The sequence below is a fragment of the Camellia sinensis genome, chromosome 15, assembly GCF_055761805.1.
Source record: "Camellia sinensis isolate YWXY chromosome 15, ASM5576180v1, whole genome shotgun sequence".
NCBI lineage: Eukaryota > Viridiplantae > Streptophyta > Magnoliopsida > Ericales > Theaceae > Camellia > Camellia sinensis.
This window is the reverse complement of record NC_138975.1, coordinates 102,400,514-102,520,236: the sequence shown is the minus strand read 5'-3', so window position 1 is coordinate 102,520,236 and position 119,723 is coordinate 102,400,514. Positions and strand designations below refer to the sequence as shown.

Here is a 119,723-nt window from a genome sequence, read left to right as displayed (position 1 = left end):
TGTTGGATTTAATGAGAAAATTCACTGGAGATAGAGAATTGATTCGACCTGCCATCACTCGATTTGCTATGAATTTTATTGCCATTGAGAGTATTGTTAGATATAAACAGTAATTGAGAGCTATGTTTAATGGTGATGAGTGGAAGAATTCTAGATGGGGGAAGGCAAAGACTGGGCAGCCTTACAATGTGAAAAAAATTATTTTGGAAAATGAGTTTTGGCAGAAAGCAACAGAGCTTTGTAAAGTTTATGAGCCCCTAGTTAGAGTATTGAGGTTGGTTGATGGGGATGAGAAGCCAACAATGGGTTTCATATATGAAGCTATAGATAGAGCAAAGTTGGCAATTAAAAGAGATTGTCGCTACTACACAGACTATTGAAAAATTATTGATACTCGATGGTCTTTTCAATTGCATCAAGATTTGCATGCGGCTAGTAAGTGTTACGATTTCAATTATAAAATGTATATTTATTTACAATTATTAATTGTCTTCTTATTTTTGAAGGATATTTTTTAAATCCTCAATTCCAATATGGTGTTACCTCATTCAATGAAATGATAAGAGAAGTGATGGATGGACTTAAAAAAGTAATTACCAGACTGGAGCCTCATATGGATACTTAAGTGAAAGCAACAAATCAAGTACGTACCAATTATTTAAATTTTAATTGTAATATTCTACTTTTGCAAATGTTACTTGTAATGATTGTCCAAATTGTAGTTGCTGTTTCGAGATACACAGGAAACTTTTGGCACTCCTTTAGCACAAAGAGCATGGAAACAATCAAATTTAGGTTTTATTTTCAAAATTAAAAATTTACAATATATAAATACTTAAATAATTTTCTATCATATTTTGATTTATGTATAATGTAATGTAATTTTGTGCAGCTGAGTGGTGGATTATTCATGGCAGTTGTGCTCCTGAACTTCAAAAAATAGTTGTGAAAGTATTAAGTCAAACCACCACATCATCTCACTGTGAACGTAATTGGAGTACTTTTAGTCTCATCCATACGAAGAAGAGGAATAGATTGAAATATAAGAAAATTCAAAGATTAGTCTTCATCACCTACAACATGAGATTAAAATTGAGACACGTTAAAAGAAGTAGCCAAGAGGAGATTGATAGGAGTTTTAATCCTATTAACTTGGATTACATATTTAAAGAAGATGATCCAATAAGTCCATGGATAGAAGAAAGGAAAAATCCTTTACTAGATGGTGTGGATAATTCTGAATGGCTAGATTTGGTTCAGATGATGATGGTGGTGGTAGCTACGACAGCAATGGCGATGGCAGCGATGGAAACGATGGTAGTGGCAGCCATAAATATCAAGCTCGACGCACTTCTCAAAGCTAAACTTCTACTCCAACTCAAAGTGATAATAGTGGTGGTTTAACACCATCTGATGGAGGAGGTGATGATGGTGATGGTGATGGTGAAGGCACTTCTCACGGTGATGGTGGTGGTGGCGACGACGACAATGGTGGTGATGGCGGTGATGGTACTAGTTTTGGTGCAGGAAATGAAGATTTTATTGGAGGATTTGGATTATGTGATGTTGGGGAACATTATGATATTGGAGAACCTGTTGCACCTTTACCCCAACTACATAGGAGGTTTCATGGTAGTGATACACGTAGGGATGAAAGAAGAATAAGAAATAGAGAACAACAGCTTGATTCATCTGATAGTAGTCATAGTTATCCATATCACCCTTACCCATCCTATAGCAGTGATAGCTAGAGCTATCCTTACCCACCTCAACAAAATTATCCTTGGCCCCCTCAACAACATGGTCCTCTAGGACACAGTTTGCCAAATTATCAACAAGCCTAAGAAGAGTATGTTGATCCTTTTCAGTCAAGGTATCCATTTTCTCTCCCAATGCACGAAACAGAAAGGGATGACATGATGAACACATTTACTTATATATTTCCTACTGGATGGGATAAAGGTAGTAGCAATCAAGCTCAACAATTTGATTCCCAAGATGCACCACGTCACTCATTTTGGTGGGGTGAAGGTCGCAGGAACAATCAAGCTCAATAATCTGAATCCCAAGATGCACCATGTCACTCATTTTGGTGGTGACATTATGTAATTTTAGTAGTAACACTATGTAAAATGTACTCTCTATTATTTGTAATGTATGCTATGATGTTATATACTTTGTCAAGTTCTTCCATTAAGGATGTATACTTTTTAAAAATTATTTGAGTTAAAATGTACATATGCTTCCACAAGTATAATAATTAAAAATAATTTTATACATCTAAGTCCAATAAAAGAAATTTTTGCCGCAAGTGTAATATGGATTTATGACATATAAAGTCATTAATTATTGAAATAACATGTAAAAAAAAATCATTTTCTAGTGATTTAAATATATGAAATATATGGGATCATACTTAAAAATTATGAAAAATTTATCAAAATTTATTTTAAAACCCAATAAATATGATTCTAAAAAAAAATATGCGTATTGGTAAATTTTTTGCAAATTGTGCGAAAAATAAAAAAATTCACAGTTCCGGTAACCGCAATCGTTACGCTGCGGCCTTTACACCTCGCAACCGCAATCGTGCCACCGCTACCATTACGGCGACCGCAACCGCTTTTCAGAACCTTGGTTATCTCACAAAATTCTCAGTAAGAAAGATGAAATTTGAGCTTTAATTCCAACCTACACCTGTTTTAACCAAATTATTTTAGACCATATATTTTATTAGTTTATTAATATTGTACATAAGTTGGTATAAATTATACATTTTAAATAGTTTATAATAAAATAAGTTAAAGTTGGTGTCACTAAACATATATATTATATATATATATATAATATTGTATATATAGTTACATTCGGTGGTGCATTTGCCCCCACCATGCACTCTCATTATATATTATATTATATTATGATATTATAAAAAACAATCCACTCCACCGTTTCATGTTTGTTTGTTTGTTATGATTGGTTTCTATAAAAGGGGATAGGGGGGGAAGGAGAATAGAGATGAGAGAATTGAGGGAAAGGATCAGACAGAGGGAATTGAGAGGAAAAAAAGATCAGAAAGAAAAAAAATAGTTTTTTTTTTAAGAGAGGGAAAAATGAAATATTAGATATTTTATTTTTTCAAAACAAAACCTTTCTTTCCAATGCATCCAAACCAACCATTAAAGTTGAAATTTTGAATTTTGAATTGAGAATTGAGAACACATTCCACAACCTTTAAGGTGATTAGAAGAAAGTTTGTAAATCAGAAAATTCATCATTTCCTCGAAAGGTGAATTTTCACAAACTGTCATTTAATTTAAGAATGTGATATAACTTGTTTAAATACTTCATTTACTACTTTTCACAACTTTTTTTTTTCCATATCTGTTGTAAATTACTTTTTATATAATTGTTTTACCATTAATGGGAAGGCTGCACCACCCACATATCTGTTGTAATTTATTATTTTTTTATATAACTGTTTTATTACTTTAACGGGAAGGCTGCACCATCCACATATCTGTTGTAATTTACTATTGTATATAAACTGTCATAATTTATATAAAACGTTGTAATTTACTACTTATATAAATTGTTGTCATTTTACCGTTTTAATTGGTCGGTCGAATCACCTAATTTGGTAAAGATGTGACTCCACTGGATGAATGGTGATCGACTGTGAATAGTATCCTCCGGTGGTAAATAGTAACTTCCAGAGGTGAATAGTAACCCCGACAATGCATAGTAACTGCAGACGAAAAATGGCCAATAAGATGAATAATGACCAAAGAGGGTGAATAGTAATTGCCAGGGTGAATAGTACTTTCAGCAATGAATAGTGCCCCCGGGATGAATAGTGCTCCCGCAAAATAAGTTTTTCCAGACAGAACAGTGTAGTCTTCCTGCTTTAAGCGGAACAGTTTCTGGTGGTTTTCAAGGCATATGAAGCTTTTTCTTTATTTTATTTTTATTTTGAGAGTTTGTGAGGATTTTTATATTTTGCTATAATATTTGTTTTCTTCCTCCTCCTTTATTTGGATATGTAATAATTCAAGTGTTGTAATAATTCTCCATCCCTACTTCTTTCTATCCCATTCTTTTACTTGCTTTCCTTATTTGTACATAAACATCATATCTATTTTTCATCATATTCATGCTTTGTATCCATGTTTCATGCATCTTGATTCGGCTAAGTCTGTATTTGTGGATTTAATCATTTCCTATATGATTATGTGCGCTACCTCATGTTCTTGAGATGATTCAGCCAAATCTTTAGTTGCATCTCATGAGTGAATTACATTAGGATTTTGTATATAAGATCATGCATGATTTACTAACTTTGTTTTGTAGCTTGTTCGCCGGACGTTAACCATATAAGTTTTTATCCTTTAGCATCCAGCTTGTGTATTTTTCTTTCTTATTATGTTTAAGTATCCTACCATGTGGCTACTTGCTTATTTGATATAACTGTATGAATGCTAGTGGATGGAGGTTGTGTAGCTTAATTTGGAATAATGTTGATTTTTCATGTTTGTAAACTCAATTTATTTGGGTTGTACATCTTCAAAACTCTTTCAAAATTCATGAAATCAAATCGTTCCAAAGTGAATGACACAGTCTATACTTGTATGTTTCACATAGTAATTGTAGGAATTATTAAATAATCGAAATATGAACATATAAAGTAAATAAAATTCATATCGTGGTTTAATAAAGGCCGATCTTTTGATCAGGTGAGTGGAGGTGCTCAATTAATGACCTTCCTCTCTCATACCTAAGATTCTGAACCGAGACAAATTTGTTTATGATGAACAGTGGCCTTGGCACGAGTCATGGGTTTCCTAATTTTCCAAAAATATTAGGTGGCAACTCTGAGATCTGATGACATAGTCCATTTCTAGCAAAAGGTTTTGCAATAAAATGGATTTTCTAAAAGTTTCCAAATCTTGACTCTCATCTATATTTCACATTGTACTAGTGAGACTAGATCAAAGAGATCTCGGGAGTCCGAACTATTTAATGTGCGCGGGTACCTCCCGGGCATGTTACAGTTTCTGACGACTTTGATGGAGATTTTGTGAAACCTTGACTCGAATTCCATGGGATGACTTATTTTTAATTATATATTCATTGCATTGCATTCATTGGTGCACTTCAAGTCCCTATGTTGCCCAGATACTGGTGGAGCACAAGCAAGCTTTTTGTGACACTATACCAATCTTTACGATACTTTAGAGGCCTTGTGTTGTAACCTTTTGAGACCTGTCAAAAAAGTAGCTTTGCTATGTAGCTCTACTATCTAGCTTTGCTATCTAAGGTTCTCAGACTTCGAAGAGAGGCTATTTGACTCTTCTGATTTCCTGGGATCTTTATTGGTTAAGACCCAAAGGACTTTTTGGTAACGTCACCTTGACTTCAACCCCTAGAGTATAGTTAACCTTATGCGTATAGTGAACTCTAGTACCTTCCAACAATAGGACAGGATGCTCTCCCATTTCTAGGATATATGATGCCGCTTGTTTGAATAGTGAAATCCTAGATCATTTCAAAGCTAAGACAGTGTAACCCTAGCCCCCATAGGGGTGTTTGTTCTCTTTCCTGCTATGTGTTATATATAATGGATGGGATCCATACAGGCCTTCTCAGTATCAGTGGTTCAGGCATTTCAGTTTATGGGTTTGAGTTCAGTTTTGTTTTTTAGTGTAATCAGTTGAGTTGGCATGCTGCCGAAATTTGATTGAAGGTTCCATTTTTGTAAGGTAGTCGAGCACTATAGCTTCCGAAAGGTCTGATATCCCACAAGTTCTATGGACTCGTGTTGGTAGACTTTGCAAAAGTGCAGATTTGGTTTAGGGTTAGCAAGTGTTAGTTTCTTTGCCACCGGTTACACAAAGAAGAACAAAAGCTTCATCAATTGTCCAAAATTTCCTTTCTTCACCTGTTAGATCATCACCACTTAACTCACCAGAATCAGTGATGGCTTAGATTCCAGAAAATTTATCAGACATACTATTGGGCCTTCAATGGAGCATGGATACCATTGCCACTACAGTTGCTGCCCAAGGCACTATTCTTGCCGCTTAAGGAAATACTCTTGCTGAACTGTAATGCCCATCTGGGACGTCCATTGTTCAACCACCTTCGGTGACTCATCCAATTCCACCACCACCACCTCCTCCACCAGCTGACGAGTTTCCTGAACTTAACTCACCAGAAGATCTTAGGGTTCCTGCACAAACTTCAAGAGGATCATTTCCCCTTCCACAACCAGCGGGAGGGCCCATTTCCTTTGAAGCACCTGAGTCTGACTCAACTATGTTGAAGCTAGCCAAGTTGGAACAACTTTTCAAAATGGCACAAGGAGTCAATTCAATCCCGGACATCGAAGACGGGTACACTGAGATAGTTATGAAGTTGTAGAACGGTTCAAAATGCCACATATTGATAGATTTGATGGCTCCGGCAACTCAATGGTGCATATTCGCTTGTTCTAGGATGTCTTAAAGCCTATGGGTTTGACTCGTCCGCAAAAGCTCTCTTTATTCGGACGAACTTTGTCAAGAGTGGCTGCCATTTGGTATGCCAAGTTAGAGGATTCGGTAAAACAAAGTTACAAAGAGTTAGCCAGGGCCTTTATCACCTAGTATGCTAATAACACCTAGATTGAAGTGACTACTTGAGAATTAGAAGCCATTCGTCAAGAGCCCAATGAGAGTTTCGTGGCCTTCATCACCAGCTAGAGGGCCAAAGCAGCAATGATGACCAACAGACCACTTGAAAAAGACCAAATCCGTATGATAGTCAGAAATCTGCATAGAAAGATGTTATAGAAAATGATAATCCTCCCGCGCTTCACTTTTAATGACTTAAATGAGATAGGGGTCCAGATAGAGGATGTTATCAAACAAGGAATAATGATAAGGAACCTGTTCGGAAGCCTTTTGGTCGCAATTCCAATGCTACCACCAGTGGTATCACAGCTGTGAAGCCCTCTGAAATCAACTTGGTTGCCACCACCACTAAAACAGCCAACCCCTTTGCTTATGCTGGCCTATAAACAACCAACTCAACCCGAACCACGGCCAGAACCTTTAACCCTCTCTACATGTCCCCGGCCAAAGCTATGAAAATCTTGATAGAAAGAGGGTATCTCAAGCCTCTAGACCCTCGACCTCTTCCTGATCCTCTCCCAGCCAAACACGACCCTACCAAATACTGTGCCTTTCATCAACAACCTGGACATAACACTGACCACTGTTTTCGCCTTCGCCGTGAGATCCAAGACCTCATTGATAATAAGATCATAGCTCCCCCACAACCACTAAAATCCAACATCACTACCAACCCGTTGCCACCCCATGACAAAAATCGACCACCTCCTCGCCTCAACCATATCCATACACTCCCACCCACCTTTAACCCTAGTATATACATCACACTTGTCCATCTACCCAAACTCGAGGTATGCATTCTAGAGAGCATTGATTTATGTATAATGGATGCACCTCTAACCCAACCAAAGCCAAAACAAACCATAGTGGTGGTGGTATTGCAAACTGAAGAAGAAAAGACCGTATCAAGAGAAGGATCCAAAGAAGACATAACCAAAGTACTAGTGATTGAGATTGGAAAACTACCGGAAGAAGGATATGATCCCAACAAATACATAGTACCTAATGGACAGTTGAAACCGGAAGTTATCCTACCTGACTCATGTACCATCAATATCGTTGGAGAAGATATGCTTGAACATGGATTAGATGACTTGGCCAATCTAGAAGAAAACCTAGACAATCTCAAATTCTTTGAGGAATTGGATTTGGGAAATGTGCAGATCGGCTGGTGGGATCCAAGAAGTTCCAATGCTACTCACATTTAGGCAAGCAATGATGAAGGTTCTAATGGGGAAACTAAGCGAAAAATAGATGAACCAAAAACTGACACCGGAAATTTTGAAAACAGTGGCAACGAAAGAGGTTCAAAGAGAGAAGAAGAATCAGAAAGTCTGCCGGAGTATAACGTGGGAATGATTCATATAGAGCCTGACAACTGTCTTTCGATTAGCGAAGGTGAATAGTGGAATGATAGCGATCTGTAGCTCACTCACATCGATGATGAATAGAGTAGTATTTTGCTTGATGAGACTTGGTATTTCGAAGAAATTGATCACCTAACTAGGAGTGGGCATTACTTTAAACCTCCACAACTAGACCAAGGCGAGTCCTTGGGCAAAGATACAAACATTGATAAAGAGAAAGAGAAAGAGAAAGAAGCAGAAGAAGACCTGGTTTTAAACGGCTAAAACATATCCAAGCAAATATCTCCATCCTGGGACTTTTCATGGCTTCCCGATAACACCGACAAGCGATGTTGTCAGCCTTAAACATGGCCAAGCTATCCATTGAGACAACGCCAGATCAGTTAGTATCTTTCATCATACCTAGAGACACGACCCCTATGTTATCATTTATAGATGAAGAGTTACCACCTGAGGGGGTTGACCACAACAAGCCTTTGTATGTGGCCTTGGAGTGTAGAAAGAAGTGGATTCCAGTAGTTTTAGTTGATACCGGTTTAGCCATTAATGTCTGCCCAACAAGGACTGCTTATGCGATCAGGTTAAAGCTAGCTGACTTCACGCCAACAAGCTAAGTTATTCGGGCTTATGATAACACTAGCATGAATGTTATGGGGACTTTCAAGGTACAGATATTACTTGGTCCCTTTGAGCATGAGGTAGAATTCTATGTCATGGATGTCCCGACAACTTTCAACCTATTGTTGGGTTGGCCTTGGTTGCATAAGATGAGAGCTGTGTCTTCAACCGTACACCAGTTAGTGAAGTACCCACACAATGGAGGGATTGCCACAGTTTTTTGGCAATTCTACGATCCACGCTCCTCCAGAAGTCACAACACCAGTACTAGAAGTACAACATGGGAGTGAAGATATTTTTCTCTGGGTTTTACCTTGGCAGAAGCACGGCTAGTGCAGACAATAATGGCAAAAATAGAGGGTACACATTTGAGTGCTCAGTCAGTCTATATGATGAACAAGCTAGGATACATCCTAGGATTTAGATTGGGAAGACGTGGCCTACAAGGCACCACAAAGATAACTAAGGTAATCCATAACCCACATGCATTTGGGTTGGGATATGAACCAACAGTAAAACACTGGGAGAAGAAAATGAAGGAAATGAGAGAGAGAATCAATGCAAAGAAGATGGGAAATAAGTATGAACTGGTTTATAGGCCAATCAATGGGACTTTGAACGAACGCTTTGTCTGCCAAGGAGAAGACTTCCCTTTCTGTGGTTTCCCTGAGCCCTGGATTGATCAAGTGGAGAGATACCCTGGGTTTGAGATTTTCTTCGATCATCATCTCTCCGATAGTGACGAGGAGTGGGTAGATCCTAGTATCGACAACGGACAAGATAGAGAAGTTAGCTCGGAAAGTAGCACAGAGAAAGTCTTGGGTCTAACACTGGCTGATTTACTGACAGAATCACATACTAGCACTGAAACGATGAATTTAGGGGATATGGCCATTGCCGTGATCGGGGAAGAGGTACCTGCTGACTGCTCAAGCTTCATCATGGATGCAGTGAATGGCTTACAAATAAATTGACATTTTGAAAAGAGTTGTATTGAGAGTTCTAAATTAGCTGTTGAGTCTCAGTCCGGTAGGCCTGTGGGGTTAGAGGCAGATTTAAGTTTGTCTAAGATGTCTAAGTCTTCTTTTTCTTTCTCTTTTGAGTCTGTTGCAACTTGTGAACACGAGGCTTTGAATGAAGATGTGATTTCCGCTTACTTTTCTGTGCCCATAGTTCATAACATTGACCAAAATTTTCAAGATCTTGATAAAAACGAAAGGAAGAAATTCCTCGAGCTTTGAAAAATTTAATCGACCCGGAGGAAGAAATGTGTGCTAAGCCATTAGTGGATGAAATTATTTTTGTAAATATGGGAACTGAAAAAGATCCTCGCTTGATCCAAATTGGTTCTATATTGTCTTCAGAGGAACGTGAACAATTAGTTGCTTTATTAAAAGAATTCAAAGATATTTTTGCATGGTCCTACGAAAACATGCCAGGAATTGACCTTGAGATTGTACAACATAGGATCCCTTTCGACCCTGAGGCCCGACCTGTCAAACAGAAGCTTCGCAGAATTCGTTCGGATTGGGCTTTGAAAATTAAAGAAGAGGTTACCAAGCAAATCAATGCTGGGTTTTTGCTCGTATCAGAATATCCTACTTGGTTAAGAAAGATGGCAGAATCCGAGTTTGTGTTGACTTCCGAGATTTGAATAAGGCTAGTCCGAAGGATGATTTCCCATTGCTACATATTGACGAATTGGTAGACTTCACTGCAGGGCATGTCTTACTGTTATTCATGGATGGTTTTTCAGGGTATAACCAGATCCTTATGGCTCCAGAGGATAGAGAAAAGACAGCATTTACCACACCATGGGGGGCATACTGCTACAGGGTTATGCCATTCGGTTTGAAGAATGTCGGGGCCACTTATCAGAAAGCTGCTACCACTCTTTTGCATGATATGATCCACAAGGAAGTTGAGGTGTATATAGATGACATGATTGTCAAGTCCCAAGATCGGGAAAGCCATTACACTGCATTGAAGAAATTCTTTGAGAGAATTAAGGAATATAGGCTAAGGCTGAATCTACAGAAATGCACCTTTGGGGTAACTGCGTGCAAGATGTTGGGATTTTTTATCACACAGCAGGGAATCAAAGTTGATCGATCTAAAATTAAGGCCATCTTAGAAATGCCGCCACCAACGACTGAAAATGAGGTACGGGGCTTTCTGGGAAAGGTGCAATTCATAAGGAGGTTTATTTCAAAGCTAACCTTGACTTGTGAACCATTATTTGGTCTTCTAAAGAAAGAGAAGAAGTTCTAATGGGATAATCGATGTCAGTTTGCATTCGAGCAAGTCAAGCAGTATATGCGAAATCCACCTGTGTTATCACCGCCTGAGCTAGGGATCCCGCTGATCTTGTACTTATCAGTGACCGAATCAACTATGGGATGTATGTTTGCACAAGAGTCAGATGAGAAAGTGGAGAAGGCCATCTACTACTTAAGTAAAAAGATGCTTGAATATGAGACCCGCTATACTCCTTTGGAAAAAGCTTGTTTAGCTTTGGTATGGGCCACCAGGAAGTTGAGACACTACCTATTAGCTCACTCGGTAATTTTGGTTTCAAGATTAGACCCAATCAAATATCTTTTTGAGAAACCAGCACTTACCGGTAGGCTAGCTCATTGGTTGCTTTTGCTTTACAAATTTGACATTAAGTATGTCACTCGCAAATCTGTCAAAGGAAGGGCCGTAGCAGAATTTTTGGCTGATCACCTAATTGAAGGAGGAACAGATATGGAGTACTCATTCCCAGATGAAGAGGTCATGTAGATGGAAGAAGACACTTGGAAGTTATACTTTAAGGGAGCGTCTAATCGATTTGGCTATGGGATAGGTGTGTTGCTCATAGCGCCGGATGATTCCCATATCCCCTTAGCTTTCAAACTCTAATTCAAGGTATCTAACAACTAAGCAGAGTACGAGGCGTGCATTGCTGGATTGGAAGCAGCCCTAGAACTAGGGGCAATAAGGTTGGATGTGATCGGGGACTCGAACTTGGTCGTCTCTCAAGCCAACGGAAATTGGAAAGTTAAAGAGGAAAAAATGAAAGTCTACCATCAGACCTTGGATATATTGATCCCGAGGTTCGAAAAACTGACTTTTACACACCTGGTAAGAGAGAACAATCGATTTGGTGATGCGTTGGCAACCTTGGCATCAATGATAGATATACCGGTCGGGGTCAAGATGCGCCCGATCCTTGTAGAACAAAAGTACGCCCCACGTATGCAATAATAGTCGCAATGGAAGAAAGTTCAAGACGAAAACCCCTGGTACTTTGATATTTTGAATTTTCTGGAAAGTGGTACATACCCACAAGAGGTAAACACCAAAGACAAAAGGGGGACACAGTGTCTGGCCACTCAATTCGTCATTTGTGTAGATAAGTTATACAAGAGAGGGTATTTGGGAATGCACAAGCTGTGTGTAGAGGAAGAAAGGACAAAACGTATCAGGGAAGCCATCCGTGGAGGAGAGTGTGGAGCCCATATGAACAGTATAATGCTAGCCAAAAAAATCCTTAGACAATGATACTACTGGTCAACCATGGAGAGTGATTGTATCAACTTTGTTAGGCGATGCCACAAATGTCAAATCCACAACAATTGCATGAACATCCGGCCATCAAAACTCTACAACCTGACTTCGTCTTGGCCTTTCTCAGTTTGGGGCATAGATATTATCGGGGCAGTCACACTGAAAAGTTCAAATGAGCATCAGTTCATCTTGGTTGCCATTGACTATTTTACCAAGTGGGTTGAAGCACAGTTGTATTCAGTGTTGAAAGCATCACACATGGCCAAATTTATCAGGAATAACATTATCTGCAGATACGGGGTGCCAAACGAATTAATTTCAGACAATGGCTCACATTTCAAAGGAGAAGTGGTAGTTATACTCGAGAAGTATAACGTGGCTTTTCACAAGTCATCAACTTACAAGCCACAATCCAATGGAGCCGTTGAAGCTGCAAATAAGAATATCATGACCATTCTGTGTAAGATGGTAGAAACTTATAGAGATTGGCCAGGTAAGTTACCTTTTGCACTTCGGGGACACAGGATATTAATTCGAACGTCTACAGGGGCAACCCTTTACTCTTTGGTATATGGAATGGAGGCTGTTTTGCCAATTGAGTTGGAAGTGCCTTTATTAAGGATTATGGCTGAATGTCAAATAACATAAGCTGATTGGCAACAAAACCGATTAGAGGAACTGATGCTATTTGATGAGAAAAGATTGAAGGTGTTATACCACATTCAGGGGTATCAAAGTAGGATTGCCAGAGCATTCAACAAAAAGGTTAGATCCAGGAATTTGATGGAAGGGGATTTAGTGTTGAAAGACAATCGAGCTCCTAGTCACGACCCTAGGGGCAAGTTTAGACCCAATTGGACGGGTCCTTACATCGTTAAATCAATCTGGTCAGGAGTAGCAGTCATTCTCATGGATTTGGATGGTTTGAAGCAATATTTTGAAACCCGGACCGGTGAGCGAACCGGAAAAGTGACCGGGTGGACGGGTCACTGGTTCAACTGCCGGGTCAAACCAGTCGAACCGTGATGTCATAATTACGTTATAAATATATTAAATATATATATATTAAAATATAAATGAAAAAATAAAATAAAAAATTTAAATTCAAATAGGATTTTAAAATATCACTCAAATCTCAAGAGTTGTGTAATTTGCCCTTTTATATTTGTATAATACTATTACTACATAGTACATACTTCTAGATGATGATGAAAAGGTTCGAGACCGAAATACTGGTCCTTTGATTGCCAAACATTATAAAAGTCAAAAGCTAAATTGACCATATGCATGCACCTAAAGTCCTTGTCTCTGCTTGAATCAAAAAAGAAGACTTAAATCAAAAAAAAAAAAAAGTCCTTGTCTCTGCACTCTCTCTCTCTCTCTCTCTCTAGCTACTACGGTGAAGGTAGAGGAAGAGAAATTAGGTCCTATGGAATGGATAGAGGGTTATGCAAAGATAGAGGAAGAGAAAGGTGAAGTGAATAGAAGAAAGGATTACACACAAGATGGGATTGTGGATCTCAAGGATAGACCAGTCCTCAGATCAAAAACTGCGAAGATGGATTGCCTATTCCTTCATTGTTGGTAAAATACCCCTATCTATGCACACCACTTGCCACCCCACCCTTTGTATTCACCTCACCGCCAGATTTGTTTCCTTCGTAACTTCCGTTCACCACCAGAATTCTACGAAGAGAAAGTGAGATTTCAGGCCAACAAACCCACCCAGTTCCTCATTAACCCGTCCGGGTCACCGGGTTTGCCAGTTGAACCGGTGGGCCATCCGGTTCTCTCATTTAAGAGCAGTTTTGAGCCTCCTCCGGGTTTACAGGGTTGGTCGGACAGGAACTAGGCCCGGTTCCCGGTTCCCGGTTCGACCGGCCGATCTGATCTGGGTTTGAAAACCTTGGTTTGGAGTTCTCACAACCAATCAATATGGACAAGCTGAATAAGTACTACCCTTGAGAGGCTCGCTAGGCTGAAAACCCGAAAGGGTGACCCAGGTAAAAGTTAGAGTAAAATAGAAAATAATAATTAAAAAAAAATGAAATGAAAAAAATAAAAAGCTCGCAAGGTTGAAAACCCGAAACGGCGGCTTTGGAAAAAGTTAGAGCACAAAAGGGGAGTGTCAATACCCGAGTGAATCTTAACCGGAACTACGTATGGCTTGATTCCTATCTTTGGGATACATAGGTAGCTTCATCTTAAAGTCCGGCCTTAATCATTTTTCAACTCACTCATTTCGTCCATGTTTGATTGGTGTATCTTTATTCGATTCGACTATCCATATTTGATTGGCTCGTCCCCATTTGATTCATTTGTCCTATTTCTCCTTCATGACGAGTTCAGTCGCAAGACAAATTCAGTTGTACATCTCAAGGGTTGGTTTCATGTTGATCAAGTAGTGGTCATTTGCGAAAATAGATTTCGAGGACTTTTAATGAAGTTGACTGATTTTCTCAAAAATTATTCCATTTTTCCAAAACTCAAACCATTCTTTGGACCAAAAAGGGAAAATTTTCAGTGCTCATAATTTGGCTCATATGATTTCAAGATAGAAAATGGAACAAGTGTTCTAATTTACCTCTCATGTTGATCAAAATCGCTTTAGCAGAAAGGAAAAACAAAAAGGGCAAAAGTGATGAACTAGGGGCACAGTTGAGTCAGGTTTTTCGTCTTTTACCCATACTATCGAGTTCTTGTCACCTTAATCAAGCAATCATCGGAAAATGCACAGTAGTTGTCGTTGGCGATGCTTTTTTGTTGGGCAGTCTACTGGTGTTGTTCTATTTTGCATTCATTTTGCTCCGACAAGCGCAAAATGGTATGTTTTGAGATGGTTTTTGCTTCATTTTCATTTCATTAAATTATGTTATGTGTTTTGGTTAGTGATAGACTCAATATTCAGTTCAGAATTCACTAAAATGCAGTCATTTTCAAGTTCAAAATTCAAAACAAGATGATTTTTATGTTCAATGTTGTGCTATTCATGTCATTCAGATTGCAAAACAAACTCGTTTTATTAAATGCTAGGGATTAACCCTGATCAAAGTTGTACAAAAAGAAGTTGAAGTTATAGGTGCCCACTCCAAACAAACAAAAAAAAAACAAACAAACAAGCAAACAAACAAACAAACAAATAAACAAAAAAAATAAATTAAAAAGAGAGAGAGGGAGAGAGAAAAGCATTTTCTCATTTTTCCAGCAGCAGCCCGGCAGCGAAGATTACAATTGACTTCATTTGCACATAGCTTCGTTGCCTGACTTTACTATCAGCTGCCTCGCTTCATCTTTACTCCTTCGAAACTCTTGAAGACTCTGCCTCGGCCTTGGCAGAACTTCCAAAGGAGATTACTCCTCGTCGGCTATCAAATTGGTTGTGCAAAGAAACTCCGAATCAAGCCACAAAGGTGGCCTATTATTTCTGCTCTTTGTTCTGCTTTTTTAGTGCACTAATTTCTACTCTAGCTTCTTTGTACATACGTTGGAGGAGGGAGAGTTGTGCATTTAATTGATATACCTCACACATCCTGTTCTGTAGTCGACGAGACAAGTTGGAGACCGTAGTGACGGTCTCCACACATGACCTCAGCGTATATGAGTTAGCTTCGATGTCAGACTGTGCCACCATTATTTGCTCAACTGACATGCCTGGAAAGCTGAAAACAGGAGAAGGAGGAGGAGCCCGTAGTTGAGGCTCAGAGGAGTCGGAATCGGTCTTCTCTATCGTGGACTCGTTCAGGTTTGGAAAAAGAGTGAGAGAACCATGTAAAGAGGCCATGGCAGAGGAGAATAATGCAAAAGAAAGAGGTTGCAGAGTGGTGGCAGAGAAAGTTTGTAGGCTTTTGCTCTGCCCCTCTCTCACAGGCCTTAACTTAAGACGAGAGAAGAAGAAAAAAAAGAAGAAGACAAGGAGGAGAAACATTGGGATAAGGCGTTGAAGAATTGGGGCAGCCTGTCTGTCAGGCGTTGCGATTATTGAAATCATGTGCTAGACACAACGCTTGAAGAAGATGAAGGAAGAGAGAGTGAGACAAAAACAAGGGAGGCAGGAAAGATATAGATATGTATATGTACTGTGTCTGTATGCATATGTCTTGTATATATATTTTGTCAAAAGAATTGGTTTGGCTAAGCGGTTAGGGATTGGTCGAATGAGCCCGAGGTTAGGGGTTCGAACCCTCGTAGCAGTAGAGTCGGATTTTTGTTTTATTTTTCTGTGGTGACGTTAGCTAACGCAACGCTAACGTCATAATATGGAATATCCTCGATAGTAACGAAATATTCCTTGAATGTGTATATTGTGTGTCTTCGTATATGTATATAATTTGCATGTGTATGCAAGTATATGTATTTGTATTATGCATATGTTATGTATACATATATGTTATTTGGTATTGATACCAAAAAAAAAAAAAATCATTCTACTGTACCTTCTTCCACTCATGTGAGATGTGTTTGGACTTTGAATTTACCTTTTCTCTTTCCGTATGAAACATGTTAGGATTAGATGTGTTTCCGGTTAAAACCTTCCCTCTCTCCGTATGAGATGCGGTTAGGTACGCCTGTTGATTACACCACCTTTGCTCCTTTCACGTGAAACGTGTTAGAATTAGATGTGTTTTCGGCTAAAACCATTCCTCTCTCCGTATGAAATACGATTAGGTACGCTTGTTGGTTACACCACCTTTGTCCATTTCAAGTGAAACGTGTTAGGATTTGATGTTTACCAGGTTAAAACCTCCCCCTCTCTGTATGAGATATAGTTAGGTACGTTTGTTAGTTATACCACATTTTCTCCTCTTGCGTGAGACGCGTTTAGATTTGTTCACTATTTCTCCTCTCGCATGAGATGTGTTTGGATCCGTTCACTATTTCTTCTCTTGCGTGAGACACGTTTGGATTTGTTCACTAATTCTCCTCTCGCGTGAGATGCGTTTGGATTTGTTCACCATCTTTCCTCCTTTCACGTGAGACGCGCTAGGTTGTTGATTTACTCGGTTAAAAACATCAGGTGCACTTGATGTTTACACCATCCTTCCTCCTTTCGCATGAGACGCATTAGGTTGTTGTTTTACTTAGTTAAAAACATCAGGTGTGCCTGGTATTCACACCATCATTCCTCCTTTTGCATGAGACACATTAGGTTGTTCTCGGTTAAAAACATCAGGTGCGCCTAATGTTCACACCATCTTTCCTCTTTTCGCGTAAGACGCGTTAGGTTGTTGATTTACTTGGTTAAAAATATCAGGTGTGCCTGGTGTTCACACCATCTTCCCTCCTTTCGTGTGAGATGCGTTAGGTTGTTGATTTACTCGATTAAAAACATCAAGTGCGCCTAGTGTTCACACCATCTTTCCTCCTCTCGCATGAGACATGTTTGTATTTCAAGTTCATCATTTGTGTTGTGGCATATTTGTATGTGATGCACCCCTTCTTTCATTTGTGCAGTATGCATATTTGTATACGATGCACCCCCCTCTTTCATTTGTGCGATATGCACATTTGTATGCGATGCACCCCTTTCTTTCATTTGTGCAGTATGCACATTTGTATGTGATGCATCCTCTTGTATTTCATATCATTTGCATGAGGCTTGCCTCACTATACATTACATCTTGCATTGTACACATCATGAGTTTCCTAAATAAAAGAAGAAACAGAAAAAATCGACTTTCACTTGCATTAGCATATCATTTGCATAGTTACATGTTGAATCACTTGGCTACAATCTATTCACATCACCTTTTGACATAATTTATGCTGGCTCCCACTTTTTGGGTTGTAAAAACCACTCGTTTGTGCTAGCTCTTTCTCGGGTTGGCAGTCCAAACCATTATTGGTTAATACCTCCATTTTCTTGGGTTGTTGGTTAAGACTATCCCTTGGCTAATACCTTCCTCATTTTGGAACCATTCATCGGTTACATTTCGTTCTCTTACATGGATGTATTCGGGTTGTATCCCTTGTTATGCTTCATATTACCTGTTGTATTGCATTAGTCATGCACTTTTTTTCAAAAAAGACAAAAAAAAAAAAAAAGAATTCAATTTTCAATTGCATATCATGTGCATTCTGCCCCTGAACTACGCTGGTTTGATTCCTTGTAAAGGGATACGTAGGCAACCTTCGGGTTCAACCAATTGCATCTGCATCTTGTTTGTTTGCCCAAGTCTTACAGCCTTGTCAAAAGGGTCATCTTCCGGTTTTGACATTTTACTTACGTTAAGAAATGACTTTGAGCTCTGTCGAAGAGGGGCAACTGTAGACACCCCATTTTGACCAACCCTAAGACTTGGGCGCTTTCTTTTGATTACCCAATGATGAAAACAAGAATATGTTATCTCACAAAATTCTCAGTAAGAAAGATGGAATTTGATCTTTAATCCCAACCTACATATGTTTTAAACAAATTATTTTAGACCATATATTTTATTAGTTTATTAATATTGTACATAAGTTGGTATAAATTATACATTTTAAATAGTTTATAATAAAATAAGTTAAAGTTGGTGTCACTAAACATATATATATATGTATATATATAATATTGTATATATAGTTACTTTCGGTGGTGCATTTGCCCCCACTATGCACTCTCATTATATATATTATATTATATTATGATATTATAAAAAAACAATCCACTCCACCGTTTCATATTTGTTTGTTTCCTATGATTGGTTTCTATAAAAGGAGAGAGGGGAGGAAGGAGAATGGAGATGAGAGAATTGAGGAAAGGATCAGACAGAGGAAATTGAGAGGAAAAAAAAGATCAGAAAGAAAAAAAAATAGTTTTTTTTTTTTTTTTTTTAAGAGAGGGAGATATTTTATTTTTCAAAACAAAACCTTTCTTTCCAATACATCTAAACCAACCATTACAGTTGAAATTTTGAATTTTGAATTTTGAATTGAGAACACATTCCATAACCTTGAGGGTGATCAGAAGAAAGTTTGTAAATCAGGAAATTCATCATTTCCTTGAAAGGTGAATTTTCACAAACTTTCATTTAATTTAAGAATGTGATATAATTTGTTTAAATACATCATTTACTGCTTTTCATAACTTTTTTTTATTATTTATTTATCACTTTAATGGGAAGGCTGCACTACCTACATATCTATTGTAAATTACTTTTTATATAATTGTTTTACCATTAATGGGAAGGCTGCACCACTCACATATCTGTTGTAATTTATTATTTTTTTATATAACTATTTTATTACTTTAACGGGAATGTTACGCCACCCACATATCTACTGTAATTTACCGTTGTATATAAACTGTTGTAATTGATATAAAATGTTATAATTTACTACTTATATAAATTGTTGTCATTTTACCGTTTTAAATGGTCGGTTGAACCACCTAATTTGGTAAAGATGTGACCCCACTGGATGAATAGTGATCGACGATGAATAGTAACCTCCGGTGGTGAATAGTAACTTCCGGAGGTGAATAGTAACCCCGACGATGAATAGTACCTGTGGCGATGAATAGTAACCGTAGGCGAAAAATGTCCAATAAGATGAATAATGACCAAAGAGGGTGAATAGTAACTGCCAGGGTGAATAGTACTTTCGACAATGAATAGTGCCCCCGGGATGAATAGTGCTCCCGCAAAATAAGTTTTCCCAGACAAAATAGAGCAGTTTTCCTGCTTTACGGAACAATTTCCGATGGTTTTCAAGGCATATGAAGCTTTTTCTTTATTTTATTTTTATTTTGAGAGTTTGTGAGGATTTTTATATTTTGCTGTAATATTTGTTTTCTTCCTCCTTCTTTATTTGGATATGTAATAATTCAAGTGTTGTAATAATTCCCCATCCCTACTTCTTTCTATCTCATTCTTTTACTCGCTTTCCTTATTTGTACATAAACATCATATCTATTTTTCATCATATTTATGCTTTACATCCATGTTTCATGCATCTTGATTCGGCTAAGTCTACATTTGTGGATTTAATTAATTCCTATATAATTATGTGTGCTACCTCATGTTCTTGAGATGATTCACATGTCAATATCTTAAAAGTCGAATCTTTAGTTGCATCTCATGAGTGAATTACATTAGGATTTTGTATATAAGATAATGCATGATTTACTAACTTTGTTTTGTAGCTCGTTCGTAGGACGTTAGCTATGTAAGTTTTTATGCTTTATCATCCAACTTGTGTGTTCTTTTTTCTTATTATGTTTAAACATCCTACCATATGGCTACTTGCTTACTTGATATAACTGTATGAACACTAATAGATGGAGGTCGTGCCGCTTAATTTGGAATAATGTTGATTTTTTATATTTGTAAACTCAATTTATTTGGGTTGTACATCTTCAAAACTCTTTCAAAATACATGAAATCAAATCGTTCCAAACTGAATGACACAGTCTATACTTGTATGTTTCACATAGTAATTTTAGGAATTATTAAATAATCGAAATATGAACATATAAAGTAAATAAAATTCATATCATGGTTTAGTAAAGGCCGATCTTTTGATCGGATGAGTGGGGGTGCTCAATTAATGACCTTCTCCTCTCATACCTAAGGTTTCGAACCGAGACAATTTTTGGTTATGACGAACAGTGGCCTTGGCATGAGTCATGGGTTTTCTAATTTCGCAAAAATATTAGATAGCGACTCTGAGATCTAATGACGCAGTCCATTTCTGGCAAAAGGTTTTGCAATAAAATGGATTTTCTAAAAGTTGCCAAATCTAAACTCTCATCTATGTTTCACATTGTACTAGTGAGACTTGATCAAAGAGATCTCGAGAGTCCAAACTATTTAACGCGCGCGGGTACCTCCCGGACATGTTACATACCCCTCACATTGGGTGATAGATATCCAACAAATAGATCAAGATAAGTGATATGGAGATCTTAGATAGAGAGATCAAATGAGAAAAATTCGAGTTTAGAGAGATTATGTGACATCCCAAATATTCAATTAATTTAACACCACGTTAATATTAAATTGTGGAAGCATGTGATTTAAAGAGTTAGATGGTATTAAAGTTTAGAGTATAAAAACAAATATATATATATATATATATATATATATATATAATAGTATATTTTTCTAATTAATTATTCACATTATCTTAAGTTTAATAATCTATATATTTTTATACTAAAAAAAAATTATTTCAAAAAATAATTTTAACTTTATATTATTTGTTCAATATTATTTTCTGAGTATTATGGTATTTTTATTATATTTTTCTCTATATTTTTCCTGAAAAAAATACACCGAAACATAACATTTTCTGTACGACCATGATGCGTGCCCCCCAAGCTGTCTTGCCGTCCACGCCTTCTTCATTAAATATATATAGATGTGTTAATCAGTTTGAGCCTCATCATTTTTTCCAAACACTCTAACTCTCTCTCTCTTTCTCTCTCTCTCTCTCTCTCTCTAATGTTTTGTTTTGTATATAAAACTCTGAGTTTAGTTTGAAGTACTTAGTGGGTCGCAGTGAACGAAAGGTAAAAAGTTAGAATTAACATTAAGGTGAGTTATATTATATCTTGAGTTACCATAATAAATTTTACGTATGTTTAGAGTTATCATAATTTATTTTACGCAATTTGTGATTTATAAATTATATTAATATTTCAATTACATTGATTATTTTCTGAACCCTATTTGCTTAAATTGAAACTCAAGGATATGTTTGTGTAAATTTTAAAAATTATTTGACAATGATTTTGTAAACAATTATTTTCTATAATTATCACCACGGGAGTCACGTATCTTGGTGGACTTAAATAAACCATTGACCTTGGTTTGGCCACTTTGTAGTCCTCTGTTTGTCATGGATCCATTGACCTCTGTTCTGATTGTCACTCTGGTGACCTCTATTTTGTACTGTGGTTATGATTATTTGCTTACATGATTTCTGTATTATGCTTCTGTTATTTAAAATTAATTATGTATTTCAGTTACCAAACTAATCTCTATTTTTAGCCAAACAATTATCCATGGTAATTTCTGTACCCTCATACTCATTGTATAATATTTCTCACTCTGCCATGTGCTTATAACTGTTAACCCTTTCAGGTGATGAGATTTAGCGGGATTGAGATTGGGAATGAATCATAGTGTTTTTTTTATTACGATCTATAATTCTGATCAGACTATTGTAATAAAATAAAGCCCAGATGATTATTTTCCTTTTAATAAACTTTTGTTACCCATTTGTTTTATTTTAATTTATTCACTTGCGCTATTACTACAGAAATCTTAGAATTATTTTATTTTTTGTCTTATTGCGACGCCAAACCTTTAGATACCGAGTTTAGGTCATGACAGATTACGTGACAAAAATCCATTAAATTGTGAGGATTTGCTATTGCGTGTTAAGTGTGAGAGAAGCAACCTTAAGGAGACAAAAATCCGCTTGTATGAATCATCATAACTTGATTCCAAATTTCTGATAGTGGTATAAGAGCATTAAGGAGATTTTTTTTTTTCTCCAACACAAAAGGCATTTCAAATGTATCATGATTAAGCTCTTTAATATAATCTTCAAATGCTTAAGTAAGCTATCAAACCTAAATTTTAAATATCATTAAATAGAACTGCATAGGGGTTAATTTGATAAAAGATTATTGGGTAAATTAGGCTTGCAATTACTTGTATCAATTTTGTGTAGTTTTGAGAGGCAAAACATTTAGTTCACATTTGTGTCCCATTGAAAATTATTTTTGTATGGATCATTTTGTTAAATTTTGTAACAAAGATTATCAATTGAACTAAATTAGTACAATATTTTGTTAAATTTTGGTTGACAGGCACTAGCCATGGTAGAACATGACAACGATGGGGAGGCGATGGTAGCATTGGTTTGCACAGGTGATTTACAATGTCCGAGACATCGAGTAGGAAGTCGAATACTTGTGTTTTATCAAGTTGCAAAAGAAAATTGGTACAAGATGAAAGAGCTCAATTTGAGCAATTTGAAGATTATTTGATACGAGAAGTACATCTCTTGGAGATTCTTCAAATCTTTTATCCTACAAATTTTGCAGATTCTCTTACCTCTGCTAACTCTTCTGTTTAGACGCCTTAGCTTTGATATTTTTTTTCCCTCTGCTCCTTGTACACTGGAACAAACTTCGCTGGAGCTGACTGACGGCTCTCTTACCAAAGTCCTATTTGCCACGTCAAAAAACGATCTACACATATTTGAGTGAACTGCCCATAATTCTCGGGATACTCTTCTAAGGAGTACAACATTGTTTACCAATACAATCAATAAAAAAGAAAGACAGAAAATGAGGGACAAAACAATGTACCAGAAAACAATATCACCACAATAGCTATCCCACTGCAAAAGCATATTCCTCTCTACCATCAAATGTTTTCTAGTACCAAATAAATAGCAAAAGTGGCCCATGTGTAAGAACGAAGATTCCCCACCTTTACTTTATGTCAATCATTCTGAAAATATCTCTACTTTACAACCATGCAAACCACAAGAAATGTGACACGTGCATCGCACTATCCGGCAAAAGAATCAAAAGTACTCACACCACTCACGCCTGGGCCCGGGTGTGACTTCCTTTTAACCCCATCCATACACGTGTCCACGAGTACAACAATGGATGGCCCAGATCAGCGGGAGGGGGCGCTGGTAATATTAATACAGCGCCCCCCTAGTCACACCTAGGACTGCAAATGAACAGAGCCGTTCATGAACAGGCTCGAGCTCGGCTCGGTAAGAGCTCGTTCGAACTCGGTTCGTTAAATTTTTTCTGCGTTCGAGCTCGAGTTCGAGTTCGTTAAATTTTTAATAAACAAGCCCAAACATTCTAAAGCTCGGCTCGTAAGCTCGGCTCGTTAGCTGACTCGTTTAATATTTATTATTTATATATTAAATAATATAAAAATATGTATAAAAAATAAGAGAAATATGCTATTTATATATTTAAAAAATATAAATGTAAATAATAGTTAACTATAGATAGTACATTTACATAATAGTGATAGTAGATATTATTATTTTAATAAAATATGGACTTTTTTTTAGTATGTTTATATATCTTGTATATATAATTGTATAATCAAAGTTTTAATTGTTACTTTAGTCTCACATGCAGGTATGAATTTATAGTTTTTTTGGCTCGTTAAGGCTCGTGAACAGGCTCAAGCTCGAGTCGAGCCTAAGCCAACTCGACTCGAGCTCGATTCGTTAATTTTTTATTCAGCTTGAACTCGTTAAAATCTTAATAAACAAACCCAAACATACCAAAGTTCGGCTCGGCTCGGCTCGGCTCGTTTGCAGCCCTATCACACCACTCACACTATTCACACCAAATTATCAACTGGGAAGAACCGGTCCACAACTTCTATTCCGTGACGAACGTATTCTTCGTCCTTGCCATCAACGAGCTTGAATCTCATTTTCTTTAGCATCCGAAACCGGTCGGACTGGTCAAAATCAACAATTCAGGTCTCATGATTACCCTCACCAACTCTAATAAATATCTTGTCAGGTGTGAGGATGAAATCTGACGGACTATTATCACTTATGACGAAAAACAATACGTGGTGGACCACAACTTCGTCTTTAGCATCATGTTCTAATTGAACATTCCCATTTAATTTTATATCCTTAACCACGATCTTGTCTGATTGACGATCACATTTCTTATTACGCAACTCAATACCATACAGCAATCTCGCTACACCTTTATTATCAAATTTAACGTCTCTTAATTTTTCATCGTACAATTGTAACTTTCTTACCACCAAAGCATTGGGAGATTTTCTTTCGTTAGTGAACCAAATCATGGTAAGACGAAATTTGATTATTTATTTGGTTTTTTTAGGTTCCAGTGCTGTAAGTGTTAGAAGAAATCAAGGACCCAAAGCTTGGCACATTAATTGGCCATTCTATGCAACAATTACAAGGACAAATTATCAATTTGATGATTCATTTTTCTTATATTTTCTTTGCTTAACTATAATTTCTTGTTCCCCATTTGTTATTATTTTGTTTAGGAGTGCATCAACTGTTGCCTTACTATGAAATGTAATTCTCACCTGATTTTTAATATTGGTAGATTAAAATATTATGTTCACTATCTTTTCTTTTTCTTTATATATATATATATATATATATATATATATATATATATATATCTTTTCAACTATTTAGTTTTAATTCTATTTTTATCAAATATATTATTATTATTAATAGTATTTACATTAAGTTATAAAACTGTGTTTTACATTAAGATATTAAATATTTTTTTAGGACATTAAAATCTTATGTAAATTAAAAGCCAAACTTGCTACTTCATTGGAGCATGTAAGCAATTTTTTGGGGAAAATTTTCAGTACGATGGTAAAATCATGTATTCCACTTATCAATAAGCAAAGAAGGCTTGGATCAAGTAATGCATAAGGAGATTTTTACAATATTCGTTGATGAATTGCCGATTCGATGAATTCTAAAGGATTAGCCCAATCGCTTTCAAAGTTTGGTGTTGTTAAAGATGTTTTCATTCTGTTCAAAAAAGAAATGTTACTTGACCAAGATTTGGGTTTGTTAAATTTGCTTCTTCAGTAGGAGCAATAATGGTTATCCAAAAAGTAAATGAGTTATGGTGTAATAATAAGAGCAACTCCAATGAATATGTTAAACCTATTGGTAATGTTAGTATCAGTTGACATGTGGCAGACAACTAACTTGGGTGCAATTTTTTACCAAGGATTTTTTAGAGTATTTTTTTTTTAAAATTTCTTAAAGTGATGTATTATATGATTGAAATTTAATGTTGAAAAATTAATGTGACTTGTCATTAAATCTCAACACACAATACACCGTTCTAAAAAAATTTTAAAAAACAAAAACTTTAAAGAATCCTTACTCGCAATTTTTTGTCTCCAATGGAGACATTAGTTTAGCCATCAACACTAATGTTTGTTAGGACAAAAGCCAATTGTGGAGAGCGGAAATGCTAGAGACCCCCAGTATTTTGGCACCCCCAGTGCCATATGGGGGCTGCCAATGGCCAAAAACAAAAAAAAAAAAAAAAAAAAAAAAACAATTTTTTCAACCAATCATAAAGGACCCAGCACCCCACTAGGGTCCCAAGCTTTATTCTTGTGCGGAGCAAGGTAACAAAGTGGAGAGAGAAAGAGGGAGGAGAGAGATAGATAGGAAGGAAGAGAGAGAGAGAGAATGACTTGGCGTAGGAGTTCCCTGCCTCCTGACAGAGATGTCCCATCAACATTAATGAAAAAAAAAAGAAAAAAAGAAAAACAGAAAGAGAAAGAGAGTTTCAAATTGTGTTTTTGGAATTTCTTTTTATTTTGTCAACACATAACATACATCTTAACTATACACACACTCCCTCTTTAAACTAATAAATACTTAACACACAAAAAAATAGATCTCATTTTTAATAACTTTTTGTCATATAACACGCTTTAATACTTTTTTAACTCCATCATTAAAGATGCTCTCAGATTTAGGTCTCGTTTGGAGAGTGGTTATTTTAGTTAAAAAGTCAAAAAGTCAACTAAAATTAGTCACATCACCTTTCTATTTTTTTATACATTTTTTTATAAAAAATTAAAAAATTACTAAAATAACCTATTTCCAAACGAGACCTTACTCCTTGCATTAGCTCGCTCCGCTCAGCAAAGGGGCTTAGGTTTGAGGATTGGAAAGTTAGTGAATTCCCTGAATACCCTACCTTGTAGTATGGCCCTAATTCAGCACAGGATATACCGATGGATCAAAGGGCTACCCTAAAAAAAGCATGGAAAATCAGAAAATTATATTTTAAGGTTTCGAGAAGCGAAGAAAAACCTTAACCTACATTCTGACAATTATTAATTTAAGACTCAATTTAGGAAATTCACTATTTTTGGGTCAATCCCAGACCTTTAAATCCATATTCTTCTTATTTACACTCGACAAATCCCTAAGTTTTTTTATTCAGGGGTCACAGTTAAGCTCCTCTTAAAGTGAAGACTTTTCCTTCTTGCTTTTCGAGCCGCTCTTTAGCTTGAGTGATAACATTCCAGTATTCGGGCCATATGTCACGCTCCGAGCTCTATGACAACGTCGTACATTTATTTAAGTGAGTATGTAAGGTTAAGAGTCCAATCACATAATTCACAATGTAAAATATTTAAATTAAATTTTTAATTATCATAATGGTAAAATTCATAAAAATAAATAATTCTTATCATATGAAATTGTCCACCAAGTCCACTAATATAATCCACTAACAAAATAATAATCCAAGTACTTAAATCATAATTCTACTCTTGGCACTCACCCGAGTAAAAACTCCGCACAGCTCTACTCCTCAGAATCTGAAATAAATAAATAAAATAAGGGTAAGCTAGACAGCCAAATAAATAACCAACTATCACTGCTAGCTGGATCAAGTATATATATATATATAAAAAAAAAAAAAGAAGTCGATAACCAATAAATATAATTTTTGCTACAATTCAATAAATGAACAATTATTTATAAGATGGTTTCGTAGCAAAAAATCAATAATGTACAATACATTTTAATTGAAAAGCCAACAAGATAATTCAAAGTAAATTCATCGTTCAAATCGATGGTTCAATATTCAGATGGTTAAATGATTTGATTCACAAAACCAAAGTCTCGGTGACTACGGTCACTTAGCCTGTGACAAGGCCCAGAACCACACATAGGCTGGTGGTAAAACCCCAAAAGAAACTAGTTTCTGTGCCAATAAATAACCTCCATTGGCTAGAGTCTAAATCATAGTCAGACTAAAGTGATGTTCAAAATTCAAACAATACGCAAATTTTAAATAAAATATTCGATATTTTCAGAATAAACGTTTAGTACAATTTTCAGAATAGTTCCACAAAATATTCAAATAAATTTTCATAATAATATTCGATATTGTTTTATATTTGACCCATATTTTATTTTAAGAGAACATGAATTTTATAAATAAATATTTATAATTTTTAACGATTCAGTAAGAATAAAAATGAACCAACAGTGATAGAGGGTTGCTTACCTCAAATAACTAAAATAATATTTCTCAAGCTAATCTTAAATTACCAAGATCCACCTCAATCTCACAAACCTTGAAATAGCCCTAATTTTGCCACCATGGAGAAACCCAGAAAACCAAGAATTCAGTGAAAGGAAGATTACGCTGAAAAGGGTCTGATTTTAAAGCCTTCAATTATCGAGAATTCAAATCAATCGAACCAATGATGAAGAAGCAGAGAAAAAGGAAGGGAATAGGGTTTGTGTTTTTTTTTTTTTTTTTTTTTTGGTAAATTACACAAATGGTCCTTATAGTTTGGGATTCGTGTTACTTTGGTCATTGACTTTTCAATTGTGACACATTTAACCCTGAATTTTGAATCTTGTTTCAAATAAAGACAATTGAAGGTACCATTGTTTAATTTCAAGGGCAAAATCGTCAATTTAATAAAATATAAACTAATTTGAAAAAAATAAATGTCAAAAAAATATTTTTAATTTTTTAAAAATTATTTTTATCCACAAATGATAAAATTATGTACAATTGATAAAAATTAATAAAAATTACATGATTAGTTTTTTAAAATTAATTTTACATGGTCATCATCCAAACACATAATAAAAATTAATTTGGTAACAAAAAAATAAATGTCTAAAAGATTTATTAATTTTACATAATTTTATTTTTAGTGGGTAGAAATAATTTTTAAAAATTCAAAAATATTTGTTTGACATTTATTTTTGTCAAATTAATTTATATTTTATCAAATTGACGATTTTACCCTTAAAAAATCTAATGATATCTTCAATTGTCCTTATTTGGAACAAGATTCAAAATTCATGGTCAAATGTGTCACAATTGAAAAGTCAGGGATCAAAGTGACACGAACCCCAAACTATAAGGACTATTAGTGTAATTTATCCTCTTTTTTTTTTTAAACTTTTCCAAACCCTTGTTACCTTCCCCTTTAACTTTTCTTTCCTTTTTTTTTTTCTTTTGTTTTTCTTCTTTTACATAAAGGTTATTAACCTAATTTCTTAAAATTACTAAATTACGCATACAAATTAATTTAACTACTACATTATCCAAAAATAATTCTACATGTAACTTGGGTTTTACACCATATATTTTTGCCGATTCCTCAAGTTCGTTTGTGAGGAGCCATTTTCAATATCGACCGAGAGAGTACGGGCCCTTACCCTTAATTAGTTTAGACGTGGCTCGAATGCCTTTATGCTATAGGCTGTTTTAAGCTTGCTTCATTGACAAAAAACAAACTCTTTTTCCATAACAACAATTGTGACTATAAAGGGCGGGGCAGTAAGCTCTCTAGCAAGAACATGGGGGCTGCTCTCCTTTGTTAACACCTTGCTTGTGTAGTTGACAAAGTCAACCGAGCCTAACCAAAGCCTCACAACAACATTCAAAGGTTGCCTTTGTCAACGCTACTAAGGTCTTGTTCTGCATGGCAAGCAAAGTATAAGATAGAGAAGAGGATTGCCTAGATAGATGTTCTCTATCTCTATAGGTATGTTATAAGTAGCTAACAGAATGCGATGCCTCCTTCTAGTGGCAATCGGTCGAGTTGAAATCCCTCATTAAGGATCACTTCCTCCATTAGTGAAAACAATGAGGGATGGTCGACTTTGAAAGATGGAAACTGGAGAGTTGGTTGATAAAGATGGACGGTAAGGATTGCGAAATATTAATTTGTCGGCTTCGTCATCGAAAGTGGCTTCCAATTATGAAGTGGTTGGACTTTGCGAGTTGTTTCAACCACTGCTGGATGTGATTCCAAGAAACGAATGAGAATGAATACCAAACAGAAGAGTCAAGACCATGCTCCCTAATAGAATGTTTAACTGATCCATTCCGGATCGACTGAATTGGTACAGAAGTTGTAACATGGGAAAACCACACCATCTTTTTGATATATAACGCATCCTCTGGACAATTCAAATCCAAGCAATTGGATGTCCGACTCGGGCCTATATGACATGACCGATTAATAGCAATACTCCAACACCCCACTTTTGTCATATACTTAATACATCACACTAGATAGATATCATATTCATGGAATACGATTCATTTTCAAGATGCCAAATTCGTCAGCGGCAAACTCACCCATCTCTAGTAGAGAACCTGGGCCCCGAGACTACTAATCAAGTTTCTTAACTTCAACACAGTCAAATAGGTTACTATGCTCACTCAAGCTATCGCTAAGTTCAGTCAACTATCAATTCACTTCACTCACTCTACTGCTCTAGAAGTAGCAAGTGGATATCACCTCTGTTTAACCAGTCCAGTAGGACACTTTTGGGGCAGAACCTTTGTCACAACCAAGCGACTGATCGAGCATTAGAGTTCGCTTAGTAAAAGGCGTTAAAGGTGAAAATGACTGATTTCAAAAGAGCATGAAAAGTAGCTACGCAAGTACGAAAGGAAATCCGTATGGAAAGTTGGGTTAGTTGCAAAGTGGCGAAGTGGTGAGTGGACCTAAAATTAGAGTTAATTGATCAAGCTTAAGATCATTCGTTTGCAGACATGGTTAAAGGTATATCAAACCAGTTCTGCATAAGGAGATCAAATTTAAGGTGATGGAAACGGGTAATGGTTGGTTGTATGAAAGTGTAGTGGCCAAAACTCTTAGGCCATGTTTGTTTGGGCGGACTGAATTAACATTCTCATGACTAATAGTCCTAGGATTATGAATCCGTTGGATTATGTATCCTATCTTAACTAATAGTCAAGTTTAAAATAATTAGTCCGTCTTTCAATTGTTTAACCAAACATCGGATTAATAATTTTAGGCCATGTTTGTTTGGGCGGACTGGATTAGCATTCCCATGACTAATAGTCCTAGGGGTACAAATCCATTGGATTATGTATCCTATCTTAACTAATAGTCAAGTTTAAAATAATTAGTCCGTACTTTAATTGTTTAATCAAACATTGGATTAGTAATTTTATTGGACTATTAGTCCAATCCCAAGCTCATGTCCACCCAAACAAACATGACCTTATTGGACTATTAGTCCAATCCCAAACTCATGTCTACCCAAACAAACATGGCCTTAATGTGGTTTCAATGGAGGAGTTGAGTGAGGCGTTTCACGATGGTGGTCTTGGAATGGTTCAGATTCAAGATTGCGAAAGAAATGAAGTTATTTTGACATTCCAATAAGTGGATGAGATGAAATAAATGTTGTCAAGTAGAAAGGAGTGGCTCAGTAAGTGGTTTAAAGAAGTGAAGGAATAGAAATAACATAAGGTGTCGAATGTATCTCGAGTGGTTACGATAAATTGCTATGGGGTACCCCTAAACTTATAGAATGTAAGTACCTTCATGAATATTGAGAATGTTTGGGGTAAGGTGATTACTATCGATGATGACACATCAAATTTATCTTCTTTTGTTTGTGGGAAGGTGAAAATTCTAACTAATCAATTTGAAGTCATTAATTCAGCCATGAGTTTATATCTTAATGGTAAATTGCATCAAATTAGAGTGGTGGAAGAACAAATTGTTATTGCTCGAATTTTTGAAGGCTACTTAAGCCCACCCACCTGGGATGCAAACTTGGGTCAAGCTAAAGCTCGACGGGCCGGGTGAGCTTGGGCTGGGGCAAATGATGAGAATTATGCATAATAGGGGACCACTCTATAGTCGTGCTACGTTCTTTGTCCATTGGGGACGTACTAGGTGCGGTGTCTGCCTGTTCGAATTGGGTTAGTCTAGGTGCATTGAACAACTTGACTAAGTGATCATCGCCAACTGACTTGGTAATTGTTTCATACTAGGCCAATCTACTTCATAGGATGGGTGTAATGGACCTACACCTGATTCCGCTCCAAGTTGGCAGCCTGACTTGGGTCATTTTTGGGCCTTAGGATCCAAGGTAATGAAAATATTCCGTCATCTAAATGTTAATATAAATTGAATTAAGGGTTTTTTATTGATAAATCTCATTTAGAAGTGTTATAACCCAATAAGTCCACCAAAAAAAATTATAACCTAGTTAGTCTCATGTATTTATATTTTTGTTCCATGAGGTCCTTTTCTTCCTGATTTATATTGTTTGTTGGACTATTATACCCTTATGTCTGTTGTTAATATGTATTACATAGAAAAATGATATATACATTTTCTTTTTGTTGCTACCTCTATTTTGGTAGTTACTATTATTTACATTGTTCTTTTTGATCAATTTCATTTACATTTGTGGTATTGTTTCATTATACTAGGGTTTCGAAAGTCTCTATTTGGTAAGGTTTAGAAACTCTAGTTTACACATGGTGGTAAAATAATATTAAGTTCTTCTATTGTTGTGGTAAAACTTTGTATTCCTCCATTGTCACTTTGTGTTCGAAATTCTGTATTCATCCATTGTTGCTCTGTGTTTGAAACTCTATATTTCTCCATTGTTGTAGGTTGAAACAATGTTTATGTCTAGTTAATTTTATTACAAACATATTCTTCAAAGGTGAGTTTGGTTCGATTTAGATTGGTGGAATGGTGAAATTGCAGAGATTGTTAATGATAGTGGTAATGATAAAGATGATGATGAAGATGAGGATATGGGTGATTTTTATTTATATTTTTAGAGTGATTGAGTTTTTTTTGAATTTCTAATACTACTGCTACCATTGTTTTTATTATTTGTCAATTAGTGTGAATGTTCACATTTCATATTGTTTGAAAATCTGAGAAATAAGTGTTGAAATATAGATATCGACATAATTATATATTTTGCAAGATGTGAATATTCACATATTATTAGTTATTTGTTACTATACTTGTTGTTTGAACAATCATTTTTTATTACCATTAAACAATTGAAATAATCATTTTTTTCTTTCAATTTTGTTTCATGTTGCAGTGTGAATGTTATAGACACCCTATTTTTTACCATCCTTAAGACTTGGACGTCATCGTTTGAACACTCGATGGTTTTGTATGCTTGTGTTCGTTTTGAGTGCCTGAAAGCTCCTTGCCTTTGAGTCTCTCAACTTGTCTGTTTTGTACTTGGTTGTGGACCAAAAGCTTGTTGCTTCAAGTCTAGAGGAGAGGGTGGCCTGTCGGCTATCCTCACAGTCCATCGGCCATAGATTGTGCCTGCCGGCCATCAGTGGTGGCCGGTCGGCCACTGGTGATGGCCGTTGGCCATTTTTCTCCTTTTTCAGATATTTGTTTGCCAGCTATGCCAGCTGTTGTTCACTGAAGTGCATCTCCATACACGTGTATGGAGGGATGAATATAAGCTCCAAGCTTATTTTTCTATATATAGGGGGGTCTCTCCCCCATTTTGGAGGGTTAGACAATTTAGATCAAAATTCTCTCTCTCTCTAGGATTCTCTCTCTCTCTCTCTCTTCTTATTTTGTGCTTTGTAGTTAGCTTTCTCTACATTTTTGCATATAGACCCTTGATCAATCTTGACTACCTTGGAGCTGAGGTTCTAGGAGGTCTTCTTGGAGCCTTAAAAAGGGTTTTGAGCTTGAATTTGTGCCTGAAATTGTCTTGTGCTTCAAGAGGTATAAGACTTATCTTTTAAACTTGTCTTGCATAACTTGAGTTACTATCTTTTTGTACTGTTTTGACCTGGTTTTTCAACTACAAAAAACTCTGTTTTTGAGGTTTGAAAATAGTACTTTAAGTCTCGGTGAGTTAGGGGGTTGTCTTCCTTTTTTTGTTCTTTGGCTTGTGAAGCCTTTTGTGTCATTTCTTACCACCTTTAAATCAAAAATTTTGGCCCTTTTAACCACTAAAAATCAGAGTTATTTTAGTGGTAAAAATCAATTTTTGAAGTCCAAAATAGGAGGGGTTAGCCTCCCCTCTTTGTGTCTTGCTTCCATGCCTGGGTTGCTTCACATGTTAGCTTGATTTTCTAGCTTAACTTAGCTTAATTCAAGCATGTTTTAGGCTCTGTCTTGGCTTGTTTGAGCTCTGTTTTGGGCTGGTTGAAGCACTTGAGACTTGCTTTATATGCTTGTAGTGCAATTGTACTTGATAGTTTAGCTTGTGCTATGCTTTGGCCTCTTATTCTAGTTTGTGTTAGCTTAATTTCAGCATGTTTTTGTTACTGTTTTGACTTGTTTTAGCTCTGTTTTGGGCTGGTTAAGTCCCTTGAGGCTTGTATTGCATGGTTGTAGTGTAAAGGGCTTCACTAGCTTAATGTTTTAGGATTTTTTAACATGATTTGCATGAGTTGCTTGCATGTTTAGTGTCTTTTTGCACTCCATTTTAGCACTGAAATCTTTGCAATCTCCCTCTATTCTTCACTCTTTTATTTGTTTTGAAAGTGGCTTTGAACCCCTTGTTGGCTTGAGTGTGAAATTGAGACACTTGTGCTTAATGGTTTTAATCCTCTTTTGAGGGTTTCTACTAACCAACGGTATGAGGTCTCTTTCATACTCAAGGTACTTATGGTTTAAGCCCTCTTTCCATTAGAGGACACTCACCCTTGGACTAATCAATTAAAGAATGGATTAGTAATCTAAATTGGGTAAATAAAACATGACAAGTAAAAGAGGCAAGATAAGCATATTTCATGTTGCATTGAATGTGTTCGGATCAGACGTTAATTCGAACATGAGAAAAATGGGATGTTTCATACTCAAAGTGATGAAACGTGCCACTTTTCTTGGTCACCATCACTCTTGATCATGTATGATAGAGTTGTGGTTTTGTTGAGTCTTGTTTTGCACTCATTAAGCTTGTATAAGCTTGGTTCTTTGGCCATCATGCATGAAAATGCTTGGTTGATGGGTTGAGAACCAAGAGTTACACTTCTTTGAGCTTGTGTAATGATAAGGAGGGTAGCAGTACATACACTCTTTGAGAATACACTGCTTTGCCTCTGTTTGCTCTCTGTTGCAGCAAAAAAAGAAGTTCATGGAAGGGGTGGCCAGTCGTAGCCGACCGACCACCATTGGTAGCCGACTGGCCAGAAATGAAGTTTTGCACAAATGTGTTCCAGAGTTGGAGCAGAGGTGTTCTAGAAGTTGGCAGCGCTGTTGGTGTTCAAGCAAGTGCAAACAGAAGCTACAAAGGCAAGGCAGTGGCATTTTTGGGAGGAGAATTCGAGCATGCATACGTCCCTCGCCCTTGAGACCATTTACTTGCTTTGTTTAATTAGTTAGTAGTAGCTAATTCATTCATTCCAGGGTTGTAATTATTTAATTAGCTTAGTTAGTTAATTAGTTTAATTGCTTTAATTAGCTTAGCGTAGCTAGTTATTCAATTTGGTTTGTAATAATTAGTTAACTAGAATAGTTAATTAGTTTTGTATTGTAATAGTTAGCTTAATTAGCGTAGCTAGTTAGCCTATTCATTCGAACCCTCATTCGCGATGGCATGATGTTGTAATAAGTGTGCGTGCGTGTGTGCATGTCTTTCAACCCCACGTCTTTCTCCCTTTTATTTATCCGCTTTTGATGGTTAGATTAGAGACATTTTCAATTAGCATACTTTATGCTTGCATGTTTGCATCCGTTCATTTGTCTTACATGCACCAAGGCTCGGCTCATCATTCAAACTGTATTGCAATTTCAATACTTCTTTGAATACGTGTTTATTGCATGTTGTTCAAATCAAATAATATGCCATATTAGTAGCCGAGCCTATTAATTGCATCATCGCATGTATTGCATTAGACATCTTGTATAGTTAAGATCATGCATTTTTCTTACTAGTTTCTATTTTGGCTTGGAGTACTCCGTGAGTTTTATGCTTTAGCATACTCGCATAAGTGTGATCGCCATATTGCCATATTTCACATGCTTGCCATGAGACTATGTACTTAAATGCTAAACTGCATGAATGCCTGTGGATGAAGGCTTTGTTGCTTAACTTGGAACAGTTCAACAAATATATATTTTAAGCCCACTTTGCAAAGTGGCAAATCATGTTTTGAGCCCATCATGTTTGATGGCAAATCCGCGTTTTAGCCCACTTGAGGGTGGCAAATTCAAACCATTTCGCAAAACAAACATGATTTGAAATGTTCCAATTCTTGCGATTTAGTCTATACTTGTTTGTATGTATCACATAGTAAAGTTAGCTAATAACCAGAATAAGAACACATGAGGTTTATAAAACAACATATCATGATTAGTAGAAGCCGATCTTTGATCGGGCGAGCGGGGTTGCTCATTTCAGGACCTTCCCCCCTCTTACCTAAGTTCCCGAGCCGAGGCAACTTTGGTGATGACGGACACGTGGTCTTTGGCACGAGTCAGGGTTTCCTAAATTTTTCCAAAAACAAAATATTTAGGTGGCAACTCTGTAATCTGGCAAAACAGTCCAATTTTGGCAGTATTTGATTTAAAATTGATTTTCCAAAATGATTTGCCGGATTGGACTCTTTGGTGTTTATCAGTTTCACATTACCCTTGTGAGTCTAGATTCAAAACCATAGGTAGAGTCCGAACTGTGAGGGCCTTTCTTTTCAAACCCTTTTCCGAAAGGCGGGGGCGCGGAAAAAAGCGAGCCCACAAATGTTCAAATTGGTATGAATTTAGTTTTTTTAAGATTAGTTGTATGTTAATTGTAAATTGTGAACATTCACATTGTATTTTGGTATCAATTTTTTTTGAAGTTTTTTCGAAAGTTAGTTGTATTTTGTTATTTTTTTTACTATGCTTATTGATTGAACAATTATTTTTGTTACTATTGAATAATCGAAATAGCCGATTTTTATTTTTTTCAGTTTTATTTTATGTTTTCACATTACAATGTGAAAGTTCACATTAGTATGAGTTTATTCATTTATTTATTTTTAAAAACTAGTTGTATATTAATTGTGAGTTGTGAACATTCACATTGTATTTTAATATAAGTTTTATTTTTTCAAAAGTTATATGTTTGTTGTTTTTATTACTATGCTTGTTAGTTGAACAATTATTTTTGTTACCATTAAACAATTGAAATAGTTGATTTTCAATTTTTTCAATTTTGTTTTATGTTTTCACGTTGCAGTGTAAATGTTTACATTGGTATGAGTTGTTTTTTTTAAGGCTAGTTGTATGTTAATTATAAATTGTGAATATTCACATTGTATTTTAGTATGAATTTTATTTTTTCGATGGTTAGTTGTATGTTTGTTATTTATTGTGAACATTCACATTGTACTTTAGTATGTGTTTTATTTCTTCAAAAGTTAATTATATGTTTGTTATTTACTGTGAGTATTTACATTGTATTTTGATTTTCATTCATATTTTTTATTGTGTTATTTTTAAAATTTTTAAATTATAAAAATGTTCAAAATTCATAATTTGAAATTTTCTCTATGAAATGAGTGAGAGATTATCACCTTAGAATAATGAATAGATTTTCTTCACGAAATAAGAGAAATATTTTCTCTTTAGAATGAGGGAGAGATTTTCTCTATAACATGAGGAACGATTGTTATGTATTAGTTTCAAAATAGAAACATGTCCAAAAAATTAGAAAGGATGATTTGGTCATATTACATTAAACAAGACTTAATGGAATACTCAACAAGAATATAGGTTAAAAGAAATAAAACACTTAAAAAGAGGATTTATCAAAAAAATAACTCTTAAATTAATGTCAAAAAAATTAATAATTGTAAAAAATTATAATTCTTGAAGAATTAGAACGCTATTTTTTTCCCATTGGAAGTCATGAAAAATGTTACTTTGACTCTTTATCACATTTAAGGTGTTTTTGTTTAAACGGACTGGATAAGGAGAGATTAGAATTCACCGGACTGTTAGTCCTGAAATATATTATTCCTCGACTATTTAGTTGGAATGAATTTGTATCCCATATTTGTTTCGTCATGGGATTAGATATTGACTATTTGGTTAGACAGGATATGAATCTTATGTTTGTTTGGAATATTATGGATAATGATAAATGCTCAAATTACTATTTTACCATTTTCAATTATTTACTAAGTAATAACAATATTAAACATATCTTTAATATTTTAATTATTTTTAGCTAGATTAAATAAAATTTTATTTTATTTTATTTTTTACACAATGAAATAAATTTATTTTTTAAAAATTAAATAAACAAAATATCAATAAAAATATATGTTATTTTTTAATTAAAATTTTAAATAAATTTATTTTTAAAAAATAATAATAATTAAATAATGAAATTAAATAAAACATCTATTAAAATTTAAATAATGAAATTAAATAAAATATAAACAAAATTTTAAAATAAAACATCAATAAAATATTTATAAAAAATTATTTTAAAAATATAATAAATAAAACATCAATGAAAATTAAATGAAATTATTTTATTTTTAAATTGAGACATTTAAATTTTATTAAATTTTACTAAATATAATACATAATTAAATAGTGGAGGGTCAAAATGGTTATTTCACCCCCCTTATCCCACGTCTCCCCTTATCCCCCATTTGTGTCCCACCCCCTATGGGACACAATAGTCCTACATATTTAGGACTAATAGTTCGGAGCAAAATTGAACAACCAAACAACGGACTAATAGTTATTAGTCCAGAGGAACTATTAGTCCAATCCCATGGCCTTATCCCTCAAAACAAACACCTCCTTACGATACAATTTTATTCACTCACTTCAAATTAATTTATATATTTTCTTGGGTTATGCTTTCAAAAGAATAAATTCCACTTTAACAAATTTTGTTCCTATTTTTGATAATCTAAACCGTCTAATGTGTAAGACTCACTGAGTACTTCATTCCGATAAAAAATCATGTTGATCATATATCAATAGCCACTTAATCAGAACACATTTGTGTCAACAATTTTTTTTTACAATCATAGCTACGTTAACACAAACTTAATATAATTAAATGACTATCGATATCTGATCAATGTGATTTTTTGCAGAGATGAAGAAATTGACAAAGAAATTGACGAGTTCTACACATTGAACAGTTCGGATCATCGATGTGAGCTCCGCCTATGGAGCCTAAAAGCACGCTCCAGTCCGAATCGGACTGGAGACAAGCCTGGACCAATCAGAAAAAGTCTTTAAAACAGTAAATCTCAGTAAAACAACCAGTCGAAAGAGTTAAATCCATCCCTTATGCTGCTGTGATTCTGTAAATTACAGAACAAGGATTTGTATACAGAAGTTTCCTGCACTTGTAACCCACTTGATCTTTCTATTATCTGTAAGGAAAATAGAAGGGGAGGGAAAAAAAAGGAAAGAATGAAAAAAAAAAATTAACGAATTTTGAAGGGGTCTGAATACCCCAGTATATCTAGCAGTCAACGTTTAACAGAATATACACGGTATGCAACGCTGTGCCTGCAAAACTTTCTTTGTTCCCTGTTTGTGTTTGTGTAGTCCCAGATTCCCACTGGAAAAACTTGTTTTCTGTTCATATACCCTTGAATTCTCTGTCACCAAACGCCAATTGTCATCGCATGTTGCAGCACAGAGGATGGCCTAGCTGTTGCAATTTGTTCCACAAGCACATCATCTGCCTCGGAGACTGGTAATGCGCTGTATAATAATCTTCGATGCACCCAAACTGGCAGAACTTCAAGTCGTGGATATACTCCACTGGTCTTGAGCTGTTGAACTGCTCGACCCACATTCCCATACTCACGTCTTCCATCTTGAACAACTGCACAAGATTGAACTAGTCAACAATCACCTTGAAGAACCCATGAGAGAGTAAAAGCAATTTGTTGTAACCTACCCTCAATTTATGTTTCTCATACTTGGATACAACAAAGTGTGCGATGTCTGATGACACGGTATAGCCTGGCCCATTTGCATAAGGTGGATAATCTTCTTCTGGCCATTCCTGAAGCACCACAAAAGATGAAATGGTATGAGACTATTAGCATTCAAAATGGATTCACAGATAAACAAGTCAACAGATCCCAAATAACAAAGCAAGTAAACAATAGTACTGCCTAACTGCCGAGGCATAGGGTACTTGTCTCATTTATTCTTTATCTTCGAGTGTCTTGGGATTGGGACACTGGTCTTGGGAAAGAGGTATTCGCCATACCTTTCTTAGAATCCGCCATAATAAATCTAGCCAGAATATTATCTATATATACAATTCGGGATAAGCCTAACATCTTATTCTTGCAATCTCGAAACTCGATCCCAAGATGTAGCTTGCTTCTCCCTGGCCCTAAATTAAATATTATGTGCGAACCAAACTTGGATGATGCTAGAAAAAATTATGAATCATCCAAAAATACCAAATACAAAACTTTGGAAAATGTTAATGAGCTTAGTTCAGGCCACAAAAAACAGTTTGCCTAAACAATTACCAAATTTAATACTAGCGTTCACAATTTTATTTTATTTTTTATCATTCTCCAGGTTCAAACCAGGCACGTTCAATGCAAGTGACAAATGCAGTTTGAAAAGTGATAATAGGCTTAGACTCCCTTGCAAAACTTAAAAATTAATAGATTATTAAACTACAAATTATTCCACGCGATCTCCACATTCCCTGTGATTCAATGCAATATGCCATAAAATCAGAAAATTTCACCTGTGCATATAATCTATTTCACCAAGAAAAGCTTTAAATTTAATATCATAGGCAACCATCAAAAATCACATTTACAAGATGTAGCATATTTGAGCTCTCAAGTAGTCACATCCATTCAGAATCTGAATATCTTGAGTTAAAAATATTTATTGATAACACATACAAGTCAAAGCAACAAAAGAAAGAAGATAGCAGAACCAATGGGTTCAGATGTTACCTCATATGTGACCGCCCATTTACCAGAGCGAAGAGGCTTATGGTAGTAATTAATGTTTCCCACATAAAAGCTTCTACCATCAGGTATTTTCTTTACTTCATTGATAACCGCATTTACTCTAACAAATGTGTCATCATCACACTTCATTATATACTTTGCTGATGCTGTGCGAACCTGTAACCAAAGTTATCAAACAAAGACATCAAACGTGATTAGCATCCCGGTTGTAAATATTGCACTACCTCCTCCAACTTTAACAGTATTCCAATACTCACCCCATATTCGCAGATGGCAACAGTTTTCAGAACAACAAGGTCATAATTATCCATGTAAGGCACTATAACAATGTCACCAAAAAACTCCGCTTCTTTCTTTAGGTCCACATTCACTTCTTTTCTTGCATGCTGTCCAAGCATCAGTTTCAAATTATAATTCATAGCTATACACAAATGATTTACCAATTTAAACCACACGTGCCATCAGGGTCTTCACCTACCAGTGCTACGAAGAAACGAGCAACCACATTAGAAGACTTGATAAGCCTGTGCTGCATCCAAGACCTCCTCACAGCCATCCGCTCAGCAAAATGGTTGCCTGCTGAAAGGATGCCAATGAATAGTTCCACAGGTCCATCAGGAAGTGGTGGGGCCTGCCACCTGCTTGACATCTCAAGAATCCTCTGAGGAGCAAAACTGGGGTGTGTTGTGGGCAACGATCCAGCAAAAATGGACTGGAGATCAACATCGCCATTCAAGGATAGCCCGGTGGCATCGTCAAGTGCAAATCCCTGTAAAAATCAACAAAAAAACATTAGGACGAATTCACATTGATCATAAGATTATTGGTTGTAGGATTTTACTCACAGTGCGATAAGGAAATGAGGTGACATGCCTCCCATCAACATTGACATGATAGCCCTCCAAGCCTGCACTGAGAGTTAGGATAAACAGCTTGCCTTCTGCAAATGGAAATGGCCAATCAACAGTCACCTTTTTTGTTCGGCCAATTAGCCGGTTCAACCACCATTTTGCCTTCAACTCCTCAGTGCGGTTGCTATCACCACGGATCCATTTCTCACACTTCACTTGACCATCAACTGCAGGGAGTGTCAGAGAAAGAATCAGGGGGATGTAAAGAGTGGAATTTCAATAATCATCTATGTTCTCGTTCACAGAGAAGTTGGTATGAGTGTTTGTGTCATTGAAGAGAATTCTTCAAATTTAGGTCAACTAGTAATAAAACAACAAAAAAACAGAAAATCTAAAACACCACAAAAACTGATAGAAAAAAAAGAAGATATTTTATCTTTCTAAATTTTTTCTTCATTCTTCCTCAGATAGTAAGGGACGAGTAAAGGAAAATATAATTCAAAATCTCACAACCACAATTCCAATCCTTACTATGATTTCAGTTTTCTTCTATTTTCACTTTCCTCATGTCAACAATCACTGAAGGGTTACTAGTTTTTTGAATAGTTTTGAATGATCATTCCCTCAACAATTAAAACTTTAGTAAGGCAAACAATTTACAAATACTAGTCCATAAAACGATCAGTTGAGATTGAACTAAGCTACAATTACTTCTTCTCCCTTATAGAGAATACTAATAATTGAAAAGTTATTTGGCTAATCATGCTTATCTTTCAAACATAAGTTTATAGAACTATTAATTTTCAGTTTCTGTCTCACATTTGGATGGAGAGGAATATCAGGATTTTCACCTGGAAGAAGAATGAGATGTCCAACATAATCAAGCTTATAGAAGAAGATGTTAAAGCTAGAGTTCTCTCTTCTCAGGGGAAAAAAAAAGTGAAAAATAATTTTGTTCACTATTTCCGTCTACCATTAATAATTTTATTCACTATTTTCATCAAACCACATTTACTCATCCACAAAAACAGAAAAAAAAAAAAAATAGTCCCCGAAGAATGTGATTTGTTTTATTTTGGTCATCAATGTCTCAATTATATCAATTTAGTTTCCAATTTATTTAGTGTCATATGTTGTTTGACAAAAATTCCTTTACTCCCATTATCAATTGTAAAAAGTTATTTAATAACTAAATTATTATGTTGGGGGACCAAATTAATAGATATAAGAAAATCACACCTGACACATAATTTAAAACCATGGCACCGTTTGAGAAGGGATTTTGTGGGCTTTTTGGCTATTTTAGCCACAAAAGACAAAATAGACTATTTTAGTCACAACAAACAAAACATCACATCTAACCCATAATCATTACACTATTCTCTCACAAAAAAAAATCAAAAAAGCCAAAAAACCAAAAAGTCCTTCCCAAACCAAGCTTTTTAACCCAGACTAAAATAGTCAAAAAAACTAAAAAGCCAAAAAGTCAACCCACTTTCCAAACCAACCCTTTGTTTAGGTTCAGGATATGAGCTGTTAGGTTAATGGTGGTTAGGTTGTCAAAAGTATGTCACTTTTAACTCTAAAGGGCTGGCCACATGGTCAAGGTTTGGGCTTTCAGGTTCAAAAGCTTTTTAGTGTAAATAATTTTTTGAGACAGTCAAAAGATTTTGAATCGGCTTTAATTGAGCCCTCTAATGAACGATAGAATTGGTCCTGATTGGTCTGTTAGGTGGGCTGGATCCCGAGTTATTAGAAAGAAAAAAAATGTATGCCCCTTTTAGTATTCAACAACGATTTGTAATCCAAATTTTTATGGCCCAAGTAGCTCGAATATCTCAAAATGATCATTCGGACAACACAAATTCGAACAACGAAGCATTTTTGTTTAGTATTTACATGTTTCTCATCTTTTCAATGAATTATTACCAAAAAAGTGAAAATAAAAAATCAGATGCACTCTCTCTAACTCAATTGAAAGCAAGTAGTTTTTTATTATTATTTTTTTTCAATTATAATCAGATAAACCTTGATTAATTCACTCACCAGTTTCCTCATCAGCCCTAGATTTCCATCCCTCGCAGCGAAGCGCTGACCCCCATTGCATCCTATAACAAGTATTCTGCTCAATAACAGGTTTCTCGCTCCAATCTCCCTTCAATCTTGGATTGAAATGCAAAATCCTTGGTGGGTCTTCTCCATCAACAGTCTTCAATCCTTGCAGTTCCATCATAAACTGCGAAACCATCACATACTGACCAGTCTCCAACATCGATATCTTGGTTTCGTGCTCTGGATGAGCTTCTCTTGTCTTCCCCACAAGAGTTATATGTGATCCCAATGTCAACCCACATGGAAGCACCATAATTCGACCTCTATTGGAGAATTCAGAACCCGAAAGCGAAATCGAATCAGGGCACGACTCAATTCGATTCACTGTGGCCTTTTCGACATCTTCTCGAGCTTTCCCTGATTCAATCTCTTCCCAGAACTTGTTCCCCATTTGAAAAGCTTCCATGGCCGATTTCTCAATCTCTGAAAACCCATCTTTGCGAGTAGTATTTACAACACTGGTATTGAAACTCAAAGTCGATAAAATTTTGTAGTCTGGGATTGGGCTATGGGGTTTGGACTGTGAGGGTTGATTGGAAGCATTGAAGGGAACTTTGAAGGGTCGAATTGGGGCTTGTTTTTCCTCCAATTCCTCTTCGCTTTGAAGCACAAAAGATTGAGACTTAGCTTCGTTGAAGAAGAATCTATCTAAGCTTTCTTGTGTTACTGCACTAAACCCAGTTTTGAACACGAAAGGAACTTCCAGAGTCACCATAATTATGTACAAAATCCCCGCACCGATCAAGACTTGAATCGATCTCTGTCGACTCAGAGACACAAACAAGTCTAATTTATCTCTCTTCATCTGTTACTCCTGACAACAACTTCGAATTTCCAAAACAATAACCCTAAATCAGTACCCTCTGATGATGATTGATAAGCAGAGAAGAACTTCCTAGAGAGAGAGGGTTTGACGTCGGTCGGTGGCCTGCGGAGGACGTGTGTTTTTCTTTACATTTTCAAAATCAAAGTGAAGAGAGAGGGAGAGAGAGAGAAAGAGAGAGACCTTTCGTTTCAACCCAATTGGAATAGTATCTGTTAACGGTTGTCCTTACGGGTCTCGTTTTGCTTGTCCTCACAGGTCTTTTACATCACATTACAATCTCATTTTCTTCTATGTGGGTGTTTATATTTATTTAACTTCAATCATATTAAAAATAAAATTAAAATAATAAATAAAAAGATTAAATAATATTAAAAAAAAATCATTAAACTAACTACAACAATTATATTAAAAAAAAAGAGTCATTGAACAAATTACAATCATATCACATTTTTCCCATAATAAAATAAATAAATGAAAAAAAAGAACTATTAAACTAACTACAATCACATTAAAAAAAGGAATCATTCAACTAATTATAATCACATTTTTTTCTTTGTGAGGGCTTATATTTATCTAACTTCAATTATATTAAAAAATCAAATAATAATTTTTTATTCGCTAGACAAATTACAAATATTTTTATGCGCTATCTAACTACAATATTAAAACAGTAAACAAAAGAAAAAGTCAAGAAGGAGAAAACAAAAAGAAGACTTACTGTTTACATACGTGGTCACTGAAGTTGAAAGTGTAGAAGTGAGAAGTCAAGCAGAAGAAAACAAAAAGGAGATTCACTGTTTGCAATAGATATGTGAAAAGTTAAAAAGAGTGTGTGAATTGGAGAAGTTAAAAAGACTTGGAAGAATTTAATAAGTGCTAAGTTTTTGTTTTCAAAAAAAATCAAAAAAATTAAGAAATTAAGGTTCAGATATTGGAACTCCCACAAAACTTGTGGGTTAGAGATAGATATAAATAAATAGATAGATATAGATGTAGATATAAATAAATAGATAGATATTGGAACTCCCACAAAACTTGTGGGTTAGAGATAGATATAAATTTTTTATTTGTTTTGGAAAAGGTACTGCAGTAATTATGAGAGAAGTCAAAAAGTCTTGTGGGTTGAGAGAAGTTAATAAATGCTGAGGTTAATTTTTTTTTTTTAAAAAAAACAAAAAATTAGAAAATTAGAATTGGCATATTGGAGCTCCCACAGGCTTTGGGGGTTAGAAACCCCCTTTTGCTTAATATATAGTATAGATTGGAATAGTATCTGTTAACGGTTGTCCTTACAGGTCTTGTTTTGCTTGTCCTTGCAGGTCTTCTAGAATTAGGATGCTCCCCTTGCACTCTCTCCTTGTAGGGTCTTCGGGTTCATTTTTAAGCTCAATTTTAATAATTCGAATCGTTCATATTTTAAGATTTATTCAGTATATCATACTTGTTAAAAATTAAGTTGATTGGATATCAGAAAGCAAAATTATTTATTAAATTCTTTAAAAAAATAGTTTTTAGTTCGATTTTTTCGAACACATGTTTTCTGATATCCGATCAACTTGATTTTTTACAGGTATGATATACTAAATAAATCTTAAAATATGAATTGCTTGAATTATCAAAATTGAACCTAAAAGTAGACCCAAAGTCCCTGCAAAGAGGGAATGCAAAGAGAGAACACAAGGGGAGGATCTGTGCTCCCAATTCTATTGACTAAGAAATTGTAGCCTTTGTGTGGTGGTGATTAATCAATGAAAGAATTGGGTTTCGTTTGGAAATTGATTTTTTTTTTTAATAATTTTTAAATTTTTATAAAAAAAAATATAAAAAAATAGAGAGAATAATGTAATAACTTATAATTAAAGATGAGTAAGAAATTTGTGAAATTTCTAATCCAATCCGGTCTAATCCAATCTGGTGGATTTAGATTGGTTTTTTGAATCCGTGGTTCAGTTTGGGATTGAAAAATTAAAAATTCATAATCCATGGATCGGTTCCGAATTGAATCTCACGGTTTCAGACCGATCCGGACTGTATACAAATAGTTTATATTTATATTATACACCCTCCCGCATAGTATCTTTTCTTATTCCATGTAAAACCTAAACCCAAACCTAAACCAGCATAATATTTTCTTTTATTACTTTTGTTTGTTAGTTTTTAATTTTAATTTGTAATGGTCTAAATACTTATAGTGAAATCAGTTTTCTTATAGTTGTTTAAATTCTAGAACAATATATAGCTATTATGAAAAGACATGTTGTTATTGTGGAACTAATATGATACTATGTTTATGTTTTTATGAATTAAATTGTTCTATATTTTTTTTTTTGTTATTTAATTATGTAAATCCATGGTCCTAAACCGATTCAATCCGTATTTAAATGGATTAGTTCCACGATTTAAACAGATTAGATTGGTTTCAATTTTTTAGAAACCGTAAATAAATGATTGGTCTTGATTTTACCTCAATCCGAACCAATTCGAACCATACTCACCCCTACTTGTAGTGACTTTTTGCTTTTTGGCTAAAACTAGAAGTTGCCTATAGCGATCCCGGTTGTCCCTTTACTGTTCAGTTGTATTCCGGACTCGGTTCCGTGGAATTGGTAGTTGTATCTATCTCGTTGTCGTCTTTTAAATCCATTTGTTTGAGTTTTAGGATGTGTTGGGCTTGGTTGTTACAAGTTAGTAGAGCTTTGGCTCCCATTACTGTTGCCCAGTTTTTGAGTGGTCCGCTCGAGCGAGTCATTTTACGCTCGAGCGGGGTTTACACCCTTCTAGCATTTCGAGTCCCTGCAAAACTTTTGCAAGTGTGTTTTCTACGCTCGAGCGGGTTTCTTGCGCTCGAGCGGGTAGTACCTCGTTGGTGAAAGTCCTGGGAGATGAAAATCTACGCTCGAGCGGACTGGTCTTTCGCGCTCGAGCGGGTGTGTTTTGTCTTTGTGTCTTGGCGCTCGAGCAGGAATTCTTGCGCTCGAGCGGGCTCAATTTTCTGTTCTTGACGCTCGAGCGTCCTGTTATTTGCTCAAGCGGGAATGTCGTATATCAGTTGGCAGCTGGGCGTTTTAAAATCACTTTTTACATTCTCTCTCTCTCTCTCTCTCTAACTTTCTAAAAACACTTTTGAGAGCTTCTCTCTCTAGGATCTCCCTTCTCTCTAGGGTTTGATCTAGTTAGAGTGTCTCCCTATCCTCCGGCTTTTGTAAAAAGTGTGTTGATCGTCAAGGGCGTCGTTTTGATCCGAGAATCGTGGTGTTTGGAGCATTTTCGCTTTCTTCTCCTTCTCCGTTTGAGCTCTAACTTTGAGGTAGGGATATCCTACTCCTCTTTATGAGCTTTGTCTTTGAATTTTAGCATTTTAATATGTTGGGAGTTGTTGGGTAATTTTGAGAAAGTTTGGGTCTTTGTGTAATTTTACAAAAGATGGGATTTTATTTATAATTAAACCTATATGCATGTTTAGCATAGAGAAATGATATAGATGATGAACTATGGATGAAAGTGGAACCTTGGGGGTTGTTATGTTAATTATGGGAAAATGCCCTAATTAGTTGGATAAATTAATTTGTATAATTAATTTTGAGAAATGAGGAATTGAATTGAGAGTATTCAAATTGAAAAGATTATGGGATTAACGGGTGTAGTTGGATTCATTTAATCGCTCACCCAGGTTGAATGTTGATAATATATCCATTTGGTGCATTTATTTCCTGTTTAGAAATAACTACTTTGGGCTATCGGTGGAGGATAGCTTTGATTGTTGTAGACAATGCATGATGATTAGGCAAACTAAAACTAATCGATTGAGTATGCTATCGAATATAGCGGTTGAAATAATACATCGACTTTATGTATTGATTGTTTATGTATATGATCTATGTTTATATGCATTGTGTGTGTGGGAGGAGATAGGGGATGTACTCCACGGTTTAGGGGAAGATAGAGGATGGACCTCTAAGCCGGGTTGTGTGTGACATTGATACAGCACTACAATGTGTATCAAGTGTTGATTATGGAAGTGTTTAGATTGATTTGATATAGTACTAAAATGTATATCGTTATCAATTGTGAAGTATAGAAGTGTTTCTATGTCATGTTGATACAGCACCACAATGTGCATCGTTCGTATAGTATGAGAGTGGCTTATGTGTTATTGATACAGCATCAAAATGTGTATCCACCATGAATTTCGAAAGTGTTTTTAAGATGAGTCTTATTCTCATCAAGTTATTTGGCTAAGTTTTGAGCCTTGTTTTCAAACTCAAGGTTGAAAAAGAAATGAGAAATGAAGTGTGACATGGACTTAAATGTCATGAAACCGGAATGTGATATAAGTGAGTGTATTGATGTTGACCATCTATCAACTGCTAATCTTTTAGTCATTGTTCATAGCTGGTTTAGCGTATTTCTGCTGGGCTGTGGCTCACCCTTTATGGGACATCATTTTCAGGTACATGTAGCATGCCACCTCCAAGGACATAGCTTGGGAGGCTAAAAGCAGACATACTACTTTTGTTGTTTGCTTTCTTTTGATGTATTACATGTAAATTCAAGCCAATGGCTTAATATGTATTGAGTTAGCACTCTTCTTTTTGTAACCAAGTGTTAACTTGGAAAGCTGTAAGCCCGTAGGGCATTTGCTTTTGTTGTTAACATGTAATACTTTTGTAAGAACTAGTCTGATTAATGGAAAGATGGTTGGTTTCTTTTATATCAATGCATGTCTAAAGTGATGGGTTTTATGTATTATTTTGAGGGCGTTACATTGCCAAATGAGACTTAAGGCTTCGTTTGGGAACATATTTTTTTATTAATTTTTTGACTTTTTGGCTAAAATATGATGTAAAAAAACTAATATACTTGGGATAATTTTTTAAATTTTTACGAAAAGATGTGCAAAAAGTAGAGAGAAAATGAAATTTTTGACTTTTTGGTATATGTTGTTGGCTTTTCGATTTTTTTAATAATTTTTTAGCTAAAAAAGTCGTTTGTCAAACGAGACCTTAAGTGCAGGTAAGAGAACTAGAAAAAAATTGCTATACACAGATACACAAAGGGTGTTTGGGAAGTGGGTTTTTATGTAGATTTTTTTAGTTGTAAGATATTATTGGATAAAAAATTTTTGGTATTTGGGAAGATAATTAGATTTTTTTGTGATTGGATGTGATGTTTGTAAGAGAAAAAGTAAAATAATTATGGGGTTGGATGTGATATTTTGTTTGTATTTGTTTTTTTTAGTTTTGAAAACACTTTGTGTTTTAGTGAAAAAAATCAAAAAAAACCCAAACCAAAATCTTGCCAATCACCTATGGCCAATGTGTTAATAATATATCGGAAATGAGCCGTAGCTCGAATTGGTTGGCTTGAATTGGCTCGAAAGAGAGAGAGAAGAGAGGAAGAAGAGAGGAGAAAGAGACAGAGGAGAAAGAGGGAGAGAAGAGAGGAAGAAGAGAGGAGATGAGAAAGAGGAGAAGAGCCAACACCACCGCCACCGCCACCGCCGAGGATCATCGCTGCTCGTCGTTGCTCGTCGCCGGCCGTCGCTACTCGTCGCCTCGTCGCCCGCCGTCGCTGCTCGTCGGCTCTACCTCGCCTCCGCCCCCCGCCTCCAGCCCCATTTGTTGGGCCCCCTCCAGTCCCTCCTCCTCCTCCCCCTCCCCCTCCAGTCCCTCCTCCTCCTCCTCCTACTCCTCCTCCCTCCTTCCTCCTCCTCATTCCTTCTCTTCTCCTTCTCTGCTTCTGATTCGAGCCAATTTCGAGCTCCACCTTTCGAGCTACGTAGCACTACCGATAATATATATATATATATATATATTTTTCCCACCTGTATGCAATTTCTCCTTAATAAATTGGCATCATATGAAGAATTTGAGTTCGAATTTGCTCAAGTTATAAATTTTAATTTTTTAGGTAAAGTTTATGCATTGGGAGACTAATATGTTTCTATATCAATGACCTTAATGTTCATTTCATATGATAAGTTAAAAAAATATATAGGTAAAAAATTAGATTGATCAGATATAAGCAATCACATGACAAAATCATATATATTATAATAAATTAACGGTCTAATCTTAAAAATATATAGATCTTATAAATAAAAATGATCTAAAAGTATGACAATCGATATTAGATAAATTTAATTTTTAACATAGATAATTTTCTTATTTAGTTATATAATGTTAACGTTTTAGGTCAATTTCACTATGAAATTAAGATATTTTAATTTAGCAAATCTGGACTCCAAGAATTTATATGAGCATACATTGATATTTTTTTAGTTAAGTTCGGGGTGAAATTTGTAGGTGTGTAGTATATTCTATTTATTTTATTCTATTATTAGCGTGGTATTCGTGCTATATGTACAGTCCTGAATAAATAAATAATAATTAATTTTAAAATTAAATAGTAAAAAAATTAAAATACCTAAAAAATATAATTAATCAAATTTTAATTATTTTTAGCACAATTTTACTTTTTTTTTTTGGCCTACCATTAACGTTATGTTTTAAGTCCTAAATAAAAAATACAAGAATCATATGTAATTAGTAAAAATTAAATAAAAATGGTAAATTATAAAAATGCAATTTTTTATATATTTATTTTTAGGAACAAAACTACACTTATGATAAAAGATAAATACATTATTATTTTCTAATGCTTTCACAATTTTTGTTTGCCATATATTAGATTCATATGATGATATATAGTAAACTATGTGTATGCATATAATAATTATTCTTTTCTTCTTCTTCTTCTTCTTCTTTATTTTTTTGGTGAAACTCAGTCGCTGTTTGGCATTAGTTTTTAATTAGCTTTTTTGAGTTTAGACTTTTTTTAGTGTGGGACTAAAAAGTTTGTTTGATTTTGTTTTTTTGACATTTGTAAGAGAAAAAGTAAAAATTATTATTTTAATGTGACATTTTATCTTATTAACTTATTTAGAATATTTTGTCTTTTGTACTTTTTTAACTCAACTAATTAGCCAAAGGAAATCTAGTAGAATTTGTTTAAATCAAAAATTTGAATAACAAATAAAAATGACAAATAATGAACTACTTAGTAATCCATATCCCCGTGTCCTTCATGAAATCAACTTTTACCTATCAAGCACAATTTTTAGATTTTTTCACAATTTTTATTATTTCAGTTTACAATTTTTATATAAATGATTTATTTTGAAAATATATTTATCGCCCATATTTTCAAAAACAAATGCAATAGAATTAAAAAAAAAATGATTATTGGATCAAAATAATTTTTTTCATGAATAATATACATTGAGGGCTTTACAAAACGAACAGCTTAGATTATCAAAATGAGACCCATGATGGGCCCTATAAACTCATCAAGTTATCTCATCTTGAGATCTCAACATGAAATAAACCTAACTTCAAAATTTTTCTACTTTTGTTGACGGGTTTGGTTTCTCTCAAGTTGACATCTCAATTTAAGAGAGTGTTTGGGCTTGGTATGCCTATTTTGAAACCGATTTCAGTAATCCAAACCGTTCACTTTTTAAGACTCATTGAGTAGAATATTCGTGCAAAAAATAAGATGATTGGATATCAGTAGTTAATCATATTTGTTTTAAAAAAATGGACAACAAATATAATTTCAAGAATAACCATCCATTTTTATAATACAAATTTGATCCAAATATTTAGCTATCGATATTCGATTATCTTATTTTTTACATGAATATTCTACTCAACGAGTTGTAAAAAGTGAACCGTTTGGATCATTAAAATGACACCTGTGGTAAGTTTCATGACTCACTCAAATTCTCTCATATTAAAATAGAGTGATGCTACATGCACTAATTGATATATTAATTAATATATCAATACATGTCATGATATCGCCATTTCAAAATTATAAACCCTACTCATTATATAAATTATAAGATTCAAAATTTTTAAAATTATGACACATTATTCGTTAATACATTAATTAATATACTAATATAATTTTATTTATTAAAGTATAAATATTAGAGAAACCTAGTCCTTTATTGACAACATTTGATACTGTTCTTAATAAGACCGTTATTGAATTGAATATGATTTTCCTATCATATCACTAATGAGAGAGACAGGAATTGCTGTTGGAAGCTCCACCATTTTAACTTTGAGATTTTTATCATATTAATGAGAGAGAGAGAGAGAGAGAGATCTATGTTGGAAGTTCCGCCATGAGAGAGAGAGCTCGATGTTGGAAGTTCCGCCATTTGTCCTTCAAACCAAAGGGCTTTGTTTGTTACGGAAAAGGCGGTTCACTGTCTTGATCTATTTTCCTTTGATTCTTTGGTTTATTTATTGGAATAATAGAATATGTACGTAACTATATGTTGTTTGATTTAAAGTGTAACTATTTTTGGTGATAAAAAAATGTTTAATAAAATTAATTAATGAAGAGAATTAAATTACATAATTTTTTTTTCCCCAATTTTATCTTACGGCCAGATCATTGCTAGCAATGACGGAATCAGAAATTTAGCATTGACGCATAAATTAATGACAATATTGATTTTTTTTCATAATAAATAATAGTGAAATATTACTATACTTAATTATTAAAAGTCCATTTGGATAAATATCAATTTCAAATTAAGGGATTTAAGGTTGAATTTTATAAAAATATTAGAGAGTAACTATTATAAGTATATTAGAAAATTATAAGAGAAAATGAGTCGAGGTAGAAGTGATATATTAATTTTAATAGGAAAATTCTATAAATAGGTCACAAAAAAGTGTATATCATATGTCGTAGTTATTATCTTTATAGCATTTGATTATGACATATTATGATGTTAATTATGATTCATTGTTATGATTTTTTGTGACTACTATTTTAGTTATAAACCTTGGTTATGACTCATTGTGATGCTAGTTATGACTTACTTATGACATATTAGAATTATTTTTAGGTTATGACCAAAAATGTGATATTTGGTTATTATTTATTATGGTTCTTTTAGTTATAATCGAAAATGATTTAGTTCTAACACTTTTTGGTATTAACACCAAGAAATATCATAACTTGTATATGACATAATCTTTTGGAGAGTGTATGGTAAAATGACTCATTTTAGTAGAATTTTTGTAACTAGAAAGAAAATCCTTAATAGAATGACATTATTATAATATTAAGGAGGGCACTATTATAATTATTAAAAATTCAAGGGGCACGTGACCCCTTGGCCCTACCATAGCTCCGTCCTTGATTGTTGGACCGCTGTCAGTTGTCATTAGAAAGTTTATCGAAAAAGTCATGGTTGTCACGCCCCACTTTTTAATTACTCGAAGTATTACCGACTTCATTTACTTAATTCCATTTCAGAGATAACAAACGGAAATAAACTCATATATTCAATTCGTAGAAGTGAATAACACTGCTCTCATTCGTATGCAAGTAAATACAACATGAGCATAATAAATAAATTGCCCTTGGGCTTACATCATTAACAACAAATCAAGAAGAAGGGTGCAACCCTTTACACATATGGCATTCCGCCCATATAAGAAAGGCCCCGTGGCCAACAAATCAGAAGATCCAAATCTTACAGCACATTCAGCTCAACACCTAAAAAAAAAAATTCAACAACGTGGGATGAACATATAGTCCAGTAGGGATCTCAACATGGTCCTCAACAATAACAACATACAGATAGCTATGATCATGAATACCCACTCTCATACTAGAATATTAATGTGACAATTTATACAAAATATCATGAGTATGAGCTTTTCTTGAAAACAACCATTTCAATCAACGCCATAGGCGATTCAATTTTCTTTTCCTTTCATTAATCCCCGTTCCCAATCTTTCATAACATTAACAATACCTTAGGAAATAAATTCACTAAACCCACTACTCTCTTCCATTTTCTAAACATACACAGATATACCTTTTCAAAGTATATGTTTCTTTAAAAAGTCCGTTCTCCTTCACACTTTCCGAAAGACAAATATAACATTTTGGCTTCTTCCCGATACAATCAACTCTATACATGCACTGTTATAAAAAGAGATAACAACTCACCGACATGCATAAGATAAACCAATGAGGTAACTCGGCCCTCCAAAATCGTAATCAACACAATCCATGATATTCCCAAACACACTGAAATATCAACAACAAAACTTTGCTCTACTAGCTATGTGCGTAGTAAGCCAAAGACACACCTCTCACCACAACATGCCAGTTTACCAGCCGGAAGGGTATGGTGCCTTATATTCTCAGCACAGTCAGTTCTCCAGGCGCTAGCTGGAAGGTCACGGTACCTCTGATTCTTAGCGCAAGTTATAACACCACCAATCCAACACAACAGGGCATATTCAACATATATAACACATATACACAAACCATCAAGATACAAGCAATGTGTTAAAGTATATGAACACATAACTACCTTCTCCCGAGCAAGCATACATATATAATGTATCTCAACACTTCATCACATACGATGTTCAATCAATAATGGTATAATGCATACACGACCATTCAACTCAACCGTGTCATCCTCCACCGATGACCAAGGACAAAACCTCTAGATGCAAATATTTAGTACATCTATTAAAGACTCAATTACTATGAGACCACAAACCCGACAACACATTAACATGGTAGTTTAAGATACAATCCCACACATGTGTGTGTTCAACACTCAAGAAACAACAATCCAATTTTCATACGTATTTCAAAATACTTTTCCCATTTCACAAAACAAGTTCCATTTCCCTTTTGTTTTCACAAAATCAACTCCGTCCCTTTTGTTGACACCAAGCCAAATCCATTCCTTTTGTTTTACAAAACCAATTCCATTGATAATAAAGCCATAACTCACATTAGTCCACTACATTCATTTCAAACCATTCCAAAGCCAAAGTTAACCCCTTAGGCATTAACACCTTCACCCAACCCACATCAACAATAGAGATTTAAAAAAAAAAAAGATTCACTATCCTCCATTTTAATTTATCAATCAAAATATGATTTAAGGCTTTTTCTTCTATCAACTACAACATGCTAATTTACACTCCAATTAGCCCAAAACAACCATCAATGATAACATAACCATTTTCCAACACCCAACCGTAGGTTCCTTCTCATGATTTCAAACAAATCCAACATGGATATGATTTTCATGCAATACAAAATTACCACATGTCTATCTATAGACGAAGTATTGAAAAAGAACAAGGAAATCCCTACCTCAAATGTAGAACCCAAGGAGAGGAAGAGCTAAACTCGGAAGTGCTCCAAACACCAAATTTCTCAGATCAAAATGTAGCTCTCAATGATCAACACACTTCTTACAAAGGCTCAAGGTGAGGAAAACACTCCTACTAGATCAAACCCTAGAGAGAAGTTAGGTTTTAGAGTGAGGAGCTCTCAAAAATCGGTTTTGGGAAAGAAAGAGAGAGAAAGGAAATGTAAAAAGTGATTTAAAATAGTCTAGCTGTCAATTGATATACGACTCTCCCGCTCGAGCGGAGAACACAACGCTCGAGCGTCAAGAACAAAAATCTAGGTACGCTCGAGCGCAAGAAGTCCCGCTCGAGCGCCAAGACACAAGAATAAAGTACATCCGCTCGAGCGCGAAAACTAGTCCGCTCGAGCGTAGATTTCTCCCTCCCAAAACTTACACCAAAAAGTACTACCTGCTCGAGTGCCAGAGTACCCGCTCGAGCGTAAAGAAATCCGCTCGAGCGTAGAAAACACATCTGCAGAAGTTTTGCAGAGGCACGAAATACTGGAAGTGTGTAAACCCCGCTCGAGCGCAAGAAGACCCGCTCGAGCGGACCGTTCAAAAATTGGGCAACAACAATGGGAGCTAAAGCTCTACCAACCTGTAACAACCAAGCCCAACACATTCTAAAACTCAAACAAAAGAGTTTAAAGGTTGACAATACGATAGGTACAACTACCAACTCCACGGAACCGCGTCCGGAAAATAACAGAACAGTAAAAGGATAACCGGGATCGCTATAACCTCCCCCCCTTAAAGAATTTCGTCCTCGAAATTAAGGATATGCCAAAGCACAAGGCCAACGGATAGCACAACCCCAACACCCGAGTACTAGGAGAGGAACTAATCTCCCTACAAACCTTCGATTCACTCTTACCAAGGAAGAGACTAACCAAGGGAACACGTTCCAACGACAACACTGTAGGCATAAAAGCCACAACAAAAACAACCCTTCCGAGACAGTTTATTTGCCAAAAAGATTCATTTGGAATTCCTCAAAACCCTTGAATTAAATCAATTTCTCAACAACGCCCTTAGGTGGCCCAACCACCAGAAAAATTTTGTTTTCCATTTTTTTTTTTTAATAATACCATCAACAACCATCACGCACACAGTGATGCCACAACCAACACAGAACATAACATTTCTATAATGATGTTAATAGAGATAACAACAGTACTATCAACACATAAGGCATAAGAAATTCGTGGTTTTGCAATTTCATCCCGCCTCCCTTTACTTAACCAATTTAATAATATACACCTGGCTCAGAACCTGGCCAAACAATTAAATGAGATAGTAACTCATATAAAACATTTTTCACTTCACAATAGATAAACATATGAGCTATATCAATCTTTCAATAGATACACATTTTGGTGCTGTATCATCGGAGTCCATCCCCTATCTCCTCCCAAACAATATACATACATAATGTATAAAAAAAAATCCAATCATTCACAATGATCATTCAATACACAAATTTGCTGTATTATTATAACCGTCATATTCAATGACACAACCGGATGATTAGTTTCAGTTTTCCCTAATCAATATACAAGTCTACAACGAATGAGACTAACCTCAAGGTGACAAATGTCAACCCAAAACCCAATACCAAAAGCTGACTAATCAACTCAATAAACCATCACTCTCAGTAAGCCACACACTGAAGTGCCACTAACCCCAAACACGGAGTTCTCCACACAAACCCCCAAATTTTGGAATCTCAACGGATCTCCTAAAATCGAACCACATCAACACTGTGTCTAAGGGAATCACTATTTGCCCCTCCCATTGCTACCTAGCAAACCTGCTCATCTCCTCGACTCAAGACCGACATGGTCAACCTCAATCACGAAGGACTATTTTGACCAACGCTATTCTCATTACTCTAGAACTCAAACTGTTCTTCCTCCAAAGAATGCTGCCAGCATCCACTCACAAACCAATGGGGTCACCACGGACTCACAACCACTCACAACCACTCACAATTGATAACCAATCACAATACAAACACTACCCCTATACAAACGATGGGGTCACCATGGACTCCTTAACTAGCAAAGCCCAGAACACAAATCATCATACAGGTACCAAGCAAGCAACAACATCAGGATCATTGATCCCTTTAACAACTCCTCAATAGGAAAAAGAGGATTCGAGATTCCACACATACTCCCCAATACATGAGGGTTAAACAAACAACAACATGCATACATAAACGATACATAAACATGGTGCCTCAGCATCCAACAGCACACCGGTCAACAACAAAATGATTCATATAATACACCACCGGCCAATAACACAAAAATCCCCCTCCAGGGTAAAACCATAGGACTAACTAATAAGTCGCCCTTCGCGAGGCTCCCAAAGCCTGGCCTGCCCATTTCTGGTACCGATAATGTCCTTGACTGGACGGATACAACTGAGTCTGACTGGGTTTTGAAACACCCGAAGAATTTACACGCAAAGGACAAAAACGTCTACCATGGCCCAGCTGACCACAAACAAAACAACCACCAGACCCCTTACTCTAAGGCTGGTCTGAAACCTGCACCTCCCCGGAACCCCCAACTGATGAGTCTGAAACCCCGGGCGAAGGAAAGGAATTAGTCCCTGACTGAGCGTGTTTCCGCCTCCACTCCTTACTGAGCCTAGAGCGCTTAGGAACCGAAGGACTTACCAAGATGGTCTCTTCCCTATCCCGACCATCACTCACAACCATGGCCTCCACATGGGCCGCTGCCTCGACTAAATTATAATAATCCTTCCAAAAGGATCCAGCTACCTTCTCCCGAATATCGAAACACAATCGTCTTTCAAACTCATAACAACGACGCTCCTCTGTTGCCACCAACTCTGGAGCAAATCTCGACAAACTAGTAAACCGCATCTCAAACTATGCCACAGGAGTATCATCCTGACGCAACTCCAAAAACTGATCCCTCAACCTTTCCCAAGCAGAAGGAGGGAAATCCTTGGCCCAAAAGGCCTCGGTAAAAGCAACCCACGTGCTACCTACGGTATTCTTAGCGTACTTCCACCAATAACTCGCATCGCCCTTCAATTGAAAAGTCGCCAAAGAAACCCTCAACTCCTCCTTTTCGACTCTGAGCATATCAAGAGTCTTGGTAATCTGCTCCAACCAACTCTCTGCCTCCAACGGTTTAGCCTCCCCCACAAACTCTGGTGGGCCGGAGCGGAAAAACTCTTTAGTAAGCTTGAGAGCATGCCTGCTGCCGCCCTCAGTGCGAGCTAGGGCGTCTTGCACTACTCTCACAATCTCACGTGCGACGTCCTCGCCGACAGCCGATGCTGCAACGGCAGGTGCTAAAGGAGCTGCTGTGTCCTTACCGACACTCCTACTACTCAACCGTCCTCTACCTCCTCGTGTAGACATCCTATAAAGCACAAAAGCAAATACCCCGCTTAGTGCACCACACATTAGCCTTCTCCGAGGCACACTCTACTACTATTAAGTCACAAGACTCATTAGTCACAAAATATACATCTCTATTGCATATAATCATCTAAACATATAAACACATAATTGAATCAAGTCCACAAAGATAGCCACTCACCCCGGAACTCTCAAGGAATTCCTATCAGAAACCACGTCGATCAGGCGTGTTTCCGAAAGGACCTCAAAGCAAGTTCACCGGCTATGAATACTATCCGAGAGACTGAATCCCATGCTCACATAAATGCAACACATAAGTCCTAACTTTCATGATATCTATATGCAACGTCCTCACTATATGTAGTAAACCCACTGTGGTAAAAACCACTTCCCACGAGCCCAAAGTATTCAAACCCAGCTCGCTCTGATACCAAGTTGTCACGCCCCACTTTTTAATTACTCGAAGTATTACCGACTTCATTTACTTAATTCCATTTCAGAAATAACAAGCGAAAATAAACTCATATATTCAATTCGTAGAAGTGAATAACACTGCTCTCATTCGTATGCAAGTAAATACAACATGAGCATAATAAATAAATTGCCCTTGGGCTTACATCATTAAAAACAAATCAAGAAGAAGGGTGCAACCCTTTACACATATGGCATTCCGCCCATATAAGAAAGGCCCCATGGCCAACAAATCAGAAGATCCAAATCTTGCAGCACATTCAGCTCAACACCTAAAAAAAAAATTCAACAACGTGGGATGAACATATAGTCCAGTAGGGATCTCAACATGGTCCTCAACAATAACAACATACAGATAGCTATGATCATGAATACCCACTCTCATACTAGAATATTAATGTGACAATTTATACAAAATATCATGAGTATGAGCTTTTCTTGAAAACAACCATTTCAATCAACGCCATAGGCGATTCAATTTTCTTTTCCTTTCATTAATCCCCGTTCCCAATCTTTCATAACATTAACAATACCTTAGGAAATAAATTCACTAAACCCACTACTCTCTTCCATTTTCTAAACATACACAGATATACCTTTTCAAAGTATATGTTTCTTTAAAAAATCCGTTCTCCTTCACACTTTCCGAAAGACAAATATGACATTTTGGCTTCTTCTCGATACAATCAACTCTATACATGCACTGTTATAAAAAGAGATAATAACTCACCGACATGCATAAGATAAATCAATGAGCAACTTGGCCCTCCAAAATCGTAATCAACACAATCCATGATATTCCCAAACAAGCTGAAATATCAACAACAAAACTTTGCTCTACTAGCTATGTGCGTAGTAAGCCAAAGACACACCTCTCACCACAACATGCCAGTTTACCAGGCGCTAGCCGGAAGGGTATGGTGCCTTATATTCTCAGCACAGTCAGTTCTCCAGGCGCTAGCTGGAAGGTCACGGTACCTCTGATTCTTAGCGCAAGTTATAACACCACCAATCCAACACAACAGGGCATATTCAACATGTATAACACATATACACAAACCATCAAGATACAAGCAATGTGTTAAAGTATATGAACAAATAACTACCTTCTCCCGAGCAAGCATACATATATAATGTATCTCAACACTTCATCACATACGATGTTCAATCAATAATGGTATAATGCATACACGACCATTCAACTTAACTGTGTCATCCTCCACCGATGACCAAGGACAAAACCTCTAGATGCAAATATTTAGTACATCTATTAAAGACTCAATTACTATGAGACCACAAACCCGACAACACATTAACATGGTAGTTTAAGATACAATCCCACACATGTGTGTGTTCAACACTCAAGAAACAACAATCCAATTTTCATACGTATTTCAAAATACTTTTCCCATTTCACAAAACAAGTTCCATTTCCCTTTTGTTTTCACAAAACCAACTCCGTCCCTTTTGTTGACACCAAGCCAAATCCATTCCTTTTGTTTTACAAAACCAATTCCATTGATAATAAAGCCATAACTCACATTAGTCCACTACATTCATTTCAAACCATTCCAAAGCCAAAGTTAACCCCTTAGGCATTAACACCTTCACCCAACCCACATCAACAATAGAGATTTAAAAAAAAAAAAGATTCACTATCCTCCATTTTAATTTATCAATCAAAATATGATTTAAGGCTTTTTCTTCTATCAACTACAACATGCTAATTTACACTCCAATTAGCCCAAAACAACCATCAATGATAACATAACCATTTTCCAACACCCAACCGTAGGTTCCTTCTCATGATTTCAAACAAATCCAACATGGATATGATTTTCATGCAATACAAAATTACCACATGTCTATCTATAGACGAAGTATTGAAAAAGAACAAGGAAATCCCTACCTCAAATGTAGAACCCAAGGAGAGGAAGAGCTAAACTCGGAAGTGCTCTAAACACCAAATTTCTTAGATCAAAATGTAGCTCTCAATGATCAACACACTTCTTACAAAGGCTCAAGGTGAGGAAAACACTCCTACTAGATCAAACCCTAGAGAGAAGTTAGGTTTTAGAGTGAGGAGCTCTCAAAAATCGGTTTTGGGAAAGTAAGAGAGAGAAAGGAAATGTAAAAAGTGATTTAAAATAGCCTAGCTATCAACTGATATACGACTCTCCCGCTCGAGCGGAGAACACAACGCTCGAGCGTCAAGAACAAAAATCTAGGTACGCTCGAGCGCAAGAAGTCCCACTCTAGCGCCAAGACACAAGAATAAAGTACATCCGCTCGAGCGCGAAAACTAGTCCGCTCGAGCGTAGATTTCTCCCTTCCAGAACTTACACCAAAAAGTACTACCCGCTCGAGCGCCAGAGTACCCGCTCGAGCGCAACCGCTCGAGCGTAAAGAAATCCGCTCGAGCGTAGAAAACACATCTGCAAAAGTTTTGCAGAGGCACGAAATACTGGAAGTGTGTAAACCCCGCTCGAGCGCAAGAAGACCCGCTCGAGCGGACCGTTCAAAAACTGGGCAACAACAATGGGAGCTAAAGCTCTACCAACCTGTAACAACCAAGCCCAACACATTCTAAAACTCAAACAAAAGAGTTTAAAGGTTGACAATACGATAGGTACAACTACCAACTCCACAAAACCGCGTCCGGAAAACAACAGAACAGTAAAAGGATAACCGGGATTGCTATAATGGTCATATGGACAAATAAGTAGATTAGATAGACAGATAGGTGTGATATGGACAAATAATAGAAAATACGTGAACATATAGGTAGATAAATAAATGACATTTAGACAAATAATTAAGCTGGACATATAAGTAGATAGTAGACATATAGACATATAGGTAAGGATAATATAATTTTTCAAATTATTACTATTTTTTTAGCTCAAAAAAATAGAGTTTCAATCTATTACTCCAACAGGGAAAAAAAAAAGAATTAAACCAACAAACCTTATTTGTTTCGAATGAGTTTTATTTCCATAGCAAATTGAATTGTTGATTTGAGATCAAGTGTTTTCAAAAGGATTGGACTTACTGTTAGTCCATAATCTGGATTGGAGGATGTTGTTTGGATCAGTAATTCCATAGTCTCAAAAATGGAACCAAAAAGAAAAAGAAAAAGAAAAAGAAAAAGAAAAAGAAATTTATGGTTGATATTTAAAGTTGGTGTTGTAGGTTCATACCTTAAGTAAATCCAAACTATTGATGTAAAATTCTAAAGATTTTATGGGTTTTCGTGTTTAGGATTGTAGTCTTCTCTATCTGGACTCGTGGGGTTCACTTTGATTTTATTTTTATGATTCGAATTGTTCCTTTTGTAAGATTCTTCATATTTATCATACACACAAAAATTAGATCAATTTAATAATTGTAACTTAATTTATTGCGTTTGTCAAAAAAATGGTTTATTTTTAAAAACACTATGATATATACGAATGGTTCGGTAAAATAAACGATTTAAATTATCAAAACAAGAATCATGATGAGGGAGTTAGGGTAGCTCCTATGCGGAGGCACATCAGCCACTATTGTGTGGTCATATGGAACCATTTCGGGGCCCATTTTAATAATCCGAATCTTTTACTTTTTAAAATATATTGCAAAGAACATACTTGTAAAAAATTAAGGTGATCAAATATCGTTAATCTTTTTATCCACTCACATTTGTATTCAGTTTTATATTTCAAATCACATTTATCATTTATTTTTGAAGATACAATATAATTCGATGAAATGATTAATAATATCTGATCAACTTAATTTTTGCAGTTATGTTCTACTCAATATACTTTAAAAAGTAAATGATTTAGATCATCGAAACAGATCCCAAAATGGGCCAATATAACAGCACAACAGTAGTTGATACACCCCGCACACTCGTTATCGCATGGTAAGCCCCACGTGTTCAGACAATACTCACCAGTCTAGACTATTAAAAATAAAATTGTAACAGAAAAAAATGAGAGAAAACTTTTAATAATTGAAATTTTCGAAACTAAAGTTTAAAGGTAAATTTGTCCATGCAAATATGCCACCTTTGACTATTTTTTAAAAAAAATTTATTTGTGAGAGCATTTTTAGTAAATCCACTCTCTAAGAGTCCTATTCCATCAGACCCAAAGTGTTTTATAATATTCCATTACGTCCCATTACATAGTAGAAGACCAAAACACCCTCACACAAACACGCGCCCCATCTTTGAATCAAATAACCTTCTCTCTTCCCCTCTCTTCTTGTAGAAAATCACGCACAGTATCTCCATCATTCCAAAAATTCAAAACCGTATTCCATGTCGTCTCAACACCCAGAAGACTCTCATTTTCCCATCGTCGTATCGTCTCATCGTCTTTTTTGTCATCTCTACGTTGTCGGTCACTGAAATCGTGGAAATTACCATTATTGAACATCCGTAAGTTACATCTTCGTCAAAATCACCATCGACGACCATTTGTGACAACGCAACCGTCGAAATGGGTCAAAAACGTAAGTAATCTCATCATTCTTGTATGTACACCGTAAATCTCTTTTTCAACAAACGACATTGTGAACTTTCACAAATATCCCTTGTTTCTATTCATACAATATATGGAACTTCATATTGCTATTGTTCATGCCCTAATCGTTTATCTAAACCCCTCAACTCCAAGCCTTAATTATATGGGTTTTTTTTTTCAGCCAAAAACATTACAGTGGCCATTACGTTGTGTTGAAAGATGTAAACATTCACATGAAATTAAAAAGTGTTGGGCAAGCAAATTGTTTCAGTTGTTGTTGTTGTTGTTGTTGTTATTGAAAGCTGTAAACATTCACATGGATTGAAAAATGATGAGCCAATTAAATTGTTTCAGATGTTATTGTTATTGTTGTTGAAAGATGTAATCATTCACATTAAATTGAAAATTGTTAAGTAAGCAAATTGTTTCAGTTGTTGTTGTTGTTTTTGAAGGTTGTGAACATTCACATGTATTGCAAAATGTTGCACCAATCAAATTATTTCAGATGTTATTGTTGTTGTTGAAAGATGTGAACATTCACATAGATTGAAAAATATTGGGCTAGTCAAATTATTTCAGATGTTATTTTTGTTGTTGTTGAAAGCTATGAACATTTACATAGATTGAAAATGTTTGGCCAATTAAATTGTTGTTGTTAACCGTAGTGAACATTCACATGAAAACAATGAATCATGGTCCAACTTCCTTAGGTCAGATGTTATTGTGATATATAATTATGTTGTGAACATTCATAACATATGTAAATTAATTAGACACTTTGTGAACATTCACCACTGTGTTTAGAGGAAATATATCACTTTTGTTATCCCATGTTTGAAACTGTATTTCAATTTTGAGGTTATACTATAAAATTGGCATTGCATGATTGTAGTAAGTCTGTGCACTGTCATTCAAATTAATACTATAAATGTTCATAACATCCTTTGATCTGTTTGGGTTAACATCTAATGTTCTTGAATGTTGTTCATGGTTGTATATACACACATTGATTTTTACACACACACACACTATACACATTGTGTTTTTGCTGACACATTGGACATCCACATCCATGGACAGATGTGGATGTTCGCTGTCATGCACACAATTGTGGACAATCACACCTAAGCACACAATTGTGAACATTTATATTTATGCTAATGTTGTGAATGTTCACATCTGTGCCACTATTCTAATCACATGAGCCTTGTCTTAATTTTTTTTTATGCTCTATTTTGTAGATATTGCACAAAAGAAAACCTCAAAGCAAAAAAGAGACGAGTACCTTGTCAAGAAAGAAAGCCCACGTGCAAATACTAACAGCGATATTGACATGCGGTGTGTCAACTACAGATCTAACATGACCGGATTGGTGAAATTAATGAAAAGCACCAAATTTACACAAGCATAGCTCGGCCGCCTGCGGCAAACATCTTTCTGGCATTTATTAGATGCATTGAGAAACGATGAGATCGACCTTGACAAATTTATGAAATACGATGATGTTATTGTGCATGTCCTACAAATGTACGAGGCTTCAAAAGATGCTTTCTACATTAGGGAGAAGAAGATGAACATATACGATAACGACATTAAGCTGAGTTTTGGTGTGGACCATGGCACCAAACCAATGGACATATCATATGGTGCGAAACCAAAGATTGGCATTATAAAAAAAAGGTGTAAAAATATCAGCCGGTTGACTTCAAAATGGATACACACTCTTTTGACTGAGGCATTGAAAGGCAAAAAGAAAGATGACAACGAAAAAGTCACCCACTAGTCTGCATGTATGTTTGCTAGAAACTTTTTTTCTCGACAAGCGGCAAGACAATAGGATGGGGCTACTGCGCACATATGGTCCCATTGGAAAGCATGAAAGAATATGATTGGGCCAAACAAATTAGAACAACGGTGACATCCTCCATTTCCCAAAACGACAAAAAGCCAGCAAAAGTCACCGGCTGTGTCATGTTATCGACGGTAAGTCACTACAATAAAACTGACTTTTTACGGCATCACATCAACGACATACAATAAATGCACGCCGTAGTTTCTCACTTTTACGACTTGCTTTTTTTGCATGTCGTAAATACTTTTCCAACCACGGCGTGTTTATTGCGTAGGTCGTGAATGGTAATAACGATGATTTTTTTACGGCTTGCAATGTACACCGTAAATAATAAAACTTTCTACGACATGCATATGGCATGCCGTTCATACATCAATTATATACGACGCACATACGTCAGTCGTGAAAAGGAATACTTTTCACGGCGTACACAACGCCCGCCATTAAAAATATTACACTATTTACGACGCACACATCACCTGTCGTTAAAAGTATTACCTTTTTACGACGCACAATGCATGTCGTGAAAGGTATGACCAAAAAAACAAATAACGCCAAAAAAAAAAAATTTCTGGCACCAATTCTTCAAAAAAAAATTAATAATAATAAAAAATAATCAAAAGCCCCAACTCTCAACCCTAACACACAAAACCAACCTCTGAGTTGGTCTCAAAACTATTCAATTGCAAGTCACTACCAACCTTGGCTTTAACCTTCAGCCTTCAAAACATACCATGAAACTCCATTTTCTTCATCATCATCCTCGTCGTTGAGACTAGTCCCCAAGCTCGATCTCTCCCAAATCAGCTTCTTCCTCTCCTTTCGTGATTCCTGACTTCACGTCCTTGAACAGATCGTCGAGGGCGATCTCAAATGCCCTCTCAAATCCGATTTCATCAAATTCATCTTCACCTTCGACAAACTCCAAACCTCCAATTTTTACTTCTCCAAAATCATTCTCACCAATTCCAATCTATTAACTATCCTCTTCGGCAATTGAATCCCCGATCTCAAAATCTCCATGAATGTTCCATCTAAAATGCACCACATCGACTCCAAATCCAATTGTTGCGACTACTTGTCCACTGGTAAAAATAAAGAGAGGCTTCGAAGGGGAGGGGTTTCAAATGGTGCTCTCTCTCTCTCTCTCTCTCTCTCTCTCTCTCTTTCTTTCTTTCTCTTCACCTCACTCTCATACTCTCTCTCATATGTCCCACCACACCACCAATTTCTAGGGTTTATACATCTCGTTGTGGCAAATCGTCCCAATTGATAGTTCTGAGAAGCCATGAACGAAGAGACACCACTCGTCGCTTGATTTCTGATGCATCTGAGGTCGAACCCAAATCCCGTTTGGATGATTCGAACGTGAAGAAATTGGGTTCAAAAATTTCAGGTTAGTGATGGTGTTTTTGCTTTTGAAACTCTGTTTGGTTGTCGAGAAAATAATGATATGTACAAGTTTATGCTTCCTGTCTCTAGCAGAATTGAAGGATTTAGTGCTTTTGACAGATAAATGTTCAAATAAATAAATAGAAGTACCTTGCTAGCAATTTAGGTATTTTTTTATGCAGTTTGATTCAATGTTGAACTTGGTGAAAAGTTTATCAATCTTATTGTCTCTTGGTATAATTGTCTAATGCTTTGAATGTTCTTTTAGTGCTTCCTTCACTATGAAACAATTAAATTTTAAACTGCTTGAAAGCTTACAGTTATATTACTGTTGTTTGAGAATTTGTTCATCTGGTTATCAGATTTGCAGTTAGTATAATTTGGACTCGGTGTAATTTATGTATCCTTTCCTCATATATTTTGCTCATACCAGTCTTTATTGGAAGGTCAAGTGTTGGAAGGACTTAGGTTTTGAGGTTTATACATATCTAACATTTCCTGTTACCAAGGCACCCTGGTAGTTGATTTTTCTAGTTGTCAATTAATAGATTTGACATTTTAGCCTATGATGAACATGCGAACCAATAGCTTCCTGGTGTTTTTTTATTCTTGGTCTAGTTTATTACTTTTCCAAATGGTGTTTTTTTAGCTTGCCTTTTCTATTCAACAGTCCTGGTGTTTTTCCTATTCTTGGTCTATTTTTCATTAGAATTGGTGAATGGGCACTTGATAGGAATTTGAGAAAGTGGTATGCCTTAAATCTCGAAGATGGTTGAATAAGCTCTTCATTTGAACATATGTTACGTAGTCTGGTGCCTGCTTATATTTATGTTCCCATGTACTCACTTTTTTAGTTAAAGGGTGTTTGTACACTATTTGGTTAACAGCTCCTTCACATTGTGTTAGTTTTAGCCAATAGATAATTGGATATTTTTGGTTTATGGGATATCGTTTAATATGATGATAAATTTATGACAGCATGGTAATAGTAACTATTTTGGGCAACTCTGTTCACTTGCTGGATCAGTTACATATTGCATTGAGCTTCTGTTCATTGTGCAATGCATCAACTAGATGTTCAGCTAGATATTACATTGAGCTTCTGTTCCTCTTCCCAAAAAGTAACTTCTTTAAATGGCCGCATGGAATCAGCAACTATTCCAGCAGCCAAGAAAGCTGATCTAAAGGCCAAAGTATCTATGCTTCAGGTTTTCATCTATGCTGAGCAAGAAATTACCCTATTTCAGTTCTATTGATAACCAACCCTGTTGCTTATATACCTTTGGGTTGAAGTTGATTCTAAATTGCTATATTTTACTAGAATCAAGTGATAAAAGCAAAAAAGAAGATTGCTGAAGAGAATATACAGAAAACTATCAAGGTTGCAATCGAGACAGCAGAAGTTGCTGCATTTGATGGAAAGGCTTTCTGTATATCACGTGTCAATGTTGGTTTGGACACTATAGCAATGCGCGAAGCAGTTGTCAAAGTCATGGACGAGAAGGTTGTTTGCAGTTTCTAGCCTTCCAGCTAATATGTCCCAATGCTTTTATTTATTTTGTCATAATGCTCTTATATGTCTGTATGAAGTTTGCATGACTAGTTTGTGAATGACAAGGGATAGCAATTATGGTTTTCAGCACAGATGAAACTGCAAACAAAGCTTTGGTGTGTGCTGCGGTACCTGAGAAAGAAGATAAATGTAAGCAATTAAAGATGTTGGAGTGGTTGGTGGCAGCTTTAAAGCCACTAAAAGAGAAGGGTGGAGGGGGAAAATGTGGTCTTGCTCAAGGCCAGGTTGGCAATTTTCTCCTGGTTACCAATCGAAAAATCTTGAAATGCTTGCTGTCATAGAAATATTTTTTTCACTGTTTGGCTAAAACAAACTTAGCCTTATGAAATTTTGACATTGGAAATGTATATAACAAACTTAGGAAATTGCCACAAAGAATGAGATTTAAATTTGGATTTAATTTAATGCGTTTTTGAACTGAAAATCGGAATAAATTCCCTTGACCACATTTTTGAATTGTTTAACGTTCACCTACTTTTGGACTTCTTGTGTGAGCTAGGTTGTTTAGGGAATATTGTTCAGGTATCAAACTTAGCGATGCTTCAAAAAACCTTAGGAAAAAGTTTGCCACTGGAAAAAGTAGCCCCTTCCATTGGAAATTAATCATCTACTTTTTTCTTTGATCTACCATTGTTGAAAGCGATAAAGTTCAGTATGATGAATGGAAGTTACTTAAATTAGTGGTTTGTGATGGAACTAGGTTTGTGCTGCTTTAGGTACATTAATTAGCTTGTGATGGACACATTAGAGTGTTTACATGTGTTATATAGACGGTGTCCTTTCTGTTGATTTGGTGTTTACTTGTTAGTTTGTTTATAAATTGATTTTGTGTTTGTGTGTGTGTGTGTGTGTGTGTGTGTTTATACAGGTTTGGTCATTTGAAGGTTTTTAATTGATTGTGTGTTTATGTTTTAGTTCGCTGGGTAAGTTGATTTTGGGTGTTGAATTTGTGATGTGTGTGTATATATAGATAAGAATCAATCAGTTGTCTATGTGGGAGTAGATGGTACTCTAGCAAGTCTTATTTATGTTGAGGATCAGATCAGAGAAGATGGTAGACATGTTGTTGAATCCTTGCATAAGCAAGGTGTCAGCCTATATATGCTTTCTGGGGACAAAAGGAGCACTGCTGAATATGTTGTATCTAAAGTTGGAATTCCAAGGGAAAAGGTACGAATTTTATTTTTTTCATTCGTTTCTATTTAGGCCACTTCTTGATGAATAAACACCTGAATCTCAAGGTTGAGGAAATCTGACCTTTATAAATATAATTGTTAAATTCAAGAGCAGAGTGGGACTTATAGACCCTACTATGAAGACAGTGTTTATGAGTTCTGTATTAGATAAAGGAAAAAAAAAATTAGAATGAAACACAGTGAGACCAGCTAAGGTAGAAACTACCGGTGAAGATGGGAAAGATCCAGCTTATATAACCTCAAATTGCTTAATTTGAAGGATCATGGTTTCTAGTTGAGAATAAAATTTTGTTTTTCCTTCACTATTAAATTATTGTGGGAATTCATTATTTGTTTACTTTCTCAATACATGAGAGAATCATGGGCTGTAGTTATTTATTTAATACTCCACATTTTTGACTTACCATTACTCCATTAGGAGCCCTCAATAGTAGCTTCTGGTTGGAGTATCTATTCTGGGATTTCTCAATCTTTCTCCATGATGGATGTATCCTATATTAGGTATAGAAGTTAGCTCAACTTTTTGTGTTTGGTTCAACTCTGAATAACTGAGTTGGTAATTTGATCAACCATACGCTCTACAATTAACTCTATTTGATGGCAGTAGCATGTGTCTAAGTATGTGAGAGCTTAAGCTTCTAGACCAATAGCATAAGGCATGCTTGAATGCTTTGTAGTATGAATGACAGTATGAATGACATGTCAGAATATTAGAATATTTGCATAAAAAAGATGTTGGGGTAAATTTTGTACCGTTTAGAATTTGAAGATAGGTTTTTTTTTTTTTTTTTTTTTTTTTTTTTTGGGAGATGATTTAGAGCTTTTTGCATTATAACTGTGCTGCAATGGGTATTCATTATTGAGGGATCCACACCACAACAAAGGGCTCGCCTTCTCTGAGAAAGAGAGGGATGCCCATTATCTGCGTGGTCTTCGTCCCCCAGTCATCGTTGCCCCAAAATCTTCAGGTTATAAAAAATACACCGCCTCAGCTTTTGGATTCTTCATTTTCATTTTTGTGTGTTTTTAAATTTTCCTCGTCTTAGAAAAAAGGACTAATGATGGATATTTTTCTTGTTACTTTACCTACCAAATCAAGAAATTGATGCACAATATCTGCCAGTATCAAGTCCCACCGCGGAGTTACATGGCCATGATGGATATCTAGGTACGCCGTTCATGCTATTCAGTAAACTTCTGGACCATGAAGCTGATGCTAACTTCAATTATTTAATAAATCTAATTGATGCTAATAATGCCACTAATGCTACTCAAATTGTCTCTTCAATTTTTTTTTAATGTCATTTCTGTCTCTTTATACAAGATGTTTTTGTTTGTTTATAATGGTCCTGTATTTTGTGAAACCATGAAAAACTTTCCCCTTTTTGCTGTCCCTTAGGTGGTTTTTGGCTCTCCCGGTGTATTGAAAAGGTTGACATGTCTTACTTTGAGGTAATGAGACAACCAAGTAGGTCAATTATAACATGGATACGTCAATTAAAAAGATGACCCTTTCTCTTTCGCTCCCGGCTCCTATTGCAAGCAACCTTCGCCCGCTTAGAAGTGGATTCGAACCACTGACACAAGGATTTTCAGTCCTTTGCTCTAACCAGCTGAGCTACCTGAACCACTTTCCTAAAGTCTGTTTTCTTCATCGAATAGCGCCCTACCTTACCACTTGATTAGTAAGGGAAAAGCAAGCCCTTTACTAAAAAAAAGAGTGAGGGCTTTTTCGCCTGTTCGTCAAGCTTTCGAGCAGCTCTTTCAACTGCCGCCTAATCCCCCAACATGCTCAAGAACCGAGAGCCGTCCAGTCCCTGGACGGCCGGAGGGAGCTTGCTTATAGAAAGAAGATAGGCGGGCCGGTCAAACAAAAACAACGCGCAACGGGCTCTTCGCTCCTAGTCACTAAGTAGTGCTATTCTGTCCTCCGGGGGATTCCACCAAGAGGTTCTTTCTCTCACGTAATTTCGCCCGCCCGTTCCACTTCCGTGCCGGAGGAAATGGGATTCGAACCTATGATACAATCTTCTTGTATGTCGATTTAGCAAACCAATGCCTTAAGCCACTCAGCCCGCCCACCTCAATAGCTCAGCGGTAGAGCGGTCGGCTATTGAGCGCAAGCTTATGTCTCTGACCCGGGGCGGGGTACTTCTCATGACCTGTCCACGAAGGCTTCGCAAACAGAGGAGCGGGAACCCTTAGTGGAGTATCGCTTATCGGAGTGAACTTTCATAAGGCAGTTCAAACACAGTGAAAGAAAGAGATCGAATCGCATTTCTAGCTTAAAGTAGGACTGGAATAAGGCTGTAGCTTGAACTGGCTTGCCTTCTTAGACTAGACAGTGGCAATAGTGGGCCCAATTAGCAAATTCCACTTGGCAAGACTTTGGCTAAGTTCCATTCGTACCGATCACAAAGGAAGGAGAGATTGGTACAAAAATCATTTTAGAGCCCACAGGCTTCCCTTCATAAGTTCAGGAATGGTTTAAGGCTTGAGGCGAAGACTGTCTCATCATCGTCATCATTGCTTGCCATCATCTTCGTAGTTGGGATCACTAGTCGGTCGGTTGAGAGAGAAAGCCGGACCGTAGGTTTGAAGATTCGGTTGGGAAAGAGTACAGTCAAAGGTTCGAAAGAGCAGGCAAGAATGACTTAGATAAGGGGAGAAAACTCCCTTTTCAATCGGTCTTGAAGGCCTCTAGATCAGAATCCAGGTGAAGAAAGGGGGATCCATTTCATTCCATATAACAAATCAAATCTTCCTGCTCGTTGAATTGAACTAGCTAGCGCTGGCGCTTCATTCCACCTTTAGATTTAGACAGTTCTTAGCGAACAGCTGAAAGGAAAGGATCGGTAGGGGTGGTTCGGTAGGCGAGGCTCGTTGAGACCTTAGCCAAAGACGAGAATGGAAAAGAAGAAATGAAAGAAGAGAGAGAGCGGGAAGTGGTCAGCAGACAGCCGATATGGTAACATTTGAGAAGATTCGAGTTGCCACTTTCTCCTTAACGTCTGGAACGCACATGACTTGAAACTCGAGTTTAGGCTTTGGGAAAGGAAAGAGATCACCTGGCCTGTTAAGAAATCAGGAATCGAGTGGCCGGTTCGCTTCATTATTCACTCCTGTGAAAAGAAAGGCCCTATCTTTTACTAGTCTTCAACAAGGTCCAGGTTTGACATGGAAGCGCGATACGAAGCTCCAAGGAATGTCAGTAAGGTAATCCACAATAGATCCAGTGCGCTCGACAACATACTCTTTAGAAGGAGTAGTGATGAGCGAGTTCTTTTGCGCTTCTTTGGGAAAAGGGAATCACTTTTTTGTACCTGAGCCTATAAAGCACGAGCCATTTTCTTTTAGTTGTGATCGGGCCGTACCAGCCATAATGAATATTGGGATGTTGGACATCCTGTGATCAGCGACAATCTAGATGTCAGACTGGTGACGTGGAGTAGACCCATTAAGGGAATGGTATGGGCAGGATTGCATTCCCATTTTTTTTAGGTATGAATCACTTCACGGTAGAGAAGAGTATTCACTACGACACATACCTTGACCATAGATCGAGTGTAGGGCAGCGGGCAGAGGTTTGTCGATCTGCAGCTCTCGACTTCGTAGTGCCAGCTGTAGGGCTAGGTCACCTAAAATATGTATGTTAAGTACATAGGTAGATTTTCTTCACAACACTATATAAATTATTGTAGACAAGTTGGTTCCGTAAAAAACGCTTTCTTGTTGTAGTGAAGGTAATTAAGAGATCTCCAACTTGGTAATTTAGGATAATTAAATTAAGACATCCATGTTCCCCACAAGTCAAACAAGCTCTAAATGCAATGAGATAAAATTGATCTTGTTCCTCATCTAAAGTAGATTTAAGTCTCACAAATAAATTGTCAAAATTCGTTTGTGATATTGTTTTATGTGATGCTGAATAATTTGTGATGAAGTTGGGGTATACAATCTTCTTGTGAGGCGGTGAAATGGAGGGCAGGCTTTTCAAACTATCATGCCACATGTCTATATGTGAGTCTGGTTAATTTATTATTGTTCTTTAAAAAGACTCTACATGTGAGTTTTAATTCCAACACCATTTAAGAGTGAGATTCATATACTTTTGTAATAGAAATTTTATTGAATTAAAAGGTTGATAAACTAACTAGAAATCATTTGGACATTTGTTGGTTTGATTTGAGTCAAGACTAAACATCATTTCTAATAGTTTCACTTAAGTGTCTAAAAAACTAATTTTGAAATAGGAAATTTTAATATCTCACACTCTCTCTCATGAGCAATATAGGATACAGTCACTCCTATATTCCTAAATTACCAACATGTGCCATGCATTAAATGAATTATTAGTGTGATTTATATCTAAGGTACAAACACAAATGCATTGACAATTTTATATTTAATTTTTGAGCATTGTTATTCAAGACAAAAAATTAGATTTACTTTTTAAGTTCAATGATGTGGCAATTAATTAAGATATTAAATGTAACACTTTATCTCATATTTTCTCTAATTATTAACCAATTATATCACTTACACATCATTGGGTCTGGCCTTTTGGTGATACAAAACATTATTGGCATCCAATGCTTGTTATGCCTTCAAGAACAATTGCACTATCATTCCTTTTATTGTCTGCCTTTTTTTTTTTTTTTAAAATTTTTTTTGAAGAAGCAATTTTATCTGTCACAAGCAACTTTAATAAACGATAAATAACTAAAAAGTTAGAAGTAAGGGTGGATAGTTTGCACCAGTTCATGGTGTATATATATTGAGAGCATAAACATATGCTTCAATCTGTTGAATTTTTTGAAAATGGGATGTTAACATAGTTAGGATAGGACAACATTTGTGTGTCTGTGCATGTGCACATATAATCATGATAAATTCTCTCAATCTAATCCTAGTTGGCTTGTTCATTAATGTAAAATTCAAATACAATTGATTTTTTTTGTCTACTAATTTGGTGGTCTATTCAACTTATATTGAGATGGTGTTTTCTATGGCAGGTCCTAACTATATTGGTGATAGAGAATTTGGAAAGGAATGTGGATTCTATGGTTTGGGTCCTGAAATCTCGTGCTTCATTAGCCTTGAGACTCATTTATGTTTTGCAGGATTTATATTTTTTGGTTGTGTGACTCATTTAGAATGTTAGATATGCATAGTTTTGGATGGTTTAAACTTTTTGTACAGTTTAGAACTTAAGGATATAGTTTTTGAATGTTTGGAATGTATAGACAATTGTTGAATGTTTATAATTTATGGATATAGATTCTTTTTGGTGTTTCAAACAATATAATGGTAGTTGATTGATGTTTTGTGATTCTTGTTTGTAATATTTGTTAGATTGTACAAAATTGGTCAAATAAAACCTGCTGAATTTGAAAATATATATATATAAAAAAACCTACATATTCTACAGCAGGCATACTAAGTCGTATTACATATTTTACGGCGTGCAACCAGTGTCGTTATTTGTCTCACCAATTAACGGCGTGCAAAAGTAGTCATAGAAAAAGTAACGACGACACATAAAATCTGTCGTTAAATAGTTTTTAACGGCGTACTTTATAATGTCGTAGAAAAAGTAACAACGGCACACAAAATCTGCCGTTAAATAGTTTTTAACGGCGTACAATAACATGTCATAGAAAAAGTAATAACGACGCACAAAATCTACCGTTAAATAGTTTTTAACGGCATACGAAGCATGTCGTTGAAAGTGAATGACTTTCTATGATTGGTCATAATATGAGGCGCGCTGCACGTCGTAGAAGGGTTTTTATGACGTACATTGCGCGCCGTAAAAACCTTTTTTTGTTGTAGTGAGTATACATGTTTGCAAATATTAACATTCACATGTTCTTGGGTGTTGTTCATCTCTGCCAACTGTGAACATTCACATCTGTACCACTGATGTGAATGTTCATATTCACTTCTGCTGTACCAATGCTGTGAATGTTCACACATGTGCCACTGTTGTGAATGTTGACATTCACTTCTACTCTACTGCTGTGAATGTTCACAACTATGCCACTATTGTGAATGTTCACATATGTTGACATTGCTATGCGAAGGCTAAATAACATATGTCTTTGTTGTTTTGTTGAAGTACTGGTTGTGTGAACACATAACCATCCTACAACCCCACAAGCCCAATGCCATTCCTTATTCTGTTAAGTGGGACCTGACTGCTTTACAGAAGAAGATGAAATCTACCTCTTTGGCTGATCTTGGTTTTAATGAGGTATGACCTTTAACTGTTGTTCAAAACATTCACATCATGACACCACCAAAATATGTACGTTAACTAACATAACTTTTTCATTTCAGGTTAATGTCGGCGAACTCTTCGCAACCCCAATAGAATTTCAAAAGTTCAAGCATACAACATTGAAGATGGAGCCCGAATGTGATGAACCAGCCACCATATCTCCCGACCTCTCTAACATCAAGAAAGAACAACATAGTGGCAGTAACTCTGAATTTCCCGGGGAGGGAGTTGACCTAAATGATAGTGATGAGGACATTCACATTCCCTTTAGCAGCCCACTTGATGAGAGCGCTATTGTCATAGCAAGTACAAGCCAACTCGACATTATTGATATGGTTGTCAAAGAAAATCGGAAGGCTTGGGGCATCACAAGGCAGTGGGAAGCAAAATACAAACACTTTAAATTCTCATGGGAGTTCAGGGCAAGAGTGATAGCTGATCTTGAAGATAAACTGTTCAACCAATCGAGCCCACCCAACATGAACACTGAAATAAAAAAATTGCATGGAGCAGAATGATGTAGAAATTAAACGTTTAACGCAGCTAGTCATCGACTTAGAATGCGAGAAATTAGTTCTTTAGGACATTTACGATGATCAATCAGTCCACATTGTTACATAAGCTGAGGTGTAGAAGCAACCCCCCATCCCAATGCAACACAATCTCAGCCCACCGTCTAGAGTGAAGCGTATCAAGGAGAAAGATCGAAAAGAGCACCGCTTGCCTAACTTCTAGTACCCAGACTTACCTAGCCAAACCAGCCCCATACAGTCCACATTGTTGAAGATATGGACAAACATCCATCGACGAAGCACCCAAAAAAATTATTGACATTGACCAATAAGTTCAAAGCCTAGAGCATGATGTCCAAACACGACAAGCAAAAGGTCCAGACTTTACAAAAGAGTGGAGGCGATGAGTAAGTGGCTATATGAACACCTAATGTGAACATTCATCTTCCATAAATATGAATATTCACATATGTACTTATTGATTTGATTTATGCAATTATGTGCAATGTTAATATTTACATTAGTTCACTAAAAATGCATAGGTTGCTTGTGTGGAAAGTAGAATCAAAGTCTACATACGTGTATTTTGATGACATCGTGTATCTTATCAAGGAGGAATCGACACACAACAATGTATGCCATTACCAAAATGATTCACTATTCACGCATAAACACGTAGACACACACAGACACACATTGTTCACCTGCCAAAAATAATATAATACGAACCTATGTTTGTGCAGGTGATAGATACATATGCCGAATTATTACATGAACGACAAGAGGTGGTTAACCCAACTTTAGATGATGCCTCATTCATCTTTACGAGCATGTGTTTGGTAACAACTCTAACATTTCATTTTTGCTAATGTGAATGTGAAACTTCACAGTCCATTAATTGAATGTCCAATGTGTGCAAAAAGTGATACGAGAGTACCCTCCTTGCAAAAGAAGTAAACACATTGATGCACATGTGAAAAACTACCAAGGAGAGAGATTCCTATTATTCCCATTGCACCATGACTTCCACTGGATGATCCTTATGTATGATGCTAAAGTCAATTTGTGAAGGCATTATAACTCATTACGACCAAGGCCCAGCATACATGACCCACATGTCAACTAAGCACAAGAAGTTGTAAGTGGCTCTTATTGTACACAAATATGAATTGTTGTCATGTGTTAAATTCCAAAATGAATGTACACACACATATGTTCATTGCTGCCTAATGTGAAATTCCCTACACAGATGGAGTACGTCGAGAACGTTATGCGTGTTATTGGCGAGTCATCACCGCTATGGACTAAGTTCGCAAGCCAAGATCCGTCACAACCAATTATATTAGTTGATGTCTGCCCTCGATAGGGCTACACCTCGTAAGTCTCACAACATTTTGTACAAATCCTTCATAACCATTATGGAAACATACATGTCAAATGCTAATCATAACCATTTTGCATTTACAGGGTGGACTGCGGGCCTGCAGTATGTTACATCATGCGGGCGCACATATACCATGAAGAAATTGTTGGCAACCTCACTAGTTCTGAATGGTGTGGACTACGAGACTTATCAGTACATAGTTTTTTGAATCATAGGAAAATAGAGCGCCATTAAAACCTATAGGTGGTGGGTGTCCACCTACAAACTAACCAACACTCGATGTGAATGTTAATATCAATTGCTTTGACATTGTGACAAACAACAATTGATTGTAAATCAACGATATGACATCTATTAATGTTCCAATATGCCACTTGTGCATTTTGATCTATATTTGGTGTTGTTATATTAATTTACGCAATTGTTTGACCAGATTGTTCTATAATACACATATTGTGCCCAGGAATGTTCACATTGTCTACATGACATCATTACAGAAGACATACACAGTCGTGAATATTCATATTTGTTCTTATTTATAGCAGTTATGAATGTTTACACCATGTCAAACTGTATGCATGTGAAAGTTCACATCCCAATTTATATCCATGTCAACATTGATAACCCAAAACCAAGCCAAGCCAAGCCAAACCAAACCAAACCTTAAGTCCCATCAAATGGGGTCGGTTAAGTAAATCCTTCTTCTCTACGCGGCTCTATCAACAATCATTTCGTTAGTCAAATTAAGTAGATTCATATCTCTATTTACAACGCTAGCCAACGTTAATCTAGACATATCCTCGTCCCTTAACACTTCTATCTACCATTACAGCATCGCATCTCTTCACTACTACCTCTGTTGGTCTCCATTGAATATGACCACAACATCTTAATCGATTCTCTCTCAACTTATCTTCTATCGATGCTACTCCCACCCATTCTTGAATACACTCATTCCTAATTCTGCCTTGTCTAGTCTTGCCACATATCCACCTTAGCATCCTCATCTCAGCCACATTCGTCTTATCTACATGTTGTTTCTTGGTTGTCCAACACTCCGTCCCATATAACATCGTTGGTCTAATAGCCATTCTATAGAACTTATCTTTTAGTCTAGTGGGTATTCGTTTATCACATAGTACCCCAGACGCACTTCCCCACTTACACTATCCCGTCTTAATCCTATAGGCCACATCCGTATCAATCTCCCCTGTTGTTGTGATATTTGACCCTAAATAACGAAAATGGTCACTTTTAGGTAGTTTTTGGTGCTCAATCTTCACTTCTCCTCTGCTTTCATTGTTATTGTTACTAAATTTACACTCCATGTACTCTGTCTTAGTTCTGTCTATCCGAAATCTTTTAGATTCAAGAGCTTTTCTCCTAATCTCCAACTTTGTGTTAACTCCTTATCTAGTCTCATCCACTAGCATGATCCATGTCAACATTGACAACAATAATGTAAAAAGTTCAACCCATGTGCGAGTATTCATATAATGTGAATCTTTTACACAAGTGTGAATGTTCACATTATGTATTCATCATTAAAACACCAACAAAATGTCAGTTTGCTACTAAAAAAAAACACAAATCAAATACGAAGTTTGCCAATGCATTATTATGTTTGCCAACACAACGTAATCTTATTTTTACACAATATTTGCCAACACAACACAATCTTACTTCAAAAATCAATATAAGAATCCCATATAAAACACAATGTTGAAATCAAAAATGTACACCCTATATCGGTTCCTTGTATAATTTTCAATTATAGCTTCCTAACTTATCACATCTCTCGTATCTTATTTGTTTCAGTTTCTCACCCTTTGATGGGATTCTATTCTTTTTCGGCTTACCGAATGGTCTTTTCATAGTTAATGGGTATATAGTGAAGTCCGTGGGATCAAAAGACGGCTTTTCCACCGGCGGTATAGGGAATATGGCACCCAAATAGGCTGCATGATACGTCTCTAAATGGAAGTAATGTTCCACACAATTATTGAGATTGTAGCGGCTCTTTTGAATAGTAATAACAACATGGTCACATGGGAATCCGTTGATTTGCCATTTGAAGCAAGAACACGTACGCTTTGAAATATCAACTGTAATAGATGGTATCGAATGAACCTTAAACACATCCTCATTGACTTTGCTAACCTGCCAAGACATGCTGTCGTTGAACGAATCAAGAAGCATGGTTTCGAATGTAGGACAAGTAAGTTCATTTCACTTGTTTGCTTGGTCACGCCGTGCAGACATTTGCCGCATCAACTGAGTACGAATTGTGTCCACCATCAAAGTGATAGAAAGATTGCGCACTTCTTTAATCCAATTATTAAATAACTTCACTGCATTGGATGTCATCTCCCCATAACGCATGCCCTTGCACAACATCACAAACATTGTACAATACTGAATTTAATTTCTTTCGAAACTGAATATGAAATTTCACATCGCTACAAAACATAGCTGAAATTTCACATCGATACCATTCTAAACTTGACAAATGGAATACATTAGGAAACTACTATTACTTGAAGTATGAATTCGCCTAGTGCTCAGGTACCAACTCCTTGAAAAAACTATGTGCTCGTTGCTTACCCTCCTCTTTTGATTTCTCAAGCTTTTCATAGAACCCTACCACAGTTGGCTCGTAAGCACAGTCACCCAAACTACTAACTAGGTGGTTCCTAAATCCATTATCAATCCCCTTCATCCGGTCTCTTAAATTGTTCTTCAAGTGTTGTAAGTAATAATTGTGGTGAGCCGATGGGAATACCTTCGACATCACTTCTAACAGACCAAGATTACAATCCGAAATAAAAGTAATCTGACGCTTACCATCAACAACCTTCCCAAGTTCATGCAAGAATCGAGACCAATTGGCCGTAGTATTTGAGTCAACAATCGTAAATGTAATAGGGAATAGACCTACAATACAACACTATCAAACAACTGATCACAATATTCCAATGTGAATATTAACACTAGTAGTTAACAAAAACACTATAAAGCAAACAGGGCATGGGAATGTTCACACTATGTAATGGTTAGTCATATATTCACACTATGCCGCTCAATGTGAATATTTACATGGATACATAACCATTATTTTTATGTTTCGTTGTTGCCGCAAGTAGCTGACCTTTGTACTTTCTTTTGAAGAATGTTCCATCCTAGAATTACAAAGGTTGATAAGAATTGTACCCAGAAATATACGCAACGAATGATACAAAGAAATGACAAAACTGTTGACTACTCGCGTCATAGTCAATATTTACATAACTCCTCGGATTGTAATGCATCACAACATTCGAATACCACCACAGCTGGTCAAACGATAATGAGTGATCTCCATGAATAACAGCCTTTGCCTTCTCCACGCCCAACCATACCACGTGGTAACTCACATTTAGCCCATAATCTCTCTTCAAAATAGTCACCACCTCGCATGGCCGAGTCAACGACTTGTCCCTCACAATTTCAGATATAGTCATCGACACCAAATCAGAACTAACTCTCAGATTCTTCGATGTTTGGACATTCGTACCATAACTATGCACATCACTGAACCTCTTGATGTAGAAAAAATCCATTTGCTTGTTGTGTTCTACAATGTATAGCCTACAAGCAACCTCTATCATCGCGCATCGCACACACCACAGTAACCCTTGTTGTTTCATTCTTGACATATGTAAACTAAAACCCGCATTGGATTGCATACTTACATAAAACATCACGAAATTCTTATGCACCTCCTACAAACCGTTGTCCCACATGCGTAATACTATTTGCCCAAAGGGGTGACAACAACACCTTTTCCTTATGGTGGCAAAATCTCTAGAGTGTATCAATTTCTTCCTCACTCTCCACATGCAACGACCCAGAGTTACTCGACTGACCAATATCACTTTTCAAATCAACGACAACCTTTACATGGTGTACCCCCATTGATTTGAGAAGCAATAACATGTTTTGAAATTCTTTGTTATTGTCCAAATCTCACCTATTAATCCCAGGTAGTCGACAAAACAATGAAACAGAACAAATAGACAACTCGTCCAATTTTTCACACAAACACTCCACCAAACACGAATAACACAATGCGTGAACCACATTTATTATAGTTGAACTGCAACCATATGTACACACCAGCATCATAAAGGTATCCATCTCCTGTAAAAACACAACAAAACAAAAGTCAACAACCACGAAACAAACGTACGAACAACAATACATACAATAATCCATACTATATGAACATTTACATTATGCAAACTAAATGCTTGTGTATAGTTCCACTGCTAAATCCATAATGAAAACTATCACCACCATCCTTCCACAACATAAAATATTTTACAAGTTCAAAATCACACTACCAAAATGACGTCACAGTACACAACATGCATACAACCCTCCATAACCTCATATTAATTAGATGTGAACATCCACATTAAGCAAACATAAAAAACTCATCAAAAAAGCACTTGCATTACCACATACATCAAAACATAACATAAAACAAACATACATTCATACACGTATATGCCTATATGTACATTTTACACTGCTAAATCCAAACTCAAAATATCACCATCATCATTACGAATGAGATGTGAACATCCACATTGTTCACTTAATCCGAATTACCTCCCCATCACAAAGCCACACAAAATGCATATAAATAAATAAATAAAACAGAGCATTCGATCTACATACTTCAAACACCATAGCATCCAATCCATCACATAAATTAAAACATAAACTGAACATGCATTCAACACCAAAATGATACTAACCTAGATCATCGAATTCTGCACTCGTCCTCTACCTCAAAAATGATTGATTTGAACCAGTTATACTCCAAACAATGTCACAACCAAACACCGTTCGAACAAGCCACAACTACAACAATGAAACCCTAGCACACCATAGCCTTCAAACGAGCTAGTAAAATTGGAACGTATCCAACGGAATCAAAATCAAAATACAACAAACTACCAAAACAAAATGAACAAAAAACAAAGAAACAAAAAACAAAGAAACGTCTATAGCTGATATGTGTATGAAGAATATATATATATATATATATATATAAGGTCATAATAGTCCATTAAAAATAATAAAATGAGAAAAAAGGATCTCATGGAATAAAAAGATGTATACATGGGACTAATCAGACTATAATAATCCTTTGTGGATCTAATGGATTACAACAACTCTAAAATAGATTTATCAATAAAAATTTCAATAAAGAATAAAAAATTAGGTTTATTTTTTTTTTAATTTTTATTTTAAATGACTAAAAACCAATAAAAGTCAATGAAAAAATAATTCTCAAACCATATATTTTGGTCATGATGCAACAAGGTATTATTACCTTTAAAATGACAAAACACTTCTTTCATTTTTTTTTTTTTTTTTTTGTTTTTTGTTAATAATACCCCAAAAGTATAAGCTCTAAAGTAAAATTTTTTGAACCGTTGATTTCGTTAGTCCAACAACAAAGATAATTAGTACAAAAAAATAATTTAATCAAATATTACTAGACACATAAATAACTTACATTTTGCTTTTCTAAAAAAAAAAAAAAATTAGACCGTAATTATTAGTTTAAACTTAAAACATTCATTTTATAAAAATAAAATGTGATTTGTTTAGCTATTCATTAATATCTGTTGAAATTGATTTTTTGCACAGATGATTTGCACTATGAGATTTACGAAATGAACTATTTGAATCATCGTCGTGTATCTAAAGTGGGGTTCACAAAATAAAGTAAAAAAGGTATGAAAGATAGTGGTAAAGAAATAAATCATTCCCATAAGTATTTGAGTCGAGAATAGTGGAATCATGTGTGGCACACGCACGATTTGTTAATATAAAATGAGTAATGTTAAATTCTCATAATTTTATTAGGAAGCATTAACTTGTGATCTAGATTTATTCGATTCATAGGCCCTACAATTTATTTGTTAAATTCTAACCACATAATTTTCTTCTGTGCAAATTCTCAACTTATATGCCTGGTTCTAACTTTTCCATATAAAAAATAGTTTAATTGAATTTGGATTAACAAATCAATCAATTACTTTTGAAATGATAATAGCAATCTTTTAAATGATAAGGCCTGGTCATTAAAAAACTTTTTTTTGGCTCACCCATGGAATCAACATCATGAAGGATTTCAGTGAAAGTTGTCAATGTGGTTTGATCTTCACCTAAACCATATGTATAGAGAGCAAAAAAATTAATTTACATCGGTATCAACAACTACCAAATGAAGAAAAAAAATCTTGGGGTTAATTGTGATGTTTTAAATATGTATACTTTTTGACTTTTTATAAAATATGAATTGAAGTGATGTGATGGAGAGGTGATGTGATTTAAATAAGATGATGTGACTTAAATAGGATAGTAACTTTTTGATTTTTTGACTTTTTTAAGATACCCCAAACAATTAGTTTCAATTTAAAAAAAAGACTTTTGAATTATGAAGTCGATGTAATATTTGCATTATGTTGACGAAACTAAAGTTGCAATTCGCGGGCAGCCCAACCCAAGAAACTCGAGATTGAATTTTTTCGAGCTTGAATAGAAATTCTTTAGACTTGGTGTGAGTTTGGGCAATAATTCAAAATTTCAACTTGAATTTTGGATCAAGCCTTGGCAAACTTGAAATATAAATTATATATAAATATAGGGTAAATTATGTAAATGGTCTTTGTTATTTATATGATGTGTCAATTTGGTTCCTGTTGTTTCAATTTTTATTCGATTTTACTCCTTAATTTAACAGATTGTGTCATTTTAGTTCAATAAATAACGGTTGTTAAATTTAGTGAACGGAAAGCCTACACAATGTGTTAATTTGGGGACCAAATTATAAACTAAAGAGACCAAATTGACACATTGTGTAAACTATAGGGACTAAATTGACACATAGTTTGACTTTCCGTCCACCAAACTTAACAGCCGTTATTTATTGGACTAAAATGACACAATCCATTAAATTAAAGGGGCAAAATCGAGAATTTTGAAACAACAAACACTAAATTGACATATCGTATAAATTATGGGGACTATTTATATAATTTACCTATAAATATATACGTCAAATATTGAATTTGTTCAATATATATATATATATATATATAATTGAATTACGCTAAAATTGATTAAACTAATAGATTTACTTAAATATTTATTTCATATTTTCCATACACAGATCACAATCTTTAGCTTTTATCAGTAGTGTTGCCCTCTCTTGGCTCTCTATCTCTACTCTCTACTCTTAAATAAATATTTTTTCCATTTTGTATAAAGTTTATAATATATAGGGGAAATTACACAAAAAAATCACAGGTTTAGCGCCTTTTTCAAATTAAACCCTAATATTTTAATTTTAACAATTTAAATCTTGAATTTTTAACCGTGTCGCAATATTGACTCTCCGTCTGTTTTTGTTAATTTTTTACACTCATATGTCATTTTTTGATTCGTCCATAATTATTATAATTATTTTATTTTTAAATTACCTTTTTTCTATCACATCTTTCTCTCTCTCTTCCAGGATGAACGCCGACCTCCGGATGCCCCATCGCCAACCTCCTCCCGTTCGCCAACCTTTGCGCCGTTCGCCGACATCTGTCCACATAAAACTCATATCATAAACACATCATCAACTCTCTTCCATCAATCCATTGCTTGAAACGACGCCAATTCAATTCTTCTCTTCTTCATAGACTATGCAAGAAACCCTAGTTCTCTATCTCTCTTTCTCTCTCTCACCATGGATTTCTTCAAATCTGTGTTCTTAGATGATCCAGAACCCTTAGATCCCCAAAATACCCCTCATTCCTCACTCAATTCACAATCAAACCCCCAATTAGATCCCTAAAACCATCTCCATCCAGACCCAATCCCAATTCCAACACCAAACCCAAACCTAAACCCATCAACGTAAAGGGTCTCTATGGGTCTTCCTTTCCCTGTTTCATACACACCCAGATTTTCTCAAGAACCAAACAGAGGGAAACAATCATTGTTGGGTCGGTTTCGAAAGAACTCGATGTAATTCCAGTACAGAGTAGTGATTGTATGGACCAACAAGATGGTACGGTGAGTGGAACAGGGAGGGAAGTTGAAGGAGGTGAGATTGTGAATCAAGTGGTGGGTGGGTGGGTTTGGGAATGAAGGAAGGCTATCTTTTGAAGGGGTTGGTGAATTCAAGGATTTGCTTGGAGTTCTTCTTCTTCTTCTTCTTCTTCTTTTTCTTCGGCTGGAATTGAGGGGAATAATGAAGAAGAGGATTTTGAGAAGTTGATTGACAAAGCTATTAATGGTATAATTGTTCTCAATGCGAGCATGTATGCTATCTCGAAATTGCTCACCATTGATCACAATTATTGGCATGTGAGTCGATGCTAGTGATTTCATGTTTTTGTGTTTGTATTTGTGTTTGTGTATGCATGTGTCTCTGTGTGTTTTGATTGTGGATGATAAGTTTTTGGGGGTTTATTTTGAGGAATTGATATGTTTTTGTGATGGAATTTTGAGATGCAATTGGGTTGTTTAGAAAAAGGGTTTCGTTTCTGGCATTTGTGTGTGAATCAACAGACCTAAAATTATTTTCCTTTCTGATGATACAGTTTATTCCAGTGAATAGATCGGACTGGTCCAAGCTCCTCAAGCCCGGGTCCAAATGATCAAGCCCACCGAATAACCTGCAAACAAGTTCAACAGAGAACGGGGTAGTCCCCTAGTGAACCCTCCGACGAGCAAGTCAGGAAGAGAAGTAGAGTGTAGAGGGAGAGATTAGAGATAGAAAAGCTTAACCTTCTTCTTGTCTTCAACGTTTTCTTATATTCTTTTGTAATCATTTCACTGTCCCTTCCGACCTGACCTCCTCGCCGAAAGTCTATGCTGTAGCTTACCTTGTTCAGGGTAAGGGGGTCTTGTTCCGACGGAGAGGTGTTGTCGTAATAAATGCTGTGATGGGCTGCATTAATGGTGATGTGCAGTGGAAATAACTTTGCAGATCTTTGTCTGCTGATGTGGCTCGTCCTTCACCTGCCATGTGTCTGAATGTCATTGGCTCTTTATGCCATGTTGGATTTCAGCTGTCTTGGAAGTGGATCGACCAAGTCGGTCCCCCATTTGGCGAACGGATAAGGGCTGCAAAGTGTGATCAACTCTGTAGGAGGAGCATGGGGGATGTTGGCAAAACGTTGACACTTATCACATTTGAGCACGAAATCAGTCGCATTTTGATTGAGAGTTGGCCAGAAATAACCAGTATGGAGTATTTTGTGGACTAGAGACCTGCCGCCCGAATGATTACCACAAATTCCCTCATGAATTTCCCGCATTACATATGTTGCTTGAGCCAAATTAAGGCATCGCAGGTATGGACGTGAAAAACCACGTTTGTACAAGACGCCACTGACCAGGATGTTATTGGACGACCGAGCCCTGACTTTGGCAGCCTGCTGTTGGTCATCTAGGAGTTCCCCCGTTGTCAAAAATAGGAAGATGTTAGACACCCAATGGATAGGTTCGTTTTGGAGGAACTGCACTACTTGTAGGTCGGGCGAGATGGCTGGGTGGGCTAGGTATTCGAGGCAGACACCGTGGCTGAGGTCGGACTGGTCTGCAGAAGCCAACTGAGCCATCTCATCTGCTTTGGAGTTTTTCGCCCGAGGTACATACTTGATGTGGAAGGTATTGAAGAGGCGAACAAGGGGGAGGGCCATATCCCTGTAAGCTCGTATTGTGTCCTCCTTGGCATCGAATTCCCTCATAATCTAGCCGACGATGAACTGGGGGTCGCTGAACACCCGGATGTGGCTGACTCCAATATCCTTGGTGAGGCGGAGTCCTGCTATCAATGCCTCATATTCGGCCTCATTGTTACTGGCATTAAACAAGAAACGGATAGCACATTTGAAATAGCCACCCTCAGGGGCGGTGAGAATGAGGCCAGCCCCACTACCTTCCCTACAGGATGAACCGTCAACGTTGAGAGTCCACGAATGCGGGTCTTCTGGCTCAATAGGGGTTGGTGGGGGTGAAGGCGTAGCGGTTGGGGTAGGATTAGTGAATTCCAGGATCAAATCCGCGACAGCTTGTCCCTTAATTACTGTTCGAGGCCGGTAGGAGATGTCAAACTGACTGAGTTCCACTGACCACTGCGTGAGTCTGCCGGAAAGTTCTGGTTGTTGCATGACCTTCTTCAAAGGTTGGTCGGTGAGAACCACTATGGAATAGGCTTGGAAGTAAGGACGGAGCCGTCTGGAGGCGGTGGCCAAGGCCAAGGACAATTTTTCTAACGGCGGGTAATTCTGCTCTGCTCCCCTGAGAGCTCGATTGATGTAGTAGACCTGCCGTTGGACAAAGTCGTCTTCCCTAATAAGAGCTGCACTGACTGCGGTGCTTGAGACGGCTAAATAGAGGAAGAGGGGCTCGCCCGTAATTGCTAGTGAAAGGAGGAGGGGATTGGCCATGAACTGCTTCAACTACTGAAAAGCCTCTTCAGATTTAGTTGTCCATTCAAAAGTTTGCTGAAGAACTTTGAAGAATGGTAGGCACTTATCTGTTGAGCGGGAAATGAAGCGATTAAGGGCCGCAACTCGGCCAGTGAGCCTTTGAATCTCCTTAACCGTTCTGGGTGACTGCATCTCAATCAAGGCCTTGATCTTTTCAGGGTTAGCTTCAATGCTCCGCTGACTGACCATTAAACCTAGAAACTTTCCAGATCCTACGCCGAAGGCACACTTCTCTGGGTTGAGCTTCATTTGGTACTTGCGTAGGGTGGCAAAGGTCTCTTGCAGGTCGGAAAGATGATCAATAGAGAGTTTGCTCTTGACTAACATGTCGTCGACATATACTTCCAGATTCCGACCTATCTGATGATGGAAAACGGCATTGACCAACCGTTGGTAGGTGGCCCCAGCATTCTTTAGTCCGAATGGCATCACGCGGTAGTGGTAGGTACCTCGGTCGATAATGAAGGATGTATGTTCCCGATCGGACGGGTGTATCAGGATTGGTTGTACCCAGAGAAAGCATCCATGAACCTAAGCATTTGATGACCGGCCATGGCGTCGACCAGCAGATCTATGTGGGGAAGAGGATAGCTGTCTTTGGGGCACGCTCAGTTTAGGTCAGAGTAATCGATACAGAGTCGCCATTTGCCATTGTTCTTCCAAACTAGGACCACGTTTGACAACCATTTAGGGTAATCCACGTTTTTGATGAATTGGGCCTCAAAGAGCTTATCAACCTCTGCGGCTATAAGTGTATTGCGCTCTGGATGGAAGATGCGCTGCTTCTGGCAGTAAGGTCGAAAATGGGGTTCGATGCTGAGGCAGTGAGTTGTGAAAGAGGGGTCAATGCCCGGCATGTTTGAATGGGTCCAGGCAAATACATCATTGTGCTCAATCAGAAGGGCGGTAAGGTCAGCCTTAGCTTGGAGGGATAGTTGGCTGCCGATCTTGGCAGTTTTTATTGGGTTGGTGTGATCGATGGGAACCTCAACGAGCTCCTCCACCTTTTCTCCTCTAACTAGCTCGTCCTCATCTCGGACGTCAAGTCCTTCAATGATCATGGCCTCTTTCAGCTTGACTTCCTTGAGTGAGATGACATAACATTCCCTGGCTACGGTTTGCTCTTCCCTTACTGTCCCGACGCCAGGTCAGTAGGGAACTTTATGGCGAGGTGGTAGGTTAAAGTGATAGCTTGGAAAGCGTTGAGGGCGGTGCGACCAAGGATGATGTTGTAGGCAGAGGGACAGTCGACCACAAGGAAAGTGAACAACTTGGTAGTCTGCCGTGGGTATTCGCCGATGGTGAGGGGGAGATCGATGGAACCGATGGAGGTCACCTAGTCGCCAGTGAAACCGACCAAAGGGGTTTGGAGGGGAGACAGACTTTCCTCCCCAATCTTGAGCTGGCGGAAGCAGTTGAGGAATATGATGTCTGAAGAACTGCCGTTGTCGATGAGAACTCGTCTGACCTTATAGTTGGAGAGGAGGACAGAAATGACGAGAGGGTCATCATGAGGATAACGGATGCCTGTACAGTCAGCGTTTGTGAAGGTGATGGGCTCTGTCCACTGCTTGGGCTATTTGGAGGGTCGGTCTACCGTGGCAACTGCTTTGTCCGAGCCTTGCCTTATCTTTTTGAGTTCTGCCCTCTGAGCGGAGCAGGATGGTCCGCCACAAGCAAGGCCACCTGAAATGACTCGGCTTTCACCAACTGGCGGAGGGGGATTACTTGGTGGCCGAGGCTGTGATGGGGGGCGATCATGGCCTTGGTTAGGTTGGGCTGGCTGCCGGGGTGGGGTACGCCAGCGGTTGTTTCTGAGGGGCTCAGTTTTTTGCCTCTGCTGTGGGCGGGTGTCCGTGAACCGTCTGAGACGCCCTTAACGAATTAGGGTCTCGACCTGATCCTTGAGGTTGATGCAGTCATCAGTGTTATGGCCATGGTCCTGGTGGAAACGACAATATTTGGACTGGTCTTTCCGATTAGAAGGGGTGTGTGAGGGGGCCATTTGAGGGGGTAGTCCCGTTGGATCTGGTGGAAGACTTGTTCCATGAGAGAATTAAGAGGCGTGTACTGCTCAAACCGACCGGGCGGTCAGGCTGGTGCCGACCGGTCAGCGCAAGGAGGTCGGTCGGTATAGTAGGGTGTTTGGTTGTTATACTGGGTGTTCTGAGTTCTGAGTCTTTTCTCTTTTCTTTGGGGGTCGGGTTTTTAGGTATTGGATCCTGCCGAGCGGCTAGTGAATCTTCAGCATTCATGTATTTCTAGGCTTTGGAGAGTAGGGTTGCCATGGAGGTCGGGGGGTTTTTGGAGAGGGAGAAGAGGAAATTAGACGATCGTAGTCCGACCATGAAAGCCGTGAGGATGACCTTGTTATCGTTTTCCGCTACTTGCAGGGCTTCGGTGTTGAAGCGGGTAACAAAACTACGCAGCGACTCCCCCTCAGTCTGACGGATGTTGAGGAGTTGGGTTGCAGGGCGGCGTTGGCGCTGGGCTCCAATGAAATGGCTAAGGAAGGAGTTGCTGAGATGTTGGAAAGTGGAGACAGAGTCTGCTGGTAACTGGCTGAACCACAGTCGAGCTGACCCCTTCAGTGTCACGGGGAAAGCTCGACACATGATCTCGTCAGGGAAGGCATGGAGGATCATGAGGGTACGGTAGATCTCCAGATGGTCGACTGGATTCGTCGTACCACTAAAAGAATCAATGGTGGACATCTTGAACTTGGCGGGCAGAGGTTTGTCCCGGATGGAGGCAACAAATGGTGAGCTTGCTGTGGTAGAGGGTTTATGCTGAATGTTCTGCATGACCCCTTGGAGTTGGGGCTTCATTGCTCGGAGTTCAGCGTCCCAGAGGGGAATGTGGTCACCATGGTCAGTCAATGGGGGCTGGACGCTGCTGGCTTCCCTTTCAGGGGCTGGTGCCACGACCGAAGGGTGTGGAGGTGGAGATGGTAGATTTATATGGGGGGGAGGAGTTTGCAAACCTTCTAAGTTGGGTAGATAGGGTTGTGGAACAGTATGGGTCGGGGCTCTTTCTTGGTTGGGTGGAATATCTAGAGGTGGTGGAGGAGGCATCGGAAGGTTTCTTTGGAGTAAAGCATTTATCAGGGCCTGGTTTTGTTCGGCCATGCGGTTAATGCTGTTGGTAAGCTCAATGATATACTGTGGTGGGTTGTTTGGATTGGGAGGGTCGGTTTGATAGTCGGCAGCATTATGGTGAGAAGCCATGGATCTAGTCGTGACCATACATTTAGATGGATAGGAGGAAAAGGTTGTTAGGACAGGGTCTCCGGCGACAATGAGCACAACTGGCGTCCGGATAAGAACCAGTTCCCACAGACGGCGCCAACTGATGATACAGTTTGTTCTAGTGAATGGATCGGACTGGTCCAAGCTCCTCAAGCCCAGGTCCAAATGATCAAGCCCACCGGATAACCTGCAAACAAGTTCAACGGGGAACGGGGTAGTCCCCCAGTGAACCCTCCGATGAGCAAGTCAGGAAGAGAAGTAGAGTGTAGAGGGAGAGATTAGAGATAGAAAAGCTTAACCTTCTTCTTGTCTTCAACGTTTGCTTATATCCTTTGGTAATCATTTCGCTGTTCCTTCCGACCTGACCTCTTCGCCGAAATTCTATGCTGTAGCTTACCTTGTTCAGGGTAAGGGGGTCTTGTTCCGACGGAGGGGTGTTGTCGTAATAAATGCTGTGATGGGCTGCATTACTGGTGATGTGCAGTGGCAATAACTTTGCAGATCTTTGTCTGCTGATGTGGTTCGTCCTTCACATGCCATGTGTCTGAATGTCATTGGTTCTTTATGCCATGTTGGATTCCAGCTGTCCTGGACCTTACCAGTTGGGTTATGTATTGGGCTCCAAGTAATGGGCTTGGGTTGTTCATAGTGATTCATGGCCTTTATGGGCTTATACACGTCACTTTCAATCTTCTTGGTTGGATTTCATTTTTATACTTGTGATTTGGAAATGGATATTAGTCTTGGGGTTGAGTTCTCTAGCGCTCGAGTGCGAATCAAAATACTAAAAATCATTATTCCTATCCATCTTTTTATTGACTGAAAGTGAATAAACATGGAGGAGTGTCTTTTCCCTTAAATTGTGAAGATAGGAGAATTTTGGCACCCAAATCAGTCTTCCGTTAACTAATAGAGACGGAGATGAACGGGGGGATCGGATTGCAACATGGGTGGAATGGTGGGGTACAAATTGTCACAATTTGAAACCTGAGATTTAATTTAAAAAAGGCGCTAAATCTTGCGGTTTTTTGTGTAATTTTTCCAAATATATATATATATATATATTGATCATTGAATTACGCTAAAATTGTCCAAACTAATAGATTTTACTTAAATATTTATTTCATATTTCACATACACAGATCACAATCTTTATCGTTTATTAGTTGTGTTGCCCTCTCTAGGCTCTCTGTCTCTACTCTCTACTAAGTAAATATTTTTTCCATTTTGTATAAAGTTTATAATGTTGCTAAGTTAATTTGATAATTGTTTGTAACTAAAATTTTTACATAACAATGATAATAACTTGTTCAATGACCCCTTTAGATAAAATTCCTAAATAACACAAATATTAAACAGATTGAGTTAATATCTAATATGCATATCATGAAATTCACATGGATAAGGATAACCCATTTAATTAATAATTAGTTATACATTTTTATATTATTTTTTGTACGAAATGTCATAATATTTTTGAATCTCTTATGTAACTCCATCCAACTTATTAAAAAAATATCTAAAATATAATTTTATGACAAATATGAGTTTTTGTTTTAATTGAAAGTAATCTATCTGACTACTATTTGATTTAATCTAATAAAAATAATAATAAAAGGATATTGTTTTGTAAATTAATAAAATAAATCGGGGTTGAAATCAAATATTTTTATGAATAATTTCATTCAATAAAGGTTAATTTCATTAAATTTAATTTGTGAAATTTCATACATTTGATATTTTTATTTAAAAGTGAAATTTTTTGACATGACATGTTAACCTATACGAACTAGATAGACAAAAAATAACACGATACGATAATATAAAATAATAAACTAGCGGGTGGTACACGCAATGCGTGTATAATTTAAATAAGTAAGAATAAAAGAAAATAATAAAAAAATTAGAACTACAATATGTAGATAGCTTAAGTGGTAAGAGGTTCGAATCTTGTTCACTTCTTTGCATAATTTTTTTTTTTTTTAAATAAAAAATTTGAAATGTGCCACATAGCAAGAGGAGAAGCAAAGGTTTCAGGACACTAGCTGAGCCATTTACTTATAGGCCTGTAAATGGATTGGATTCGGATCGGATCTGTCAAAATTTGAATCCGATCTGATTAAAAGACAAACCTGAATCCGTTTAGCCCATATCTGATCATAAATCACCCGGATCCGAATCCGATAATTTTGGATATCCGATTCGATAATCTGATATGATTTATTTATTTTTTTATTGAGCTACAATTTTAGATAATTTGATATATATATATATATATATTTTTCATTTTTTTTATTTAAATTGATAATAATCGAATTAGATTTTTGCATATTCAATCCGTTTAATAAACGGATTCAGATTATCAAATTATCGGATCTGATTTTTTTTATAAATGAATTAAAATTTTTGAATCAAATTTGAATTAAATATGAATTCAAAAATAACACGACACAAATACAACTTAACAGAACAACGATGTCAAACTTTGTTTTATCATCGACCATACATTTCACCACGTACATGTGCATCCACATTTCATACCGTACATCTTGATGCCACTTAGCATGTGCATTGTAGAAGGTGTGGACCAGTTATGATGGTGATAATGAAATTGTAATATAGCTCAAATTCAAGATTTTTCATGATTTTTATATCTCAAACCAATCATGTTAGTTTTCGTTTAAGATGTGAGTTAGTTTTTTTGACTTTTTAATTATTTTAGTTTGGAGTTAAAAAATCTCGTTTGAAATACGTTCGTTGATTTTTTTGATTTTTATGAAAGAAAAAATAAAATGATTATGATTTAAATATGATATTTTGTTTTATTAATTTTTTAATATATTTTATCTTTTTATAACTATTTTAATTCAATTTTTTTATGCCAAACTAACCCTTAGAATTACAAGAGAAAAGGACCAGCAAGAATTAAATGGGGTGGTTTACACGCGAAGTACTTCATTACTTGTACTTTCGTGTCGAAGCAGCAGGAGTAGCAAAGTAATGTACTCTCAACCGGTAATTGTATTATTTAGGATCAGTTTGAAATGATTTATTAGATAAGTATATATTTTGATATGGATTAAATTCAAAATAATATAATAAAAAGTTAATGTAACTTAAATAAAATAATATAATTTAAATAGAATAGTTATTTTTTAATTTTTTTAAGTTATAATAAACGATTTTTAGTTAATCAATTATAATTTATCTTTGAAAACTTGTCTCTTTCTTTGTTTACTTGCATTAATTCCTCTCATTGTAAAACTGGTTCCTAATTTGACATTCATAGTAAAGTCTTCTTCATTAAAATAAAAAGAGGGAATGTCTAATCCTTTGCTAAGTGTTTGACTAATAATTAATTTTGTAAAGTTTTTTCAATCTTTACAGAAATGTTTAAGGGGTTGTTTGGAATGATCTAAATAAATATACTTTTTGACTTTTTATGAAATATGGGTTGGGTTTGGGTTTAGTTTGAAGTGATGTGTTAGAGAGGTAATGTGATTTAAATAAAATGATGTGACTTAAATAGAATAGTGACTTTTTGACTTTTTGTCTTTTTTCAAGTATGCCAAACTTGACCTAAAATGACTTATCTAACTTTTGAAAATTCAAAAAATCAAAAAGTATAACCACCATCTCATCCCAAGTTGCTCTCTAAGCTTCTCCCCTACCAATCATAACCCATTTTCTTCCCCTTTTATTCATCTTTGGACTCTTTAAGGCTTTGTTTGGGAAGCCAACTTTTGGATTTTTTTTCGTTAAAATAGTCACAAAAAATAAAATAAGTTTTTTAACTTAATAAGACAAAATATCACATCCAGCTCATAATTATTATATTCTTTCTCTAACAAAAAAGTCAAAAGTCCTTCCCAAACTAGGTTTTTTAGTCTCAGGCTAAAATAACTAAAAAAATTAAAAAGTTAAAAAGTCAACCCACTTCTGTTAGCTACATATTTTGTACAAGTCAATTACAATTCGACGCGTGACAGAATAAGAGTAATACAGAAAGACTATTCAAATCTTTGATTCTGATTGTGCACGTGGCAGTTAGTATTGGTTATTACGAGATCTGAGTAGCAGTGGATTAACAAAGAGATGCAAGGTGATGTGGCTTCAACGGTTACTCATATTTAAATTCAAATTTAGGAGGGAAGCCTAAATGCAAGTGATGGCACAATGAAGCTAATTATAGGGCAGCATGATCACCGATCATGGAGGAACAGTTCGACGGTTGGAAATACAGTTCGATGGACATCCTCGAGAAGTATAAATAGCAGAGAATGCCCCAGAAAAAGCTCCAGACTCAGATCCAAAAAATCAGTCTTATTCCACTTATTTTCCTTTTCAGTTTTACATTTTCAGTCTTACATTTCCTGTTTTTTATATTCCTGTACTTTAAATTCTTGCACTGCACTTCGTTCATAAGAGTAGTTTCAGGTAGTAGATTGTCGCTGTAAACCTCTACAAGGCTGAGTTTGGATCATTGTAAGTTTTTCATTTTAATGAAATGCTTCAATTGTTCTTAATTTAATTGTTATCTTGTTTAATTCTCTTAAATCAAGTGATCAGTAAAAGTCCTCTTCATTGAGGTTGAAAGAACTAAAACACAAATGTCTGATAACTGGTTGACAATTAATTTTCTGTAAGGATTAATTGATCCTTACTGATATGTTCGTAATTACAAAAATAATTTTAAAAAGTCAAAAAGCCAACAACTTTTCAAACGAACCCTAATGCATTTTGTTTTTTCTGCGCTCTAACAGTGGGAAACATCTTGTCCGATTTTCCTCTATCTCATGCATCGGTACGAGAAATCATGTTTGGTCTAGCAATGTCTACATTCCCTATTTTTTGCTTGGTGGTCACTCTGTACGGTGCAACTTAAATGTACTTTCGGTGGGAGTAGAGCATCTCTAGCCAGAATCGTCAAAGGAAAATGGTTATGACCACTAATTAATGATAATATTAATAATGTGTCAGTGGATTTTATTCATAGTGTTGTTATATTTTATTTTTATTTTTATTTTTAAATGTGTGTTAATTCACTAATGGTACTTTAGAGTATACTTTTAGTATCATTGCTGATCGTCAAAATAACTATTTAAAATTTCATTTTATTATTTTAGTTAATTATTTTTTAATATACACTCTAACAATGTGATCTACTTTAACTATTTTCTATTAAAATATTCTTATACTTTAATTATATTCTATTAAAATATTCTTAGGAACAAAAGTTTGAATTAAAAAAAAAAAAAAATTAAAAGTTAGTTCACAGTATCTCCTAACAAGGTACTGTAACAAAATGCTAGTTTAGTTTCACATTAGTTAGGTTGTTAGAGAATAAATTTAAGCCTTTAACTTATTACTGTAGCGTTTTTGATGAAATGAAGAGGCCGCAAGAGATGCACTAATCTCACCTCTTCTACTCTTTCAAGTGCAATTCAAATATTATGGTCACGTGTGTTTCGCTGCTGATTGATGAGTGAGAGTGAATTATGAATGAAATAAGCCCCACACAAATTTTGTGTGGTTGGTTTACTAGCGCTTGGATTCTTACTCCAAAGAGAGTGTTAGTCCTCCACTATGGTGGGATTAGGATGCCTTCACTGGGGCTGGGATTGAAATTTCAATCCAACGGTATAATGTTTCAAAGTTTTCTTTTTATTTATTTTAAGATAAATTATAAATACATCTTTAAAGATTTATTTAAAATACGAATTATTCTTTGTGATTTGAAAAGTTACAAATATCTTATTATCAAAATTTTTTGTTTAACATAATTTATTGAAAAAGTGATATTTCTAACTATTCACCTATATAATAATAAAATTATCTGAATTATTAATTGATAACATTATTAAAAACTATTAATTAATTTGATAATTTATTAATAAAAGAACCTATTTGTTATGAAATTAGAAACCTTAGGGGCATATGTAACTTTTAGAACCACATGGTATAATTTGTAATTTAAGTAAACTTTAGAGGGTGTGTTTGTAATTTACCCTTTATTTTATGTTATTATATTTATAATATAATTCGTATATATACATAGTATAATGTAAAAAGATATGGGGTATTTTTTTTAAGGTCCTTGATATTATGATTTTATAGTATAAAGGACATCAACTATTTTCATGATGTCTAAGGTCCCTCAACATCAATCCAGAGAAATTTCAGTCCAGAGAAAATTCGATCCAGAAAAAATTCAACCAGAGAAAATTCAATCCAGAGAAATTCTCTTCCTCTCTTCAATGCAATATTTTCATCTTAGACACGATCAAACCTGTGAAAACTCAATGAAACCTGTGAACTCAACGTTCTGACCTTTATGTTTTGTGTACTGCAACAAGAAAGGATAGTAATATTTACAGATTGACGGTGTCGACAGCATTTACAACTATTAATTCACGGATGAATGAAGAAGAAATTAAAAAACAAAACCAGCTAAGAAAATCAAGCCCAAACAATTGAAAAGAAGATCAACGAATTCAAAAAACACCGGGACACCAACTCAAAGAAGCTTCAACATCACCTGAAAAATCAAAAATTTCAGGTTAGATATACCAAGCAACAGCATGAGAGAGAGAGAGTAATTAGAAAAATTGCCACTCTAGCCTAATTTTTATATGTATAATAGACAACAACCTTGCAGCTTCGGTAGAGTTGGAATAAAATGAGCAACTTTGTAAAGAAATTTTAATCAACGGACAAAAAAAGAAAAAGGAATTCAAATGAATTAGAGCACTGAGAGAAGAAATCAGTGGGTTATAAAATGAATTCAATTCTCAAGTTGACATCATTACACCTTTATTCATACCAAAGATTCAAAAAACATGATTTCCAAACCAGAGAAAATTCACAGAGAAAATGCCAAATTTCTCTGGACAACACTTGAGGACTACATCAATGCAAACCAGAGAATTTCTCTGGATCAACCCAGAGAAATTTCAGTTCAAACCATAGAATTTCTCTGGACCAATCCAGAAAAAATTCAGTTTAAACCAGAGAATTTCTCTGGACCAACCCAGAGAAATTTTAGTTCAAACCAGAAAATTTCTCTTGACCAATCCAGATAAATTTCAATTCAAAGCAAAGACAGAAGATCATTTCATTTGCATAATTTGCATACAATGAATTACTTGGGCCAAAAAATGCCCACCATTCAAGCTTTTTTCAGACTGAAAGTAAGCTGAACCATTACAGTAAGTTGGCAAATAATGATCCAGAGATCTCATCTCTTAATCGAGTCATTTTTGCAAGTGTATTGCTATGACATCTAAATGTAATGCTCAAGGCATGTATCTGTTGTAGATCATTATGTCCAAAAACACTGAATCTTCTTGCACTTGAATTTGTGCACAAGCACACTGAGTGCAACACAACTAAAACACAAATAAAAAGAAAGAACCACCAAACACAAGAACTATAAATTTGACAAAAACTATCCTGTCAAAGCGACTGAGACTCCTTGAGTGGCGGTGAGGTTTAGTGGAGGAACTGGATTTGGCGGCGGCATTTGATGGAGAGCTGATCGGCGTTCTCTTCGTGGTTGATTTGAAGGCAGACTCAGAATGTTCACTGCCGATCGTGATGCATGGCGACGATGGATAAAGGGAGGAAGAAGAAGTCGGCGTTCTCTTGATCGGTTGTAGATGGATTGAGAACTTTGTCCATCGATGACTGTGATTGTGCCGTGGAGCTTCTCTCCGTCGATCAAGCTCCGCGAGAACCTCCCTAAACCTCTCCACCGACACATCTTCCGGCGACATGGCTCTCTCTCTGTGTGTGCGTGTTTGATCGTGGTGACGAGTGAAAGTAGACAAAAGGAAGGGGACTGAATTTCTCTGTGATAGATGAGAGGACCTTAGACATCAAAAAATTATTTTGTGGATCTCTTCCCTTACGAAAAGTGGGAGAGGGACCCTAGACCAATTTTTCCAAAAGATATTTATGAAATTTCATATATAAATTCCATTTAAAGATGATAAAATAAAAAAAATTTAAAAATTTACTTTTTCATTTTCAGTTTTTTTTTTACTGAATTTTTTTAATATTTTAAGCATTTTTTTTTTAATTTTTAGACACACCTAACATAAATGCACTTAAAAAGTATAATATTTGTGAAAAAATCTTTAAAAAATTCACTAAATACCAAAAATACAAAAATTCAGTATATTTTTCATATTTTTGTGTATTTATTAATTTTTAAAAATATTTTTCATAAATATTTTTTACTATTTAGATATATCTAAGTAAGGTGCATCTAAAAAAGTAAAAAAATTGTTTAAAATTTTAAAAATATTTACTAAAAAAAAATACGAAAAATAAAAAACTTAATTTCTAAAAAATTGGATTCAAAAAATTGAAACCAAACGCACTGAATGGTATTACTAATAGGAGTTTTCTTAAGTGTGCAAGTGCACACCATGTGCCACTTACACAAAAAGTGTAAGTATAAGGTGTAAGTATAAGTATAAGGTGTAAGTGTAAGGTGTAAGTGTAAGGTGTAAGATGTAAGTGGATTGCACATGGTGTGCAACCTCAAAAAAGGTGTAAGTGTAAGGTTTAATTTTTTACAAAAGGTGTAAGTGTAAGGTGTAAGTGTAAGGTATAAGGTGTAAGGTGTAAGTTGCACACCATAACCAAACCCTTACTAATATAGTAGTGTACAAATAAACACTATTTATCTTACATCTCTAATTTAATACGACCACATTACTAATCTCTTCATTCAATTATGCCGTAATTCATAATCTCATCTAATTTAATTTCCCAAATAAACATGATAGGTTGTAATCTATCTCTAGGCACTTTCACGTGCTCTAATCTAGATTTTGTCCTATTATCTCCAACAAATCAAAAACTAATTCAAGTCTTAAAGTTATACATCATATAAGCCTCATGTTGACTTGTTTGGAGACAAATTATTCTAATAATTTTTTGATATTTTTGTTAAAATATGAGGTTAAAAAAATTAATATATTTAGAATGAAATTTTGACTTTTTATGAAAAAATTTTCAAAAAAATAGAGAGAAAAGAGAAGTTTTGATTTTTTTTTATATAATTTATTAACTTTTTAATTTTTTTAATAATTTTTTAATTTTTAAACTAAAAATGAGCGTTCCGAAACCAGCGGATACATCCCTTCATGACATTTCTTGGTGAAATTGTAAAAAAGACGGACCGACATTTACTAGAAATAACTGGATATTGACTTGGATATATCTTGATGAATTGGTTTTCTTATATTGTTCTTATTCTTTTTAAAAAATTGGATAGAATCATGTAAAGATATGGAAAATGTAATAATTGTTCCCCACATTCATGGGAAAAAAGTTCCTCTCATATTTTGCGAGAAATTCAAATACAAGTTTAGAAGCTTAAGAAGGTTGTAGAGGAAATTTTACTTTCCAACAATTTCTAGGATTCTCTTGCTTTAAAAAATAATAAATAAATAAATAAAAGTTTATTTTTTCCCCCAATGTTTTTCATCATTGTCTTACTAATTCATGGTATGAATGTAGGACAGTTTGACTAGGGCCAAGTATGCCCAAATAGGGCCTAGATCCAGCACAATCATCAAACACGACAAAGATTACCCAATTGTAATGATCAACAACCTAAGTCAAGGATGATAAGGCTGAACGTTTGAATTGGGATAAAATAAGAATTAATTCATTATTTATGATTCTTGAAAAATTAGAACTAATTCAATTCGTTTAAATAGTGAAATCAATTCGAACCAATTCATTTAAATACAGATTGGATCAATTTAGGATCACAAATTCACATAATTAAATAATAATAAAAAAGTAGAACATTTTAATTTCATAAAAATATAAATATATCATCATGTTCGTTCCACAATAGTAACATGTCTTTTTATAATAGCGACATACTATTCTAGGATTTAATCAACCATAAGAAAACTGGTTCTACCATAAGTATTTAGAGCACTACAAATTAAAACTAAAACTAACAAATAAAAGTAATAAAAGAAGATACAATGCGGGTTTAGGTTTTATATGAAAAAAGAGAAGATACTATACGAGGAAGGTGTATAATATAAATATAGGCTCTTTGTATATAGTTCAGATATGTTCCAATTCGGAACCGTGAGGTTTAATCCAAAACCGATTCATGGACTATGAATTTTTAATTTTTCAATCTAGAATTGAATCACGGATTCAAAATACTAATTCAAACTTATTGAATTAGACTAGATCGAATCAAATTATGAATTTCACGGATTCCTTACTCAATGCTAAAAGAGAGATAGCTTAGTCATACCAACTGCAAACGAACTCGAGATTGGGATAAAGGTATAGATGAAGCGAGGTGGCACCAGCACATGGAGGTTATAGCCTAATCTCAAGATAAATGGGGTGCTAATATGTGTAAAGGTAGTAGTTGAAGGATATACAAGGGTCCCAATTGTATCACAGGAGAAATACCCTATATAAAGAAGGCATATACAAATATGCAAGGTAAGCCATTCTTTCCAATCCCAAAAAACCATATTCTGGTACTACCTTCTTCCTAGCTATTTACTTAACCGACGGAGGATCCTTGGTTAGCTCTACTGTAACGCCCAAAATAATAATAACAATAATCTATTTTATGATGTTTAATAGTAACATCACATGTAAAATAATAACCTTTTATTCATATCTTTTTTCTATACAAAAGATGACATATGTGAGTATGCATTCATAAATTCTAATTCTGAATCTATAGCATATGTCACATATGAGTAAATTGAAGTAAAAAATCATACAAATAAATTAATGCCTTAATGACTATATCTTTCCAAAATAATGCTTGGTTACAATAAAAGTGAGTTCTATTTAATATTGTTAAAGCCCAAGGCTTGTACAAAATAATTACAACAATAAATAAAAAAATGAGCCTTTAGCTCCACGGTCCTCCCAAGTTAAATCCTTGGTGGAGGCATATTATCAGCACTTGAAAGTTGTTTTTCACATAGGGTGAGTTAAAACCTAATAGAGATACTTTAACACAATGCATGAAACTTAACAAAGTTATAAGGTGAATGCACATGCATGTCATTTATCAAACATTGTACTTTTCCGTTTCAAAACAATGTAACGCCTTTATCAATATATTTCAATTCATGAAAATATACTTTTATATCAAAAAACAAGACAGTGGATACAAAATATTGAGAATCTCTAGGTAAGTGTCTGCTAGTAGGCTATATAAGTACTACTAAAACCATTTTATCGGTACTAACTGGAAGGATAGACACCTAACTACGTAGGTTTCCTGACTTGCACTAAGGACACACATGCCAATAATATAAACCATAACCACACTCCTAACCAGATTCACTAAGGTATAGACTCGCTTTTCTCGAAAACAATATATTTTTAATGTTCAAGTATGAAACAATGCTCTATGCACAATGTATGAGAAAGTAGTTTCAATTCAACCTAATTCTCATGCCATTTTTATAACAATTAAGACTATCATCCACCGATAGTTCACAATAGATATTTATACTCAATAGATAATTTTTCAATAACAAATAAATCTCATAAATTTCAAAATGTGAGTAATAATACATATCCAACTCCACTCTCATCATCAACATATCTTTCAAAATCTAACATCTTTCCTTTTCCTTTCATAAAACAAACATTAATAATTTTCAAACAAAGCTTCCTTTATTTCCAAAAATCACTTTTAAGAAAGTTCTTCCCATATTTCAACACAATCCATCAATATACACACATTCATAACCCTTCTCAATAATTTATTTTAAAAATCTCTCTTTACTTTTCAACACCAAAACCTCCAAAGCACCAAATATTTTTCAAAGAGCAAATAACTAAGCTAAGAAACATACTAGAGGTTGAAGAAATTCCTACCTTAAGAGGAGAAGAGGAAGAGAGCAAGAGTGAAACTTTAGCGGAACTGAAAATGAGATTCTCTCTAATTAGATTGAAGCTTACGATGAGCTCTACTTTTTCCTCCAAAGAGCAATAGTAGAGAAATCAATGGATGATGGAGTATTTGAGGTTTTAAACAATAACTAGAGAGAGAAAGTGAAGAAACTAGGGTTTTGGAATGTTTTAGAGAGAGACATGAATGAAAAAGTGATTCAAAAATTCATTTTTTCTGAACTGATATACGCATAGAGCACTCGAGTGATCAAAACACCGCTTAAGCGTAAGACACAATAAGTGACACCGTATAGCTTGCTTTTTGTGCTCCTTAGAGGGGTTTAGTCTCCTCGGATACGACAGCCTTACAGTTCGAACTCCTGTGGTTCTGAATCTAGTTTCACAAGTGCAATGTGAAACAAAAAACACAAAAGAGTCCAAATTCGGTAAATCTTTAGAAAATCGAGTTTTAATAAAAAATGCCAAAAATAGACTACTTTGACAAATTTCAGAGTCGTCACCTAAATATTTTTGAAAAATTTAAGAAACCCGTGACTCGTGCCAAAGGCCACTTGTCTGTCATCACCAAAGTGTCTCGGCTCGGGAACTTATGTGTGAGAGGGGAAGGTCATGACTTGAGCACCCCACTCACCCAATCGAAGATCAGCCTCTACTAATCATGATGTGATTCTTATGTATAGTATATGCTCTTGTTTCGATTCTTATGCTATCTTTACTATGTGATGCACACAAGTATAGACTAATTCACCTAATTTAGAATGTTTTGATTTCATGTTTGTTTTGAAAAAGTGTTTTGAATATGTACCACTTGGAAAAGTGATCTCATATGTACATTAATCAAATCATTCCAACTTAAGTGAAAAAGCCTTTATCCACAGGCATTCGAACATGTATATCAATTAAGTACTTACCCTCATGGTAAACATGCTTGATATAGCAACACCAACAAACACGTAATATGCTAAAGCAAAACCTTTCACCTAGTACTCCAAGGCAAGCCAAAGAAAACAAACATAAGTAGAAAATTGCATGATCCTAAGCAACGCAACATGACTAATGCAACGCATATAACATGTAACTATCGGCTTCGGCTTCCTAACATGGCATATGGATCAATTTCAAGGTATATGATATCAAGTAAGGAATTTGAAATTGACATTTGATTAGTATGATGAGCCAAACCCTTATGCATGCAAAACGAATGGATGCGAGTCCTGGAAAATGCTGAGGAAAACATGATGCTAATCATGATAAGCGGATAAATAAAAAGAAGAAAGAAATGGGGGTTGGAAGACATACACAATATTATAATTTTTCCTTCATACAAGAGGGTCCAAATGAATGTCCTAATTAAACTAACTATTACAACACCAAATAAATTAGCTACGCAAACTAATTATTACAACTTGAATGAATCAGATTAATTAATTACAACACAGAATTAATTAACTAAGTAACTAGCTATTACAAGTTCAAAGAAATTTAACTAATTAATGAACTGGCTATTACAAGTTTCAAATAAATATACTAATTAGCATTAACTTCACGAGCCATGGGAAGTAGAGAATTGCGTATGCATGAACGGGAATATCCACCAAAAAACACCTCTGTTTTGCGGCCAGAACTATTCTGTTTTGCAGTCAGAAAAATAATCTGTTTTCAACCCAATCTCTGCTCTGTTCTGCCATGAAAATGGTACTGCTTGCAAAAAATAAAGTGGCCGCCCGACCTTGAAGAGTGGTCTGTCGGATGGACAGGTGGTCGGTCGGCCACTATTTTAGGGGTCTGCCCTACTACAACATAAAGGAAATAGAGTGTTTCCAAGGGATATTTGTCCTCTTTGCCTCTCCCTATCATGAAACAGATCAAAGGAGGGGTAGGCTCGATTCGCAAACCATCAATTGACGCAAACTCGTTGCGTGATGATCTATGAATTGATGGGACAAAGTCTCAACAAATGGAAATAAAAGACCAACAAAACCTCCTCCCTATCATGGAGTTACCTCTCTAGAGAAGTGGTAGACATTGCCTTTTGAATCATTAACATCACTAATGAGTATGTAATGACTCGAGACGTAGCATGTTCAATTAACGTCCGATTGAACCCAAACCAATTTTATTGACCATTTTTATTATCTTTCCATTCCTTAATCATTTAAGTCCAAAGAGTGAGAGAGTTATGTCCACTAATGAAGAGAAGTGTCAAACAAGGAGTTGTTCTTGGCATGAGAGAGATGTAATGCCTTGGTAATGAATTTTCGAAGAGATTAAACCATTAAGCATGAAATGTCTTTTTCAGATGCCTTAAACAACACTAGTTTGAAATGACTCTCAAACAAAGAAAACAAAGAATGGAGGGAGGGTATAGAGGTGAGTGTTACAAGTGTGAGCACATGTATATGAAAGCCATGAAATAAAAACTATCAACTCAAATAGATTGGTGTCTAAAACTTAAACCACCAAACTTATGAGGACTACAATACTACAAGCATACTATCCAAAGCATAAATGAAATAAACACACTAACACAGTCTTAAAACTCACAAAAACAGTGCTGGAAATACCTTGAAAAAGCCAAAAAGAAGTAAGCAAAAATGAGAGGGAATTAAAGCTAGTAAGCAAGCCTAAGGAGGGGTGGCTAACCCCTCCACTTTTTGGACCTCAAAACCACATATTTTAACTTTCTAAAACTCTAAAAATCAGTGGTCAAAAGTTGAGAAACAAGTGGGAAACACAAGGACAAAAGCTTAGAGAACAAGGTTCAAAGAAGAATGGTTAACCCATCCACCTTTAGTAGCTTTAAGTCACAAGTTTCAGCCCATAAAAATAGTCTAAAAATAGTATAAAAACAGCAAGAAAAGAAAGGAAAGAAGTAGTGTAAAGAAGGCAAAAGTTATACCTTTTAAAGAGAGGTTACCATTTGATTCACAAACCAATAAGTGATCACTCCCAAGAGCTGAAATTTTAGCTCAAGAACCTCAACAAGGAGCCTCAAATTTTTGGTTTAGGAAGTGATAGTGTAGTGTATGTGTGTTACAAGATAGAGAGAGAGTGTGTTTTGCATGAATTTGAGCTTTGGTAATTTTTTCTAACTTAAAAAAATAAGGTATGATCAAGTATATATAGAAAAAGTAGTTGCTATCTCAGAAATATCTATATTGAGCCAGCTGGTGCAGTGCATGCACACGAGGGGATAGCTGGCAATAAATATCTATTCTTTCGAGAAACCTGGCTGACCGGCTAGGTAGGTGTAGCTCAACTTTTTCATGCCCGCTTTCAGAAGTCGAAATAAGTCCAATAGTATCGGACTCCTACGGTTTTGAATTTGATTCCATAAGTGCAATGTGAAATAGATAAGCACCAAAGAGTCCCAATCTGGCAAATCTTTTGAAAAATTGATTTTGAATCAAATTGTCAAAAATAGACTGCTTTGCCAGATACAGAGTCGCCATCTAAATATTTTGTTTTGGGGAAATTTAGGAAACCCATGACTCATGCCAAAGGCCACGTGTCCGTCATCACCAAGATTGTCTTGGCTCAGGAACTTAGGTACGAGAGGGGAATGTCATGAATTGAGCACCCCCGCTCGCCCAATCAAAGATCGGCCTCTACTAATCATGATATGGATCTTATCTACATTATATGCTCTTGTTCCGATTTATTAGTTGAGCATTACCCTGTGATGCGCACACACACAAGTATAGACTAACTTTGCAAGAATTGGAACACTTGATTCATGTTTGTTTGTAAAATTGTTTCGAATATGTATCACTTGAAAGAGTGATCACATATAAACATTACTCAAATTATTCCAATTCAAGCAACTAGCCTTCATCTATAGGCATTCAAAGAGTTTATCATTTAAGCATTTAGCCTCATGGCAAGCATGCTAGACATGGCAACAATCACGCATGCGAAATGCTAAAGTGAGTAAAGGCTCACCTAATACTCCAAACCAAAAAGAAATGAGTTAGAAAAATACATGATCCTAACTTAAGCAATATGACTAATGCAACGCATGCAATAATGCAGCTAATAGGCTCGACTACTTAATATGGCATATGAATCAATTTGATAGCATGCGGTCTAAGCATGTATTCAAAGAAGTATTAAACTTACAATGTAGTTAGAATGATAAACCGAGCTTCAGTGTATGCAATATAAATGGATGCAAACAGGAGGAATGCTAAACAAAACATGATGTCCCTAATCTAACCATCATAAGTAGTTTAAATAAAAAGGAGAAAGGCATGGGATTGGAAGACATACACATTATTACATTGCGCTCTCACGAAGGAGAGTCCGAATGAACTAACTAGCTAACTAATTAAAGCTAAGCTAATTATTACAAAACAAATGAAATTAGCTAAACTACTTAACTAATTATAACAACAAATGAATTAACTATCTATTCTAGTTAACTAAAATAATTACAACATCATAACTAGTTAACTACTTTAACGAATTAAATAATTACAACACAAGTACAATTAAAATAATTAAGCTAAACAATTAACCACCAAGCTAACTACTCCACCCCGGGAAACGAGAGATGTTCATGTGCATGCTCGGTTTCCACTAAAAAAGGCCACTGTTTTGCTTCCGAAGAGCCTCTGTTGCACAGAGAACACACATAATGTTGCCCACTTCCAAAATAACTCCGTTTTGCCTCACAAACACACTGCTGAATTTTGTATCAATGGCCGGTCGGCCAGTGATGAGGGCTGCTGGCCACTAGTGATAGCCGACTAGCCATCAATGGTGGTTTGCCGGCTATGGAAAGTGGCCTACTGGCCACTGTTGCTCAGCTCATCTTGCTGTAACAAAGGACAAACATAGCATGCACAGAGTATTCTCAAGGGTTCATTTGCACAATTCACCTCTCCTTATCATGAACAAATCAAAGGAGTAATGAACTTAAGCCACAAACCACCAACTCAAGCAATTTCATTGCATGATGGCTTGTGAACGAAAGCATGCAAGTTCAATGAATGCAATGAAATGAGAATCTCAAAGCCACCTCCCTATCATGAATGATTAAGGGAAGTGGTGACCTTGGAAACTTGAATCATTTCATCACTAGTGAGTATGAAATGGCCCAAGTTTCCATGTGTTCAATTAACGTCCAATTAAACACAACCAAATTATTATCTTGTTCACTTTAGCCTCAATTTTAATTACTCCATTTTAAATTACCAATCATCCTTTAATCAATTGAGTCAAAAGGGTGAGTTTAAGTCCTCTAATGGAAAGAGGGCTTAAACCAATAGTTGTTTTAGGCATGAAAGAGACATCATACCATTGATAATGAACCCCCTAAGAGATTAAACCATTAAGCATCAATCTCATGCTTTAAACGAACAAGTAGTTTGAACCACTTTCAAAGCAAAACAAAAAACCAAGAAAGGAGAAAGGTTGCAGAGATTATTAGTGCTGAAAATGAGTGAGAAAAACATAAATAAATGCCATCAACTCAAATAAGATGGTGTCTAAGGCCTAAAACACCAAGCTCATGATGACAATTACACTACAAGCATGCAAAACAAAGCTCAAATACAACTATCACTCGAAAACAGTGCTAAAATAGTCTAAAATAAGTCCTAAAACATGCTGAAATTGAGCTAAAAATAGCTAGATTAACATGCTAAAACATGACACAAACTAGCACAGTAAGCAAGACACAAGGAGGGGAGGTTAACCCCTCCAAATTTGGACTTCAAAACATGATTTTGGCCACTAAAATAACTCTAAAAAATAGTGTTTAAAAGCTTAGAAAAAGATAGTAAAAGGATGGGAAACACAAGGACAAAGGCCTCCAAAACAAGGTTCAAAGAAGGGTGGAACACCCCTCAACCTTTAATGGCCTTAAAACCCAAGCTTCAGCCCAAAAACACAGAAGTTTTACAGCTCAAAAACAGTTAGAAAATAGCAAGAATAATAGTAGAGAAAGCAAGCAAATAGGTAAAGCCTTATACCTCTTGAAGAGAAGAAGCAATTTAAGCAACAAAATCAAGACAACACACCGTTCAAGAGCCCAAACCAAGCTCAAAAGTGCCTCAGCTCAAAGATGAAAATGTTTGGTTAAGGGTGTATATGCAAAGGTTAAGGATTTGTAGGTAAAAGTGTAGGAATTTGCTAGAGAGAGAGGAAAAATTTTGATCTAAAATTTTTCCAACCTTAAAACATGAGAGGGAGGCCCTCTCTATATAAAAAACATGAATTCTCCTTAAGCATATCAAGCCCTGCACATGGGGGCAGATGCATGCATTTGTGCAAACAGCTGGCACAACTGTCACAAAATATTTGCAAAAGAAACTGGTGGCCGGCAACCAAAAAGTGATGGTCGGTAGCCCAAAAGGCCACCAGAAGCTGCAGGCTTGAAGAACCAAGGCTTGGTCCAAGAATGAGGCAACAAGAGTGTAGGGTTTAAAGGGTTCAAAGCTGTGTCATTCCGCTGAGGACTTCGAGCACTTGACGAGCACATAAACTCATCATCGAGTGTGCATGCGATGGTGTCCAACTCATAAGGGCTGTAAAAAATGGGGTGTCTACAGTAGGGGACGGTCGGCCACTAAATTTTGGCAAGTTGGCCACCTGTTGGCTAGCAAACCTCTAGGTGGTTAGGTATGGAAAAAACAAGTTTTGGCTCAAAGAAGGTGCAAGGTTTTTAGGCTATGAACCTCAAAACCGAGGCTCTTCGCTGAAGAAAACGAATGTTTGCATAGCGTACTAATTCATCATCGAGTGATCAACCTAAGACACCCAAGTCTTAAGGGTGGTCAAAAATGGGGTGTCTACAGTTGCCCTTTTTTGACAGAGCTCGAAGTCATGAAATGACGAGAGTGAATGTCAAAGTCTAAGAGACAACCCATTTTGACAAGGCCGTAAGACTTGGACAAGAAATCAAAATGAATGTAATTGGTTGAACCCGAAAGTTGCCTACGTATCCCTTTGTAAGGAATCAAACCAGCATAGTTCAGGAGTAAGAAGCAACTGATATGCCTGAGACTTCACTTGAAAGTTGGACTTATATACTTCGTGACGCCGGTTATTTTGAAAATTCAAGATCATGCAAGACAATGCAATGAGACAATTAATATGATAAGATGACGGCATAAAAATTAAACAAGCCTCAAGCTTAAATCAAAATAAATCCAACCATGTTTCACAAGGAAAAAGTAAGCCAACAACAATTCCAAACACGTCTCACGTGAAAGAAGGATAAGAGATACAAACCAAACTACGTCTCACGTAGAAAGGATGCAAGAAAATGCAAGCCAAACTACATCTCACGTAGAAAGGATGTGAGAAAATGCCTGCCAAACTACGCCTCATGTAGAGAGGGTCAAAGATGCAAGACAAATTACGTCTCACCTAGAAAGGATGTAAGAAAATACAAGCAAACTACGTCTCACGTAGAGAGGGTCAAAGATGCAAGCCAAACTACGTCTCACGTAGAAAGGATGTGAGAAAATACTAGCCAAACTACGTCTCACATAGAGAGGGTCAAAGATGCAAGCCAAACTACGTCTTACGTAGAAAGGATGTGAGAAAATGCAAGCCAAACTATGTCTTACGTAGAGAGGGTAAAGCTCTATTCCAAACTGCGTCTCACGCAGAGAGGGTGGAAGGTGCAAGCCAAACTACGCCTCGCGCAGAGAGGGGAAAAGCTTCATGCCAAACTGCATCTCACGCAGAGAGGAGAACGGATTAAGAGTATGATACATATGGATGCAGTATAATGAGATATAATTGATAAGAAATATGATGTGATGCATGTTCCATGCGATAATAGGCAATAGAATTGGAAAAGGTAAACAAAAAAAGGCATTTTGAAAACACCTCATAAAGATCTCCAACTTACCGCTTGGAGGTCCTCAAATGTTAAAAAAAGTATACAACTTGCTCAAACTTGAGATTGGGGCATTTTCCACTTCAGCGAAACGAGGAAACTTGAAACAACATATTTAGAATCACATTTCAAACTTTTTTGTAACCTAAAACAAACCCAATTTCTTCAATTATTCACTTTAGGATGCATACAGGACTCCCTATGCACAGAACATGCAAGGCCTTAGCAAAAACCAGCTTTGGACCAGCTGCAGAGCCGGCCGGCCACAAGACTTGGACAATCGGCCGTACAACTAGCTGGCCGGCCACCCAATGGGTTTCGGGGACAGATTCGACCTTTTGGCTCTAAGGATTCTTTAAAACATAACTTAAGCCTAATTTCGCATTCCCACACATCCGAAAACTTTCTCTCTCCCTAGGTGTTCTCTTTCTCTAGATTTGCATTTTACTTGCATTACCACCCCCCTTCCCCCCTGGTAAACTTTATTTGCAAAACACTTGTGGTCCTTTACGTTTTGAACCGATTGGAATTTGATTTGGTCGAGTTTTTTTTGGGTTTTTCATCACTTTGGGCTCATTTCCCTTGTGTTTTTCTTGGTTCCTGCACTTTTTCCCGAATTTTGACTTTTTCTCTCATTTTTTCTCTCTTAGAGTTTGACTTGACTTTTTCACCATTTTCCCTTCATTTTTCCCATTTTCACTCTTCATCTACTACATTACTCATGGCGGATGACATTCCTCATGACGGTGCTTCTCCTGAGGCACCGATACTTCCACTTATCGTAGAGGGTGAGGAATCGATAGTTGACGAGGCCGGCGAGATGGCGGAGGACATTGTCGCTGACATTGAGGCGGAGGAGATATACCCTCTAGGACATGAGCCGAAGTTGCCACCGCTGAGGGTGAAACCCTTTGATCCGGCCACTTACCACCCTCGGACACATACGATGGCCCCTGAGGAGATGCTGCTGTTCGAGGATTTGTGATGGGCATACCCAAGGATGTTTTGTTCAGGGAGCGGGCCTTTCATCTTTCTCATGACGCTGTGGAGGTAAGAACTTTACTTACCTGCACTTTGCTTGTCCTGCCATCTCATTACTGCCTTTCATTACTATCTTTCATTCTGTACACATCTGATACTTTCTTTTCTTGTCAACACAGGGTGTCGCTCTCTCTTGGAGAGGATATAGGGTGGTTACTGCTAGAGATTGGTATCATGAGCTCCCTGTTCGGGTCAACGAGCTGGTTGATAAGGCGGGCTTCGGCCTATTTTGCTCTAGGCTTTCGCGATTGCTGGCCAGCCGGGCTCTGCTCAGATCTTTGGTGGAGAGGTGGTGGGACACCACCAACTCCTTCCACTTCTCTTCCACCGGGGAGATGACAATGACTCCCTGTGGCTTTTCTACGATTACTGGCTTGAGAGTAGGGGTGATCCGATCCCTTTCGACATGGACATAGGCCAGTGGGAGGCTGCATGGATTCATCTGCTTGGTGTACGCCCTCCACTAAACAGGCTGACTATGGTACGCTACAGTTGGTTTTATGACCATTTCTAGAGTCAGCCAGAGACTTAGGAAGAGGTGGAGCAGTACACCCGAGGCTTTTTTATCTATCTTCTCGGTACCACCTTGTTTGTGAACAGGTGGAATACCATAGGCTTGTACCTGCTGAGTGCCCTTGTGGTCCTGCCCCGGGTATGGTTCTATGATTGGGGTGGCGTTGGTCTCGCCACCTTGTATGGGTACATAAGCTTCGATTCTCGTAAGAAGGGGAACAAGGACGGCGGCTATTAGAGAGCTTGGGAGGTACACACTACACTTTCATTTCGGTTTCTTTTTGCTTTACACATTCTGTTTTCATTTTTTTTCACACATTGTGCTTTATGCTTTGCACTTTTTGTCTTTATTTTTGTTCACGCATTGTGCTTTGTGCTTTGCACTTTCTGTCTTTATTTCTGTTCATACATGTTGACTCACAAATTGATCTCTCTTTTGTAGCTCTCGGTATATGCATATTTCCTGGCCCTTGCCTCGGTTTCGAGAGACGAGGTAGAACCGGTTGTGCCTTATTCCCGATGTTATGACGGCAGATGCCATCCTAGGCGCCGTGACGACACCATTTTTGCTAACTACCGCCAATATTTTGACACGGTGACGGCTTGTGAGGTAATCTGAAACCCGTATTCACTTTTTCTTCATGTCCATTGCTACTGCTCTAATTCATACTCTAATAACTGATGGCAACTAACAACTGTGAATTCTTCATTTTCAGATTGCATGGTATCCATGAGCGGTGATGCCGGTCGGGATACAAGATCAATATGTCGGGTCTTGAGCTACCTCCTAGTTCCCCGACATCCATGAGAACAACTAATAACCTCTCAGTTGAGGCTATCGTACATTACATGGTAGGGCAAGATGTCGATTTCTTTCGAGGGGTCGGGGACTATGCGGCCTTTATTCGGACTCATCTTATGCCAACCTTGACAGAAGTTCGCGCGGGAGGTGTTGCAGGTGCCCCTGTGGCTAGAGGGGCTGCTCGTACGGCCAAGGCTGATATTGGAGGGGCCCCTCCTACTATGCACGTAACCGGTTTGCTAGTGATTCTGACTGCGATCCTATGCTAGCAGCCGAGCAGGACGGTCTATCAGATTCTCGTCAATCTGCCAGAAGGAGAGCATGGATATGTTAGGGATCTTGACGTACAACAGGTATGCACTTTGCCTAGCAGTTTATTTCACATTCCCTTTTCTAGATACTGATGTTCAAACTCATTTGCAGATGCCATTAGAGTATACAGACGACCTTCTCCAGGTCGCCTCTTTGGTCTAGATGGTGTATAAAAAAGAGATGCTGCTTACTCTTCACGGTATCTAGGTATTCTCCCATTTCTCATTCATTTTATCGCTCTGATTCACACTCATACAAACTCTGCCTTATACTATTCTGATACTTTGTATTGATTCTGCAATATACTGATTTCCTATTTCTTGCTTTTAGCTTCCTCCTATACCTATGGCACCAGCAGAATCGGTAGCGCTAGTGGCACCTCCTCCAACGCTAGGGAAGAGAGGCAGATAGGTCCCAACATGCAGCCAGAATGAGAGTCGAGGTCGGGACAGAGGTAGGGGTGCCTGGAGTCAGAGCAGCGAGTCCGAGACAGATGAGACCTCTTCCTCCTTAGTGTTGATTTTGAGAGGAGATGATGCCGAGACTAGCGGCACTGAAGAGACCGCGAGCAGGCGTTTTGAGCTTGAGAGCGAAGACGATGATGCTAGCTCGGGATCAGGGAGCGAAACGGATACCAAAACCAGCTTTGAGTTAGGGAGTGGAGAGGGCGATGCTGGCTCTGGCTCTGAGTCCCATTCTTCTAATGATAGCAGCACTGACGGTGGTAGTGCCCCTGAGTCCCTTCCGCGAAAGAGGACGAAGAGGGCCTCTCGGGCTGTTTGATGTGACTGACACAGATTTTTGTATTTTCTTTTTTTATTTTCTTTTGTTTTGGTAGTGTAGCACTTATATAGCTTTAGATAGGTCCTTACCTTTGTTTTAAAACACTTGTATTCCTCTCTTTTGTAAAAACTATGATCGGGGTAAAACCTTACAGTTTTATAAAATGACTTTTACTTTGTACAACATCTCGAGCATGGCACTTTATTTACATCAAATCGGAACTGAATTTGAAACTGAAAATGTTTGCATTGGAATGATGTTTGTAACTAGATATTGAGCCACAACTGACAAAAATACAAAATACAACTCAATAAAGGAAAAACAACTAAAAACAACCTATACACAACTATTTACACTTGTTGAAAACAAAAGGCTCAAAACAAGACTTGAAAGCAAAAAGACCAAACAATACACTGCTGCCCAGCTGCTCGGTCAACATAGTTGGTCGGCTGACCAGTTAAAGGGACGGCTGACCAAGTGTTGTGACTGGACAGCTGGCCGACAGTTGGCATCCACTTATACAACCTTATCATCTATAAAGGTCTTCTCTTGTTGTTTCTTTGACAGAATTTCATTTTTGCTGCTGTTTTATTTGAAATGGAGATTGGATAACCACTTTGGATGGCAAGGAAAAGGTAAATTTTCAGGGTTTCAGCATAAACGCTATTTTCTCGTTGAGCCGTACTTTGTTTTGTTTTCTGTTCCTTCACGCCGTGGTCCGATGTTAGAACTCGGTTACACATGTATTTCGCTTCGGAGTGTAGAAGATATGCCTTACGCACGAAGAATTTCAGGCATTGATGGAGTCCCGGCGTAATGAGGAGATCATGCCTCAACACTGTTTTGGCCACACACGGGCTTTGAAACAGATGTGTAGGCTTACTTTACATGAAGCTCAATCCTTAGCTCATGACCGAGGGCTAGACATCCCCGATTTGATTCATCAGTTTTCCAGTATTGGAGATAGAGGTGACCTCCTCTGGCGAAGGTATCACCAGTAGCCCTCTGTTTATGTTTACTTACATACTTCCCTCTTGCCCCTAGTTACAACAGAGCTAGCATTAAGTTGATTGAAGTGGCCCAATGCCTCAAGGAGGGTAAGAGCTACATGGGTTTGGCATTAGCAGAGACTTTGATAGGTTTAGATACTTTCCGTCAACGAGAGATTTCTCGGTTTGCGGGGAGTCCACTGCTTCTCCAGGTATCGTTTCCTGCCCTTTCTTACTTATGATTTCTCACATCACTCGGCACTTACTCTTTATTTTTTTGCTCTCAAAACCCTTTTCTTAATCTTCTCTCAACGTATATCTCTCTATTCTTTAATCTCTCTCTTTTTTCATTCCTTCCCAAGTGTGGTTGATGGACAAGCTTAACGTGGTGGACCTTTACCCCGAGTATTCAGCCCGAGCCTACTTCTTTCGTCCACGGCTAGTGGACTTTTCCTCAGAGGGATTGTGGTGTGACTGGATGTGCACCAGATCTGCGGCTGACATTGCTTGGTGTTGTTCCAGGCTTAACTTGAATAAGATGGGCTATAACATGTCCCGACAACCGGGTATTCAGTTGATTGGCCTTACACACTATGTGTTCTATTTTCCATTAAGGTTCCAACGCCAGTTTGGACATGATCAGACTTGTCCAGATGAGGGGGTGGAATACTTGGCTTTATTTCCAGTTCGTGGTTCGCATTTAGCTCGATAACTTGTTGCTTGGAGGACCAGAGAGCTTCTAACCCCTGCCGCTAGCTTCAGTTATGCCCTTTCCGATGAGTGCTTAGCTTGGCTTGAGGATAAGGCACATGTTGGGCCATTTTTTGCGGCAGAGACTTCCGCGAGCGTAAGGAGGAGACACAGGACTAACACCTGACTTATTGCTTTGATTTTTCTCTTCAAGCTTTATGATGTAAAGGTACCTTTGATTTAACTAGGGAGTTAGAGAATGTACTTATGTTGAAATCAATAGAATTAAAGTTGCGAGTACTGAAAGTTTTCCTTTTTGGTCTAAAATGGTCTGTGTTGAAAAAGATAAAATTTTGAGAAAAATCAATTCATTAAAACTTTTCAAAACAATTTTTAGAACGGTCACTACTTGACATACACGAAATCAGTCCTGAAGATGTACAGCCCCGAATCAGAAGATTATAACTGCCTATAATCGCATTCAATAAAAATCACTATGATGTCTTTCAACTGGCCTTTCTACCAAATGGAGGCAATACAACCAAGCTAGCAGATGATGGAAAAAGATGGACCGATCGAATAAATGGACAGTTGAGTTAGAGATGGTTACGGCCGAACTTCGAGATGAAGTTACCTATGTATTCCAAAGATGGGAATCAGGCCTTATGTAGTTCGGTTCAAGTTCACTTGAGTATTAACATTCTCCTTTTGCGCTCTCACTTTTGCCAAAGCTGCCCTTTTGGGTTTTCAACCTTGCAAGCTCTATTTTTCTTTATTTTTAATTTTTCATGCTCTAACTTTTGCCTAGGTCTCCTTTTCAGGTTTTCGACCTAGCGAGCCTCTCAGGGATAATATTTCTTCAATTTGTTCATATTGATCGGTTGTGCGAACTCCAAGCTATCTAGATCCATGAGGATAATCGCTCTTTCTGATCAGATGGATTTGATGATGTAAGAACCAGTCCAATTGGGTCTGAACTTGCCCCTATGGTCATGGATGGGAGCTTGGTTGTCTTTTAGCACCATATCTCATTCCTTGAGGTTTCTGGATTTGACTTTCTTGTTAAAGGCCCTGTGTAGACACCCCATTTTTGACCGCCCTTAAGACTTGGGCACCACTGATGTTTTGCTTGGCGGAGAAAGGTGTGCAGGGAAAATGTTCAGTTTCTTCAGCAAGGAGAGAGGCAAATCCTTCAAAGCACTTTGTTTAGGGGTTTGGAGTTGAAGAAGAGAGGAAAGGAGAGGAGAAAACCAGTTTGGGAGAAGTTCGGCGTGAATCCGGCTAGAAGCGAGTCGAGCAGCCCTCGCTGAATCGATCTTATCTATCTATACACTTGGATTTTAGTCATGAGGTCACCACCGTTGGAAAGAAGACTTCTGGGGCTTCATTTTTCACTCAAGAATCTCTTAAATCCGAGACCGGAGGGGGGAGATATGATTGGTTGTAGTTGGGCATCATCCCGGTTGGACCGAAACTGAGCAGCCTTCACTAAAACAAGAATACCTTTTTTCACAGTTGGAGTTTTGATGCAAGGCTGGTTCCATTGGAAAGCTTACTTCCGGGGCTTCAATTTTGACACAAGAATGACCTGAAAAGGAGTTCATATGAAGATGTTATGCCCGTTTGAAGTTGGACCTGCAGAGCAGATTTTTCCTGCCGACCGGCCAAAACAAATGGCCGACCGACCAAATAGATGGCCGACCGGCCAAATAGATTGCCGACCGGCCAGAAAATATGGCTGACCGACCAAGTTTGCTAGCCGATGACCTTCCGGAGTATTCTACAGATTGAATGGATGCCAGCTGTGGCAGCTGGAATGCACAGACCCTGCTCCCCATGCACGTGTGTGGCTGTTTTGCACCCTTTGCACACCCTTTGACACCTTTTCTTGCACCCTTTGCTCAAGGCTTCTTGAGGAAGCCTTGACCCCTTGTCTTGGCTTCCCCAAGAAGCTTACCAGCTGTCCTAGCTTCTCTAATAAGCCTTGACCTCCCCTTAGACCCCTTTAACCCTTTGTAGCTTGTCTTAGAAGCTTAGTCTTGCCTATATAAGGGGCCTCTCCTCCTCCATTGGTTGGGTTGAATGTTTGGAACAAAAAACCAGAGATATATAGATATATCTGATATATACATACATATATCCCTTTATCTCTCACTATATCTCTCCCATTCAACCATCAAACACCCTTGTTCTTGGCCCATTTCTTCATCAACTCATAGCACAAGGCATCCTTACTCCATTGCAGCAACTTGAGGCTGTTCTTCAGAGCTTAGGAGCACCTAAACTTGGTCCAAGAGGTGCTGGTTTGCTGGTCTTCAAGGGTGAGTTCCCTTTTCTAGTCTTTTCTTGCTTCATATCTAAGCCATAGTTGCTTGCATTTTTGGGCTCCGACCCAAACTGTAAATCATCATATTTTGAGGTCCTCTTCATG

At 36.6% G+C, this 119,723-nt stretch overlaps 4 protein-coding genes across 6 annotated transcripts; 2 read left to right on the top strand and 2 right to left on the bottom strand.

Moving 5' to 3' along the window:
• Positions 1-12,466: 12,466 nt before the first annotated feature.
• Positions 12,467-23,275, top strand: LOC145813170 (uncharacterized). Its single transcript, XM_082908441.1, has 4 exons — positions 12,467-12,701; positions 12,858-12,973; positions 23,007-23,067; positions 23,244-23,275. The coding sequence occupies exons 1-4, from the start codon at positions 12,467-12,469 to the stop codon at positions 23,273-23,275; spliced, it is 444 nt and encodes a 147-aa protein (XP_082764567.1).
• Positions 23,276-39,261: 15,986 nt separating this feature from the next.
• Positions 39,262-44,989, bottom strand: LOC114259529 (hydroxyproline O-galactosyltransferase GALT6). Of its 2 annotated transcripts, none has more exons than XM_028199545.2 (7): positions 43,853-44,989; positions 41,801-42,033; positions 41,434-41,724; positions 41,213-41,341; positions 40,938-41,111; positions 39,905-40,012; positions 39,262-39,829 (listed from the first exon to the last, which is right to left on the bottom strand). In XM_028199545.2, the coding sequence occupies exons 1-7, from the start codon at positions 44,721-44,723 to the stop codon at positions 39,620-39,622; spliced, it is 2,016 nt and encodes a 671-aa protein (XP_028055346.2). In that variant the 5' UTR covers positions 44,724-44,989; the 3' UTR covers positions 39,262-39,619. The 2 variants fall into 2 exon arrangements, with proteins under 2 accessions (XP_028055346.2, XP_082765204.1); XM_082909078.1 differs by having other exon boundaries at positions 41,927-42,033; positions 43,853-44,976.
• Positions 44,990-66,807: 21,818 nt separating this feature from the next.
• LOC145813544 (alanine--tRNA ligase-like) lies at positions 66,808-76,606 on the top strand. Of its 2 annotated transcripts, XM_082909077.1 has the most exons (8): positions 66,808-68,838; positions 68,952-69,135; positions 69,249-69,427; positions 70,174-70,373; positions 71,218-71,367; positions 71,499-71,567; positions 71,799-71,851; positions 74,344-76,606. In XM_082909077.1, exons 1-4 carry the CDS (start codon positions 68,692-68,694, stop codon positions 70,204-70,206), a joined length of 543 nt encoding a protein of 180 aa, XP_082765203.1. In that variant the 5' UTR covers positions 66,808-68,691; the 3' UTR covers positions 70,207-70,373; positions 71,218-71,367; positions 71,499-71,567; positions 71,799-71,851; positions 74,344-76,606. The 2 variants fall into 2 exon arrangements, with proteins under 2 accessions (XP_082765203.1, XP_082765202.1); XM_082909076.1 differs by lacking the exons at positions 70,174-70,373; positions 71,218-71,367; positions 71,499-71,567; positions 71,799-71,851; positions 74,344-76,606 and having other exon boundaries at positions 66,818-67,634; positions 68,609-68,838; positions 69,249-69,659.
• Positions 76,607-80,345: 3,739 nt separating this feature from the next.
• LOC145813169 (uncharacterized) lies at positions 80,346-82,177 on the bottom strand. Its single transcript, XM_082908440.1, has 4 exons — positions 81,863-82,177; positions 81,727-81,757; positions 81,148-81,512; positions 80,346-80,738 (listed from the first exon to the last, which is right to left on the bottom strand). Exons 1-4 carry the CDS (start codon positions 82,175-82,177, stop codon positions 80,346-80,348), a joined length of 1,104 nt encoding a protein of 367 aa, XP_082764566.1.
• Positions 82,178-119,723: the final 37,546 nt, after the last annotated feature.

Bases quoted from the DNA above. Each gene is read 5' to 3' on its own strand.
- LOC145813170 (XM_082908441.1), top strand. From the start codon at position 12,467: ATGGCCAAATTTATCAGGAATAACATTATCTGCAGATACGGGGTGCCA. The intron at 12,702-12,857 runs GTAAGTTACCTT...AAATAACATAAG, and splicing joins AACTTATAGAGATTGGCCAG to CTGATTGGCAACAAAACCGA. The intron at 23,068-23,243 runs GTGATTTACAAT...CAAATTTTGCAG, and splicing joins GGTAGCATTGGTTTGCACAG to ATTCTCTTACCTCTGCTAAC.
- LOC114259529 (XM_028199545.2), bottom strand. From the start codon at position 44,723: ATGAAGAGAGATAAATTAGACTTGTTTGTGTCTCTGAGTCGACAGAGA. The intron at 41,112-41,212 runs GTGAGTATTGGA...CTTTGGTTACAG, and splicing joins TTGCCATCTGCGAATATGGG to GTTCGCACAGCATCAGCAAA. The intron at 39,830-39,904 runs GTAGGTTACAAC...AATCTTGTGCAG, and splicing joins ATGAGAAACATAAATTGAGG to TTGTTCAAGATGGAAGACGT.
- LOC145813544 (XM_082909076.1), top strand. From the start codon at position 68,692: ATGCATCAACTAGATGTTCAGCTAGATATTACATTGAGCTTCTGTTCC. The intron at 68,839-68,951 runs GTTTTCATCTAT...ATATTTTACTAG, and splicing joins CCAAAGTATCTATGCTTCAG to AATCAAGTGATAAAAGCAAA. The intron at 69,136-69,248 runs TTGTTTGCAGTT...GTGAATGACAAG, and splicing joins CAAAGTCATGGACGAGAAGG to GGATAGCAATTATGGTTTTC.
- LOC145813169 (XM_082908440.1), bottom strand. From the start codon at position 82,177: ATGGATTTTTTCTACATCAAGAGGTTCAGTGATGTGCATAGTTATGGT. The intron at 81,513-81,726 runs GTCAGCTACTTG...GTTGTATTGTAG, and splicing joins CTTCAAAAGAAAGTACAAAG to GTCTATTCCCTATTACATTT. The intron at 80,739-81,147 runs GTACCTGAGCAC...ATGTCTTGGCAG, and splicing joins ATAGTTTTTTCAAGGAGTTG to GTTAGCAAAGTCAATGAGGA.